Source organism: Chelon labrosus (assembly GCF_963514085.1).
Source record: "Chelon labrosus genome assembly, chromosome: 18".
NCBI lineage: Eukaryota > Metazoa > Chordata > Actinopteri > Mugiliformes > Mugilidae > Chelon > Chelon labrosus.
This window is the reverse complement of record NC_140351.1, coordinates 346261-448910: the sequence shown is the minus strand read 5'-3', so window position 1 is coordinate 448910 and position 102650 is coordinate 346261. Positions and strand designations below refer to the sequence as shown.

Below are 102650 nucleotides of genomic sequence, written 5' to 3'. Positions count from 1 at the left end.
ACGCGTGTTCGTGCGTGTTCGTGCGTGGCTGAACGTGCAGCCCGCTGGGTGTCGTGTGATGTGCGTCCTCCCGGTAGAGGAGCAGTCGCGTTGCCGCAGAGCTACAGGTGCACACGGCCACATCTCCTCAGGATCACCGGTTCTCCAACGGAAGGTGAACGGATGTCACGAGCTGCGCTGGTCAGCCCCCCCTCCCTCCTCCCTCCCTACCCCGGACCCCCCCAGCAGCACCTCAGGTCCAGCCCTGCGTCCTGTCCCCCTCCAACATGTGGAACATCCTCCAGACCGTGTTGTGTTTAAGGGTTTAGGATGTGTGCAGGTTTTTGCAGCATCGTGTCGTTGGAGCCAGAGAGAGAAACATTACTAACGTGTTTGGTGTCTTCACATCAGTGGGAGATAAAGTCCACGTTCACTGTCCAAATGTTTAACAAGCTTTACTTCAAAATGATTTCACTGCAGAAAACTGAGAAGATGAAACATGTTGAATGAAGATGATTGTTGTTCCTGGTCAGTGTCTGACTCTGTTCCAGTGTTTAGCTCCTAAATGATCTGAATCATCTGTTCTAACTTGTTGTTGAGATGTTCTTCCTGGTTCTTAGTTCAGCTGAAGCTTCAAATGAGAACTAGCACAACTCTAAAGGTTTTAGATGAACACAGACAAGAGCAACAACTACTTTGTCAGAGTCAGAGTTTCTTCTTTCCAGCATCTGATCCTTTTCATGTGTGAACACGTTCAAAACAGATTCATTGATTCATTGTCAGTCTGACAACACAGCACAGCAACTAACATATGTCCAGAGATGAAATCCAGTCCAGAGCAATGACAGTACTGACTGGAAAGTAGAAACTATTGCTACTGACTAAACTGTTCTGGTCACATTCTCCTTGGATCAACACAAATCTACTTGGTTTTAGTCTGAGACTCTAGTTTGGACAAATCTGGGCCTTCTTGGAGGAGACACACATTTACTCTGTTCTGCTGGAACATACTTTACATTATTATTAACTCATATATTCACCGTCTCTCTCTCTGTCTCTCTGTCCAGTGACATGATGTATTAAATGACCTTCTATCGGCCTCGTTGTCTCTTTGCTCCGTTAGACTGAAGTCTTCAGAAGGAGGACACCACAGAAGAAGAAGAGAGCTGCTGTGAGTGATGGACTCTGTCTCTAGAGCGTGTGACAGGAGGAGTCCTCTGTTCCTCACCTCCTCCTCCTCCTCCTCCTCCTCCTCCGACCCCCTCCATCACGTCTGTTTGCTTCCCAGCGGCATGAAGAAGAACACGGCTGCAGATACGGGACCGTCCCGTTCCCCTGTCCTGCCCACAGTGGCCATCCTGGGTTCAGGAGACTTCTCCAAGTGTCTGACCATGCGCCTGCTACGCTGTGGCTTCCATGTGGTGGTGGGCAGCCGCTATCCCAAACTAGCAGCCCATTCATTTCCTCATGTGGTGGACGTGACCCACCATGAGGACGCTGTGGGGAAGGCTGACATCGTCTTCCTGGCTATCCGCCGCGAGCACTACTCCGTCCTGTGGGACCTCAAGCATCTACTGGAAGGTACATGAGACACCTTCAGGCTAGAGTCAGAGAGTTTTTACATTTTCTACGTTTATCTTTAAACTTCATTCAGTTATTATGAAGGAAAAGATTCATAGAAGCATCAGTGTCAGTAGCAGAGCAGCACTGAGGAGACTGGAGACTCTGAGGAACTAATACTAGAACAACATCTTAACTCTAGGCACCCATCAGCCACAACATTATGACCACTGACAGGAGAAGTCAGTAACATTTAAACCATCTTGTGACAGTTCAGTGTTCTGCTGGGAAACTTCTGGACCTGGCATTCATTGGTGTGGATGTTACTTAGAGATGTAGCACCCACCTAGACCAGACCAGGCACCCCCACCCCATAGCAATGACACTCCTTGATGGCAGCAGCCATCCCCAGCAGGATGCAGCCTGACACAGACACACACACAAAAACACTTTAGGAACAACTAAAAAAAAACATGAAGAACAGCACAAGGTGTTGACCTGGCCTCCACATTCACTAGATCCCAAACTGATCAAGTATCTGTGGGATGATCCACAGAGGCCCCCCCCCCCCCCCCCCTCAAAGGCCGCCCCACTAACAACAGGACACCCTCAGAAGGTCCATGTCTGTTCTCTGATGAGTAGCCTGCACAATATCAGGAAGGTGGTCATAATGTTGTGGCTGATGGGTGGAAGGAGGTGACAGACCAGGTCTTATTTTAGTTCGTCTTGTTGTTTTTCAGGGAAGATTCTGGTGGATGTTAGTAACAACCGGAGGGTGAACCAGTATCCAGAGTCTAACGCTGAGTATCTGGCTTCACTGCTCCCACAGTCCTTTGTGGTCAAAGGCTTCAATGTGATCTCAGCCTGGGCCATGCAGCAGAGCTGCTCCAAAGACGCCAGCACACAGGTACAATCACATCCACCCACTTTACTTTGGTCTCATCTGTCCACTAAACATTGTCCCAATAGTCTTCTGTCTTGTCCACATGATGTTTAGAAATGTTCTTCTTGGAGAGCAGTGTCTTTGTCCATCACACCATGGTTGTTCAGTGGATTCATCAACATTAACATCAGCCAATGAGAGAGAGGCCTTTAGCTGCTTAGAAGTTCCCCTGGGTTCCTTTGGGACCTCTCAGACTATTATGGAGTGATCTTTGTTGGTGGACCACTCCTGTGGAGGGGAACAGTCGTCTTCAATCTGTCTGACTGTGGATTATTATTTAGAGATGGTTCTGGAACCTTTTCCAGCCTGATGAGCAACAACAACTCTTTCTCTGAGGTTTCTTTGTGGTTATGAAACCAGTCAGAGACCTTTCCTCCATGTTTGTTAGGGCTTGTGTTTTCTCTTCTGTTGCAGACTCACATCCAGAGACAATGACAGTTGTGTTGTCCATAGTTCAGTTTGTTCTTCTAGTGAAGGATTGTAGTGTTTGTCCTTCTGTCTCTGTTATTGTTGAACGGTTCTGTCCTGGTACCGTCATGGTCTCTGGGTGTAAAGTCATGCTGTGTTGGGATCAGGTTTGTCCCAGTCTGGTTTTTATTCAGTAATCTGAAGAACTAAAGAATCAAGAGGATGAAACCTCAGTGACCTTCTGCTCCTCTACTTGGTTCTGGAATAAAACCTCCTCACATGTGGACGTGTTGGAATCATTTTGTTTCCAGACTCGTTCCTCTTTTTGTTCCTGTTGATGCTCAGATCAGTGATGTATCTGGAAGACATTCATCAGTGAATATTTGTGGGGGGGCTGTGACCCCTAGGGGCCCGGTAGAGCTACTGCTTTTAGTTGGTTTGGTTTTTAAACGTGTCTTTGAATGACCCCCCGCAGGTCTTCATCTGCAGCGACTCGGTGGAAGCCCGCCAGCAGATTATGGCGTTAGCTCGACAGATCCACTTCCAGCCGGTGGACATGGGCGACCTGTCTTCGTCCCGGGACATCGAGAACATTCCCATCCTGTTGTTCCCCGGCTGGAGAGGCCCGGTCCTCGCTGCCGTGGCCCTCTCCATCTTCTTCTTTGCTTACTCTTTTGTCCGGGACATAATCCACCCGTATGTGAAGTATAAGCAGAGTGACTTCTACAAGATCCCCGTAGAGATCGTCAATCGGACGCTGCCCACCGTCTCCATCTCCCTCCTGGCCCTGGTCTACCTGGCGGGACAGCTGGCAGCGGCCCACCAGCTCTACTACGGCACCAAGTACAGACGCTTCCCCCTCTGGCTGGAGGGCTGGCTCCACAGCCGCAAGCAGCTGGGCCTCCTCAGCCTCTTCCTGGCGGCCGTCCACGCTCTCTACAGCGTCTGTCTGCCCCTCCGACGCTCTGAGAGGTACCTGCTGCTCAACAGCGCCTACCAGCAGGTCAGTAGCTCCAGACCCTCCAGAACCTCCAGTCCCTCGAGTCTCTCCAGTCCCTCCTGTCCCTCCTAACCCTCCTGTCCTCCAGTCCCTCTCGTCCCTCCTGTCCTCCAGTCCATCCTGTCCCTCCTGACCCTCCAGACCCTCCACTCCCTCCCGTCCCTCCAGTCCTCCAGTTCCTCCCGTCCCTCCTGTCCCTCCTGTCCCTCCTGTCCCTCTTGACCCTCCTGTCCCTCCAGTCCCTCTAGTCCCTCCTGTCTCTCCTGTAGCTTCTGTCCCTCCTGTCCCTCCAGTCTCTCCAATACTCAGTTAGAGGACAGATAGGTAGCTCCAGTGACGTTGTGTTCAAGCTAAATAAAAACAGAAGACAATAAACTACAAATATATTTAATGATCAAACTGAATGTGATGCCTGCAACACGTCCCATACGAGCTGGGACAGGGGAACGTTGAGGAATGCTCAGAGACACCAGGAAACAGGTGAGAGTCATGATGGGGAATAAAAGGAGGCTCCCTGAAAGAGTCGGGACGTTTCATCATCTACAGTCATTAACAAAAACATGAGAGAATCTGGAGAAACCACCAATGAAGGGCTGTGACCTTTGACCCCTCAGGCTGCCCTGCAGTGAAACACATCATTGTGTAAAGGATGTTCTACAGAGGTGAACCTGAGCCTGTCCCAGCTCAGACGGGACGTGTTGCAGGCATCACATTCATACGTAGGGATGTATACGCTGGTGTCCCAGACAGAGTGTGGCTCCCCTTGTGTCGGCAGGTCCACGCTAACGTGGAGAGTAGCTGGAATGAGGAGGAGGTCTGGAGGGGGGAGATGTACGTCTCCTTTGGGATCATGAGCATCGGCCTCCTGTCCCTCCTGGGAATCACCTCCATCCCCTCAGTCCACAGCGCCCTCAACTGGAGGGAGTTCAGCTTCATACAGGTAACACGGCAACAACAACACAACAACAACAACAATACAACATTACAACAACAACAACAACAACGCAACAACACAACAATACAACAACACAACAACATTACATTACACAGCTCAGACTGTTGACAGTGGTTTAGACTCTAAAATAAATGAATAAGAGTTTATTTGATTTTTAATTTAAAAAGTAAAAACATCTAAAACATTGATCCTTTAATCTATGAAACCAATAAAGGAACAATAATTAAATAAAATCTGTTTCTGGGTTTAAAAGAGAAAACTGCAGGAAATATTTATTAGATATTTAAATAAAAAATGAAAAATATAAACTAGAAACCAGACTAACTCCTGACTACTGGGACGGTGTCTGAAGTGTCTCAGGGTTCTGGTCTCTGTGTCTCCTTGTCTTCTACTCTCTGTCTTATTGTCTTCTCCTCTGTGTCTTCTTGTCTTCTCCTCTGTGTCTTCTTGTCTCCTCTGTGTCTCCTTGTCTTCTCCTCTGTCTTCTTGTCTCCTCTGTGTCTCCTTGTCTTCTCCTCTGTGTCTCCTTGTCTTCTCTGTGTCTTCTTGTCTTCTCTGTGTCTTCTTGTCTCCTCTGTGTCTCCTTGTCTCCAGTCCACTCTGGGCTACATCGCTCTCCTCATCGCTACCTTCCATGTCCTGCTGTTTGGCTGGAGACGAGCCTTTGAGGAGGAGTCCTACCGTTTCTACCTGCCCCCCAGCTTCGTGGTGGCCCTGGCCCTGCCGGTGTGCGTCATCCTGGGGAAGGTGCTGATGCTCCTCCCCTGCGTGTCCTACAAGCTCCACCGGATTCGTAAAGGCCTGGACAGCAGTCAGTACCAGTGCCAGCGGCAGCGCCTGGAGCCGGTGGGGTCGGCCGCCCACGTGTCCCCAGAGAGAGTCACCATCATGTGAGGACACGTGTCCATGTAGACGTAGGCTGCTGTAGTTACCTCTGTATATTCTTCCTGTTCTCCTTCTCTCTGTGACCTCTCTGTGACCTCTCTGTGACCTCTGACCCTGTGTGTCCAGCTCATTAATAAATGTTTCAGCAGGTTGTTGTTCACATCTTCCTTCTTATTTCCAGACGACTCCAGTTAATGATCATTAATGAGCTGATGTGGAGGAATCTCTAGGACTCTTCCTCTTCTTCCTCATGGTTGTTAAAACCTTCTGTTCTTCTTCTCTGTGATGAAGCCTGATGATCCATCACTGGTCTCATACAGAAACGTCTCAGCTCCAGATATTCACTCAAAGAAATGATGGAAAACATGAAACAGCGTCAGAAAACCATCAGGGGTCAGTGTTGAGCTGAACTGTGTCTAGAGACGTCGATGCTGCATGAACACGTTGGTGTTTTAGGGTTAGACTCTAAAATAAATTAATAAGAGTTGATTTAAGTATTAATTTATAAAACAAATGTCTTTTCTTACCTGTGTTCACACCTGCCTTCACATCTGATCTAGTAGATTAACATCTACTGTCTCTACTGTTGTTTCAGAGCCAAGAACTGAGCTGTTCACGTCGTCTTAAAGGGGAACAGTTACCGTTTTTTACATCCTGGACCTTATTTCTGACATAAAATACCATCGTTTACTCACTCATATAACTGTGGTGTCATTTGGAGTCGATCGTCAGATAATTAGATCAGCGTATATCCATATAGTGGGAGTGACTGGGGCACCGAGACGCAGCCTCTAAATAACATTATCTGCTGTGAAACTCGTTCATTTCACCAATATGTTGTTATGATACTCTAGTGCTATTACCTGTTGAGTCCAGAGTTACCTGTTATCATCATCCTGTAGATTGACCTACTGACCTCTGACCTGGATGATGTCATCTCTGAGCGCCGCATGCACCCGCTATGGTCGCCTTGTTTACCTGTAATTTGCTATACGCTGATCCAATTATCTCCAGAATGGCTAAATATTACACCAAAGTTATATGGGCGAGTAAACGATCGTATTTTATACCAGAAATAAGGTCCAGGATGTAAAACCAGTAGTTCCCCTTTAATGTGACCCAGACTGAGACCAGATAACACTGTTAACAGTCTACAGGAGGTCTGGATCAGTTTTATGTCGTCATGGTGTGAAGAGCAGAGAGACTAAAGAGAAACAAGATAAAAATCATTTTAATGAAAACCCGTCATATTTAAATAACATTACACAAAACTAAGTTAAGAAGGTTAACAGACAGAAACCAGAACATTAAATGAAACATAAAATTAACTTTAACTGGAACCTGAAGAAAAAAACAGAAATAAAAGAGTTGAAATGTTTTCATGGAGGTGATGGTCCAGATGATCAGGTTTAACTCCCGCTGGGTTCATCAGTCCAGATCTGAACCGGTTGGTTTGTTGTTCATCCACTAAAATGTCTCTAAAACTCTTGTCCTCCGTCTCCTGGAGCCTTTAACCCATCAAGTAAAACCAGTGGCTGTACTTCTGGTCTTCAGCTGCTCCAGCTCAGGCAGCAGCTCCTCGGCACTGGGTCTGCAGCGCGCATCGCCGCTCCAACACCGGCTCAACAGAGTCCTGCACAGCCTGCCCTGGTCCGACTGGAAGACCGGCTGGTCCTGGATGGGGGGCCGCAGACTGTGCGCCACAACCGCGTAGAGGACGTGCTGCCGGTCGCCGGTGTAGGGCAGGTCTCTGGTGACCAGCTGCCACAGCGTGATCCCGAAGGAGAAGATGTCCGCTTTAGGAGACACGCTGTCGCCTTTGAGCAGCTCGGGGGCTCTGTGGGTGTACGTGCCGCACACGTGGCTCAGGTGTGGACTGATGACACTCAGCTCACAGCCCCGGTCCAGCTTCAGGGAGCAGCCGAAGTCCGCTATTTTACACACGTCCTCCCCGGAGACCAGCACGTTAGCCGGCTTGATGTCCAGGTGAACGATGCTGTGGGAGTGGAGGAACCTCAGACCGTGGACGATGTCGGTGGAGTACCGGAGCCACCTCTCCGGCCCCAGCGCCTCCGCGCCCCCGTAGATGACCTGCTGGAGGTTTTTGCTTCCCACGTACTCCATCAGGATCGTCCCGATGCTGCTCTCGTCGCCCACGTCGGCCGGTACGCAGGTGGTGGCCGCGAGGACGCGCACGACGTTCCGGTGGCGCAGCTGTGCCGCGTTGAGCTCCGCCCAGAAGCTCTGCCGGGACGCCAGCCTGTTCTTGGTGCACTTCTTCACCACCTTCAGAGCCACCGTCTCCCCGAAGTACTCCACCCGGTAGACGGAGCCGAAGCCCCCGGAGCCCACGGGCTGCACGGAGCGCAGCTGCTCCCAGTGGATCACGGAGGACACCCGGCGGCTGGCAGCGGAACCGGGGAGCCGCTGGACCGGGACCTGGAGGGTGGGACCGTGGGAGTGTTTGCTCAGCGGGCTGCTGAACGTCCCGATGTCCAGGGAGGGGTAGAGGTCTCTGGGCAGGAGCCGGGTGACGGGGATCGGAGAAGGCATGTCTGTGGTGGAGCTTCTTCTCCTCCTCCTCCTCCTCCTCCTCCTCCTCCTCAGGTGTTTATATCCTTACCGCCACCTACCGACGTCACAGCCTCTAACTATGATGGAGTAGATCCTCATAGAACAGGTTCCTCCACAGGATGAGATGATTAACCAGGACCAGACCTCAGACCAGGTCTCATCAGACTGTGGTTCTCTCTTAGATCTCACCGTCTCACACTCCCCAGCGGGATGTAACCCAACAACCTGCTGTTTAGTCCTCTGCTTGTTAATCTGAGGGTGATTTATAAACCACCTCCTCCTCTGATTTCTTCCCTGTGAGTCTGTTTCCTGTCCTTTAAATATTTTCTCTTTGTTTTTTTATTTTGAAAGTCTTAAGGTTTCCTGTTTTACTTCCGGTCTGTGTTTCGCTCCTCTGATTATCTGATTGGTTCCTCCTCGTGGCTCCGCCCTCATTAGTCTCACCTGTGTCTCATCAGTCTCAGTCAGTCCTACCTGTCTCATCCTGCAGCTCCTTTACTTTCCTCTGTTTCTTGTCTACATGTCTAGTTTTTCTCTTTAATCTTCATCAGCTTCACATTTAAACCTGTTTCTCTTCTGCTGCTTTCAGACCTTAGACCCTCCTCTTGTCTCAGAGCTCCATCCTCTCAGGACCACCTCCTCCTTTTAAAGCTGACAGAGCAGCAGAGCCTCAGTCTGAGCCAATCAGCTCTCTCTCCTGAACATATGTTAGTTCAAACAGACATGAGCTCAGTGCTCTGCGTTCGTTTATACAGAGACGTTCTGGTTCAGCTGAGCTCTGCCTCTCTCTGGTCACAGCCTCCAGTCCGGAGAAACAACCAATCAGCTTCAACCACAGCTCTCTCTCTCTCTCTCTCTCTCTCTCTCTCTCTCTCTCTCTCTCTCTCTCTCTCTCAGTGCTGCCTCTCAGTGTTGTGGAGGAGGTACTGCTCTGTCTGGGTTCACAGGGTTCATGCAGGATGGTTCCATTCAGTTACTGTGTGCAGTCAGGGTGGTCGGGTAAAACAAGACATTGTTCACATTCCTTGGACGTAGCTGCTCTATATGTACGTCAGAGAGACGGTCGGTGAACAGGAGGAGGATTAATCACAGCTGATCATCATGTTCTAACATTCATTCATTCATTCATTCATTCATTCATTCATCTTGTGTAACCTCTTGTCCTGTGAAGGGTCATGGAGGTCTGGAGTCTATCCCAGCTGTCATTGGTCTAGAGGGGGGGTCCACCCTGGACAGGTCTCCAGTCTATCCCAGCTGTCACTGGTCTAGAGGGGGGGTCCACCCTGGACAGGTCTCCAGTCTATCCCAGCTGTCAGTGGTCTAGAGGGGGCGTCCACCCTGGACAGGTCTCCAGTCTATCCCAGCTGTCACTGGTCTAGAGGGGGGGTCCACCCTGGACAGGTCTCCAGTCTGTCCCAGCTGTCACTGGTCTAGAGGGGGGGTCCACCCTGGACAGGTCTCCAGTCTGTCCCAGCTGTCATTGGTCTAGAGGGGGGGTCCACCCTGGACAGGTCTCCAGTCTGTCCCAGCTGTCATTGGTCTAGAGGGGGGGTCCACCCTGGACAGGTCTCCAGTCTGTCCCAGCTGTCATTGGTCTAGAGGGGGGGTCCACCCTGGACAGGTCTCCAGTCTGTCCCAGCTGTCATTGGTCTAGAGGGGGGGTCCACCCTGGACAGGTCTCCAGTCTGTCCCAGCTGTCATTGGTCTAGAGGGGGGGTCCACCCTGGACAGGTCTCCAGTCTGTCCCAGCTGTCATTGGTCTAGAGGGGGGGTCCACCCTGGACAGGTCTCCAGTCTGTCCCAGCTGTCATTGGTCTAGAGGGGGGGTCCACCCTGGACAGGTCTCCAGTCTACCCCAGCTGTCATTGGTCTAGAGGGGGGGTCCACCCTGGACAGGTCTCCAGTCTATCCCAGCTGTCACTGGTCTAGAGGGGGGGTCCACCCTGGACAGATCTCCAGTCTACCCCAGCTGTCATTGGTCTAGAGGGGGGGTCCACCCTGGACAGGTCTCCAGTCTATCCCAGCTGTCATTGGTCTAGAGGGGGGGTCCACCATGGACAGGTCTCCAGTCTATCACAGGGCTAACACAGAGAGACACTCACACCTACGGCCAATCTAGAATCACCAATGAACCTAACCAGCATGTCTTTGGACGGAGGGAGGAAGCTGGAGAACCTGGAGAGAACCCACGCAGACACAGGGAGAACATGCAGACTACACACAGAAAGGAACCAGTCGGCCTGGATTAGAACCCAGAACCTTCTGGCTGTGAGGCATCAGTTCTAACCACATGTTCTAACAGCTACTTTAAAATAATAATAAGTCTTTTATTTATCCTCCAGGCCTGTGCTGATAATAAACAGGACTCCTCTGTTCCTGGTCATATGGATCTGTACAGGTAACCCCTCATGGACGTTGTCTAGAAGCTCAGATACATGATTTATTATATTAAATTATATAAAGCTAAAGCTAATGATGTTGTACTATCTGTGACTATCATCTCTACTTCTAGCAGCTGGACAGACTAAATGTCTCTGGCAGCGTGGAGGAGGAAGGACTGGAGCTGGACAGACGCTGGATCCTTCTTATGTTTATTGAACTTTCATTACATCGAGTAAAAACCATGGAGTTGTTGACTGCAGCTCTTCTGTCTCATAGCAGCAAGGTATGTGAATCAAATCAGGTTATTCTGGCAGGAAATAAATAATCTGCTTCTTTGGGTGATGTTGATGTTAAAAAAAAACAAAAAGGAAAAGCTGCAGCATTAATATTCATCTTACACAACCTATAAACATATACATATATAATACGTTCATTTATATATATGTTTATGTGTTTTACTAGAATTATAAAAATAGAACAGTAGTTTGTAAAATAGATTTGAAGTAAAACTTTGAGAGTTTGCAACGAGTCCATCACTGTCACAGGATCACAGACACACATGGCTGGAATGCAGTCCGTCTCTGAGCACGGCGTCGCACCCACGTCTTCATCAGAGCATCCCAACACCACTCAGGGCGCCACGGACACACTACACCACTGTGTGTGTTCATGTGGGGGGTAAGGGGGTGGATGGGATGGGATGGGATGGGGTGGGGTGGGGGGGCATGTGATTGCAGGCAGGTCTGTAAAAAGACTACAAAAGTCACAGTACAATAAAAACACATATATGTAGCTATATAGTTCTACCAGGCACACACACATGCCAACTGTTCAACTTAACTGGATATAAATGATACATTAAGAACTAGAAAAGAGGTCTGTAGCACCTTAAGGAGCTTTAGAAGTATGTTAGCAGCTTGATCCAATACCAAAATATATCGCAGTATTGCAGTGTTTCTTACATACACATTCATTAAAGTTCACTGGTACCACTGGAGCTCACACTGGAGCTGCTGAACATCGGAGCCTCTGGCTGGTCGTCTGTCTCCTGGTCACCATGGTGACTCCAGGCTTTCTATCTTCATCAGATCTTTTCTAACAGGACAGTTTTGAGTCCTGACCTCTCAGCAGCCTGGGTCTCCTCTACTCTGTCCAACGTGTCGAGCTTATTCTGTTTTGTTATTTTTCAGCTTCTAATCTCCTCCCTTCAGATTCAACGTGACGTCTGCATCACATTCAACCTGCAGCCAATAAGACATGAAACAACATGATGTGGTAACGAGGCGCTGACGGAGGAGGACGTAGATGAACATAGATCAACCAGCAAAGGATCAGTCAGAGACCATGTGAGGGACTGGGCCTACGAAAAGCTGTGTTCAGAGGTGAGCCGATAAAAACCCCTCAATGAAATACACAGAACATTTGTGCAAGTTAAGCAAAAGTTACACTTTGATAAGAAACAACAACACTGTCAAAACTGTACCTGTAAAAATAAAACATTTTATATACTGTATTTACATGTTATTATTCTCTAAAAGCACTAATTATATCATCTATATATTTGTAATAAGGGTTTAAACTATAGGTACTGGAAGAAATGAAGGCATCAAAAAGTGCTATGATTGCAAAAAACAACTAAAAAACAAAATGGCGGCTTGCTAACATCTCCCATAAAACCACAAACCTTCACAAGATACAAACATTTTATAAATGCTTTGACACGTTCATCACATTCAACTCGTTTCACACAACCCAGAAAAATAAAGTCCCACGAGGCTCCACCTGCAGGGAGGTGGAGCTCAGCGCTAGCATCGCTAACGTGTTAGCAGGGTGGATGAGGACACTGCTAACGCTAATGCTAGGAGGGTTAGGTCTGGGGGGGGGGGGGGGGGGGGGGGGGGGTGAGCTCTACTGTCTCCTGATAGATTATTAGGGACAAATGTCCAAACTGATGCTATGCTAACAGCTAACACCACCTTTGTGTGGCTGAGGTGGAGGGACGGGTACGGTGGGAGTACAGGTCACATGATTAGATGTTTGACCCCAACGTTATCCAGTAGTTTTCAGTCTCATTTCAATCAGGAATGATTTGATCAGAGAATAACGATCATGACCAGACACAGAGACTGGAGACGCTACCAGACCTCAAACATGTCCTCAGCTCTCTGAGCTTTCATCTACAAACACGTTCTGATGTTCTTCTAGATGTTTACTGTCACTACTGGAGACAGTTTGGATTGTGATGACGCTGAATGAACGGCACATGTGGAGGCATCAGTAGTAACTGTCTGATTTATAGAGTATATATATATATATATGATCTAGATATATATCATGTAGAGTAGACGCCCCCGTCCTCTGGGGAACCCGTCCTGTGCTCAGCATAGACAGCAACACTTTAAACCAGAACCAACAATCATTTAAAAAGACCTCCTCATGAGCCTCCATGGGTTTAATGTGATCACCTCTCAGCTCAGGACAGAGACACAAGGAGGCTGCATGTCTCATCTACTCAGTAGAATTAAAGTAGAGGTACAAATAAATGACCTTCTATGAAGACCAGGGTCTGGATGAGGCTGGGTCGTCTGTCAGGGGACTAAGATAAATGATGCTGAGTTAGTTTCGTTAGTTTAGTCGTCCTGTGGCAGCTGGACGCTCAACCTGCTCATTGATGAACTGATTTCATCCTGCTGGGGGTTGAACAGATCTGAGCCAATTAAAACTCAAGCACTGGTCCATGCTAGCTGCAGCGCTCCGCTAACATTAGCTCCTGGTTCCTCTCAGACCAGAACCGTCCAGTTTAATGGTTTTACTGTTAATTTAATGACTCGTTTTAACGTCTCAGTTAAATCTTCCAGCTCCTGTTTCAGTTTTATCTCAGAGTCGAGGAGCAGACTCTTCTACCTTAAACTTCAGCTACGTGGCCTCGTGTCAACATTTCACCAGCTCATAAAACAGCTGGAACTTTCTCCAAAACTTTAAACTATATCTGAATGAATATTCCTTCAGTTTGAAGAAGGACAGAGACTGATGACCTGCATGTACCATAACGCTCTATACTTTCTCTGTAGACTACGTATTATCACCATCTAATCTCTAAACGCTTTAAAGCATCGTTAATATGAATATTTATCGATGGAGCACTGGTTAAATATAATATATATAATAAATATATATACCAGTAAAGTGACATGGGAAAACAGGTGTCCTGCTTTAGAATTTAGATGAACTTTAGAGTTTCCAGCTCAAAAACAATTTAGTTTAAACGCTGAGCAACGACTGGACAACTGAAGGGTGTACCTAACAAACTGGCAAGGGAGTGTAGGGCTAACGTGTGTTTTCTGGGATGTGGAATAGAACGACTAAAAAATAATATTACACACATATATATGTGTAGAGGGAGGAGGAGGGTTGGAGCTGGTTTAGAGGACAATCAGAGCTAGCAGCAGTTTGGGGTCGGGGGGGGGGGGGAACTAGACCTAGCAGCTACCAAGACTAAATGTAAAACTATAATAGTCGTTATAATATGGATCATAACCAGCTGCCAGGAGCTTCAACAAATAATGATTTAATAATGAACTTTAGTTGTGTTTGGTTCATTAAATAGATAAAACTACACATAAGTAGATGAAACATGACCTACTCTGACCTCTGACCCTAAGGTCCAGGTTTGATTCTACATCGTTGGGTTAAAGTAGAGAAGAAGTGACTGAAGACACGTTTAAACTCTGGCTCTGGACTGAAACATGTTCAACTGGACTCAGTCGATAGTTTTCCTGACGTTAGAGGATAAAGCTGGTGAATATGTTCTAACAAGACGCTGTAACAGTAGTCGCTGGAGGGGAGGGGCCGTGTACGGCGTGTGTGATTTAATTTCTCTAAACATGGTGGATGTAAACAGCTGGCGGGACGTCCTAGCTCAGCATGGGTGTCAGTGTGTGCAGGTGTGCCAGGCGCAGTACATACTGGGTCACTGGAAAGCTTGGTGGAAGCGGGGCAGAGTGGTGGGGGTGCTCAGGTTGGATATGAAGGAGGGGTGCAGCCCTTGAAGTGGACTCTCCGACGCCTCTGAGCCCGCGGGGGCCTGCGAGGACGGCGGGACGAGAGGCGTCGGATCTTCGTTGGGTGGAAAGGTGACACCTTGCCCCCCGCTGCCCCCTACCTGATTGTACAGAGGCCCGTTCAGTGGCAGAAAGTTGAACAGCTGTGAAAAGTCCATTAGAGAGGAAGATGAGGCCAGAGAGTCACCTGATGTGGGCATTTTGGACAGGGACACCTCCTCAATCACTTCCTCCAGCGCACCCCCTTGAGGCACCAGCTCAATTTTGGAGGAGGAGAGCTGGGCGTCCTGGGCTGCAGAGAATGAGGAGGGCATGCTGCTCTGCAGCTCCATCAAGTAGGTCTCCAGTTCTCCCTTTAGGTTCTGCTCCCGCTCCTGTGAGGAGACAGTGTATGAGGTATAGTTGGAGCCCAGTGGGTACTTTAAGGCGAGGGGATGTGTGGCGGGGGGGAAGGGCTCCGTGTCGAGGACGAGGCCCGGGGTCGTGTTGAGCTGGTGGGGCCGTGGCGTCACCGTCCCCGGGAGCTCGTCCTTGATGCTCCCAGACGCCAGGTCACAGACGGCGGGCTCCAGCAGATCAGCCGGCTCAGTTTTTACCCTTAGCAGCTCCCGCGCGTGGCTCTTCTTCATGTGGCGCGTCAGGTGGTCCTTCCTCCCGAAGCGCTGGGCACAGTACTGACACAGGAAGTCCTTGCGTCCGGTGTGCACCACCATGTGGCGTCGCACATCTTTGCGGGTGTAGAAGCGGCGCTCGCAGTGCTCGCAGCGATGCTTCTTCTCTTTGGTCCCGCCGGAGGACTTGCCAGCGTGCGTCTTGAGGTGTTCCAGGAGAACTCCAGTGCTGGGGAACGGCTGCAGGCACACTTGGCAGGTGAGGTCTCCACTGTTGGCGGCGTGGAGGGCGAGGTGGCGTTTGAAGCCCAGCTTGGTGTTGTAGCTCTTGCCACACTCCTGACAGGTGAAGGCCTCCTTGTGTGGGTCGTGAGTGTGTAGGTGATTCTTTAAGTGATCCTTGCGGTGGAACATTTTCTCACAGTATGAACACTTGTGGTTTTTTTCTGGCGAGTGAGTTGCCATATGCCTTAAACACAGACACATTCTATCAACACTCAGAATTGTTGCAATCATATTGAAAGTAGGCATGCGTTATACACAAACACAATATTCATCAACACATCATTGTGACTACCACACAGCACTACACTAAAGAGTAAAGAGAAAATGCTATGCACTGCTGCTTGTCTGTACCGTAGCAGCTTGTATTTGGAGACAAAAGCCTTGGTGCAGTCAGGGTGGGAGCAGCGGTACGGTCTTTCTCCTGTGTGAGAGTACGAGTGCACCTTCAACTTCTCCAGACTGTTGAAGGCTTTCTGACACTCCTGGCAAGAGAAATTCTTCTTGGGCTTCCCTTCTGTTTTCCTGCGCCTCCCTGTGGGTGGTGCAAGTTTAGCTTTGTCCAGGACGTGGTCACGGTGGCCCTGAGTTCCCGTGGCCATGGCTCCCTAGGGCAGGCCGGCTACATTGACAGAGGCACCGTGCCCGACAAGTACTGATGCAGTTATTCTATCCAGTTTTATGTGCTCAAGACCGGCCGGACACAGAGGCCTGAGAGAGAGACAGAGACAGAGAGACAGAGACAGAGACAGAGAGACAGAGAGACATGGTTCAGTTTCAGGTTTCTCACCGACGTTCTGGTGGAACAAACCAAACTAAATGAAACACTGACTCAAGACCTGATCCACTGGATGATTCTCATCTGACATGAACGTGTTGATGCAGCAGAGGAGGACACTAACAGAGGTAACCAAAGGTCACAGAGCTGAAGGTAAATACATCACATACTGCTGATGTCACTATTATACCTTCATTACTACGAGTCTAAAACATCTCTGAATAATATAATATATAATATATAGAACCACTCAGATGTTTACAGCGTTGGCTGTGTGGTCTCCATCGCGCCTCAAGACTAAATCTCTGCTGGAACAAAAGGAAACTACTGAACTAAACTCTAAATGTTGACACCAGCGCCTCTCTCCTGCAGCCTCTCAATAACCTCTGACCTCTTAATGTGAATATGAGAAGGTACGTAGAAGAGTCTGCTACGCCTTAGAAGTACTTTAACACATTTTAATGTTGTTTTATTGAAGCGTTCACGACGGAGCGACAGAAACCACCACCTCTGAATGAAGTCGTCTCCTTGTGGAGCAGACATGTCTCTCTCTCTTCAGATGGGTTTTAATCTGTCAACACTCTGATCATCGTCTTATTTAACCTAAACACAGAGTTAAAGACTCAACATCATGTGACTCTGCAGATTCATGGATTCAAGTTAATTATGATCTTCAGGTATTTAAAGTATTTATGTAGAATTATTTAACAGCATCCATTAAACTGGACTCAAACCATGCTGACGTATAAAGTTAAGGTTCTCAGACAGACGGACAGATGGTGTCATTAAATCATTATTAGAATCTGGTTAAAACAATCCCATCTGTCTGTGGAGCAACAACTAATATATAATATATATAAATTACCTTTAATAATTAAAACTGATCTGTACAGGAACTTAAATATTTCACGTTTTCTTTAACTAAACCTTTAATTCTCATGATGACACATTAAACCATTTATTAACTAATTATATTTTATAATATATATTTAACGTCTTTACTCGCGTCCATCAACTGAACAAATTAAAGTTTTAACTGTAAGTTTAATTTCAACAGAAGCTTCTAAATATTTTAATACTCAAGTTAAAGTCTTTTTTTAAATGTATTCTATTCTCAGAGCTCAGATATTAAACTAAAGCTTTAAACTAGAGACAATCAGCAGCATCATGCAAACATCTAGGAACACAAACAGGTTCAAACAATGAAACTCAAACTAAAGCTGAGGAGCAGATGAAGGAGCAGATGACTGTCAAAGCCTCAGTTTGTCTCATCAGGACCAAAGACATTTATCTGAATGATTTAAGAGTCTCCTCAGCAGCTCAGGACTCAGGTGTCAACAGAGACGTCCTCTAAGAGACAACTTCTAACCTCAGACAGCTACTCTGGACCTGGACCTGGACCTGGACCTGGATCTGGACCTGGTCTCGGTGACAGGACAGCCTCATGGAGCAGGTCTACTAAACAGTTCAACCTGCTACATCAGTCCCATCCAGACCAGCAGCTCTTTACGCTCTGCTGCATTAGTCTGTCCCTCTTTGAGCCTGGTAGACTGGTTCCCTGGTGGTTCTCTGTGGTTCTCCGTGGTTCCCTGTGGTTCTCTGTGGTTCCCTGTGGTTCTCTGTGGTTCCCTGTGGTTCTCCGTGGTGGCCTTGCAGCGTGTGACAGACGCAGTGCTAGGACCCAGGCTGCAGCAGAGACAGAGCCGCTACATGGCTGCATGAGGCGTCAGTGTGGACCAGAGGAAGGTCCGTGTCATCAGAGGGACATGGTTCGTGGAGGCAGGAGGCTGAGCTGCGAACTCATCTCATTCCGTCCTTTGATTCTTTTATTTATTTGTTTAATCCTGAGCTCAGACAGGAGGCTATGTTCAACTTCTCTCAACTTTCTCCACTCCACGGCTCCTGAGAGCTTTAACGTCCGCGGACACGCATCGCGACGCTCGTTTCATAAATGACAGGATTGATTTCTTTTTTTAATTCTCTAGTCTGGTCCTCCGTCCTCCCCCTGTCTGTCCTCCGGGCTCTGGAGCTGAGTTCTGATTAAGCCAAACTTTTTCCCCAGCTCACCCCCTCTCCCATAATTTAAATAACCCCGATATTTTAATTTAACAACTGACTAACCGCTTCTTTAATTCACATCAAACTTACCCCGGACGCTTTAACATCCTTTTCCTTGAGTTTTTCTTGACTTTCAACTATTTTCTGAATTTTTAATAATTTTTTTCTCATATTTTTTGCTAGACGCGGCGGGCCTGAAAATTGTTTGCTTTCTCCTCTTTCGAGCAGCCATTGTGTATGCGCTGCGATGCAACCGCACTATGCGCTGGCCACGCCCCCTCCAAGTTCCTCCTACCTGCGCCTCCGGGCTCGTGCGCTGCGCAGCCTCCTCGCGCTCAGCGCCAGACTCGGGTCCCGCAGTTAACGGCTCCGTTCAGACGCAGAGTTTCTGTGTCAGAGCTCCTCGGGTGTTTTTGCAGGTTTTCTTCAGAGAGGAAGTCTCGAGCCTCGGTCCTGGCATCCTATTGGCTCAGCGGGCTGTCAGTCTGCTCGGCTGGTGCCGGGGCCTTCCTATTGGCTACTGCTGCTGTCAATCACCGGTGACGGTGTGGCTGATTTTCCTGGTGCGCTGTTGCAGCACCGACAGGAGGCTTGTGTAGTGCATGACGGGAAGGTTGAGACCAGGTCGGGACTGGAGCAGCTGCAGGAAGACCAGCTCATGTCCCAGAGACCCTGAGACCAGAGTCTCCCTCTGTCAGTCTCTGTGTGTGTGTGTGGAGCTGCGGGACGTGCTTTTAGGAAGTGGACTATCTTCTGTCCTGGGACCTACACCAGAGTCCACGGACGGACGGACGGACGGGCGGACTGGTCCTGCTGAGTGAGGCTGAAGGTAAGAGTCACCTCATGTGTTCATCTCAACAACGGTTGAAGGTCACCATGACCTCTGACTCTGAAGTCTCCATCTAAGCTGTGACCTTTTATTTGTAGCAGTTGATAGTTTACACGTGTTTCCCTCAGTCAGCTGTGACTCCTCCCTCCAGACTCTGTTAAAGGTTGAAGCTGCTTTGTTTCCTGATTGGTTCACACGTCAACATCTTCATGTTAGAGATCAAATCAGAAACTAATAAAATCTGTTTAACGTGAATCATAAATAAATACATGAATGAGTGGAGCACGTGGGGCTCCCCCTGGTGGATGGCTGCAGTACAGGTTATATAAGCCCCGCCCCCCTCAATGACAGGGGGCGGGGCTAAAGTAGATTAGATAAGACAGATAAAAATATAAGTAAAAAAATAAAATAAAATAGAATAAAATATAAACTGTAAACTTAAAAGGATGTAGCTCTTTTATAGTGTTTATACTCTTTTACCATCTAGATTTTCTACATTTTATTACTTACTTATTTATCTTTCTATTTCATTCTTAGTTAGCTCATCTTCATTCTGTTTTTTATTCTTCTTACAGTCTCAGCTATTGGCTTCCACCGGGACCAGAGTTATTTTGTTCCCCCTCATCTACCAACATGTGTTGAAATGACAGTAAAACTCATTGAATCCTTATTTACACACATTTACAGTTTCACAGCTGTGTCACTAAAGTGCAAGGCTCAGTAATACAGTTATACATTAGACGTTTGATATAATGTTCAAGTTATTAGACGCTGTATAGAAACAGGATGTGATGTCATGATGATTGACAGTTGCCATTGACAACCGCTCCCTGAAGCTGTCCCTCATTGGTTGTTGAGTTTTATGTGACGTGTTGTTTTTATTGAGTTTATTTTCTAATTATTTCTTTATTGACACATGTTCCATTTCAGTGGTTGTGTTTTCTACGACGTAAGACATAATAAAATAAAGTCAATGTATTCTACACGTCTGTCTGGGACTAACGGAGAAGAAGAAGATTCATGGATTCATTCAGCTCTAAATAGAGACAGTGACACATGGGAGGAGTTTACGTTTCTCTAAAGACGTATTATTGAGTTGTTCATTAAGCAAAAAGAAACCTGATGATTGTTTGGATGAGACGTCTGGATCTACTTCCTCTCTCTAAGTGGTGGGAAAACAATGGCCCCCGGGCCTCCTGTGGCCTCCTATGGCCTCGTACGGTCCATCCTAACGATCACATTCATTTCTCCTTTATCCTCCAACTCTCTGTGTCTCTGTTGATTCCACTAGATGTAGATACCGTAGCTCTAATATTATTAAATAGTGAGTTTTGTCTCATTATAAACGGACATGGGGCATTTTTAGGAGCGTTGGGTCACATGTGTAAAAGTGGCCTTTATCACCACACAGATCAGAGTATTCAGAGTCAGATTAATCCCTTAAACAACATCGTCATGATCAACGCGTTGATGAACTTGCTGATGTTGTTCGTCTGCTCACAGGTCCAGATGGCCAGCAAGGCGAGAAAGCTCAGGAACCAGGACAGTAACCCGTGCATCGAGGTAACGTCCGTCCACACGCCGCGTCCCGTCAGACGTCTCTGTGGTCGTAACGTCTTCTCTGTGTTTCAGGAGAGCGACGCGTCCCAGAAGTGTTTAGACGTCAACAACTATGATAAGAGCATGTGTTCAGCTCATTTCCAGAGATACAAGAGCTGTAGGAAATACTGGGTGAGTGCTTTAACCAGGGGCCATGCTTCAGGAGATAATGACTCAATGATGCTCATGATGATTGACCGTTGCCATGACAACCACTCTATGAAGTGGTCCTGTAGGAGCATCAGTATAACACAATGAGAACAGACCTGAGGGACCTGAGGGATCTCTGCAGCATGAGTCTGTTAAACATGTTAGATGTTAACCTGGATGGGACAGGTGGGGTGGGACAGGTGGGGCAGGTGGGACTGATGGAGCAGGTGGGACTGATGGGACAGGTGGGACAGGTGGTTGAGGCTTAAATTGACCTTAAACACCTGAAGTCTGACGTGAGCTTGACCAGTTCATGGATGAGGAGACGGCTACGATCCCAGGGACTGGATCTGAAGATGAATGAAGTCTGTGTGACTTGCTCCACATACTCCACTCTGTCATTCTGTAAACAGAAGAACAAAATGCATTCTGGGATACCTGGCTGTGTCCTCCATGGATCATTATATAAAAAACTTGTAGAGCCATGGACGGTGAAATGAATTCTGAGACTAAAGTGTGTTTTTGTAGCAGGCTGTAAAGGTTCCTGGAGTCATTAGAGGAGAGGGAGGTGTACCTGTTAGAGGAGAGGGAGGTGTACCTGTTAGAGGAGAAGGAGGTGTACCTGTTAGAGGAGAGGGAGGTGTACCTGTTAGAGGAGAAGGAGGTGTACCTGTTAGAGGAGAGAGAGGTGTACCTGTGTTAGAGGAGAGGGAGGTGTACCTGTTAGAGGAGAGGGAGGTGTACCTGTTAGAGGAGAGGGAGGTGTACCTGTGTTAGAGGAGAGGGAGGTGTACCTGTGTTAGAGGAGAGGGAGGTGTACCTGTGTTAGAGGAGAGGGAGGTGTAGCTGTGTCAGAGGAGAAGGAGGTGTACCTGTGTTAGAGGAGAGGGAGGTGTACCTGTGTCAGAGGAGAAGGAGGTGTACCTGTTGGAGGAGAGGGAGGTGTACCTGTGTCAGAGGAGAAGGAGGTGTACCTGTTGGAGGAGAGGGAGGTGTACCTGTTAGAGGAGAAGGAGGTGTACCTGTTAGAGGAGAGGGAGGTGTACCTGTGTTAGAGGAGAAGGAGGTGTACCTGTTAGAGGAGAGGGAGGTGTACCTGTGTTAGAGGAGAGGGAGGTGTACCTGTGTCAGAGGAGAAGGAGGTGTACCTGTTAGAGGAGAGGGAGGTGTACCTGTGTCAGAGGAGAAGGAGGTGTACCTGTTGGAGGAGAGGGAGGTGTACCTGTTAGAGGAGAAGGAGGTGTACCTGTTAGAGGAGAGAGAGGTGTACCTGTGTTAGAGGAGAGGGAGGTGTACCTGTTAGAGGAGAGGGAGGTGTACCTGTGTTAGAGGAGAGGGAGGTGTACCTGTTAGAGGAGAGGGAGGTGTACCTGTTAGAGGAGAGGGAGGTGTACCTGTGTTAGAGGAGAGGGAGGTGTAGCTGTGTCAGAGGAGAAGGAGGTGTACCTGTGTTAGAGGAGAGGGAGGTGTACCTGTGTCAGAGGAGAAGGAGGTGTACCTGTTGGAGGAGAGGGAGGTGTACCTGTGTCAGAGGAGAAGGAGGTGTACCTGTTGGAGGAGAGGGAGGTGTACCTGTGTCAGAGGAGAAGGAGGTGTACCTGTTGGAGGAGAGGGAGGTGTACCTGTTAGAGGAGAGGGAGGTGTACCTGTTAGAGGAGAGGGAGGTGTACCTGTGTTAGAGGAGAGGGAGGTGTAGCTGTGTCAGAGGAGAAGGAGGTGTACCTGTGTTAGAGGAGAGGGAGGTGTACCTGTGTCAGAGGAGAAGGAGGTGTACCTGTTGGAGGAGAGGGAGGTGTACCTGTGTCAGAGGAGAAGGAGGTGTACCTGTTGGAGGAGAGGGAGGTGTACCTGTGTCAGAGGAGAAGGAGGTGTACCTGTTGGAGGAGAGGGAGGTGTACCTGTTAGAGGAGAAGGAGGTGTACCTGTTAGAGGAGAGGGAGGTGTACCTGTGTTAGAGGAGAAGGAGGTGTACCTGTTAGAGGAGAGGGAGGTGTACCTGTGTTAGAGGAGAGGGAGGTGTACCTGTGTCAGAGGAGAAGGAGGTGTACCTGTTAGAGGAGAGGGAGGTGTACCTGTGTCAGAGGAGAAGGAGGTGTACCTGTTGGAGGAGAGGGAGGTGTACCTGTTAGAGGAGAAGGAGGTGTACCTGTTAGAGGAGAGAGAGGTGTACCTGTGTTAGAGGAGAGGGAGGTGTACCTGTTAGAGGAGAGGGAGGTGTACCTGTGTCAGAGGAGAGGGAGGTGTACCTGTATTAAACGCTGACAGACACTGGTCACAGTTTTCTCTCGTCTCCTTCCAGCACGGCGTCATGCTGCAGAGGAGGAGAGACGGAGTGACGCCTGACATGCCCACGGCTGCAGAGAGGCTGGAGATGCTCTCTGCTCTGGGAGGGAAACCGTACTAGAGAGCTGCAGTGATCCTGATGCAGAGAGGGGAAGGGTCACCTGGTCACACCTGGTCTGCTGGTCTGGACGGGACCTCGGCTCTGTGAGGGGTGACGTGGACTGACTCTACAGGAGAGGAGTGAAGCTGCTCTCTGAGATGTTCCAGACTGAGACATGAGCCCCGTGTGGAGGCGTCAGGGTGGAGGCGTCAAGGTGGAGGCATCAGCGTGGACGGATGCTTGTTGGTTGAAGCAGTGATTCATCTACTGAGCCAATAAAATTGAAACCAGTGTTGGAGCTTCATGTCTGATTTGTTGTGATGGAGCCGCCAGCGTTTGGTGGTGGACGCTCCCAGGTACGTCACTGATGAGGAGGTCACCTGTCTCAGCAGGCGTGTCCTAAAACAAGGAGCCTCGTTTCTTCTTCTACTGGTTATTTGTGGATGAATGATTCTTTACTCAAAGTAAAAAATAAAAAGAATCTGTTTAAAGTCTGGTTTGTTGGAGAATACAGCTGTTATGTGTTTGTGACTGGTTTCACTTTAAACTCTTTAAATCACGTCAGTAGAAACAAAATGAAGTCAGATATTAACTTTGGTTTTAGACTAAAGAACTAGTTTTAACAGTTCAGACCTGTAGACAGCAGCCTGTTCTATCTATAGCTGCTGGTATAACTGTGTCCTGGTAGACGTATGTCAGCCTCATGTCCTCAGACTCATCCCTCAGCATCAACTAGATCGTCCTCCAACCGTCCAGAGACATTTTATTATAAACTAACTCCTCGGTCTCAGAGCTCACAGGACGTGTACGACCTGATTGGTCGACAGGTCTGTGATGGAGCAGAGTCTCCAGATCACCTCCTTCCAGGTTAAAGCTACAGGTGCTTCTCCTCTCAGCCGTCACCAGGTGGCGCTGTGGCAGCGTTAACGCCGTCTTCCTCCAGCAGAAGAAAACCAGCCACATGTAGAAGTTGATGTGTTGCTGACATGAACTAGTCCATCTGCTTCATCAGTGGTAAGACTCATTTAAACTTCAGACCCTGAACTCTTTGTCTTTAGGTTTTATCTTTCTGTTCCTCCAGCTGATCAGAGCTGCTTCCTGTCTGTCAGACATTAATGAGTATTAATATATAAACTACTGGACACAGGCTGTTAGTGTAACTACAGATATTAATACAGGTATTACGTCTAACAGACATAACTCTGCTATTAATGATCACCTGAATTAGTGACGTGTTCATTAGTAATGAGCCTTTAACACATTCTGATTGGCTCTCAGCCTGTAGATACATTAAACCAGTGTTTCATCTGTAGAAGAAGAAACTTGATCATTAGTTTGAACCAGATCATGTCCTCTCTGGACACCGTTAGACCAGATAGACTTCACTCAGAGATAATAATCACTCAACAGATAAGAATCAGTTTAGAGTTACAGGTTAGTTTTCATTTCCAGTTTCTCTTAATGTTTGGTCTGTTTTACTTTGTGAGACGTTCTAGACTCTGTTCCGTTCAGTCAGGCTGTGGTTTGGAGGACAGGTCCGTCCCGCCGTCCGTCCGTCCCGCCGTCCGTCCGTCCGTCATGGACGTGTACATTGACCTCTGCTGTTCACTAGGGTGAGATCAGGTTTCCTTCAACTCTCAGATCTTCCTCTGCTCTAAAGAGAAGCTGTACATTCTGAGAGGAGGATGACGATGATGATGATGATGATGATGATGATGATGATGAAAGGTCACAGAGGTCAGCTCTGACAGGATGTCCCACATTTCATTCAGGGACACCTCTGACCTATGACCCATATTAACTGACTGAACAGACCTGGATTAAACAACACCATGGTTCACATCGTTTCTCTGTCAGTGAAACGTAATAAAACCTGAGCTCAGGACGAGTTAGGCAGATTATTTATTATATTATAATTATTATATTATAATTAGGGGTTTATCTAATTAATTAGAGGCTTTGTAATTAATTAATCTCAGTTAATCACGTTTTAATCTCATAGTGGACGACTGAATCAAATAATAGACACAGACATGAATACTGTAAACTCAAGCTCTTTAAAGTCTGGGAAAATTAATTTCATTGAATTTCAGTTCACAACAGTAGAAAAACTATAATTAGTTTTCTCTCTCTGTGTGTGTCCAGACTTCCTGTGTGGTTAGCATCACTGCTCCACGCCGCCAGAGGCCTCAGGACCGACCACGCCTGTCGCAAGAAGGTCTACCGCCTCCTGCACAGGAAGCTGGTACTGCTGCAACCACTCATTCATTCATTCATTCATTCATTCATTAGAATCACCAGTTAACCTAACCAGCATTCTAGCTCCACCAACACATTAATAAAACTATTCATCTCCTCCTTTGATTCCTGACACTGATTCCATTTCATTTTAATATTTAATTAGTTTATTATTCCTGTGAATATTGTGCGTGTATATTTCTATCTTTATAGATTACAGTATATAATCTAACAAGGTGACGGAGTCCCGTCAGGACGGTTCTCAGGTGAGTCCTCTTTCTCTTCTCCAGGTGTTTCACAGGATTGGTGTGAAGGAGGGAGATGTGCATCAGCCCACCTACGTTTACCCTGACGAGGTGAAAACGTTGATACGCTCCGTCTTCCCTCAGGGTATCTGTGACTACCCAGACCCCTGCCACGGTCAGGTCAGTGGAACATCTGGCTCTAAACAGCTGGATTATCAGATACAGGCTGAAGAGAACCAGCACTGAGTCTAATGTGATCCTATACAAACAATATGTGACATGAACAAGAGACTCTGAACGTCAATACATGTATTCATACATTCATTCATTCATTCAAGGATGTGACCACTGATCTGGTCTCTAGAGTCCAGGTTAAACAGGTCCAGGTGTGAACACTGATCTGGTCTCTAGAGTCCAGGTTAAACAGGTCCAGGTGTGAACACTGATCTGGTCTCTAGTGTCCAGGTTAAACAGGTCCAGGTGTGAACACTGATCTGGTCTCTAGAGTCCAGGTTAAACAGGTCCAGGTGTGAACACTGATCTGGTCTCTAGAGTCCAGGTTAAACAGGTCCAGGTGTGAACACTGATCTGGTCTCTAGTGTCCAGGTTAAACAGGTCCAGGTGTGAACACTGATCTGGTCTCTAGAGTCCAGGTTAAACAGGTCCAGGTGTGAACACTGATCTGGTCTCTAGTGTCCAGGTTAAACAGGTCCAGGTGTGAACACTGATCTGGTCTCTAGTGTCCAGGTTAAACAGGTCCAGGTGTGAACACTGATCTGGTCTCTAGTGTCCAGGTTAAACAGGTCCAGGTGTGAACACTGATCTGGTCTCTAGAGTCCAGGTTAAACAGGTCCAGGTGTGAACACTGATCTGGTCTCTAGAGTCCAGGTCAAACAGGTCCAGGTGTGAACACTGATCTGGTCTCTAGAGCCCAGGTTAAACAGGTCCAGGTGTGAACACTGATCTGGTGTCAGTCCACATGTGGAGGTGGTCTGGGACACATGTGACCTCCTTCCTTTGGTAGTGTAAACACACAATGAGTCCTGGGTCACATTAAAGACCACCTACTCAACAGGGCTGATCTGAGGAAGAGGAGTTTAACTCATTCATTCATCCACTAGTAGAAATGATCAGCAGCTGCTCTGTGTCGTTTCAGGTGGTGAACGTTACTGTGGAGGATTTGCACAAAGTGGAAACAAACTCGAGTGTCTGTCAGTGAAGGATCATGAACCAATAGGAACTCTTCATGCTCGTCATCCTTCAAGATGTTTGACTTGAATCTGGTTCCGTGTTATTCAGCGTGAATAAAATCGTTCTGTCTGATGCTCTGGGATTATTTTATTAATTATTCATTCATTCATCTTCTATAACCTCTTGTCCTGTGAAGGGTCATGGGGGGGTGGAGCCTATCCCAGCTGTCACTGGTCTAGAGGGGGGTCCACCCTGGACAGGTCTCCAGTCTGTCTCAGGGCTAACACAGAGAGACACTCACACCTACGGCCAATTTAGAATCACCAATGAACCTAACCAGCATGTCTTTGGACGGTGGGAGGAATTAAACAGAGAAGACACAGGTCTCCAGTGACCAACAGAACCAACAGAACTTTATGTTGTAATAACAGAACTCTTTCATTGTGCTCAGTAGAACCTGTCTTATTGTTTAGTTCAGTCCAGTGAATCCAGGACCCCTCTAGTATCAGTCTGACTCAGTTTGACATGAAATAAAACACCTGACAGGATCTGACACTCTGACCTGAACACCTGAGGAGAGATGAGGATGATGATGATGAAGAGGAGGTGTTCATGTCATGTGATCGTGTTCATGGACCGGACCAGCAGGGGGCGCAGTGACCAGGATGCCATCGGGCCTGAATGGAGTCTGAATGTGAGGGGAGAGTTCTGGGACTTCTCTGAAAAGTGAAATGTGTCTAACGGAGCTTCCAGGGGGGACGTCCCGTGTGGGATAGGTGCTGTTCGGTCTGGGACATGGCGCCAGTCCGGACCCCTCTCTGAGAGCTCGCTAATGGACTTCAGGAGCAGAGACCCGGACACGGGAGGCGGACAGGAGCCGAGAGGAGAGGAGCCGAGCGGAGGGGGGCGGTCGGAGGGGACCCTGGATCTGGATCGGTCCTACCTGCTGTACCGGAGCGCCGGGTTAAACGTGGCCGCTTACCTGCTGTGCTGGACCCTGCTCAGGTGGTACCAGGTGAGACCAGCTTCTTCACCTGTTGATGTGGAGTCACATGTTAATGATGGTCTGTCACATGATACAGTTTGATTCATCACCAGTGATTTAACAAACCAGTCCGTCTACTGTTTAGTGTCTCAGTCTGCTTTATACTCAAATTAAAATTAGATTGAAATTATTTGAGTTTCAGTTTAAAAATCTAAACCAGCAAATTTAACTTTGGTTCTTTAATCTGTGAAACGAGAAGTAAAATAGAAACAAGTGCTTATTAGATTCACACAAGAAGAAGAAGGTGTAGTAGTTTCCATCAGTGATTTCAAATCTTTTCTGTCTAAACGGAGCATGGACATGACTCTGGAACAATATTCAGATGTAAGTTTAGAATGTCTGACTCAAGGTATCTGGTCATCTGGATTTATCTCTGAATCTGGAGAAGAACCAGGTTTATTTAGAGCTGAACACAATGATCCATGGACCAGAGAGACCTGAACCAGAGAGACCTGGACCAGAGAGACCTGGACCAGAGAGACCTGGACCAGTACCTTCTAGGGTTGACCTGTTCTCACGTCCCAGTTCTCTCAGAGCTGCTCCTTTAAAAGTGTTTTCATCTCCTACTTTTTAATTTAGTTTTATTTTCTACCTCTTCCTCTCTCTTGTCTCTGTTTTTTTGTGTTTTATATATTTTTAAATGCTCTGACTCCTCCGATCATCACGTTGGTCAACATTACTTTTAAATGTGTTTTAGTAATAAACTGAGAACGTGACGTAAACATCGTGTTAACATGAGCATTAGTTATCACAGCATGTTGTTCCTCTTCTCTATAAATGTAATTAATATTAACTCAAGTCTCCTTCTTCTCTCTTTAGAGACTCAGATGTCAGTGTGCTCCTTCTCAGGTAAGACAATAATACATTATAATAGTCTGTAGTTCTAGTTAGAGCTGGAGGCAGAGCAGAGAGAGGCAGTGAGTCTACAGGACGTCTGCTGGAGTCACTTTGACCAATAGAAAGCTCATAACTACTTTAAATCCTTGATAACAAATTAAAAACAGTTATATGTGTCAGTGTGTAAATAGCTGAGCAGCTTGGACTGAGATGCTTTAGAAACACACCCAGATGGAGACTCTGCTGGGACGCTCATGAATTATGCACACGAGGAAACAAAACACTGTGTTAAGTGCATGGGACGGGGGGGGGGGGGCTCTGAGGTTCCCAGCGCTGGCCCCAGCCTCTGGAGCACTTGTTATACAAATGAAGGAGTGGATGCGTGATGGCTTCCTCCTGTAACTGTTGGTTACCCAGGAAATATGGAGGGAGCTCTCTTTTACTCACTAGTGGAGAGAAAACCAGAGATCAAGGCCGTCTGCATTCTCCTCTCATTAAATCTGTTGCTGTGGAAACCTGAGGATTATATTTAATCTGAAGGTTATAAACATCAGCCTCAAAGATCAACCACATGTCAGTTTGGATCCTAATACAGGTATTAGAGGTTACAACATGTTGAAGGATTTTAATTCTTAGTGCTTAAAGTTAGGCATACACTGATCAGCCGCAACATTATGACCAGCTTCCTAATATCATGCAGGTCTCCCTTGTGGTGACTCATCAGAGAATGGACATGGGCCTTCTGAGGGTGTCCTGTTGTTAGTGGGGGGGGGGGGCAAAAAAGGTCAAAGGTTAAAACAAAGGTATTTATGAAGCCAAACCTGATCTGTAGTAGTAATTTATTTAAACCACGTCCCTGTAGCATCTAAACCTCTTCTTCTGTTTTAGTGTTGCTTGGCTGGAGTCAGAACTGTCTAACCATGAAGGTCGTCCTGTGTTAGTCAGTAACTAGTGTAATGTGGATGTGTGGTGAGGTGGTAGTAGTTGATCATCTAAACAGAATCCATGGAGTCCACTCAGTCAAAGGCTGAACCCAAACAACAACAACAAACACTGAACGTTTAAAAGAAGAGAAAAGTTTCCTGGAGACAGCGTCAAGGAGAAACATCTTCCAGAGAGGGTTAGGGAGTTCATGGCAGCGTTGGATGACCACTGAACGCTGCATTAACTGTGTAAACTGTGTAAATTCTCATCTAGTTCCTTCATGTGTGTTGATCAGTTGTGCTCTTCGCTCACTGCTACTGAACAACGTAGATGCATCTTTGGTCATTTTCACTCGTTTATTTTCCACAGCAAACAAAGCGATTTGTGAAAACAAGGCATTAGTGTGATTAAAGTGTTGGTCGGTTTCTGGGTGACGAGCTTCAGTGGAGGCTAAGATGTTGCTCTGGCACAGAGACTTGGGGGGGGGGGGGGGGGGGGGTACACCAGTAGGCAAAGCTGTGAGCTTGTGTTCTTCTAATCATTTGCTTCATAGCAGCAGCTAGAAATGAACAGAACGGCCTGGCTCCATCTACCACTATATAACTAACTCCATGTCACGTTCCAGTTGACATCAGTTCATCTTCTTTCCTCTTCTCTGAACATCCTGGATCTGAGACAATAGCATATAACTCACCTTAGTAAAAAGAACATTAAATCTAACATTAATTCTCTCTTTTTAGTTTTAGATGACAGAATAAGAGAAAGATTTGATTTAAATATAACAATCTAACAACTGTTGCTTTCTTCAGTTTTTGTTTCTGAAGTTAAACTAAAAGTAGAATTGATTAAGTTAAACTAAGTTGTATTTATTTCAGCACATAGTTCATCCCACGCTGAGTTCAGCTTCGGTTCTTTTTCTGTCCGTTTCAGCGGATGTGCCAACGTCTAAATGGGTTGTGCTTGGCTTTTGAACCACAACAGCTTTTCTGTCCCTCTGTAATTGTGACAGCAGCCGGGCCAGAACACAGCCTTTTATTTCAGGCCTTCTGGGAAGAGAGCGGCTGGCCTGTGAGTCATGGCTCTGTTGGGATGCACATGATACCAGGTTACTGCTGAGACATTTAGACTTCTGGGTCCATGTAGCAGCAGCATTGTTTGGGCTTTATTATGATAGTTTTATATTGTTTTATTGACCTGTAAACATTAGCATCCCTTCCCACAGAGATACACGGCTGAAGTACAGACATAGTGGAGGTCTACGAGTGTTTCAGAACAGTTCTAAAGCTAGACGCTAAGGTTAAATGCTACGGTTAGACACTAAGGTTAGATGCTATGATTAGACACTGAGGTTTAATGCTACAGTTAGATACTAAGGTTAGATGCTAAGGTTAGATGCTAAAGCTAGACGCTAAGGTTAGATGCTAAGGTTGGACACTAAGGTTGGATGCTAAGGTTAGATGCTAAAGCTAGACGCTAAGGTTAAATGCTACGGTTCGATACCAAGGTTAGATGCAAAGATTGGGCGCTAAGGTTGGACGCTAAGGCTAGACGCTAAGGTTAGATACTATGGTTAGATGCTAAGGTTGGACGCTAAGGTTAGACACATAAGGTTGGACGCTAAGGTTGGACGCTAAGGCTAGATACTATGGTTAGATGCTATGATTAAATGCAAAGGTTAGACAGTAAGGTTAGACTCTAAGTTTAGATGCTAAGGTTGGTCACTGACACGTCATGACTCACAAGGTAAACGAGTAATAAAACAGGAAAGATAACTGGAAAGAGCTGCTGCTCATATTTAATTCATAGTTCACAGTATGTGACGTTATAATAAAGAAGCTTCATTAAATGCTAGGACTAATGTGCAGTGAAGCTAATCGTGAAGCTAGCTTGCATGGTAACTTGTCCTTGAGTAAGCGACTGGTGCAGTTCTTAGTGTTAGCTGGCTCTGTATTTATAGCCCGGCTTCTTAGTGTCTTTCCTTGTTATTGAGACACTGATCACCGTGTACCGGCTGTTTTCAGGCTGGATTAAGTGGTGGCGTCTGCAGAAGGACAACGCTGGTAACAGGAAGTGAAACGGGAAGGTTTTAGTCAAAGGACACATCAGTTCTGGTGGAACAACCTGCAGGCATGTAGGGGAGGAGGAGACCCTGCAGTGTGGTTATCTGTTGGAGCTTACAGTATGAGTGGGGGGGGGAGGGGGTCATGGGAGCATTGGTGAGCTGGTTGGCTTCCGGCGTTTGTTCTCTGGTGCTGGACACAGCTGATGCATGGAGAGTAAGTATGGCTCTGGTTACGAAGGAGAACAATCAGTTCATTTTCTAGAGAAACTGTTTGTTAGATTCTACGTCTCCGTCCAGATGGAGGAGGACACGGTGGACCTGGAAGTCTCAGCTGGACGGTCTACCGCCAACATTATGACATTTACCTCCACCCAACATGCTTGATTTATCAGAGTTTATCAGACTAATGCAGCGTTTAGAGGAGAAAACTTTAATGATGGTGTGTAGCTGATTAGATCGTCTGTGTCATGACGGGGGAGAGCATCTAGCTCATCTTTACTGCTGCACCAGCTGATTATCTTGTTAATACTGTAGCATCGTTAGCATACGACTCCCTCTGAAAAAGAAGATCATGAATCAGAGGAAGTTTACTGACATATAAATATAATATAACGGTAAACAGGGCCCACAGTTCTTCTCTGGGTCACATGGAGCTCTGTTAGAAACATCCTAATTCATGTGGACGCCTTCTCTTCTCTGCATAGATTGTTTTAACCAGAGCATCCATCAGAGAATTAAAACATTTAAGACTCTCACGTATTATCCAGAATAAAGAGAAGCTGCTCTTGTGATTACTGACAGCCTTACACCGCTCATGATTTGCTGTGGACTGTGCTGACGTCTCCTGGTTTCTGATATATCTTCTTTTGTGTTTCCACAGTCCCATGGAGCCCTCCTAGACTGTCCCAGTGTCTCTGACAGATTGTCCACAGAGCGGGAGGCGTTTGCTGCCGACCCAGTGGAGTGGTGCGACACATCGGATGAGTGTTATGAATCCAGTGAAAGAGATGACTCTCTGCAGGGACTCGAGGATGCCGATGTCTGCCGGCGAGCTGCAGGTGGCAGGTTCTCCGCTGGACTCCATAAAGTCAGACGGAGGGAGACGACGTCAGCTAGAGACGTCCAGACAGAGACTAATGTTTGGAGGAAAAGTCCAGAAAACCACGTGGACTGTAATACTCCCAGAGACCTGAGCTCAGCTGTGACCAGACCCAGCCCAAGGAATGACATACCAACACATGACGTCCTCCGAGAGCGGTCCAAGGACAGCACACAGTCATACGGTTTACATCACCAGCAGGTAAATACTCTACCAGACTCTGGAGAGGTGAAGCTGTATGTGCAGCAGGGAGAGAGGAGTCCAAACAGAATCAGTGGATGGACCCAGACTGAAGCATGTATGACACTAGCTGCTAAAGAGGACACGACTGTGGAGACGTGGACGACTCAGACAGAGGTGGAAGAAACATTAGAGACGGGTTTTATTTTAAATGGATGCAACAGAAAACATGGGCGCAGTGTGAACAAGGGGTATTTATCAGATAATAGAACACATCCCATAATACAGAGCAGCTGTAGAGATGGACTAGATGCACCAGACAGTGTTTCTACACCAGCACACTGTGAATGTGGAATAAAGCTAATGAGAGACGTCCCTGCAGCGAGTCCAGAGTTCAGAGACACACATGATACAGAGAAGAGGTCAGAGATCCAGCCTCAGGGTCACGCTACTGGAGCACAGCCCCAGGACCAGGACCAGGACCAGGTTCAGGACCAGGACCAGGATCAGGCACAGATATCCGGGGCCTGTTTCCAAGACCAGTCTACAGCTGAGGGAACTGAACCATCTGGGACAGTGAATGAATTCTGTCCTTCCTTCACATCTTCCACATCTTCTCCTCCAGTGGAGCTCTGTGCCACTGACCTTACTGTACTTCCAGACGTCTCTAAACATATCTCCCCCCTCATTTTGGCCGACAGCAAACAGCTAGCCGAGAGGCACTCTGATCCAAATCAAGCTAAGAATGCAAGGTCACAATCAGGACTTGTTCCAGGCCAGACTCAGGGTTTAATCCCTAATCTCTTGGAGCAGGAGGTGGCTGCGATAGAAACCCCCACTCATGTGCAGCTCCTTTCTGAGAGGCTGGATCCAGGGCATCATTATGTGGAAGACTTTTCATCTAGGATAGGATCCTCCTCCTCCTCTCTGCTTCGTCACAACAAGACAGAGGAGTGGGGGGGCTGCCATGTTTATCATGACCAGGATAAAACTGTGGAAGCTGTGGGTGAAGACAAACGTCCACATTCACAGACTGTCTCAGAGGAGCTCTCTGAGGACGGTGTCCCTGGCGTCTGTTCCTCTCAGCTCAGTGAGAAAGGAGACACCTCTAAGGCAGCTCAACAAACCACTTCTCTGACAAACACACCAGCTCCTGTCGGCTCAGCTTCAGGCCTCTGTACGCTGGATGAACTGAACGGGACCAAACCTAAAGCCGCGTCTCTTCCTCTGGTGTCGGACACCAACAATAACACCAAGGCCTCTAGCGACGCGCTGAAAAGAGGGGACGGTGTTAGCTGTTACTGCAAAAGCAATGTGAAAAAAGCTTGTCCCCTGGTTCCCCCTCTGAGATATGCAAACATTCACCCACAGAAAGACGAGGACGAGCCCTGGGAAGACCTCTCTGTTGAGCAGAGACCCAGGAGGGACATGGAGGACTGTTTATCTGAGCTCGGTCACCATTGTCTTATAAGTGCGTTTCATGCAGACGAGCTAGAGAAGAGTCATGGTGCTACCAGAGTTGTAGAAATTCCACAACGTTATAACTCAGACAGAGATGAAGGTCTTCATCAGGACAGGCAGGACTCAAACCAGCCAGGGGTTCAGAGCCTACCCAACACAAGAGAGGACACACAGCAACAAGTTAAGACGGTGAGCTGCTCGTATCCTAACATCAACCCTGCTAACAGTAGTTTAGAGCCAATCCTGGAGCTTCCACACCACCAGACCACACAGGAACCTGGTGCTGCTGCAGAGTTAGATCCTGAGGAGGCTGCAGAGAACCCTGATCTGAGCTGTAGCAACGAAAAACCAAACAAAAAGCCCAGTCAGGCAGGAAAGAGGGGCTCTAAATTCTCTGTCTTTGCTAAAATGCCTTCTTTTAGGAAGAGTAAGGCCTCGAAGGGGGCCAAAAGCCAGGAGGAGCCCCAGACTTCATCCGATGGTGAAGAGCCAGGGCCCCAGAGAGACATCTCAGAGGATGACAGCCTCAACCAAACTGTCCAGAGAGTGTTTTATTATGAGAGAGAAGAAGGACACAGCGGCTTCTCCTCCTCTTCCTCCTACACTCGTCATGTCAGTCAGCTCTTCAACCAGGGAGGGGCTGGTGAGGACAACGGAGGACCAGGTCCAGACCATGTCCTCCTCAGGGTGGACTCACCACACGGGAAGAGCTACAAGAGGAGCAAGAGCAACGACACCTTAAACATCCTCACGCGCTTCACACAAGCACACAAGTCCCTCTCCAGCTTCTTCGAGTCCCGTTTGAATGATGGAGAGAGTTTGAGCGTTGAAGTGGATCCTGGTAAAACCAGACCCTCCTGGATGAGGCTGAGGAGGACGAACAAGTCGCTGCCACATGACTGCAGCAGCACAGCTGGGAGCCAGGACTGTGCAGACTCCCATCCACACCTGGACAGGCTCATCAACCCGGGGTCACCGTCCTCCCTCCGAACCCTTTGCCACACCGACCCCATCTCCCACCGCAGGGCTCCTCAGAGAAGTCAGACCAAACACGATGGATGCAGATCTGAGGAGCAGAGAAACAGATGTTCACATAGTGGTCTATCTACCTCCCTGTGCACATTCTTAGAGGACCTCTCAGGCCTTGTCCCACCTTTGAGCCCCTCCACTTTAAACCAGCATTCACCGTCCTGGACAAGACCCCACCCAGGGGCCAGCAAGGACTCACCTGAGACCCCCCAGAGACCAATGAGCCCTAAACCCAACACCCCCAGGCCGGCGTGTCATCGCCAGGTTTCTCCCCACCCCCAGTCAACAAGGAGCAGCTCCGTCTCCCCCATCTGTCACTCAGTCAGCGTGGAGGGACTGACCGACCCCCCCGACAGGCCGAGGACCCTGAAACCTTCAGCCAGCCCTCTGGCTCTGAGCCTCAGTCCTCTGGATGCAGACAAACGGTCACACCTCGTCCTCTCTGCCACCGGCTCCATCAGTGACCTGGAGGTAAGAGGAAAAACTGCTCTTCATCGTTTATGGATCACTTCACCGTTTTCATTCACTTTTATTTTCCAGATTCTGCAGTGGTCTAATGAACAGGTGAACTAACGATAGCTAGCGCCCCCCTGTGGCTTTCTGCAGTAGAACAGGCCCCTACAGACCAGGGTTGATTCCTTATTTAGGTTGGAAGGGGAAACTCTGGTTTGGGTGAGAATGAGGAGGATTGAAGTTTAATCCAGGGCTGCCATTCTAAAACTTCTTTAGAACATATTAAAAAGAGTTAATAAACTCTAATCTATAATAGATCATTTAGAGGCCAGGGTCTCACTCAGAGGCCTCTCAGTCCGTTTAACGTGGCTTCTGTTTCTGACAGGCTTGTGCACAATTCAGAATTGAATTGAGAATGACTCCTAAATTCCAATTCAATTCTTGAATTTGAATTGAATTTGAATTGATGTCAAAAACAGGATCTAGAATTACAATTCGAATTTGAATTAAAGGAAGCAGAATTGCAATTCAATACAAATTCAAAGAAATTCATATACATAAGTGAAGTGTTTAACAATGAAGCTTTACAATATATGTCAGATATGATTTCATTACATATTCTATAAATGACATTAGTTTGAACTACTTGTACAGATTACATTAACAGGAAATGTTTCCCCCCAGCAATGAATGTTAAAAGCTCTAGTCACAGAACACATAATTAAGTTTGATTTATTGTAATTGTAATTTTGTGGAACACAATGGAACGTGACTCCATATCCCAGAATGCTTTGCTTTAACCAAGTATTTAAAATGGTTGCCAAACAATTTGAGGTGGACATTTGTTTGAAAGCTTCTTTTCTACACAATTTGATGGTCAACACCGGACTTTTTAAGTTTCAGAAGTCCCTTACAACTTCAGATTACAAACGTTTATAGATTTAACACCTGTAATAACAGCAACATGGAAAATAATAGCAGGCCTAAAAGGTCATTTGTAAATATCTTGCCATACCAGCTTCCTCTGCACCTGTTGAGAGAATCTTTAGTGTTGCAGGAAAGATGTTCAGACCAGAACGGTGCAGACTCAATGATAAAACTTGAGGAGCTATTGAGAATTAGATGCAACAGTGTTGCTCAATGAGTTTTGCATTGGAATAAATGACAACTGCATTTACAACGACTTTGTGTTATTTGATTACTTTGAAATGAAAATAACATTTTGAACAAAACTAATCAAACATTGAGGGAGTAATTTATTTCAAGAATTTGATCATTATCTATATGTTGGAACAAAATGTATGCAGGGTTGAGGAGTGACTAGTTATGTGTAATGACATTATGCTATTAAATTACAAAATTAATGTAATTGTATGTGAGATTCAACACATTCTTTCTGTTGTGTGACTGTGTGGAATTTCTTTGAATTGCCATGAATTTAATTCCACTTCCCGTCATTCCAACTCCAATTCAAATTCAACTTCCTGTGGGGCGGAGTCAATTCAATTCAAATTCCAACTCATGAATTGAATGGCGGCCAATTCTGAAATTCTGAATTGTGCACAAGCCTGGTTTCTGACTTCAGGTAAATGTCTGGATACTTGACCTGGTTCATTCACCAGATAAATAATAATAGTTAGAGCAAGCTGCAGCAGAGTTATAACCAGAAACAGCTCTAGGTTCATTTACTGAGTCTCCTCCTACCACAGGGTGCAGGTGGATCTGTCCTCAGAGACTAGAGAGATCACAAGGAGTCTTTAGAAACACCATCATTCATCTGACTATGAGGAAATGACCCAGAGTCTGAATGAGGACGGTTTATAATATGTATGTAGCTCTATATTCACAAAAGGCTCACAGTAGCTCAGTGGCACATAAAAAACACTCCTCCGAACACAAGTAAAAAGAAAGATAGAATAAAATAAAGGTAAGGAGGTAAGGAGGCCCCGGGGACGACCCAGGACACGATGGAGGAATTATCTCTCGTCTGGCCTGGGAACGCCTGGGGATTCCTCTGGACCCTAACCCCGCCACCCTTAAGGGGAACAAGCGGTTACAGAAGATGAATGAATGAATGAATGAATGAATAAAATAGTAGAAGCAACTAATGAACAAGAACTAGAGGCAGCAGTAAATGTATATTCTATCCATAGGGAGGATTAATAACGTGGAGTTGTGTTGTTGTTGTCCAGCTGGATAGAGTAGAGGATGAATGACGTCCTGAGTGGAGCTGGATCCGTCTGTTGGACAATGAGCTCCACTGTCCCTCTATAGTCTGGTGGACTGTCCATGATGGAGAGACGTTTGTCCAGTGTCCATTCATTAATACATTACTTGCACCGTGAAACAACAACATCTGCAGCATCAACCGTCTTAAAGGCATCAGATAGAAGAATGAGCGTGTAGCTTCATTCTGGTCACGTCTGCTGAAGGTGAAGTTTCTTTACTCTTCTTGTCCGTCTGAAGGAGTCTGTCAGGAGAGGAGGAGAGGATACTACGCCTCCTTTATTCATCCACAGCTGATGAGACTTCCTCTCTGCTTGAGAGCATTTTGGGTTTTTGCTTGACAGTGATTTGTAGATGCCAGAGACGAGGAGACGAGGAGACACTGAGACCAGCTTTATTTTAATGTTGTACACCACACACAGCACATAGAGTTTATAATATTCTATTATTTTATGTCTAAAGTCTGTGTGATATCAAGGATGGTTGGGCTAGATTGTGTGGCTCTGATCTTAAAAACTAAACCTGACGGTTCATAGTTGTTCTGATGTAAAGAGCTGAGCAGGTGACTGTGACTAACCAGAACAATGTGCCAAGGCCACACGGAGCTGTGCACGCCCCTCCAGCCGGTCCAGGTCAGGTCATCTGGAGGAGGAGGAGGAGGAGGAGGAGGTGGAGGACAAGGAGGACAGGGCCTCAGTGCTCTGTGACTGGCTGGTGGATGGACGGCCACGAAGGAGACGGTCTTCAGATGACCTCTGGATCGAAGAGCAGAAGAAGTTCAGATACAAACAGGACTCAGCCATGAAGAGGAGCACGGGTCAGCTGAGCGTCCCCTCGTCTGAAAACATGGACAAAGTAAGACGTGACCTCCAAACCTCAGATGTCTCCGTCTCCGTCTTCTATCACTGCCTCCTTTCCTGGACCGTCTCTTTTTCTTAGATCTACAGCCTGGGTGTCTGAGTCTGACCTCTGCTCTGTTTTCTGCATGGCCTCCTAATCTCTGCTCTGTAATTCATTCATTCATCCATTCATACGTTCATCCATTCATATGTCCATTCTGTCCTTCGTCCAGTGAGTTATTCTGACGTCCACTACCAGGGATCTGAAACAGTTCTCTGTTTTCACAGACGGATGCTGGAGTCACTCTGGGGCCCCCCGTGGCCCCCCAGCGAATGTCCCTCAAGGCCCACGGCTTCTCTCAGAGCACCCCCTCTGGTCTGGACTGTCTGGGCTGGAGACGATGCACCTCCTGCTCCTGTAAGTATCCTGTTTGTTGACAGTTGACCATCAGGAGCAACCAGAGTCATTAGAGTCTTTGGTTTCCTTGCTCCTCCCCCCCTGCACTCTGGTCCTTTAACGTTTAATTGTAGGTGTGTTCCCCACAAGTTCTTTGAGGCTTTGAAATTATTGTTTTGCCATTTCATCCAATCTGACTCCACCATTAATGGACTTTTTTAATGTTTGTCTCAGGATGGGACAGTGAGGTGAATCTGATCCTAGAAGATCAGTCAGAGTATTTCAGCATAAACATCTTTATTCACGCTCCACACAGTTTGACAGACTGGACGATACAATCCTCATGAATTCATTATAATAACAACGGTATGTGCAGTGGGGTTGTGTAGTACATTTCTGCTGCAGCAAAGATTAGATTAGATTATACGGTGACCTGGAGGACTGAGGACTGAGACGCTCCACAGACCAGATGAAACATGTTGAATGAAGATGATTGTTGTTCCTGGTCAGTGTCTGACTCTGTTCCAGTGTTTAGCTCCTAAATGATCTGAATCATCTGTTCTAACTTGTTGTTGAGATGTTCTTCCTGGTTCTTAGTTCAGTTGAAGCTTCAAATGAGAACTAGCACAACTCTAAAGGTTTTAGATGAACACAGACAAGAGCAACAGCTACTTTGTCAGAGTCAGAGTTTCTTCTTTCCAGCATCTGATCCTTTTCATGTGTGAACACGTTCAGAACAGATTCATTGATTCATTGTCAGTCTGACAACACAGCACAGCAACTAACATATGTCCAGAGATGAAATCCAGTCCAGAGCAATGACAGTACTGACTGGAAAGTAGAAACTATTGCTACTGACTAAACTGTTCTGGTCACATTCTCCTTGGATCAACACAAATCTACTTGGTTTTAGTCTGAGACTCTAGTTTGGACAAATCTGGGCCTTCTTGGAGGAGACACACATTTACTCTGTTCTACTGGAACATACTTTACATTATTATTATTAAGGTTGTTTGATATAAACAGCAGTGAAGGAGTTACAGAGATGGTTTCTGTTCTCTAAGGAGCTTGCAGTCCTTGTTGTGCATGTTCTCTGGTAAAGTCTGGCGTCTTTCATGAGTTCTCCACCAGATGTCTCCAGAACGTTTTCTTTTCATGCTGTAGCCTCTGTTGATGTTCTGGAGCATTGTTGAGTCTGAAGCCTTAAAGCTGAACGATACAAACTGTCTTTGGTGTTAAATGAAAGCGTCTCTATTTAGACACTGGTTAACAACCTGTATGTGTCTACTGGAGCTGATGATTAAGGTTTCTGTTTATGTTCTGTATGTGTGGACCAAAGCCTGTAGAGCTCCCCCTGGTGTCTGGCTGCAGTATAGCTCATTAGCTCCGCCCCCTCCATGTTAGTGGGCGGGACTTGGGCCAAACTAAAACACTAAAGTCCGCATCACACACGTTAGCTAGTTAGTATAATACTGATGTTTGTTCAAGAGTCTACATTTCTCCGATGTTTTGATTTGATGCTGTTGAAAAACAGGATGTGACATCATGATGGTTGACTGGTTGCCGTGACAACCGCAAGTTGTAGATGAAAAAGGTCAGAACTGTGCTTGTACTTGAACATACTGTCCTGGTTTAATAGAGTCTGTGGATCAACTCTGTCCTCATGATGTCAGTGAATATTTTACTATAATATAAATAAAGTGTTGATCAGCTGAGGCTGGAGGATGCGTCACTGACTGTAAAAGAAACCGACACAGAGATGGAAGCGTACGCGTGTTTGTGTGTTTAGGAGGGTGGAGGAATGAACGGGGGGGTGGGGGGGGGGGGGGGGCATGTTCTCTGTCATTAGCAGGAAAACGACACGGTCGAGCGGTAGGATCCCCCCCTGCAGGACCCCCACTGATGTCAGCCTGGAAAAAAAGAGGGAGGGGGCAGCGTGAGGGGGGCTGAGTTAATGTGAGGGACTGAAACGGTGCAAATGGGTAGAGAGAGCACGGAGAAACAAGAGAGGAGAGAGAGGAGAGAGAGGAGAGAGAGGAGAGAGAGGAGGCAGCCGCCGTCTGAGAGCTGATGCAGGAGGAGAGGAGCTCTGCTCGGTGCATGGGAGGAGGAAGCAGCCAGCTGACGGCTGAAGCTCAGCGAATAGAGCAGCAGCTAGCATCCAGGAGGCCACCTCTTCCTCTTCCTCTTCATCTTCATCTTCCTCTACGTTCACCGAGCTAAAATCACCTGGCCATCTGCCTCACCTCCTCATTATCTCCCCTCACTTCCTCACTGCCCGCTCCCCCCGTCCCCCCGCTGTCGTACGTCCAGACCAGGATGCGGACCCTGCAGGGCTCAGAGGGGGGCGTACCCCTGCCCGGGGGCAGCTGTGGAAGCAGCGGCAGCTCTGGGCTGTCGCCGGGCTCTGAGTCAGACGGAGGCAGCCCCAGCAGCGGAGTGGTGGAGAGCATGGTGGACGGAGGTCTCGGTGTGGGTGGATGTATGGGTGGAAGTGGAGGAAACAGCTTGGGGGGCACTCTGAGGGGCGTCCTTTCTCGATATTGGAGCTTGGAGAGTTTGCACTCTACCACAGGTAAGTCCTGCACAATGCAGGTCTGCAGCCATCAGGGTCAGAATCAGAGAGCTGCAGCGTAGTGGTCTGTATGTGACCACACGCTGACACTGTGGATTAAACAGGACGTACCCGCTGACGGGGTGGGTGCTGTGTTGATGTGTTTGGGTGGGCCGGCTCCTTGAATGTCTAGTCATGCAGAAAGAGCCAGAAAATGGCAACAGCATTGTCTCCTCCAGTGACGTGTCTTCTGGAGTGCTGTGTAGGTACAGTCCTCTCTTACCTGCCGCTCATGGTCCCAGACTGAATGTGATCCTCCTCAGATCTGATGCTGATGAATCAGTGGTGTCTACATGTTTAGACGTTTCAGAGCAAAGCTTCTCATACAGACTCTAACCAGCTGAAACCCTCGGACGCCATCTGAGACGTAAAAACACCTTTACATTTCTGACTGTAATTAATGATCAGCTCTAATGTTCACCGCTCAGTAAAACGTCTGTCAGCTGATTCTTCTCCTGTTGTTGTTGTGAGACGTTCAGATCAGGAGATGGTTGCGTCTGATTGGCCGTCAGCTCAGGACTCTACAGGAAAAACCGCTCAGTCAGTCCATGTGTCATCAGAAACCTGTTGTAGAGCCCAGTTGTTGTTGTTGTTGTTGTTGTTGTTGTTGTTGTTCCATCTCAGTGCAAACATCAGATGTAATAGAAAGAGTCCAGTGAGGAGGGAACCATGGAAGGTCAGAGTAAATCTGACCTACATCCCAGAGAACATTGTTTGCTTCCTGTCTGTCCTGGTTAACTGTTGATGGGCCAATAGGAAGCCTTGAAGCAGGATAGTAATACACAGTGGGCCCACTAAAGAAGGTGACACTCACATAGCACCCACTTAAAAATGATCTCATCCTTCCTGATGAAAGCGTGAGATAAGGAAGTGGTCACATGGGTCAACTTTGAGGGACCTGAACCAGGAGCTGGAGTCTTGATGTGTGGTTGAGACGAGGCTTCATGGAGGGAGGCTGCTGAGTCACAACTCCCTACAGTACCAGTGTGTTAATAGTTTGATGTTACAGCCATCACCATAGAAAGTGCTCAAATGATTTTTAACTTTATAAAGATACATAGGTTTATAAATTAAGTATAATGTCCTGAATATGTCAGACGTACATAGTTCCACTTAAAATGTGGAGTTTTCTACATCTCTGCATAACAATAACTGAAAACATCAACAGATATCAACACAAGTCTGAAAGTAGACGAAGAGAAGAGAAGCCAAACAAACACATGAAACAGAACTATTAGACTGGTTCCTAAACATTCATCTTGTTCTTCTTTAACCGTTCTTTTGTAGAACCACTTGTGTTCTTGGTTCTCGTTGTCTTGCTGCATGACCCAGTTTCTCTTCACATTCAGCTCATGGACAGATGTCCTGACATTTTCTTTTAGAGTTCACTGGTAGAATTCAGAATTCATTGGTCCATCAATGAGGACAGGACGTCCTGGTCCAGATGCAGCAGAACAGGCCCAAACCAGGACATTAGCACCCCCATGTTTGATGGAGGGATGAGGTTCTGATGCTGGAATGATGCAGTGTTGGTTCATCTCATTTAAACCAAACTATTCTACTTTGGTCTCATCTGTCCACTAAACATTGTCCCAATAGTCTTCTGTCTTGTCCACATGATGTTTAGAAATGTTCTTCTTGGAGAGCAGTGTCTTTGTCCATCACACCATGGTTGTTCAGTGGATTCATCAACATTAACATCAGCCAATGAGAGAGAGGCCTTTAGCTGCTTAGAAGTTCCCCTGGGTTCCTCTGGGACCACTCAGACTATTATGGAGTGATCTTTGTTGGTGGACCACTCCTGTGGAGGGGAACAGTCGTCTTCAATCTGTCTGACTGTGGATTATTTGTGGGTTCCAAACTCTTTAGAGATGGTTCTGGAACCTTTTCCAGCCTGATGAGCAACAATAACTCTTTCTCTGAGCTCCTCAGAAAGCTCCTTTGTCCACAAACATGTGTTGTGAAGATCAGACTGAGACAAATCCCTGAGTTATTGAAACTAAACCAGGAACTGAACCACACCTGAGTCTCATTACATTGATGGAAACACTTCTGAACACATGGACTCTGATTTAATCCTAGAGGAGCTCCTCTCTGATATGTAATATTGGCTCATTTCAGTCTAATATTAGTGTTTCATGTGTGTGACTGGCTTCTCTTCGTCTTCTTTCAGGACTTGTGTGAATATCTGAGTTATTTTTATGTAGAGATGTAGAAAACTCTGAAGGACGTAAACACTGTTCAGCTGTTTGTCCTAAAGAGGTGTTCTGTGTTGTCTTTGCTCAGGTCAGAGAGGGAGTGAAGGGAGTTTGAGGCTGAGATTTCCCAGATGTAGAAAATAGATTAACAGAGACGTTTGATGTGATGGAGGTTGGGGGTCATGTATTCTGTATGTTCTTCTCTCTTGGAGGAAGCTGAGGATAAGTGCCTCGATTTTGTGGTGGCAAACAAGAGGACATCTGTCTCCTGGACAACACTGAGCCCCTGTGACAGATCTGAACGCACACTTACACAAACACAGTAGCTCTGGTGAGGTCACTAAATAAGAGGATTGTTTAGAAACGGCAGCAAGAAATAAAAGAAACAAACTAAAATAGATGCACATCTACAAGTTAGGACAAAATACTCATATTGTTTATTAGACTTCCTCTGCTGAGAGGCTCCATCAGTCTGTAGAGACAGCTAATATTTATACAGTAGGAATTAAATGAATATATATCTGGGAAAACAATGATTATAACACAAAGCTTTAGTTATGTGTCTCCTTCCTGGACAACAGGTCCTGGCTGTAAACACGTCTGTGCTTTTATTAACTTTAATCCCTCCTATCATTTAAAGTAAGGAACACTGGAAACTGTGCAGCTCTCTGGGACACGCTGCCAACTGTCCTCATGTGTGGGGCAAGGAACAGTGAGGGATGGGGGGGGGGGTGTCTGAAAGCATCCATCACAAAAATGAGAGGCACACAGCTCTCTGGGAAATAGGTCACTGTGGAAGAGCCAATCAGCCGGAGGCGTCTCCGTGTCCAACCTCTGCTGAAGTTACTTAGTGAGACAGAGACAAAAAAGGGAACAAACACATCGACTGCAGAGGCTTCATGAGTTCAGTCATCACATCAGATCCAGAACCAGAGTCCACGTCACCGTTCAGTCTGGAGACACTTTCACAAACCAGTCAAAGCAGTGGAGGCTTACATGCTCAACTGTTTATTTCTTTATATATATTATTTTAACTTTCCACATTTACAAACACAGAACATATCTAACACTATATTAAAGGCTGCAGAATGGCTGCTCATACATGGTCAGTGATGCGTGGTCCAGATGCCAACTTTTCAAAAAGGTTTCACATCCTTTCTTTATTTTATTTGTTACACAACCGTTCATTTCTGAGCATCATCTAGACATGAGGACGGGAGAATCAGGTTTCCATGTCACAGAGGAACGAGTTTGGTTTGAGATTTAGTCAAAGACCCAGTGATTATTAGAAGATTACCTGGTAGACACAGTTCAGGGTCTAAAGGAGACGTCATCACCACATCTGGAGCACATTAGTGTTCAGGTTTATGGTGTCATGGTGACTGGTGTCTGAACCGTGCATCCATCTATCTTGACACAAATCGGTCCAGAGTTAATCTGAATCACATCTCCCTCTGGATGCAAACCTGGTTCAGGACTCTTTCAGCAACATGGAAAACATTCTGGAGATAAGTTCATATTTATTACAGCTTCTCCAGCTCCGTTAGCGTTGGTGAGATCATTGTGGTGTCCAAGTTATATCCCAGAAAGGACCTCAAAGGGGAACTACCGTTCTTTACAACCTGGACCTTATTTCTGTCATAAAATACTTAACTCACTCATATAACTGTGGTGTCATTTGGAGTCGTTCGTCAGATAATTAGATCAGTGTATATCCATATAGTGGGAGTGAGTGGGGCACCGAGACGCAGCCTCTAAATAACATTATCTGGTGTGAAACTCGTTCATTTCACCAATATGTTGTTATGATACTCTAGTGCTGTTACCTGTTGAGTCCAGAGTTACCTGTTCTCATCATCCTGTAGATTGACCTACTAACCTCTGACCTGGATGATGTCATCTCTTGTTTACCTGTAATTTACTGCTGCTAGTTTATTGCAACATGGCAGAATATTTTTCTGATTCTGAGGTTGTGGACGACGACTTTATTTATGAACAACAAACTGCTGCACGTCGGCGAATAGATAACAGGTAACTCTGGACTCAACAGGTAACAGCACTAGAGTATCATAACAACATATTGGTGAAATGAACGAGTTTCACAGCAGATAAAACCAGTAGTTCCCCTTTAACCTAAGACAACAAAAGACAGATCTGTTGGACAGATCACACAGTTTATTTCTGATCTCTTAATGAATCTATTTCTCTGACGTATATTAATATTTACTGTTGAATAGATCCTCTCAGTTCATTCCTGTTCAGGTGTTATCTCTTTAAGATGAAATGACTCAAATAAATTCCATTAAATGCACCAAACATAACACTGATAAATACAGGGATCAGTTCATTTCTATGGTAGATCAAGTGTTTCATTGATTTATTTATTTCTGCCTCACTATTCAGATGAAGGCTCAGGAGGACGTGACTAATACCTGGACCACACAGATCAGATCCTCTCCAGCCACGGGCCACACTCATCCTCTTCATCCACATTCACACTGAACGCTAATAATCCCATAATCCCACATTAGACCCACACACAGCCAGACAAAGACAGGAGTTAGTGTTTTAAAGTGGGTTAATCCAGATTCTGTTTCAGATGTATTCTTCACAGATGAACGTATGAATGGCTGTAGGACAATGATGTAAATGACAGCAGGTCTGTTAGAATAAATATAAATTATGTTAAAATACTGTTTGAGACAGTGGAACCTTTAAAGTTAACATGAGACACACTGTTCCTCACTATGAGGCTGTAAGTGTCCTGGTGGCCTCAGGAAGGCCTGAAGACCACCCACCAGCCCCCCCCCCGGGTCTAGAGCAGCGGGGGGGGGCTGGTCCACTCAGGTGAGATGTCTGCAACGACATGGAGGTGAATCATGCTTAAAATATATGATAATGCAAAGAGAAGAAGGTTTATATGTCAAGCTTATTATGTACATTAATAACTGGACTAATTAAGACCTGAATATATGTAGAACTGTTTGAGAACCAGAATGAGCAGAAGGTATCTCTGGATGACCTTCACATCTCAACCACCAGACTTCCTTCAGACCAGAGCATCATGAGTTCAACAGTCTGTTTATCATCAGCTGTTGAAGGCCTGACTCATTAATCCTGAGACGTTAGTGAGGAACTCTTTCATCAAGTCACCATCTGAGAAAGGTTTCCATGTCGGTCAATGAGTTGAGGACCTCAGATCTGAACCTGTGTTGTGTTAGCATGGATGAAACCAGCTGGAGAGCTTCAGGCTAGCTGCTGTTAGCTGGTAGCTCTCGTTGGGCTCCAGTGGAGCTCTGACCTTTGGTCTCAACAGTTTCATATCAAACAGAACCACTTCCCCTTGAGTTCTGTCAACAAATGTTCTGCACTCACTTCCTGTCTTGTGTTCTAATATGTTGATCACCTGTAGCTAAACTCTTCTTTGATTAATCTTGTCTTGTAAAGAAGCTACAGTGTTTAAGACGCCAGCGCCACCTACTGTTAAAACTAAATGTTACAGTAGAGTCAGGTTTCATGTGTGGATGATACTGTAGTGTTCACAGCTGGGCCGCGGGCCGTAGTTTGGACACCTCTGCTTCAGAGCAAATCCAGATATTTACTGAGGACGACTCCAAGAACCTGGACGTGGTTGAACATCCAGTTCATTGAGAGTCTTTAATGTTTCAGGACACATTATTCCAGACTCCTGTGTCTTCATTGTACCGATCAACGTAATGAAGTCATCATATGTGTGAACACACGTGTCAATAATACGCCCTCTTTCCTTATTCTGTTTTATTTCTTACGTTGATCAATCAGTGGAGGCTTGAGGAGCTCGTACCTCTGTGCTGCTGTCATACATGTACATGACTGTAGAAGTTAGCTCTGACACTGCTATCACATGTCGTCTGTATGATGACGACACTGAGTGAACCTGGTCCTGGTCTCCTGTGGCCTGGTCTCCTGTGTCCTGGTCTCCTGTGTCCTGGTCTCCTGCGTCCTGGTTTGCTGTGTTTTATGTCAGTCGGTCGTCCACGGCCGTCCAGTCACGTTCCAGCCTCCAGCACACACACATCTAATGAAAGAGCAGCCATTACGCTTCAGCTCCTCAGCTGACCACACGTACACTTTAGCCAGTGGCTATTGAATGTTCTCTGTGCAGACAAATCTGATCCACTTATACATGGCTAGCCCACATCCAGGGGCTCAGGATGATTAAATGCTGCAGTCCAGCCTCAGGAGCAGGCTTCACTTCAGCGTCCTGCAGTTCCACACAGCCCTTTAAAACCAGGCTTCTATTCTGAGTCAATCACATCTCAGTCTTCACATTTCTAAAGGACGTGCTGATCAGACAAGTGAGAGTCAAACAGTAAACTGGTAAAGAGTCTACGTCCTGAGTGAAACTGATCCTGTGGATGATAAACCTCTGTGGGAGAGTGGACGTCATGTGAATCAGAGCATGTGGAGCTCCCCCTGGTGTCTGGCTACAGTATAGGTCATAAGCTCCACCCCCTTCTTTTTAGTGGGCGGGACTAAAGTATAAGTCACATACATTTTAAGTAGTTAATATAATGCTGATGCTTGTTTCTGATGTTTCATTTGTTATTTAACGCTATAAAAACAGGAAGTGACATCAAGATGACTGACTGGAATGTGAGAGTAGGACACAACATTATGACCACCTTCCTAATGTAGTGTAGGTGACTCATCAGAGAATGGCTATGGGCCTTCTGAGGGTGTCCTTTTGTTAGTGGGGGGGTCTTTGAGGTGAGGGGCCTCTGTGGATCATCCCACAGATACTTGATCAGTTTGGGATCTAGTGAATTTGGAGGCCAGGTCAACACCTTGTGCTGTTCTTCATGTTTTTTTTTTTAGTTGTTCCTAAAGTGTTTTTGTGTGTGTGTCTGTGTCAGGCTGCATCCTGCTGGGGATGGCTGCTGCCATCAAGGAGTGTCATTGCTATGGGGTGGGGGTGCCTGGTCTGGTCTAGGTGGGTGCTACATGTCTAAGTAACATCCACACCAATGAATGCCAGGTCCAGAAGTTTCCCAGCAGAACACTGAACTGTCACAAGATGGTTTAAATGTTATTGACTTCTCCTGTCAGTGGTCATAATGTTGTGGCTGATCAGTGTGTATCATTGTTGGTTCTACCAGCGGCCCAGTTATCAGTGGTTAATGTTCCTGGTTCGTTCTCTCTCTTCACTGTGACATCAGCAGCTGTTGGTAGGTAGATGTCTGTGATTGGAGGACAGCAGGAGTATTTATAGCTCATCATCCAGGTATGTCTCTGTTAGAGCAGCTTTATCAAAGCCTCGTTTTATTTGATGCTGCTGATAGAGGACATCAGTCAACAGCATCTGTTTCTTATCAGATGTGAATGATACTTAATAAATAACTCAGGAGACATGTCCAGAATATTCAACAACAGAGTCACAGATGATCAGAGACTTTATAAATCCTTTTTTTTTATCACTTAAATTTTTATTGAATTTTCACATGTATATAGGCAAAAAAAACAAACATACAGCAAACAAGGTACAAATTAAAGTAACAGTAACATACTGTCTGGAGATACTACTGTTCAGTCCACTGTTCCATTTAGCGTTTGTTCAGTTGGTGTCACATCTCATGTAAATGTTCCATTTTTCCCAGTTTCTTTCAAATACATTCTCTTTGAGTCTCAACAGGTATGTCAATTTTTCCGTAACAAAGATTTCCTGGACAGTTTCCAACCTTTATAAATCCTTAAAACACCAGACACACATCATGCCCCTCCCACCACGAAATCAATCAACCTTTACTTTATAACATATCAAACATATAGACGTTCACATCCAGAGCCACGCCCCTAAGACTCTTCAAAACACAAGTCCTGAAAATAGACAAAGAGAAGAGTATAGCCAACCAAACACATGACACAGAGATATTAGACTGACATGAGCCAATATTACATATCAGAGAGGAGCTCCTCTAGGATTAAACCAGAGTCCATGTGTTCAGAAGTGTTTCCATCAGTGTAATCAGACTGTAAGTGTGTGATGGCAACAGACAAAGACTCTACCTGCTGCATCATCACTGATGCCTCTATCTGCTCATGTGTTGGTTGGTTTGCTGTGGTGAAGAACATCTGGCTCCAGGCTCAGGCTGGATCCCTCATGAGTCCACCTGACCCTCTGTTGACTTTCTCCCCTCTGTCCCAGCGATGGTTGTTCCTGACGGGGCATCGGAGAAGGCGGGGCTCGGGGATGAGCTGGGCAGTGAAGAGGATCTTCTGTATGAAGAGTTTCGCAGTTCTGGACATCGTTTTGGACACCCAGGAGGAGGAGGAGGAGAACAGCTGGCCATCAATGAGGTAGGACGTACGGAGACGTCGTCTCTGAATGAACTGAGTCTGACTGAAGGTTAAAGCAGCTGCATGTACCGTTAATAATCATATTTATATGAGCTGTCTTTGGCTCTTTTTAATAATCATAAGTATATACATCAGTGCCTTCTAAACTGGTAAAGTTTAAGCTCTGATAATTAATAATAGTTATAAACCAGTTGTTACCGGTGAACCCTCAGTCCTCAAATCAATCACTGCATTTTAAAACATTTAACCAAAAACTTGAAGCTGAAAATAATCTGTTTTTAAAAACCAAGAGCTGTGAGTTCATTGGTCTCATGGTGTCCTCTCTGTCCTCTGGGGACAGCTCTCTGCTGCCATCCTGTGGCTCTCTGATGTATGAGGGACGTTAAGAGTGGAAATGATTCTGTGCTAACTCATCTCTAAACGCTAACCAGACGTAGCTGCTGTGTTTGCTCGTGTGTGTCGGTCAAGATGTGATTGTACTGAAGAGAATTCATGAAGGAAAAAACCTCTTTAGGATTCTCTGTCTCTGTCCACTCTCATATATTACTACATATTTGTCAATGATGGGAGCAGATGTTCTTGGGCCTGAGGAACAATAAAAAACCCCAGCCCCTAGCCCCTAGCTCCTAGCCCCTAGCTCCTAGCTCCTAGCCCCTAGCCCCTAGCCCCTAGCCCCTAGCCCCTAGCCCCTAGCTCCTAGCCCCAGCTCCTAGCCACCAGTCCCCACCCCCTAGCCCCTAGCCCCTAGCTCCTAGCTCCTAGCCCCTAGCTCCTAGCCCCTGGCCCATGGCCCCTAGCTCCTAGCCCCTAGCTCCTAGCCCCTGGCCCATGGCCCCTAGCTCCTAGCCCCCAGGCCCTAGCCCCTAGCTCCTAGCCCCCAGCCCCCAGCCCCTAGCTCCTAGCCCATAGCTCCTAGCCACTAGCCCCTAGCTCCTAGCCCCTAGCTCCTAGCTCCTAGCCCCTAGCTCCTAGCTGCTAGTCCCTAGTCCCTACCCCCTAGCCCCTAGCTCCTAGCTCCTAGCCCCAGCTCCTAGCCACCAGTCCCTACCCCCTAGCCCCTAGCCCCTAGCTCCTAGCTCCTAGCTCCTAGCTCCTAGCCACTAGCCACTAGCTCCTAGCCCCTAGCCACTAGCCCCTAGCCCCTAGCCCCTAGCTCCTAGCCCCTAGCCACTAGCCACTAGCCCCTAGCCCCTAACTCCTAGGATTTCACATGAGTCTGGTCCCCACAAATCAATAAAAACTAGAGCACACACACACACTCTTTCCCTTGAGACCAGTCTTTTATTCTGCATGACCCCCCCCCCCCCCCCCCCCAACCCACCCCCCATCTTACTCCCTACCCTCCCAAGGGTTGCTATGGCCTTGCCTCAGCTACTCTGGTATCCAGGATATGCTGACACACTCTGCTTTCTGATTGGCTGCCGTCAACGGGTTGACTCGCAGAAAAAAGAAGGAGGAGGGGGAGGTGTAGAAAAAAGGAAAGAGGGTTATTCTGGTAGTGAGATGATAGCTGAGGTAGCACGGCTCCAGGCAGAGCATCGAGCACCATTTTAGAATGAGCTGCTGATGGAGAGAAAAGGTGGCAGAGATAGAGAGATAGAGAGAGATAAATAGAGATAAAGATAGAGAGAGAGAGGACGGAGGGAGGTGATGAGCATATTCAGGCAGGAGTGAGGGAAGGTCTGGAAAACAAGCGACAGACGGAGAGAAAGAGGACGAGACATGGTCGTCTCACATCCTTCGTCTTTCTTCCTGACATCCTGATCGAAAGACCGAGAAGAGGAGCGGAGAGGAAAGACTGAGGCGCCAGGCGACACGAGGAGAGAGGAGAGGGGAGGCGTCTGCTCCTCAAAGAGGAGAAAGGGAAGAAAAGGAGGAGGGGGTGGTGCTCAGCACAGAACACAGAGCTGCACAGCTTCACCTCCCTCCTCCCTCAGACGGGCACCCAGCCTCCACTGGCAGGCCGGGGCAACGCCGGCCATCGCCAAAGTGGCAGGAGAAGCAGAGGAGGTGAGCGGCAGCAGCGAGAGGAGGAGGAGGAGAACGGCACTAGAGGACGGAGACGGAGACGGAGGAGAACCGGGACAAGGTGACGCCGTGTGGTGTGGAGGCTCGGCGCTGAGGCAACGGGGGAGGGGCGGCGGTGCTGAGGAGGCGGAAGAGGAGGAGGCCAGGGGGCTGATGGCTCGGGGCAGCGGCTCAGGGAGGTGGAGCAGGCAGAGGATGGGACTGTTCAACACCATGCTGCGCTGCAACATGCCCCCAGAGACCCAGAAGGTGGTGGTGTTCATCATCATGATGCTGCTCATCATCATCAACGTGGTGCTGATGTTCCTCCTGGCCTTCCAGTAGACTGGACCCTGAGACCCCCGCCCCCCCGTCCCCCCGTCCATCTATAACACAAACACACTCGTGCTTCTTGTTGGAGGGAGAAACCAGATAACTGAAACTCAGAGGACTGTGAATGAGACTCAGACTGATGGGTGCTCAACACAGCTGCAACCGACAGGTACAAGCCAGAGGATGGATGATGGATGGTGTGACACATCTATAATACGTTTATGTTCCAGACAGAGGAAGGAGTCATTTCTCCGTCTCTGTGGTTTCAGTCACATGTTGTAGTTCAGGTTAGATGATTGACAGATCAGATCAGAGACTTCACATAGAGAGGCCTTTAATCAGGAGACGTTTGTTGTCACTGGTAAAAGTTAAACATCAGGTGATGTAACACACTCTGACTCTAATAACTCTTCAGCTCCTATAATAATTATAACCATTGCTGATTGTGTTGTGCATGTGTAACCTCCATCTTGGATTATTAGCTACTTTAGTTTCCATACAAACTCTTGAAACAGAAATATTAGACTTAAAATGAGCCAATATTACATATCATGTCCTCCTTGTGTCCAGTATCTGCTGTGACCTCCTTGTCACTAAATGTTTCTGGTAACAGCTGATCAGTGGTCTACAGCAGCTTGGAGGAATTTTAGCCCATTCCTCAGAACAGAACCACTTCAGTTCTGAGATGTTGGTGGGTTTCCTCACATCAACTGCTTGCTTCAGGTCCTTCCACAACATTTCTATTGGATTAAGGTCAGGACTTTGACTTGGCCGTTCCTAAACATTCATCTTGTTCTTCTTCAACCGTTCTTTTGTAGAACCACTTGTGTTCTTGGTTCTCGTTGTCTTGCTGCATGACCCAGTTTCTCTTCACATTCAGCTCATGGACAGATGTCCTGACATTTTCTTTTAGAGTTCACTGGTAGAATTCAGAATTCATTGGTCCATCAATGAGGACAAGCCGTCCTGGTCCAGATGCAGCAGAACAGGCCCAAACCAGGACATTAGCACCCCCATGTTTGATGGAGGGATGAGGTTCTGATGTTTCATCTCATTTAAACCAAACTATTCTACTTTGGTCTCATCTGTCCACTAAACATTGTCCCAATAGTCTTCTGTCTTGTCCACATGATGTTTAGAAATGTTCTTCTTGGAGAGCAGTGTCTTTGTCCATCACACCATGGTTGTTCAGTGGATTCATCAACATTAACATCAGCCAATGAGAGAGAGGCCTTTAGCTGCTTAGAAGTTCCCCTGGGTTCCTTTGGGACCTCTCAGACTATTATGGAGTGATCTTTGTTGGTGGACCACTCCTGTGGAGGGGAACAGTCGTCTTCAATCTGTCTGACTGTGGATTATTTGTGGGTTCCAAACTCTTTAGAGATGGTTCTGGAACCTTTTCCAGCCTGATGAGCAACAACAACTCTTTCTCTGAGCTCCTCAGAAAGCTCCTTTGTCCACAAACATGTGTTGTGAAGATCAGACTGAGACAAATCCCTGATTTATTGAAACTAAACCAGGAACTGAACCACACCTGAGTCTCATTACATTGATGGAAACACTTCTGAACACATGGACTCTGATTGGATCCTAGAGGAGCTCCTCTCTGATATGTAATATTGGCTCATTTTAATGAATAAACAAATACTAAAGTATATTATTTCTGTTTCTTGTGTTTGAGTCTTGTCATATGGGCAGCTTTAATGTATGTGATCATTTCTTCAGTGTGAACACATCTTTGATTCATGTTACGTTATCTCCCGGTGGGACAGTTTATTACTGGGTATCGTGCTCAGTTCAATAAATAAATTCATATATAATGTCAATAACACAGAAACAACAGCTAGAACTTGATGATGCTATGTGCATGTTAATTAGTCGTTCCTGGTGGCTCTGAGAGCAGCATCATGCTCATCATATATATATGTGAAGCTGTTTACTGTGGTGTCATGTAGTCAAAGAGGAATCTGGGGAAGAGGCCGCAGAGAGGCAGAGACATGGTGAGGGTGGGTTGCCTAGCAACAGCTAGATTGTCTGTTTTTTCCCATTACCATGGAGGACCAGAGGAGCTGAGAGACCAGCGTTAGGTCTGTAATAACAAGGAGTAGAGGCCAGAGATGAGGAGAGAACGTTAGGAACAAGAGAGAGGGACACACCAGTTAACACAGTTAACATGATATACAGGAGTAGCACACAGTTACATGGTTCATATATAGTACATGTATAGGACATGTCCTCAGTGCATCGTCCCCCAGCAGCCTAGGCCTATAGCAGCATAACTAAGGGATGGTTTAGTCCAGCCCTAACTATAAGCTTGATCAAAAAGGAAAGTCTTAAGCCTGACCTTAAAAATAGAGAGAGTGTCTGCCTCCAGAACCCAAACTGGGAGCTGGTTCCACAGGAGAGGAGCCTGATAGCTGAAAGCTCTACCTCCCATTCTACTTTAGAACCTGTAGGAACCACAAGTAGACCTGCACTTTGAGATGGAAGTGATCTGTTGGGATGATCTGGTACAATGAGGTCTTTAAGATACGATGGAGCTAGGCCTTTAAGGGCCTTGGATGTAAGGAGGAGGATTTTAAATTCTATTCTAGACTTTAAAGGGAGCCAGTGAAGAGAAGCTAAAACTGGAGTGATATGATCTCTCTTGCTAATTCCTGTCAATGCTCTTGCTGCGGCATTTTGAATCAACTGGAGGCTTTTTAATGAGTATTTGGAGCCAGACAGTAAACCAAACAGACCAGACCTGTTTAAATGGTCAAACAACTGATTAGAAACAACTTTGTATAGAATTTTAGAAATAATAGGAAGGTTGGCTAAAACATCTGGGTCTGGAGTAGGTCTCTCTGGTCCAGGTCTCTCTGGTCCATGGATCATTGTGTTCAGCTCTAAATAAACCTGGTTCTTCTCCAGATTCAGAGATAAATCCAGATGACCAGATACCTTGAATCAGAAAGTCTAAAATTACGTTCCAGAGTCATGTCCATGCTCCGTTTAGACCAACAGGAAAGATTTCAAACACCACCTAGTACACGGCCCCTAGTCCTTGGTATCTATAGATTTACCTGAACTGACCTGTGTCCGTTCTCCTCTGCAGCTCATCAGCGATGGCAGCGTGGTTTATGCTGAAGCCCTCTGGGACCACGTCACCATGGATGACCAGGAGCTGGGCTTCAAGGCTGGAGACGTCATAGAAGTAGTGGACGCCACGAACAAGGAGTGGTGGTGGGGTCGCATCACGGACAGCGAGGGCTGGTTTCCTGCCAGCTTCGTAAGGGTGAGAGAAACTCTGATGAACTGCTGATAGACTGAGTGATAGGAGGAGTTAATGTGAAGGTGAAGGTTTATTAAATGTTTTTTATTCTCATTAAACCGCCTGCACAGGTGTAAGGTCATGATTTGATCTTTGAAACCAGATTTACTTGGACCTCCAGGTTTTAACGGGTTACTGTGTTTGCTCAGCTGCGTGTGAACCAGGATGAGCCCATGGAGGAGTACCTGGCCCAGCTGGAGGCCCAGGCTGGAGAGGAGGACCGGGCAGGTCTGGGCTTGTTACTGGGACCTGGTCTACCGTGTAAAGAGCAGATGAGGACCAACGTCATCAGTGAGATCATGAGCACAGAGAGAGACTACATCAAGCACTTGAAAGACATCTGTGAGGTCTGCATGGGACTGCTCCGTCTCCTGACCATAAAACCCAGTTTGTTGATTAGCTGTTGTGTCACAAACATTATGCATTGTTATGGGTTCACATTATGTGAAAAATCACCGTGGTCACTGGTTTGAATCCCCTACATCCATGAATGAAGAACCCGTGAACCAAGCACTGAACCCCAGAGCTGCTCCCAGTGCACCAATGGATGGTTTAAATGCAGAGTGTGATCCAGAGATGCTACTTATTTATTCTGTTTAGGATGAGCAGGTTCTGGTTCTGGTTCTGGTTCTGATTCTGGTTCTGGTTCCCTCAGGGTTACGTCAAACAGTGCCGCAAGAGAACCGACATGTTCACAGAAGAACAGCTTCGTACGATCTTCGGCAACATCGAAGAGATTTACAGATTTCAGAGAAAGTTTCTGAAAGGTCTGGAAAAGAAGTTCAACAAGGAGCAGCCGTACCTCAGCGAGATCGGCTGTTGCTTTCTTGAACATGTAAGAGGAGTCACAAAATAATGTCTGATTTAAGTTCCTGTGGACTGAAGACGTGTCTGGGTTGAACCGTCTCTCCAGGCTCTTGTCCTGCCTCTAACCTGATGTCTTCTGGTCTTTCATGTGCAGAAAACAGACTTCCAGATCTATTCAGAGTATTGCAACAACCACCCTAATGCCTGCATCCAGCTCTCCAAACTGATGAAGGTCAACAAGTACGTGTTCTTCTTTGAGGCCTGCAGGCTGCTCCAGAAGATGATCGACATTTCTCTGGACGGCTTCCTGCTCACCCCGGTTCAGAAGATCTGCAAGTACCCTCTGCAGCTGGCTGAGCTCCTCAAGTACACCAACCCTCAGCACAGGTGACCTCTCACTGTCTGTGCTGACGACCTTTAGGTTCCTCTGAGTCAGTCAGTATCCCACTTAAATCAGACTGTAACATTAGAGAGAACATCATCTCAGTAAAGACATGAGGGAACATCATCATCTCTAGAACAAAGTTCCACTTTGGCTTTGCAGCTTGTTTCCTTCAGACTCGTCTCCACTGCTTTCTACTCAGTGAGGATGAGTTTAACAGTGGTGATGCAGTTTGTAATGAAGTTAAATGATAGAAGACAAAGTAATAATAATAACAAAACTATAAATAGAAGAATCAACAAGCTGACTATGATGAGTTGATAAGATTAAACTATGGTGTTAACAGTCCTGTGTCCAGGTTAGAGACTCATTTATTTTGCAGCAGCTCTTGTTTCCAGAGTTGTATTTGTAGTCCTCCGTTAAAGTTGATGTTGTTCTATATTCTCAACACAAACTGTAACATCTGTAATATCAGTGTAATAATTTACTTTTGTTTGCATATCTTTAATTCTCTTATGTACAGTATCCATATGTACAACTGTTTTCTATTTGTTGTACTTTTTTATCGTATCATATCGTATCACATATCGTATCGTATCACGTATCGTGTATCACGTATCGTATCGTATCGTATCGTATTGGTGAATGTCAGGTCTCGTCTCACACAGTGTGAACTTTCTTTTACGCTCCATCTCTCCACTCCTGCTGCATGTCCCTCTCTGCTGTTCAGAGACTACAAAGACGTGGAGGCAGCCTTAAATGCTATGAAGAATGTTGCCCGACTGATCAACGAGAGGAAACGACGCCTTGAGAACATCGACAAGATCGCCCAGTGGCAGAGCTCCATAGAGGACTGGGAGGTGGGGAACAAGTTTCAGTTTCAGACCATCAGAGTTATTTGTCCCATGTTGATTTAAGGAAGGGTTGGGGTTGGGCTCTAGGGTTTGATGAAAGGATGAGGATGTCCTCACAAAGATACAATCATGTCTGTGTCTTTTGATCCGTGCAGGGGGAGGACGTCCTCAGCAGAAGCTCCGATCTCATCTTTTCGGGGGAGTTGACCAAGTTGTCCCACCCTCAGGCCAAGAGTCAGCAGAGAATGTTTTTCCTCTTCGACCATCAGATGGTTTACTGCAAAAAGGTTCCTCAGCGTTTTACTCTGTGGGTGATGTTGTTTGTGATCATTGTGAGAGGAGGAAATACGTTTCCACAGCCCCAGTGGTGATTATATCTCCTCTTTCACACCCTTATCTCCTTCTGATCGATGCAGTGTTACAACGTTTAACCTCGGTTCAGTTCATGTTCTCTGGGAAAACAAATCAGTGGAGACGCCATCAAAGCTACAAGCTTTTCAAACTGTTCTGTGAAAAATGGATTTCAGGAAAACAGGAAATAATGTGTGTGGAAAATGTTCAGTTTAATGGAGCATCTGCTGCCAGACACCTTCCAAGGAGAAGGTTCTCTATGTTCCTCATCAGGTGAACTGCTCCCTAGAACCTTTAAGAAACAGAATGTGGTGCAAGACGTTTCTTTGTTCGATTCCCTTGTTAGAAATGAAACGGACCACTTCACATCTGTCCAGGTGATCAGTTAAAAACACATGTCAGTGCAGATCTCTGACTCAGGCTCTGGCATCTGTGTTAATTAACAGTCAGTCTTGGTTCTTGCCTAAATGTGCCGTCCTTATCGTTGCAGGACCTCCTGCGCCGGGACATGCTGTACTATAAGGGCCGGATGGACATGGACCAGATGGAGGTGATAGACATGGAGGATGGCAAGGAGAAGGTGAAGAACGCCCTGAAACTCCAGTCTGTGGCTGGCGATGAAGTCCACCTCCTGTGTGCCAAGAAGCCCGAGCAGAAGCAACGCTGGCTCCGAGCCTTCGCCGACGAGAGGAGGCAGGTCCAGCATGACTACGAGACAGGTCAGATATGTGCAGAGGTCATGGTCCTGATTCCTGGGGGGGGCATCTCTTTAATATTAACCTGCTCAGACTCAATCAAACCTCCCTAACCCCCAAACTGCTCCCTGGGTGAGAGAGAAGAATTACTACAACAATACCCTCAGAGATCTTCAGTTCAAGATGGACGCCTCCTCAACACACCACCTCCACACAAACCTGCATACAGTATTAGCATCAGTATTAGCATCAGTATTAGCATCAGTATTAGCATCAGGACAGTTTGTGGATGTCTGTCTCAGGGACCTGACTGATTTCCCGTATTAGAAAAACACTCCATGACTTTTTGAATGTCTACCCGTCTAAGTTCTCCCATGAAGAATATCAGTTTTTGTTTTTCTTCTTCTCTTCTCAGGTTTCTCTCTGACAGAAGTCCAGAAGAAACAGGCCATGCTAAATGTCTGCAAAAGCCATCCAGCAGGGAAACCCAAAGGTACGCCCCCAGGGCCTCAGAGTCTCCGAGGGAATAAAATAACCCTCAGATTATTAGATTAAGTTCTGTGGTCTCTCAGCTCGTCAGATAAAAGCTCTGTGTTCTGATCTTTACTCATATTTAAATCACTTCTATCAATAAATAGATTAGACTTTTCTAGAGACTTTCATCCAGCTGAGAACAGATGTGCACACTAGCCACCTGTTCGCTTTTAATATGTTATTAGAAGCAGATCAATTCAACATGTGTGAAATATTCATGCAGCATAAACCTGGATCCAAACAAGATGAGGTTGTACTGCAGCTGATGCACGGTTCATGGCTGAACTATGACGGTGGCAGTAGTCCCAGTTAGGGCTTGAATCCATAGACTGTAGAAAACATGGAGCACACGTCTCCACTTCCTCTCATTGGTCAAACTGATGCTAGTGTCCCAGGGCTACATGCGGCGCCATCTGGTGACTTCTGATCCAGAGTCAGATCAGTTCTGTCTGAGAGTGGATCCATGTTATTGATGCCCCGCCCACTCTCCCTCTAGACTCACTGGTGATTGGTTAATGCTGCTCTGCTCTACCTCCACCAGTTACTGAGACATGTTGAATTATACACTGAACTTCTTTATTATTTTAAATCAAGCTCCTCCCACAGAGCTAACGTTGGAGTATTGTTGTAGCTAGACGCTAGCTAATTACATTCATTCACTGACAATCTCACAGAAACTAAAGTTGAACTTTAAATCTGTCCTTTAGTTTACAGCACAACTACTGGTTAATAGCTTTCAAACCAATGTGTTATTTTGACTTTCCTACTCTCTTCACAGAGCGTTGTCAATGGCAGCTGTCAATCATCATGATGTCACATCCTGTTTTTATCACGTTAAATGACTAAAATGCATTTTTTTAGAAAAATAGACTCTTGAACAAACATCAGCATTACTGTTGATGACTTTAAATGTATGTGACGTGTAGTTAGGGGCGGAGCTTATGATCTACCGTCTAGTGCAGCCACCAGGGGGCGCTCCACACGCTTTGGCTTGGCGTCCACTTTTTACACAGACTATGGTTGAAAGACATAATGAAGTGATTCTGTGGAGATCAGCTGACTATGAACATAAACATTTAGTAAAATTACACAAATAACCGTCAGACGTGTCTTTGTATTTCGCTAAAAGTAGCATAGAAGCTAACGAATGAATGCATACAGTCCAGCTTTCAGTGTGTCACATGACTCACTCATTCATCTCGTCCTCAGCGGTGACCAGACCCTACTATGACTTCCTCCTGAGACAGAAACACCCCTCCCTTCCAGCTGCTCTGCCCCAGCAGCAGGTCTTCATGCTGGCTGAGCCCAAGCGCAAAACCTCCACCTTCTGGCACAACATCGGCCGACTGACACCCTTCAAGAAGTGAACAGGAAGTGGACAGGAAGTGAACAGGAAGTGGACAGGAAGTGGACAGGAAAGGGAAAGCTGTGGTGAGAGGACACGGAGGAGGACGAGGAGGAGGAGGAGGAAGCAGAGAGCTCGCTGCTCGTGCCTGAATAGACCCTTTTTAATGTTTGTTTGCGTCCCGCTCAGAGCATTGCCCTTATTGATATACTGATGTATAGATGAAGATGATGATGAGGAGGAGATTATTTCTGGAAGCACTTTATTAGTTGGTTAACAATCAGACCTGAGAGTCCACTCACCTTACTACTACCATACCTTCAATCAGAGCAGACTGGTACTACTACTACTACTACTGGTACTACTGGTACTACTGGTACTACTACTACTGGTACTACTGGTACTGCCGGTACTACTGGTACTACTGGTACTGCTGGTACTGGTACTACTGGTACTCCTCTGGTTCTGCTGCCTCTGTTCCTTTCCAGCGTTCTGCTGTTTTATCATTTGACAGATGCCAACTGCTACTAGTGCCAGATGATAGTGCCAGTTTTTCTATGTTGTTTGTTCTGTATCTGGTAAAAGGGGGGGGGGGGGGGGGCTTGTGCTTTTTTCTCTGTGTGCTGATTTTATTTCAGGATCATTTCAGCGGTGAGTGTGTGACCTCCACCTACCAGGACCTGGTTTTGTCCCCCCACCATGGACTCCTCCAGCTCTGCTATCTGTTCATTCCTTTTAGTATTTTATTTTGAAGTGCCATTTGAAGTGCGTCGTGGATGACTTACAGTGACATGCATGGAAGAAAAAAACAAACTGTGAAGACTCTGAAGAACCGTGCTATATTTAACCAGATCCAGGAACTGAGGTTCTATTGTTCTACTAGGCTGACAGCATCACTACACACACACACACACACACACACACACACACACTCTCTTTTATCTACCTGATATCTCGTGGTCTTGCTCTGTGTCTCTGGTCTCCGGTACGATCTCATCTGGGATCAGTGCAGCTCCGTGATATCGCTCGGTGCATTCAGTGAAATGAAACACACTCCTTTCACCTTTTCTGTTCAAATGTTTTAGCTTCTGACCGTATTAAACATTCCTAATCTGACAAATGTGGCTGTGAATGATCATTTTATTTCAGGCTGAGAAGTGAAGCCACCGCTCTGCTACTGTGTCCAGCCAGAGTTCATGTTGGCAGCCATGTTTGATTTAGTCTTCAGACCAAAATGTTGATGAATCGTTTCATCTTTATCAACTTTTAATTCTTACATTAAGTCAAAGTGACACTAACAACATTAATGTAATAGACTAAACATTAATCAGAGCAGTTTAATGTGAATCCAGGTACCAGTCTGGATCAACACTGATCTCTGAGCAGATCTCTGTCCAGAGTTGGATCTCAGCTGCTGTGCTGTCCTTGATCATTTAGAAGGTTGGATCAGACATTACAGAGAAAAGAGGAAGGATTCATTCCAGGAACTACATTGATGGACAGTGTTAGCTCCATGCTAAATGCTAATCCATCATCCACTCTACTGTCCACTGTTTACATACGTGTCAGTCAAAGGTCAGAGGTCAATAACTTCATGGAACTAGTAAAGCTCTTAGATGAGACTCCTTTAACTTCATAGTTAGCGTGAGCAGCTAGCTAGCTTTGGTAGCTAACACTGAGATCAGCTAGGCTAACAGCCCTTCTATCAGATAACACTCTAGTCTCATCAACATTTCCTCATAGTTTTATCATCAGATTAGTTTTAGCTCATCATCGTCTTAGTAACAGAAATATTCGTTGTTGAAGAATATTTTTCATCATCGTGTTAACAACAGCTCAAAAGACGTAGAACATATATAAGAGACGTCAGACCACAGTGTAAGGTTCAAACATTGTGTTTTATTTAAAGTTAGAAAGAGCAGAGGAGAAAAACCAAACAAACCAAACTCAAAGAACTAAAAGGAAGTTGGAACAAGGCCAGCCCACATAGGACCGTAGGACCCAGACCTCCTTCCACTCAGTAATTACACCACTTTAAGAAACTAAATAAAATGAACAAAAACCCAAAACAGGACTACCGGCCACCTACAACCCAAAGTTCTAACACTTGACAGGAAATGAAATAAAACACCTGCAAAGATAATCATGATGAAACCAAGTGTTGGTTTTTAGTTTGAACATCTTTGATGATCACTGATCAAATATCACAAACATGTTTTAACGTTGGTAACAACAGCTGTGGAGTCGTAAACTGGTTCCAGTTCTTTAACATCAGTCTGAATCATTTGACTGTATAGAACGGTGGACACCATATTGGTTTTGAGAGACTCCGCCTCTCTTGGATAATCCAAATATGGGCGTGTCTCAGGTTGAGATCCACGTCTTGGTTGTTTTCAGCTAACCTGCTAACAAGAAACCTGAACAATGAGGTTTCTCTTCTCTGGTCTGACGCTGGATGAAGCTAAATATCTGCATGATAATGTGTCAGGACACGTTCAACAAAGGTTCACTTAGAGCTCTAAATGGTCGCTGACATTTTATGTCCCTGATTTGACCCACACACCTCCACTGTGCTCATTTTCAGCCCAAAGATCTTGAAAGCAGTGACAGAAGCAAAGTTAGAGAAGAAGAGGAACAATATTCTTCTAAGGCTCCTCCATCTTTGACCAGACTTGACTTTGCTTCACCACAGCTCCCTTCTCATTTCTAACTGAACTGATTTAAGCTACACATATAAAACATTAATGATAACACTGTGTATCGACAGTGCTGCTTCTTCATGCTGGAACTTGTCCTAGTGTTTCACGTCTTGTCCCAACAATCAAACTTCACTTCATCCCAAGCAGCTGGGCGGCGCCACAACATCATTAGAGGAGGATTTGGTTTGAATGGAAGGACATTAGGAGACATTTAGTTATTTATTCTTTGTTCATTTACAAATCATTTACAGTTTAAAAATAACAAGAGGCAAACATAACAATATAATGTGCAGAGCAGGAAGAGGCTTAGACCCAAGGGGGGTTACTGGAAGCTTCCAGCTTCATCATCTACGGTGGCCTGGAGGTGACAACCAACATTACAACATGTCAAACACTTTTACAGCTGGAGACACATTTACATTTTAGAAAACATTTCTACATATCATAAAACACAATGACATCACCATAAGACATTTACAAGTCCTGAACCAGATTTACAAGCATCAACCATCAACCAGGAAGAGAATGGACCAACTCTGGGCTTGAACAGGAAGTGATAACGGGAGCAGCCAATAGGAGCTGTTGTTGTCGTTGTCATGTGGTTGTCATGGTGACACTTGTCCACTGCCATCATTGAGTCCATCAGCACCTGGTCTGCTGCAGCCTCTGCTAAGGACAAGAGCAGACTCTCTGCAGAGAAGGTGATTGGCTGCAGTCTGACGTCTCTAGACCAGCTGGACGCTTCCAGGACTCTGAAGCAGCTAAGATTGTGTCTGATCCCTCTCACCCTGGACACAGACTATTTAACAGACGGCTGAGATCCATCCAGTCCAGGACCACTCACATGGTCAACAGTTGTATGAACAAACATACTTGACAATAAAGTCTTTTCTGATTCAGACACAGCTCATCCTCTCACCTCACACACCGTCCTGTTCACTGTTACTCTCTCCACCTGTAGAGAGGAGGAGAAAGAAGAGAGGAGGTGATGACTCTGCTCATGGTTACTAAATGTAATGCTGGTTCTGTGATGTGCAGGCTTCAGTCAGACTGATCTCAGAGCTGTGATCAGTTGTTGATCAGATCTGATGAATGACCACCACTGTCTCTATACATCTTGGAAGGCTGTCAGCTGGAATCCAGCTTTATTTCCTGGACACATCAACACAACAACAACAGTCGTCTTCACATCAACTCAAACACATGATCACAACAAGCTTCTGGCTCATCTGATTGGCTGACTGTTGTCTCTCTCTCTGTCTTTCTGTCCAATCCTGAAGCCTGTCTCCATTCTCCTCTCACAGCTTCACTGAGAAGCTGCAGGTTTACAGGAAACACTGGATCTTTGATACTAACTGTGTTTAGGACAATACTGATGAAAGCAGCATGGACTGACTGGAACCCTCTACTCACCTCAGAGTCTCCAGTTTATAGTCTGGACTCTTCACAAGATCAAGAAGCTGCTTCACATCTGAATCCTTCAGGTTGTTTCCTCTCAGGTCCAGATGTTTCAGATGGGAGGGGTTGGACTTCAGAGCTGAGACCAGAGAATCACAGCTGATCTCTGACAACCTGCAGTTCCTCAATCTGAATAAAGAATAAAAGATGTAGATTAAATGATGAATAATTCAATCAGATGTGTTCATGTTTTAAATGTGCAGCTCAACATTACTGTGTCCTAACAGCCTTTAAGCTTCATTGACTTTAACAACTAACAGTGGACATTTTCTATAGTTTCTGATACAAACACTCGTCTTGAACTAAAGGACATTTACAGATTCATGGAGGAAAGTTCTGGATGAACATGAATTACATTCAGTTGGTGATTAAACATATCAGATCTACAACAGTAACAGACAGTGAACTCACATCAGAGTCTCCAGTCTACAGCCTGGACTCTCCAGAAAACCACACAGCTGCTTCACTCCTGAATCCTTCAGGTTGTTGTGACTCAGGTCCAGATGTTTCAGATGGGAGGGGTTGGACTTCAGAGCTGAGAGCAGAGAATCACAGCTGATCTCTGACAAACTGCAGTTGATCAGTCTGAATAAAGAATAAAAGATGTAGATTAAATGAATAATTCAATCAGATGTGTTCAGGTTTTAAATGTGCAGCTCAACATTACTGCAGCGTTTCCCAAACTTTTTTGGCTGTGTCCCCCCTTCTATGTCCCAACCAGGTTGACACCCCCCCAATCCCCCACACCTTTAAAAACACAACCATCTTTTTTATAGCCATATTAAAGGCAGCATGTTTAATCTGCTCAAATGACCAGAACACACATAGAACAAAATAATCAGCATCACAACAATGAGCTCTCACATTTGAATTAAAGTCAAACACTAACATTTTCAATATAATGGAACAAATTTAGCACAAGCTTCCACTTTAAAGAGCAAAGAGGATGATGACAGGCTCAGGATCAGAGGCAGAAAGCAGATCAGTTGGAGGAAATGTTACAATATTTTCAGACGATTTCAACTAAAATTGCAGCAACTTTAAATGAGCGTGGAGCTAACACAACCCGTCATCATAGCACAGCGGTTATGGAGATAAAATGACAACGCCAGTCATTTGAATGAAACTGTAATAAAGTTCCACACGAGCCACAACATCAATAACAAAGAGCATAGGCTCAGGAAGAGATAAAACAAGAGGATCCATGTGAGGATTTTAAAGAGCAGAGCAGGTGGCTCAGCTTGGTGTGCATACACAGTAGTGGTGGGTGGATCCATCCAGGTATCCATCAATATTGATACCAACGTTGCTATCAATATTGATGGATACCAATGTAATGAGATGGATCCTTCAGTTTCAGTTTCTCTCGTTTCATTAAAGAGGCTGTAACCTGACTGTGTTTGTCTAAATGCTGCTGCTGTCCCAGAGCAGAGCAGGCTCACTCTGCTCCTCCTCCTCCTCTCCTGTGTTTGTTGTACCGTCACGTGACTCAGCGGTGCCAGGTAACCAAGCTCCGCCCACCACTACCTGCCAGGCCCGGCCAGCAGCAGAGCATTACACACAGCACAGGGACGGAGCAGGAGAATGGCAGAGAGGAAGAGGAGCGACAGCAAGTTGGACTATTTGGAAAAAGGCTGGAAGATACAGTGGTAACACAACAAACTTGTAAAAGCAGATGAAAAATCATGGACAAGAAAACGCAGAGCTACAGAAACGGAGAGAGGAGGAGAAAAATCCCCCTCCCCCTGGCCCCGACAGACCCCCGAAAAGAAGAAAAGAACTAAAGGAGACAAATGTTGTCTTAGTTTTGTATTGTACTTCCTAAACATACATGATACTAGAACAAAATCATTTGTTTGACATTTTTATAATATTTGTTGTGGACTGATCATTTTGTACACTTTGTTTATTTAAGAGAAAAATCCAGAAAGAAGTTCAATGAAGGGAGAGATTTAGTTTATAATTGTATTGTAGTTTCTGAACACTTTGTCTGAAAAAGAATTGATGTGAGTTTAGAAAGTTCAGAACCGAAGAAGGTTCAGAATGAACAAGTTTAAAGTTCACATGTTGAAGATGTTTTGTTCCTTCACAGTGAACTCTTTTAGATTCTTGTTCAGACAAACAAAGACATTTGAACACATCACCTTGAACTCTGATAGAGCAGGCCAGCTACTAATCAAGGTGATTAGTAGCTGGCCTGCTTTTAATTTTAAAAAATATAAGGAAGAAATCAAGAGTGTCAGAGTTTCAGAGTCAATCATCCAGTGGAAGATTTCTCTTCTTCTATGAAGGTTTGAAATCTGGAGCTCAACATGGCTCCAGAAGAAGAAGAAGAAGAAAACAGACTTTATGAAGATCCTCAGTGTGGATCAGTAAAATATCAGCCTGATCTCTGCAGTTTAGAGTCACCACAACTTTACCATCATATTCATCTCACCACACAAAGAAAACATGGAGTCTGACCTCAGAGTCTCCAGTCTACATTCTGGATTCTCCAGAAGAGCAAGAAGCTGCTTCACTCCTGTTTCCTTCAGGTTGTAGTTGTTACTCATGTCCAGATGTTTCAGACTGGAGGGGTTGGACTTCAGAGCTGAGACCAGAGAATCACAGCTGATCTCTGACATGCTGGAGTCGTCCAGTCTGAATAAAGAATAAAAGATGTGAGTTTACAAAAGTTTAACAACAACACAGAGTGATACAAAACAAATATTTATTTCAACTGTACACTTGATATAAAATGAAGAAAGAAACATCTGTAATCTCATAAAATAATATTTCTGTAAATGTCCAGAAAACCTAACTGCAGTCAAACTAAACTAAACCTCTACAGTCTGATATAAAAGAACATTTGTCATAGTGATGAATAATTAATGATCTTCTTCAGTCGCGTGGATGAACTTATTTTCAGAAATATAATAATAATAATAATAAAGTAATGACTTTAGATGGTGGTGATTTCACAGTGTTGTCCAGCTAATTTGAGATCTGACTGCTGCTGTTGACGCTGCGTCTTTCAAACCTAATAAATAGACGGAGGAAAGTTCTGCATGGAAACGTCATCAGAGTGAAACAAAGGAACATCACAGCTGTGTGTTTATGAGATGGAGAACTCTCACCTAACTCTAGAACTGTTGAAATAAATATTTCTGTTTTGTATCACTCTGTGTTGTTCTGTTGAGAAGATAACTGAACCTTTAAATCTCCTCTATCAAAGCTTCACTAGACATAGATAGTCCTCACTTTAGATGAACTCACACAAATAGTTCATTAACAGCCTCTAAATGTTTAATAACGACCTGAATTAATCATGAATTACAGGTTTCTACAACAGCTATTAACACACTCAGTAACTATTAGTACATGTGTAAATAATAAGATGAATTAATGTACATTTAAAGAGTTTATTCATCATTTACTGACACTTTATAAATGTTCTTATGAACCACTAATAACTCCTAAATAACTACTGTAAATACTTTAATATTTAATTTATAAATGATAAACTGATCATTAGTAAAGTATGAAAATATAATTATTAAACAGTTTATAGAGGACTTCTGATGACACCATGTTGGAGGCAGCAGCTTAAAACTGAGCTCCGTCAGTTCAACTGTTCATTTCCAAACAAAACTACTTTAAAAATCTACAAACTTGCACAAACTCGGCATGGCTAAAGCTGAAAACAGGAGCACACAAAGGACAAAAACTAAAATTTGAGGCAGCTAACTAGACCAGACTGTCGCTGACAAAAACTGAATCTTCCATGCAAGAACTGAAAGATGAAATGACTAAACTTGAAAAAAGAACCACAGAGGCAGAAGGACGTATTTGCGCTGCGGAAGATATCAGGATGAGACACCAGAGAGCAATAGGCTGTTATATAGAGAGATGGACCTGCCGGCCAGGTGTGAAGACCTCGGGCCTCATGTACGAAGGTTGCGTGCGTACAAAAACGTTCCGTACGTACTCGCTCACGGAAAAGTCCAGATGTCGATCCTTTGGAGACACTTAGAGGTGATGCTGGGAAACTGTCATCATAAAACTGTGAAAACTATTGTGATGTGCAAACTCCACACAGAAAGGCCAGGTGGCCCATGGATTCGAACAGGTGACCTTCTCGCTGTGAGGCATCAGTGCTAACCACCTCGCCACTGTGCTGCCCACCACAATCCATGTTTAAGTTATTAGAAATTTGGCAAAACCAAAGGCCAAGAATAGGGTTGAAAATACTAATGTCAGCAAAAGAGAAAGGAGGTCTAGACCTACCTAATCTAAAACTTCACTACTGGGCAGCCTAGCTGGGAGCAGTGGTGGCATGGGCTGCCGGGGACTTATAGACCAGTTGGGTCTCTACTGAACAACACACCATACCAGGGATACCCCTGTCTGGTCTTCCAATTTGTAGCCAGCAATCTCAGAAAAAACTTAAAATCAATAATTTATTGATCGTGCACACACTGAAGGTCTGGAATTTAGTCAAAAACAACTAAAGGGAGCAGGAGGAGACTGGTCTGATAATAATAAATCAACTCCTGGATGGACATGTATTTAAATCCTTTTCACAACAAGTTTGCCTTGCCTTCAAGTGATCTATATAGATATTTACAAATTAGATGTTACAAAAAATACAGATTGGAAAAATATATGGAAAGAAAAAACAAATATAGAAAACCATTTTATACATCTGTTTGAACAGTGCTCCTCAACAAGAAAACAAGTATCTCAGATGTAGATCTCAGTGTGGATCAGTAGAATATCAGCCTGATATCTGCAGTTTAGAGTCACCACAACTTTACCATCACATTCATCTCAGCACATGAAGAAAACACGAAGTCTGACCTTAGAGTCTCCAGTCTACAGTCTGGACTGTCCACAAGATCAAGAAGATGCTTCACATCTGAATCCTTCAGGTTGTTTCCTCTCAGGTCCAGATGTTTCAGATGGGAGGGGTTGGACTTCAGAGCTGAGACCAGAGAATCACAGCTGATCTCTGACATGCTGGAGTCCTCCAGTCTGAATAAAGAATAAAAGATGGAATCCTGCAGTTATCCACTCCTACCTGAATGAACAATTCTCCAACCTGCCTATGATTCCTCTTGCATTTTCAAACTGTCATGTAACATCATTACTTTGTATCATAAAATTCCACATACGTTTAAATCAGATATGTGTATGTATCTATGTACGATGTATGTTTATCTTGCTGTTCTCTTTTTCTTCTGTCTGTACCCGGCTGGCCTTACGCAGATGGGTCCCTCCATATGAGCTGGGTTCTGCTCCAGGTTTCTTCCTGTTAAAGGGAGTTTTTCCTGCCACCGTCTCCTTCAGGCTGCTCTGGGGGTTTCAGGCCGGGTTTTGTAAAGCGTCTTGAGACGATTTGTATTGTTATTGACGCTATATAAATAAAACTGAATTGAACTGAATTGAATTGAAGATTCAATTCAGTTCAAAGCACTTTATTTGTCCCCAAGGGGCAATTTAAATTTTAAGATGTAGATTAAATGATGAATAATTCAATCAGATGTGTTCAGGTTTTAAATGTGCAGCTCAACATTACTGTGTCCTAACAGCCTTTAAGCTTCATTGACTTTAACAACTAACAGTGGACATTTTCTACAGTTTCTGATACAAACACTCGTCTTGAACTAAAGGACATTTACAGATTTATGGAGGAAAGTTCTGGATGAACATGAATTAGATTCAGTTGGTGATTAAACATACCAGATCTACAACAGTAACAAATACTGAACTTACTCCAGAGTCTCCAGTCTACAGTCTGGACTCTCCAGAAAACCACACAGCTGCTTCACTCCTGAATCCTTCAGGTTGTTGTGACTCAGGTCCAGACGTTTCAGATGGGAGGGGTTGGACTTCAGAGCTGAGACCAGAGAATCACAGCTGATCTCTGGCCAACTGCATCTCTCCAATCTGAATAAAGAATAAAAGATGTAGATTAAATGATGAATAATTCAATCAGATGTGTTCAGGTTTTAAATGTGCAGCTCAACATTACTGTGTCCTAACAGCCTTTAAGCTTCATTGACTTTAACAACTAACAGTGGACATTTTCTACAGTTTCTGATACAAACACTCGTCTTGAACTAAAGAACATTTACAGAATTATGGAGGAAAGTTTTGGATGAACATGAATTAGATTCAGTTGGTGATTAAACATATCAGATCTACAACAGTAACAGACAGTGAACTGACCTAGGGCTGGGCGATATGGCTGAAAACTGTATCACGATATAAGTGTTTCATATCAGTCGATATAGATAATTATTGATTCGTTTTTTTAACCTTCTACTCAGACTTCTCAACTGTGCTAAACTGCACCCTTATTTCTTTATATCGCTTTGATGTTTTGTCATATGGCACTGCTGCCGTGTACCTCTAGATCAGATGTTGCGCTAGACTTTTTCGTTGTCTGTCACTTTGACTGACAGGGTGATAAAAATCCCGTCATAACCCATTTTTACCCGTTAATAAAAAAAAAATTAAAATGATAACAATGACATATTCAATAGCATTTAAATTTCATTCATTTCCAATTAATATTCCGTAGCCGTGGAAAAAAAACATTCAACTCATATAACCGGCAATCTAAGGCTCTCACTTAAGCACAATACGCAGAGAAACGAAACTTAACCGACTCATAACCGCTGCTCGTGGATCCCTGCTTAACCGAGTCAGCAGCCACTCACTCGGCCGGCAGATAAATGAAACTTAACCGACTACTAATCAAGAGACAACAGCCAATTAATATGCTCACTCGCCACCAAGCTGGCAGACAATATTGGTCTGACTCTTGTCTGACTTTAAAATAACCAAAATAACTGGTGACGTGACCTTTCCTTTTTTATCTACAATTTCCTCTCGCGCTGTCGCACACATATTCTCCTTTCACTCCACGCCGTTCCTTTTTTTTTTTTTTGTTGACGCCACCAACGGCTTAGCTGGGCAGTGATAGGTCAAGAGGCTAAAGCCCTTCCTCTGCCTACACCCCCCAGAATGACTTGCAGTTCTGGCTCGGGGTTTTCTTCCTATTTTTTTCTAACGGAGTTCGAGTGAAATTATCATCAATCATTATCAACATTCTATCGAACATATTTTCTATTGATATCGATCACGTGTCTATCGCGATATATATCTTTATCGATTCATCGCCCAGCCCTAAACTGACCTCAGAGTCTCCAGTCTACAGTCTGGACTCTCCAGAAAACCACACAGCTGCTTCACTCCTGAATCCTTCAGGTTGTTGCTACTCAGATCCAGATGTTTCAGATGGGAGGGGTTGGACTTCAGAGCTGAGACCAGAGAATCACAACTGATCTCTGACAAACTGCAGTTCATTAATCTGAATAAAGAATAAAAGATGTAGATTAAATGATGAATAATTCAATCAGATGTGTTCAGGTTTTAAATGTGCAGCTCAACATTACTGTGTCCTAACAGCCTTTAAGCTTCATTGACTTTAACAACTAACAGTGGACATTTTCTACAGTTTCTGATACAAACACTCGTCTTGAACTAAAGGACATTTACAGATTTATGGAGGAAAGTTCTGGATGAACATGAATTAGATTCAGTTGGTGATTAAACATATCAGATCTACAACAGTAACAGACAGTGAACTTACTTCAGAGTCTCCAGTCTACAGTCTGGACTCTCCAGAAAACCACACAGCTGCTTAACTCCTGAATCCTTCAGACTGTTGAGACTCAGGTCCAGATGTTTCAGATGGGAGGGGTTGGACTTCAGAGCTGAGACCAGAGAATCACAGCTGATCTCCGACAACCTGCAGCTCTCCAATCTGAATAAAGAATAAAAGTGATCTCCAATGAAATGTATGATGTGTTTCATCCTGACTCAGAGCAGCAGCCTTCTATCAGTCTGACTCAACAACACCAGTAACAGTCTGTGACTGTGTATTTAGTTTTTATGATCAGTGCAGAAGAGAATGGACTGTTGCACCAAAGCAGCATATTTACCAGGACTTGTTGTTTTAAGATTGGAGGCCAGTTATAGTTTGGGGAGTTTCAGTGATATGTGAAATGTTCTGAGTGATAGTTGATGATGTATGATTGTAATAAATAAGAAGACTGAGTCAATGTTCTCCAGCTGTTTAGAAAAACAGAACATTTGAGAAAAAGAAACTTCTTCATATTTGTGCTCATTTAAATACTGAACATTTATCAACTAAAGAACATTTGACACACCAGTCAATGATTTGAACTGAATAAATAAATAAAACCTACAACAGCTCCAGTCAGTGAACTGACCTCAGAGTCTCCAGTCTACAGTTTGGACTCTCCAGTCCAGCAGACAGATGCTTCACTCCTGAATCCTTCAGGTCATTTTTACTCATGTCCAGCTCTGTCAGATAGGAAGGGTTGGACTTCAGAGCTGAGGCCACAACTTCACAGTGAGTCTCTGTGAGTCCACATCCAGTAAATCTGTGATTAGAAAACATATAAATCTGTTGTACAGACCATTTACATTCTAGATCCAGACTGAATGAGGATGAAACAGAGTGAGGTGATCATCTGATGAACATCTGATTGATTCTGTTAATGATCAGGACTCACCGAGCCTTTCTGCAGTTCCTCACAGCTGGGATCAGTCTCTGTCGTCCCTCATCTGTTGTGTTGTACTTCTTCAGGTCCAACTCATCCAAGACCTCCTCTGACATCTGCAGCATGTAGGCCAGAGCTGAGCAGTGGATCACAGAGAGTTTCTTCTTTGATCTGTTCTCTGACTTCAGGAACTCTTGGATCTCATGATGAACTGAGAGGTCGTTCATCTCCATCAGACAGTGGGAGATGTTGATGATTCTGTCAGGAGACATTTTATTATTCCTCATCTTCTTCAGCTTGTTGATGGCTCTCTGGATGATTTCTGGACTGTTCTCTGTCTGACCCAGCAGACCTCCTAAAAGTCTGTGGTTGGATTCCAGAGAGAGGCCATGAAGGAAGCGAACAAACAGGTCCAGGTGACCATTTATACTGAGCAGGGATTTCTCCATGGCTCCATACAGGAAGTCATCCAGAGACTTAGTGGAGACCTGGTGGTCTTTCCCCAAGAAGTCCTCCAGCACCTCTGTCTTCTTGTTGGTGTAACAGTGGATCATGTAGACTGCAGCCAGAAACTCCTGAACGCTCAGATGAACAAAGCAGTAGACTGATTTCTGGAAGATCACACTCTCTCTTTTGAAGATCTCTGTACAAACTCCTGAGTACACTGAGGCCTCTGTCACATAAAGACCACAGAGCTCCAGGTCTTCTTGGTAGAACATGATGTTTCCTTTCTCCAGATGTTCAAACGCCAGCCTCCCCAGCTTCAGAAGAACTTCCCTGTCAGCTTCCATCAGCTCCTGTGGACTCGTCTCATGTCCCTCATGGTACTTGTTCTTCTTCCTCTTTGTCTGAACCATCACAAAGTGTGAGTACATGTCAGTCAGGGTCTTGGGCAGCTCTCCTCTCTGCTCTGTAGTCAACATGTGCTCCAGAACTGTAGCAGTGATCCAGCAGAAGACTGGGACTCCACACAGGATGTGGAGGCTCCTGGATGTCTTGATGTGGGAGGTGATTCTGCTGGACAGCTCTTCATCACTGAACCTCCTCCTGAAGTACTCCTCCTTCTGGGCGTCAGTGAAGCCTCGTGCTTCTGTTACCCTGTCAACACATGTAGGAGGGATCTGATTGGCTGCTGCAGGTCGGGAAGTGATCCAGACCAGAGCCGAGGGAAGCAGTTTCCCCTTGATGAGGTTTGTCAGCAGCACGTTGACTGATGCCTTCTGTGTGACATCAGACACAACCTCACTGTTGTTGAAGTCCAATGAAAGTCTGCTTTCATCCAGGCCGTCAAAGATGAACAAAAGTTTACAGACAGCCAGCTCCTCTGCTGTGACCTTCTGTAATGTTGGATGGAAAACATGGAGCAGCCTGAGAAGACTGTACTGCTCATCTTTGATCAAGTTCAGCTCCCTGAACGAAAGCACAATCACCACACTGACATCTTGGTTTTCCAAACCCTCAGCCCAGTCCAGAGTGAACTTCTGCACTGAGAAGGTTTTTCCAACACCAGCGACGCCGTTGGTCAGAACGACTCTGATGTGTCTCTGTTGGTCAGGTAAGGCTTTAAAGATGTCGTGGCACTTGATTGGAGTGTCATGGAGGGCCTTCATCTTGGAAGCTGTCTCAAGCTGCTTCACCTCATGTTGGGTATTAACCTCTTCACTCTGTCCCTCTGTGATGTAGAGCTCAGTGTAGATCCTGTTGAGGAGGGTTCCACTTCCTGTTACATCACTTCCTTCAGTCACACGTTCACATCTCCTCCTCAGACTGATCTTATGTTCATCTAAAACCTCCTGCAGACCAACATCTGCTGGAAAGAAGAACAAACGAGAGACAGAAAGAAAACAGTCATCTCTGTTTGAAGCCACAAAGAACAGAAAACTGACTTTAAATGTTTTATAGAGTTTTTTCTTCTCATAATAACTCATTTTTAGAGGAAACATTAGAAATGCTCTTTGTTCTATGTGAGTGCTAACCTCTGAGTCTGAGCAGTGAAGCTAATGTGGAAGTGTAATAAACTGCAGTTCATCAAGTGACCGCTTGATAGTCAACTCTTCCATTTATTTTTTATTAAGTTCTAAAGTCCACCATAATTAGGGTACTTTTGATCCATTTTGATCTTTTTAAAAACCAATAATACCTTATTTGGCAATTAAATTTTGCGTTCAATAGGGTATTGGTTCAATACGGGACGTGATTTGTTCCGTATTTCCATAAATGTCCAAAACACATGTCTGTCACACACACACCAACACTAAATCTAACAATAATGGTCAATGCTTTTGCCAGAATATTTCAGTTCATGGGCATAGCCTATTTTATTACACTACTGTGGTTTGATTGGTTGGTTAGGACAGTGGTGTCAAACTCAATCAGCAAAGCTAACCACGGGGCTAAGTTAGCATGCTAATGCTAATACCGTGTTAAACATGTTGCTGTTATTTGGCAGACGGACACTTTCAGTTGTCTGTATGTTAGCACGTATGTTAACAGACTGGTGTTTAGCTGCAGTGGTGTTGTTATAGCAGCGCTTCTCAAATAGTGGGTGCGTGACACCCCCTCAGCATTTTTGCCGTACTCGAATAAGGTGTTTCCGTTCAGACTGCAGCCGAAATAACGCATGTAATACTCCAATGTGCAAATTCAAAAAATTCCTAGGAACCTTTTGCAAAGCACTAGTTTCTCGTAGGACCGGCCGGAGTGGAAAGCAAAAATACAAATATTTCATTTCTTTATATCATTGAAACATCAATTCAGGCGTTAAGGTGTTAAAACCAAACCAGATAATGGAGGCGGAGCCTCGTTTAGGAACGAGCTCCTCGCTGCCCAGCATATCTGCTCCGCCTTCCGCTATTGTCAATTTGTCAATACATTGTAATCCATACGTGTTGGGCTGCGAGTGTGTCGCGCACGTATATATGTTATCTATGGGAATTTATCGTTTTTATCGCGGGATGACATATTCTTACCGTGGAGAATGTTATGAGCTAATCAATCGGAAATATTTTTGCACGTTTCAAACAACGTTGTGCTTGAATTGTTTTTCCTATTGCTCCTGAAAGCATCTCTTCATGTTTAGACCATGGAGATTTACATTTATATGAAGAAAGTCAAAATCTGAAGGAAACTACTCCAGACGTAACGTGATCTAGTTTAACTTTATAAGAGCAAACTAGCAAAGTTAAACTGAAAGTCAACCGTTTACTATGAATTACATTTATTTTGCTGATACATACATTTACCAATAAAATGCCACGTCTCAAAGGCATTTTGTTTAGTATTCATGTATATGAACTGCACAGGCTGCTATGGTTTGTCACTAAATCCAGTATTGTTATGAGTAAAATAAGGCTGGTATGTGACGGTCAGGGAAAGAAAAGAGAATAAATAAAACTGTAGGAAACTAAGAAATGATTTTATCAAGAGTCCATCAGCAGACAGATGTACAGTCTTACTTGTTCTGGATCTTTTTCCACACTGGGGACAGGAGGAGTCTCCTGATGAAGCAGACTGGTCCCAGTATGAGGTGATGCACTGTCTGCAGAACCAGTGTCCACAGCTGCTAGAGACTGGATCCTTCAGGACGTCCTGACACAAAGCACAGCAGGACAGCTGCTCCTCCACAGAAACATGACTCCTCTTCCTCTCTCTGTCAACACATTTCTTCATCACTAAAATCATTTGCAGATTGTCAACATTTGACATCACTGTCCAGAAGCTCAGACGCTCACAGAGAACAGGAAAAGTTTGAATTGACTTCCTTTGATTTCAACTCTCCTGCTTTCATCAACACCAATCAACTGCTTTTCCTATCTGGCTGTCTTATTAAACACTGAGTCATCTACCTGCCGTTTGCTGTTAATACAAACTCAACACTTCCTGCAGAGACTTCACAGTAAAAGCCTTCCATCAAAGAGAGCTGATTATGTCCTTCACTGTTTTATCTTGAGTTAGTTCAGTCTGAACTGAGCTTAGAAGAGTCTAAGAAGTGTTACTGATAGTGAACTGGACTGATAGGGAGTATTGATCAGATAAAGATCACATTCTAACTATACTGGCTAGTTGCTACACACTGACTATGGGAGGAGGAGAAAACTGCAGTTCAATCCATCCACTAGTAGCCCAGCTGAACATCTTTACACACTTCAACATTAGGACAAATATATCTGAATATTGATGAGTGGACATTCTGAAATGGAGGTTCTCAGGTGTTTTACTACAGAAATACCATCAGTACTTCCTGGTTCTAAAACCCAGACTAGGATCTTACCTACCTGCACTAAAACATCTGCATCATGACTAGAAATCTTTCAGCAGAACATTTCTGCTTCATCCTAAAATCATCATCTTCCATCAGGTCAGTTTACAGTAGAAACAGTCTCTTACTTTGTGTCTGAGGGTCCAGGTTCTTCTCTGAAGTTTAGAGGTCTGTCTTTGGACCTGTCACTCTTCATAGACAGACAGCTGGATACTGGAGACTCTGGTCTCTGTCTGTGGTACTGACCTCTGAAGAAACAAATATGTTTTATTCTCATCAATCACTGATAGACTCTGAGATAAAGTCATTTCAGTAGCAGTAAACACACAAACTACAGCTGCTGCAGATAATGAGATGGTTTCATGTTTGTAACAGTCCTCTGAGATTAGATTACAGCTTTTGTAGGTGACTGACAGCTGTCAGAGAAGCTGAGAGGAAGGCAGGACTCATTATTTATGATGGAGTCACAAAAACCTTTTCAGAGTATTTTAGTAAAAATGAATCAACCATCAGAGACAGAAAATAAACTGGAACTGACAGAAGTGATTAAAATGAGTCATGAACAAGTTAGTAGTAGTTCTCTTACTTTGTGTCTGAGGGTCCAGGTTCTCCTCTGAAGTTTAGAGGATTCTCTTTGGACCAGTCACTCTTCATAGACAGACAGCTGACTCTGTCCTCCTCTTCCTCCATCTTCTGGACTTCAGTCAGTCTGAGAGGTAAACCAGAAACACTCAGTGAGTTTACATCAACTTCAGTTACAGTCCTCCAGGTTGATCAGAGACTGATGGGAACTGTAGTTTTATTAAAGTTAAAATAAATACTTGTTTATGTTAGAATATGGTCAGAAAACCACAGGAACGTGTTTAAGCTTTAAAAAGTAAAAATGAACTCTGACAGACTTTTAGAACAGAGTTAGCTTAAAAAGCTGCGTCAGTAGCCGTTAGCTTAGCATAAAAATACTCGATAATTTAGCTTCAAACTGAAGGAAGAGAAGAGTAAAATGATTCTATAATGTTTATTAATCATTCAGTTCAGTGAAACTTTAACAAAGCAACAGAAAAGTCCAACAAACTAAAGAAGGAAAACCGTTAGCATTAGCATTAGCATCAACGGTCCCTCTGCAGTCTTCAAAGTGACAGTTGATGCTAATGCTACATTTGTCTGCTAACAACGCAGTTAGCTAACTTATTTAAAAGATGAACTCAAAACACTTAGAAACAGGAGAAATCATTAAAGTCATTCAGCTCTAACACAATAATTTAATTTAACACAAACACAGAGAATTATCGTTTCTGTTCCATCTTCCGTTACTGTCATTAACGGTTATCACATCCGGATACGTTCCTTTCAAAATAAACTTCACAGGAAATAATAAATACACTTCACAGGAAATACAAAATAAAAGCAGTAGAAGGAAATACACGGAAGAACACAAACACGTTTAGTACCGAAACAAACCATTAATGGTCAGATATAATATAATATAATATAATATAATATAATATAATATCAGAGTCAGTCTGACTGAGAACAGGAAGTAAAACACAAACTACGCAGTTTAATAAAAGCAGCAGAACTACAACTGATTAATCACTAGTTTGTTTCAATGGTTTAATCAAACTGTTAAATTCTGACTCTTCTTCCCTCTACAGTCCACATGAAGAAGAGGAAGAAGAAGAAGAAGAAGAAGAAGAATATTAACACTCACCTTCCTTCAACCTTCAGTTTTCCTCCTTCTACTCTGAATCAAAGTCTGAACAAACTGACTGAACACTTTCACTTTCACTGCTCCTCCCTGATCACCTGGTCAGGTGTAGTTTGTCCTCTACATTTACTGTTTACTGTGTGTGTGTGTGTGTGTGTGTGTGTGTGTGTGTGGTAAAGTGTAAAGGTTACAGGTTATGGTTAGACTTGGACTTTATTCATCCACAAGGTAAACATCTTGGACAGAGTAGCTCAGTTCCTCATTAAAACCCTTTTGATCAGGATCTCATATCCAGCTCCAAGCATGCGTTATGTCGATGAATGTCCTCACTAGGTCTTTGTTCCAGATCTCGTCTCTTTCTCTTCACATTCTCATAATTTCTTCCAGACTAATAAAAACCAAGAAGCTCCTCCATGTTTGTTTATTTCAGCTTCCATATTTCATTCTTGAAGTGAAAGTAATGTTGGATTTCATAGAGTGGGGAACGAATGTACATCGGTAAAGCAGGATCAACACCTCCACCTGCTGAAATATTTATTTTGGGGGGTTGACTCTTGCATGGGTTAAGACCTTCACGTACGGATCGGATTGGAAAAAGGCGAAAGGAATGTCTCAAAATTACGTAAGCGGAAGCAGGGATGAATGTGTGAGTTGGATGATCAGCAAACGCAGATTCAACACTTCACAAACGGAAAGTAAGAGTCGCAAATGAAATTTCAAGACATGCACATGCGAGAAGTGATATATTTGTACAAACTGATATGATTTAATTTGCAAGTTTCCAAACATTTGAATAAATCGTTACACCTTTGTGCAAATACCAATTTACAAGTCACAAATTTTGACTTTGCGTTTGCAAATTATATCATACACGGATAGAGGTGTTTGCATATACGAATAATACTGAGAAATATATCTCTCTCCATAGGTGTTGGCCCCAGAGGATGGTGTTGGCTCCAGAGACTGGTGTTGGCCCCAGAGGATGGTGTTGGCCCCAGGGGCTGGTGATGGCCCCCAGGGGCTGGTGTTGGCCCCCAGGGCCTGGTGTTGGCCCCAGGGGCTGGTGATGGCCCCCAGGGGCTGGTGTTGGCCCCCAGAGGCTGGTGTTGGCTCCAGGGGCTGGTGTTGGCCCCCAGAGGATGGTGTTGGATCCAGAGGATGGTGTTGGATCCAGGGGCTGGTGTTGGCCCCCAGGGGCTGGTGTTGGCCCCCAGAGGCTGGTGTTGGCTCCAGAGGATGGTGTTGGCTCCAGAGGATGGTGTTGGCCCCCAGGGGCTGGTGTTGGCCCCCAGAGGATGGTGTTGGCTCCAGAGGATGGTGTTGGCCCCAGAGGATGGTGTTGGCCTCCTGAGGCTGGTGTTGGCTCCAGGGGATGGTGTTGGCTCCAGAGACTGGTGATGGCCCCCAGGGGCTGGTGTTGGCCCCCAGGGGCTGGTGTTGGCTCCAGAGGATGGTGTTGGCCCCCAGGGGCTGGTGTTGGCTCCAGAGGATGGTGTTGGCCCCAGAGGATGGTGTTGGCCTCCTGAGGATGGTGTTGGCCCCAGAGGATGGTGTTGGCTCCAGGGGATGGTGTTGGCTCCAGAGACTGGTGATGGCCCCCAGGGGCTGGTGTTGGCCCCCAGGGGCTGGTGTTGGCTCCAGAGGATGGTGTTGGCCCCAGAGGATGGTGTTAGCTGCCAGGGGCTGGTGTTGGCCCCCAGGGGCTGGTGTTGGCCCCCAGGGGCTGGTGTTGGCTCCAGAGGATGGTGTTGGCCCCAGAGGATGGTGTTAGTCCCAAAGGATGGTGTTGGCTCCAGAGGATGGTGTTGGCCCCAAAGGATGGTGTTGGCCCCAGAGGATGGTGTTGGCCCCCAGGGGCTGGTGTTGGCTCCAGAGGATGGTGTTGGCTCCAGAGACTGGTGTTGGCCCCCAGGGGCTGGTGTTGGCTCCAGAGACTGGTGTTGGCCCCCAGGGGCTGGTGTTGGCCCCAGAGGATGGTGTTGGCCCCCAGGGGCTGGTGTTGGCCCCAGAGGATGGTGTTGGATCCCAGAGGCTGGTGTTGGCCTCCTGAGGCTGGTGTTGGCTCCAGAGGATGGTGTTGGCTCCAGAGGATGGTGTTGGCTCCAGAGACTGGTGTTGGATCCCAGAGGCTGGTGTTGGCCTCCTGAGGCTGGTGTTGGCTCCAGGGGCTGGTGTTGGCTCCAGAGACTGGTGTTGGCCCCCAGGGGCTGGTGTTGGCCCCAGAGGATGGTGTTGGCCCCCAGGGGCTGGTGTTGGCCCCCAGGGGCTGGTGTTGGCCCCAGAGGATGGTGTTGGCCCCCAGGGGCTGGTGTTGGCCCCAGAGGATGGTGCTGGATCCCAGAGGCTGGTGTTGGCCTCCTGAGTATGGTGTTGGCTCCAGGGGCTGGTGTTGGCTCCAGAGACTGGTGTTGGCCCCCAGGGGCTGGTGTTGGCTCCAGAGACTGGTGTTGGCCCCCAGGGGCTGGTGTTGGCCCCAGAGGATGGTGTTGGCCCCCAGGGGCTGGTGTTGGCCCCCAGGGGCTGGTGTTGGCCCCAGAGGATGGTGTTGGCCCCCAGGGGCTGGTGTTGGCCCCCAGGGGCTGGTGTTGGCCCCAGAGGATGGTGTTGGCCCCCAGAGGATGGTGTTGGCCCTCAGGGGCTGGTGTTGGCCCCAAGGGGCTGGTGTTGGCCCCAGAGACTGGTGTTGGCCCCCAGGGGCTGGTGTTGGCCCCCAGGGGCTGGTGTTGGCTCCAGGCTGAATCTAAACGATGCTGACGACATGACGCCACCTCTCCAAGGAATCATGGACAGGAAGAAGACCAGACTCTTTACACATCCTTTCTTTATTTCTGACTCATATTTATATTTATTTCAGTGAATGTGTTGATCTCACTAAACCAGATGAAAACCACCTGGACTCAGAACCAACCAGAAACACTTTTATTTCATTTATTTTCCTCCAGACGTAGGACCAGCAGCATAGTTTACTGATCCATGATGTGTTAGAGTTTACCACCTCAATAAGAACTGAATCTAAATCTAAAAAAACTGAATGAAACTAAAAGTCAACGAGAAGAAGAAGAAGAAGAATCATCAGGACGTTTAATTCATCGTAGAGACCCATTAGAGGAAATATTCTACTGACCACATGATGGCGCTGCTATTTACAGACACACTTTACTTCCTCCTTTATCTCCATGGTAACGCTGGAGCTCTGCACCGTCACACGCTGGCAGTGAACGCATCACAGTGGTCTTACAACACTCCATTTCCCAGAGTGCTCCTGGGCGTGCTGGATGATAACATGTATATTAAAGGTTTGGTGTGAGCGCCCCCTACAGGCTGGACCTCTGGTCACAGACGTCTGGAGCCTCAGGTACGACAGGTAAATATTCATCACTCAACTCTCTCTCCACCAATCAGAGGCTGCGTCCAGACCAAAGGCCCGCCCCCTTTATGACATCACAGAGGACCAGTGAGGAGGATGAGTTCTGGTTCCTGATCGGGGTTTCATGGATCCTCTTCTCTCTGTTGCCATGGTGACGGTGATGCGGGTCCATGAAACGCCTCCAGAACCAAAGGACCAAAGGAGATCCCTGATTGGCTGCGGCACACCGACCACGCCCACCTCCACCCTCTCAGAGAATTCTGGGCCAATCACACGTCAGCCTCCCGACAGCCCTGACCCCGCCCCTTCCTGTCCCTCCTCTTCTTCTATGGTGGGGCTTCATTCAGCACAACGGGTCACAACAAAGTCCAGAGAGACGCAGGGTGAGGACGTCATGCCGCCTCCCCCTCCTCCCTTTCTTCATCTCCCTCCTCACCTCCTTCGTCTTCCTCCTCCTCCTCCTTCCTTCCACCTGTCTCCCCCTCTGTCTGTCTCTCATCGTCCATCTGTGTGTCCTCCCCCTCTGCTGCTTCTCCCCCTGTTTGCTCTTCTATCTCACCCCCTTCCTCCCTCTCTGCCTCCCCCTCTGTTGTCTCCTCTTCTGTCTCCCTCTCTGTCTTCCCCTCTCCTGTCTCGCCCTCTGTTTCTCTCTCTGTCTCCTCCTCTCCTGTCTCTCCCTCTGTCTCTCCCTCTGTCTCCCCCTGCTGGCAGGTCTCAGCAGTATCAGCCTCCCTGCATTCTGTCTCTGTCTCTGTGTCTTTACCAGACTCCTGGTCCTGTACTGGTTCAGGTCTACCTTCTATCTCTGTATTGGGCCTCTGTCCCTGTCCCTGTCCCTGGTCCTGGTCCTGTCCCTGGTCCTGTCCCTGGTCCTGGTCCTGTGCCTGTGCTTGTGCCTGTCCCTGGTCCTGGTCCTGTGCCTGTGCCTGTGCCTGTGCCTGTCCCTGGTCCTGGTCCTGTCCCTGTCCCTGTCCTTGGTCCTGGCCCTGGTCCTGGTTCAGTCCCTGTCCCTGGTCCTGGTCCGGTCCAGCTTTACATGGCGTCCCTGGTCCTGCTGGGTCCAAAGCTGTGTGCTGAGGAGGGAGAGACTCCTTCCTCCCAAGACCTGCAGACAGACAGAGTTGGACAGTGAGTGTCCACAGCAGCAGGTCCAGATGAGTCTGATGAGGATCGTTGGATTCATTCAGATTAGAAACACCTGGTTCCAGGTATTTATAAAATGATCTGATCCGTTTGAGACGTCAGCCAAAAGACATCTTATTATTTATTTTAGGTTTGATGTCACGTGTTCAGACCTGGTGACTGGTGCAGGTTCTAACTATGGTCAGGAGCATTACGTCCTCACAAGGACAGGGTCTGGGGGTCTGGAGGTCTGGGGGTCTGGGGTTGTACCTGCGGGGGTGAGGACCAGCGCCTGCAGGATGTCGGACAGAGAGACGATGCCAACGATACGAGCCTCTTCATCGACCACCACCAGCCTGTGAACCTGCACACATTTATTTAGTAGAAGAAGAAGAGGCGCGCGCGCGTGTGTGTGTGTGGGTGCGTGTGTGTGTGTGTGTGTGTGTGTGTAGGCGTTGTCAGTCAGCTGATCACGTTACCTCAGCCTTCACGATGCGGTCCACGATGGTCTCCAGAGTTTCCAGCCTGTTGCACTTCATGACTCCTTCAAAGTACTGGGACCGGTGCCGCAGGGCCTGCGTCACCGTCAGGTCCAGGTTGTTGTAGGTCTTCTCTGCCGCCAGGTTCTGACAACACAGATCACACTGATCAGCTGACGCCACCACACAACCGTGGTCACCGTGACGACGCACCAGTACTCACAATGACGTCAAACTTGGAGTAGATATCCACCACTCTACCTGTGAACACACATAGACCACAACGCATTAGAGCTGCCGGCGCTGGGACGCCACTCTGACGGACCGGCGCCGCACACTTACCGCTGTGGTCGACGACCGGCAGGGCGGAGACGCGGCGGTGCGTGAAGACGGACAGCGCCGTGATGAGCGGCGTGTCGGGGTGGATGTAGGCAATGTTGGCGTACGTCCCCACGCCAAGCTCCTCCAGAGTCTGCTTCATGAACGCCGGCATGGGCATCTCACACACCTGACACAGAACCAGCATGAGACAGCACCTGGAGACTCTACCTGGAGACTCTACCTGGAGACTCTGCCTGGAGACTCTGCCTGGAGACTCTACCTGGAGACTCTACGTGGAGACTCTGCCTGGACACTCTGCCTGGAGACTCTACCTGGAGACTCTACGTGGAGACTCTACGTGGAGACTCTACGTGGAGACTCTGCCTGGACACTCTGCCTGGACACTCTTCCTGGACACTCTTCCTGGAGACTCTACCTGGAAACTCTACCTGGAGACTCTGCCTGGAAACTCTGCCTGGAGACTCTACCTGGAGACTCTACCTGGAGACTCTGCCTGGAGACTCTGCGCGCTCTACCTCACAGCTGACACCTCTAATACACCACCGACCAGCTGACTGACCAGCTGACTACTGACCAGCTAACTGACCAGCTGACTGACCAGCTGACCAACCAGCTGACTGACCAGCTGACCAACCAGCTGACCAACCAGCTGACCTATCACTCACAAAGAGCTGCAGGAACTTGAGGATCCTCTTGTGCGTCAGGATGTAGAGAGCGTTTCCACTGACTGGATCGATGACAGGGAGACGATGGATCTTATTCTTGATCAGCGAGTACACGGCTTCAAATATACTGAGAGAAGAAAGGGGGGGGGGGGGGGGGGGGAAGAGAGGGGAGGGGGGAGGAGGGAGGAGAGATGGTGAATTTAGGAGTACAGGAACATGTGACAGTGTCTTCTGCTACTTGTCTTCCTCTGTCTCTTTACATCTCTCTCTCAACTTCTTCCTCTCTTCTAGTTTCCTCTCTCCTAGTCTCCTAGTCTCCTCTCGTCTCTCCTAGTTTCCTCTCCTGACTCCTAGTTTCCTGTTTCCTAGTTTCCTGTCTCCTAGTTTCCTGTCTCCTAGTCTCCTCTCTCCTAGTCTCCTCTTGTCTCCTAGTCTCCTTTCCTGTCTCCTAGTTTCCTGTACCCTAGTTTCATGTCTCATAGTCTCCTCTCTCCTAGTCTCCTTTCCTGTCTCCTAGTTTCTTGTCTCCTAGTTTCTTCTCTCCTAGTTTCCTCCCTCCTAGTTTCCTCCTTCCTAGTCTCCTGGTCTCCTAGTCTCCTCTCTCCTAGTTTCCTCTCCTCTCTCCTAGTTTCCTCTCTCCTAGTCTCCTGTCACCTAGTCTCCTCTCTCCTAGTCTTCTCTCTCCTAGTTTCCTCTCCTCTCTCCTAGTTTCCTGTCTCCTAGTTTCCTGTCTCCTAGTTTCTTCTCTCCTAGTTTCCTCCCTCCTAGTTTCCTCCTTCCTAGTCTCCTGGTCTCCTGTCTCCTAGTCTCCTCTCTCCTAGTTTCCTCTCCTCTCTCCTAGTTTCCTCTCTCCTAGTCTCCTGTCTCCTAGTTTCCTCTCCTCTCTCCTAGTTTCCTCTCTCCTATTCTCCTTTCTCCTAGTTTCCTCTCCTCTCTCCTAGTTTCCTCTCGCAGGGTCTCCTGTCTCCTAGTCTCAGCTGAGGTGTGTTACCTGGCGTCAGGTGAGATGTGGACCAGAGGTTTGAAAGTCTCCTGCAGGTATAGCTCTGTAAAACATGGAGGCAGGTGTTAGAAGTAGAACGAGGTACGGTGACACGGTGACCTCTACCACGGTGACCTCTACCACGGTGATCTCTACCACGGTGACCTCTACCACGGTGACTTCTACCACGGTGACACGGTGACCTCTACCACGGTGACCTCTACCATGGTGACCTCTACCACGGTGACACGGTGACCTCTACCACGGTGACACGGTGACCTCTACCACGGTGACTTCTACCACGGTGACACGGTGACCTCTACCACGGTGACACGGTGATCTCTACCACGGTGACCTCTACCACAGTGACACGGTGACCTCTACCACGGTGAACTCTACCACGGTGACCTCTACCACGGTGACACGGTGACCTCTACCACGGTGACCTCTACTACGGTGACCTCTACTACGGTGACCTCTACCACGGTGATCTCTACTATGGTGACCTCTACCACGGTGACACGGTGACCTCTACCACAGTGACCTCTACCACGGTGACCTCTACCACGGTGACACGGTGACCTCTACCACGGTGACACGGTGATCTCTACCACGGTGACCTCTACCACAGTGACACGGTGACCTCTACCACGGTGACACGGTGACCTCTACCACGGTGACCTCTACCACGGTGACACGGTGACCTCTACCACAGTGACACGGTGATCTCTACCACGGTGACCTCTACCACGGTGATCTCTACCACGGTGACCTCTACCACAGTGACACGGTGACCTCTACCACGGTGACACGGTGACCTCTACCACGGTGATCTTTACCACGGTGACCTCTACCACGGTGACCTCTACCATGGTGACCTCTACCACGGTGACACGGTGACCTCTACCACGGTGACCTCTACTACGGTGACCTCTACCACGGTGATCTCTACTATGGTGACCTCTACCACGGTGACACGGTGACCTCTACCACAGTGACCTCTACCACGGTGACCTCTACCACGGTGACCTCTACCACGGTGACACGGTGACCTCTACCACGGTGACACGGTGATCTCTACCACGGTGACCTCTACCACAGTGACACGGTGACCTCTACCATGGTGACACGGTGACCTCTACCACGGTGACATGGTGATCCCTACCACGGTGATCTCTACCACGGTGACACGGTGATCTCTACCACGGTGACACGGTGATCTCTACCACGGTGACCTCTACCACGGTGACACGGTGATCTCTACCACAGTGACCTCTACCACAGTGACACGGTGATCTCTACCACGGTGACACGGTGACCTCTACCACGGTGACACGGTGACCTCTACCACGGTGACCTCTACCACAGTGACACGGTGATCCCTACCACGGTGATCTCTACCACGGTGACACGGTGATCTCTACCACGGTGACACGGTGATCTCTACCACGGTGACCTCTACCACGGTGACACGGTGACCTCTACCACAGTGACCTCTACCACAGTGACACGGTGATCACTACCACGGTGACACGGTGAGCTCTACCACGGTGACCTCTACCACAGTGACCTCTACCACAGTGACCTCTACCACAGTGACACGGTGATCTCTACCATGGTGACACGGTGAGCTCTACCACGGTGACCTCTACCACGGTGACATGGTGATCCCTACCATGGTGATCTCTACCACGGTGACCTCTACCACGGTGACCTCTACCACAGTGACCTCTACCACAGTGACACGGTGACCTCTACCACGGTGACACGGTGACCTCTACCACGGTGATCTCTACCACAGTGACACGGTGACCTCTACCACAGTGACACGGTGATCTCTACCACGGTGACCTCTACCACAGTGACATGGTGACCTCTACCACGGTGACCTCTACCACAGTGAAATCTACCACGGTGACCTCTACCACGGTGACATGGTGATCTCTACCACGGTGATCTCTACCACGGTGACCTCTACCACGGTGACACGGTGACCTCTACCACAGTGACCTCTACCACGGTGACCTCTACCACGGTGACATGGTGATCTCTACCACGGTGACCTCTACCACGGTGACACGGTCACCTCTACCACGGTGACCTCTACCACAGTGATCTCTACCACGGTGACCTCTACCACGGTGACACGGTGACCTCTACCACGGTGATCTCTACCACGGTGACCTCTACCACGGTGACATGGTGATCTCTACCACGGTGACCTCTACCACGGTGACACGGTGACCTCTACCACGGTGACATGGTGATCTCTACCACGGTGACCTCTACCACGGTGACACGGTGACCTCTACCACGGTGACCTCTACCACGGTGAAATCTACCACGGTGACCTCTACCACGGTGACACGGTGACCTCTACTACGGTGACCTCTACCACGGTGACACGGTGACCTCTACCACGGTGACCTCTACCACGGTGACCTCTACCACGGTGACACGGTGACCTCTACCACGGTGAAATCTACTACGGTGACCTCTACCACGGTGGACTCTACTACGGTGATCTCTACCACGGTGACCTCTACCACGGTGACACGGTGACCTCTACTACGGTGACCTCTACCACGGTGACACGGTGACCTCTACCACGGTGACCTCTACCACGGTGACCTCTACCACGGTGACACGGTGACCTCTACCACGGTGAAATCTACTACGGTGACCTCTACCACGGTGGACTCTACTACGGTGATCTCTACCACGGTGACCTCTACCACGGTGACACGGTGACCTCTACCACGGTGACCTCTACCACGGTGACCTCTACCACGGTGACACGGTGACCTCTACCACGGTGGCGGTTACCTCTCCACGTCTCGATCTTGTGCTCCTCCAGCTCGTAGATCTGCACCTGAGAGGAACAGAGTCAGAGCTTTAGGTGTGAGGAGGTCGACCCGGATCCAGACAGAGCGGCAGCGGGACGGTGTCTTACCATGGGGGACTTATAGTATCTGGTCAGGATGTTGATGAAGTCTGTGATGGTCAACATCCCTGAAACACAGAGTACAGCTGTCTCCAGACCGTCACAGTCAGGACATTCAGTCTGTCCTCTACGGGACGTCCTGACAACATTACATCAGTTTAACTGTCTGTAAATAATAATGCTGGAGGACGAGAAGACAGGGATGTCCTGACCTGTCTTTAGATCAGAGTCAGATGCTTTTACCGTCTCTTAGTCGTCTCCTCAAGGTTCAGATGAGACAAACACATGAAAGAATAAAAACCAGAGCACTGACGCCGTCTCACCTACAAAGCTCTGCTTCTTGCTCTCCCACAGCGGAGCAGCTCGGACGCCGTTGGCCACCAGAGCAAAGAACGCCTTCTTCACCTGAAACACAGGAACGGTCCATCATCACCATGGAAACCCCACGGCTCAGCTGACTCAGGAGAACCTGATTACTGCTCTGGTTCTACTGAGGAAGCTCCCATCACACCAACACATCACTGATGACTCAGCTGATTCTAACAGGTTTAATAATCAAGCAGTGATTTAATGGATCAGGTTCATTAACATCTTTATTTTCTGGTTGGACAAACGTAGACAACCAGAAAATAAATAATAAAACAGGTTGTAGTGAAGCAGCAACAGTCAGTTATTTAATCATTTACTTCCTGGTTGTTGTTCCTGCTGTAGCACTGATCGTGGAGCTGTGGTGTACCTCAGAGCTCCGCCAGAGCCCGTCTACGGAGAGCGTGAAGGACTGATTACGACCAGATCCCGCTTGACGGCATCGTGGCATCCGAAGCAGGACCAGAATGTTAAGGCAGACTTTTTCGCCCAAGTTTTTTTTTTTTCGGCCCGGTCTTTTAAAACAACGAAACAGAAACTCTTCTAGCACGATTATTTACCCGTGTCAGCTGTGTTGTCCATGCCTCGAGAGAAAAGAAAGTGCAGAGCGCGAAAGCACCAAAGCAGTGGCTGAAGGATTGCCGTAAAGCAGTATCTGGTCGTACGATGTGTATGACGTCATTGACATTTTAAAATACTTTTTAAAGCAAAATAAGTGACTCTAAAAAATCTAACACCCAGCAGTGTGTCATTTCTTTGCATCTCCTTTCAAATTCAATATTCAAATTACTGCACAAAAAATTATATCCTGAGAAAAGTGGATTTTGAGGGGTACTGCTCCATAGACCTCCATTCATTCTGCACTCGTCCTGAGAGCGCCCTCATATGGAACCAGAGTGGAACTGCAACAGTTCAGAACCCGGAAGTTCAGTGAGAGTGGAACTTCTCCCCTTATTAGATGTTCTCTGGCTCCGTCCTCTTACATCCAACTATTAAACTCAGTCAGATGATCTGACGACCAATCAGACGCCAGCGTCACTACCTGGACTACTCCACTGAGTTCAGTCAAACTGTCGGTCGGTGGTCGTTGTGGACTCGTCTCTCCAGAGCAGATGCTAGTGCTGAGGCTAATGGAGATGCTAATGGAGATGCTAATGGCTAGCATTGCAGCGCTGCTTTCCATCAGTTTGTTTCTGACCTCTAAAACTAAACTAAGGTGGGTGTTAGCAACCGTTAGCAGATCTATGGATGTCACTGAATGAATCTTAGTGATCTATAGCATCACTGGAGGTCACTAGAGGTCACTGGAGGTCACTAGAGGTCACTAGAGGTCACTAGAGGCCCTCGTGTTTATGTTTTAGGGTTAATACCTGACAGATCAGCTGGTCTCACCTGCAGCGTGGTGTCAAACACCACCAGTTTAGAGCTGGTGGGGATGATGTCATAACACTTGTGACACTTCATGAAGCGCATGTAGATGTCTCTCTCAGACTCCTCTGAGCCTGCAGGGACACAGAAGACAACCAGAGACAAATTAGAGACACACAGACACAGATGTCTGACCTGGGTTTGATCGGACAGGGCGGAGGACTATAGGGACAGGAGGACATGGAGGACAGGAGGACATGGAGGACAGGAGGGACAGGAGGACATGGGGGGCTCAGCCCAGAAAGCTGACCTCTTTCTACCCAGAGTCCTTTGCGTCTGGACTCAGTTTGTACAGACTGATTTCCGTCCTCAGGATCATGGTCTCCACTAACCTGATGAGACATATTTATGTGATAATATCCCTGAGTTTGTCCCAGGAGGACAGGAGGCTAAGGTCAGGGCTCTGATCTTACCGCCATCATCGGGGTCCGGCTGCTCCGACATGGCGTCTGTGACCTCCACCTGCAGACCACAACAACACAGATCAGCTGTTGGCTTCCTCAGATGTTTCAGTCTGACCTCAAGCTAACGTTGATGTGACTCCACCAACTCTTCTCTCTAGTTTCTCATCGTTCATGTGTCTTTTGTCCAGCTCTCCTCTGTCCTCATTGACTTGGAGCTTCTGTCATGTACAACTCTGCAGAAGACTCATAGACCATATATGTTGTCAAAAGTATGTGGACACCCCCGTCACGGCCCAGCTCCACAGAGAAAGGTTTATCTGACGCGTCTCCACTTCCTCCTACTGGACAGAGTCAATACGCGCGGTGCCATGTTGACATTATGACGTTATTTGGATCTAGAGTCTGTAGCATTAAGGGGTGGAGCAACAACATTAATGCCCCGCCCACACTTCCTGTAAGACTCAACTGTGGTAAGGTTTCTGTTCACTTTCATCGTTGAAGCTCTGACGTTGACGATCTTGTAAATTTAATTTGTTTACAGCAGAGTCACTCATTCTGTTGGTTTGAAACAGACTCTTAAAGTCACGTTAAGCTAACATTAGCGCTAGCGCAGCTGTCAATCACAGCAATCATCATCAAGTCACTTCCTGTTTCTAATTATCTGAATATACAACAACGTGATGAGGACGACGAAACAGAACCCGATTTATCTGAGGTGTAGTGTCATGTCTACTTCCGTGGAGGGGGCGGGGCTTATGTAATGCTCTATACTGCAGTCCGCCAGCAGGGGGAGCCCCACATTAAAGGAGCTGGTTCATCTTTATATAGAGAGTTAACATTTTAACATGTAGGCCGCTCACGTCCTCTACTCTGGGGACACCTCATTCAAATAAAACTTTATTAGAACAGTCATGACCATGTCCATACAGTTAAACACGTCTTACTGTGTATATCCAGCACATTCAGATTCAGATTCACTTCCTGGTGACTGTCATATATTTAACGTCATTAGTGTGAAATGATCACAAAGTACAAAACAAGTATGAAAACATGAGCATCAGATTGAGTTCAATTCATTAATCTGAGTCTATAATCTACATCTACAGCTGTCAGGATTAATATTAATGTCATTAAGCATTAATGTTAATATCACTGCATGTCATTAAGCGTTAATGTTAATATCACTACATGTCATTAAGCACTAATGTTAATATCACTACATGTCATTAATCACTAATGTTAATATCACTACATGTCATTAATCATTAATGTTAATATCACTACATGTCATTAATCATTAATGTTAATATCACTACATGTCATTAAGCGTTAATGTTAATATCACTACATGTCATTAATCATTAATGTTAATATCACTACATGTCATTAAGCACTAATGTTAATATCACTACATGTCATTAATCATTAATGTTAATATCACTACATGTCATTAAGCGTTAATGTTAATATCACTACATGTCATTAATCATTAATGTTAATATCACTACATGTCATTAATCATTAATGTTAATATCACTACATGTCATTAAGCATTAATGTTAATATCACTACATGTCATTAATCATTAATGTTAATATCACTACATGTCATTAAGCGTTAATGTTAATATCACTACATGTCATTAATCATTAATGTTAATATCACTACATGTCATTAATCATTAATGTTAATATCACTACATGTCATTAAGCATTAATGTTAATATCACTACATGTCATTAATCATTAATGTTAATATCACTACATGTCATTAAGCGTTAATGTTAATATCACTACATGTCATTAATCATTAATGTTAATATCACTACATGTCATTAAGCACTAATGTTAATATCACTACATGTCATTAAGCGTTAATGTTAATATCACTACATGTCATTAATCGTTAATGTTAATATCACTACATGTCATTAAGCGTTAATGTTAATATCACTACATGTCATTAAGCACTAATGTTAATATCACTACATGTCATTAAGCACTAATGTTAATATCACTACATGTCATTAAGCGTTAATGTTAATATCACTACATGTCATTAATCGTTAATGTTAATATCACTACATGTCATTAATCATTAATGTTAATATCACTACATGTCATTAAGCACTAATGTTAATATCACTACATGTCATTAAGCGTTAATGTTAATATCACTACATGTCATTAAGCGTTAATGTTAATATCACTACATGTCATTAAGCACTAATGTTAATATCACTACATGTCATTAAGCATTAATGTTAATATCACTACATGTCATTAAGCGTTAATGTTAATATCACTACATGTCATTAAGCGTTAATGTTAATATCACTACATGTCATTAAGCACTAATGTTAATATCACTACATGTCATTAAGCGTTAATGTTAATATCACTACATGTCATTAAGCACTAATGTTAATATCACTACATGTCATTAAGCGTTAATGTTAATATCACTACATGTCATTAAGCACTAATGTTAATATCACTACATGTCATTAAGCGTTAATGTTAATATCACTACATGTCATTAATCATTAATGTTAATATCACTACATGTCATTAAGCGTTAATGTTAATATCACTACATGTCATTAATCATTAATGTTAATATCACTACATGTCATTAAGCGTTAATGTTAATATCACTACATGTCAGTGAGCGTTAATGTTAATATCACTACATGTCATTAAGCGTTAATGTTAATATCACTACATGTCATTAAGCACTAATGTTAATATCACTACATGTCATTAATCATTAATGTTAATATCACTACATGTCATTAATCATTAATGTTAATATCACTACATGTCATTAAGCACTAATGTTAATATCACTACATGTCATTAATCATTAATGTTAATATCACTACATGTCATTAATCGTTAATGTTAATATCACTACATGTCATTGAGCGTTAATGTTAATATCACTACATGTCATTAAGCGTTAATGTTAATATCACTACATGTCATTAAGCGTTAATGTTAATATCACTACATGTCATTAAGCGTTAATGTTAATATCACTACATGTCATTAAGCACTAATGTTAATATCACTACATGTCATTAATCGTTAATGTTAATATCACTACATGTCATTAAGCACTAATGTTAATATCACTACATGTCATTAAGCACTAATGTTAATATCACTACATGTCATTAAGCGTTAATGTTAATATCACTACATGTCATTAAGCGTTAATGTTAATATCACTACATGTCATTAAGCGTTAATGTTAATATCACTACATGTCATTAAGCGTTAATGTTAATATCACTACATGTCATTAAGCACTAATGTTAATATCACTACATGTCATTAAGCGTTAATGTTAATATCACTACATGTCATTAAGCGTTAATGTTAATATCACTACATGTCATTAATCATTAATGTTAATATCACTACATGTCATTAAGCGTTAATGTTAATATCACTACATGTCATTAAGCACTAATGTTAATATCACTACATGTCATTAAGCGTTAATGTTAATATCACTACATGTCATTAAGCGTTAATGTTAATATCACTACATGTCATTAAGCACTAATGTTAATATCACTACATGTCATTAAGCACTAATGTTAATATCACTACATGTCATTAAGCGTTAATGTTAATATCACTACATGTCATTGAGCGTTAATGTTAATATCACTACATGTCATTAAGCGTTAATGTTAATATCACTACATGTCATTAAGCGTTAATGTTAATATCACTACATGTCATTAATCGTTAATGTTAATATCACTACATGTCATTAAGCGTTAATGTTAATATCACTACATGTCATTAAGCACTAATGTTAATATCACTACATGTCATTAAGCACTAATGTTAATATCACTACATGTCATTAAGCGTTAATGTTAATATCACTACATGTCATTAAGCACTAATGTTAATATCACTACATGTCATTAAGCACTAATGTTAATATCACTACATGTCATTAAGCGTTAATGTTAATATCACTACATGTCATTAAGCACTAATGTTAATATCACTACATGTCATTAATCATTAATGTTAATATCACTACATGTCATTAAGCGTTAATGTTAATATCACTACATGTCATTAAGCACTAATGTTAATATCACTACATGTCATTAAGCACTAATGTTAATATCACTACATGTCATTAATCATTAATGTTAATATCACTACATGTCATTAAGCACTAATGTTAATATCACTACATGTCATTAAGCACTAATGTTAATATCACTACATGTCATTAATCATTAATGTTAATATCACTACATGTCATTAAGCGTTAATGTTAATATCACTACATGTCATTAATCATTAATGTTAATATCACTACATGTCATTAAGCGTTAATGTTAATATCACTACATGTCATTAAGCACTAATGTTAATATCACTACATGTCATTAAGCGTTAATGTTAATATCACTACATGTCATTGAGCGTTAATGTTAATATCACTACATGTCATTAAGCGTTAATGTTAATATCACTACATGTCATTAAGCGTTAATGTTAATATCACTACATGTCATTAAGCGTTAATGTTAATATCACTACATGTCATTAAGCACTAATGTTAATATCACTACATGTCATTAAGCGTTAATGTTAATATCACTACATGTCATTAATCATTAATGTTAATATCACTACATGTCATTAAGCACTAATGTTAATATCACTACATGTCATTAAGCGTTAATGTTAATATCACTACATGTCATTAAGCGTTAATGTTAATATCACTACATGTCATTAATCATTAATGTTAATATCACTACATGTCATTAAGCGTTAATGTTAATATCACTACATGTCATTAAGCGTTAATGTTAATATCACTACATGTCATTAAGCACTAATGTTAATATCACTACATGTCATTAAGCACTAATGTTAATATCACTACATGTCATTAAGCGTTAATGTTAATATCACTACATGTCATTAATCATTAATGTTAATATCACTACATGTCATTAAGCATTAATGTTAATATCACTACATGTCATTAAGCGTTAATGTTAATATCACTACATGTCATTAAGCACTAATGTTAATATCACTACATGTCATTAAGCATTAATGTTAATATCACTACATGTCATTAATCACTAATGTTAATATCACTACATGTCATTAAGCACTAATGTTAATATCACTACATGTCATTAAGCATTAATGTTAATATCACTACATGTCATTAAGCGTTAATGTTAATATCACTACATGTCATTAAGCACTAATGTTAATATCACTACATGTCATTAAGCATTAATGTTAATATCACTACATGTCATTAATCACTAATGTTAATATCACTACATGTCATTAATCGTTAATGTTAATATCACTACATGTCATTAAGCATTAATGTTAATATCACTACATGTCATTAAGCACTAATGTTAATATCACTACATGTCATTAAGCGTTAATGTTAATATCACTACATGTCATTGAGCGTTAATGTTAATATCACTACATGTCATTAAGCGTTAATGTTAATATCACTACATGTCATTAAGCACTAATGTTAATATCACTACATGTCATTAAGCGTTAATGTTAATATCACTACATGTCATTAAGCGTTAATGTTAATATCACTACATGTCATTAAGCACTAATGTTAATATCACTACATGTCATTAAGCGTTAATGTTAATATCACTACATGTCATTAAGCACTAATGTTAATATCACTACATGTCATTAAGCGTTAATGTTAATATCACTACATGTCATTAAGCGTTAATGTTAATATCACTACATGTCATTAAGCACTAATGTTAATATCACTACATGTCATTAAGCGTTAATGTTAATATCACTACATGTCATTAAGCGTTAATGTTAATATCACTACATGTCATTAATCGTTAATGTTAATATCACTACATGTCATTAATCATTAATGTTAATATCACTACATGTCATTAATCATTAATGTTAATATCACTACATGTCATTAAGCACTAATGTTAATATCACTACATGTCATTAAGCACTAATGTTAATATCACTACATGTCATTAAGCACTAATGTTAATATCACTACATGTCATTAATCACTAATGTTAATATCACTACATGTCATTAAGCGTTAATGTTAATATCACTACATGTCATTAAGCACTAATGTTAATATCACTACATGTCATTAATCACTAATGTTAATATCACTACATGTCATTAAGCGTTAATGTTAATATCACTACATGTCATTAAGCGTTAATGTTAATATCACTACATGTCATTAAGCACTAATGTTAATATCACTACATGTCATTAATCACTAATGTTAATATCACTACATGTCATTAAGCGTTAATGTTAATATCACTACATGTCATTAAGCGTTAATGTTAATATCACTACATGTCATTAATCACTAATGTTAATATCACTACATGTCATTAAGCGTTAATGTTAATATCACTACATGTCATTAAGCGTTAATGTTAATATCACTACATGTCATTAAGCATTAATGTTAATATCACTACATGTCATTAAGCGTTAATGTTAATATCACTACATGTCATTAAGCGTTAATGTTAATATCACTACATGTCATTAAGCGTTAATGTTAATATCACTACATGTCATTAATCATTAATGGTGGTTTCACTACATGTCATTAATCACTAATGTTAATATCACTACATGTCATTAAGCACTAATGTTAATATCACTACATGTCATTAATCATTAATGTTAATATCACTACATGTCATTAATCACTAATGTTAATATCACTACATGTCATTAAGCACTAATGTTAATATCACTACATGTCATTAAGCGTTAATGTTAATATCACTACATGTCATTAAGCGTTAATGTTAATATCACTACATGTCATTAAGCACTAATGTTAATATCACTACATGTCATTAAGCGTTAATGTTAATATCACTACATGTCATTAAGCGTTAATGTTAATATCACTACATGTCATTAATCATTAATGTTAATATCACTACATGTCATTAAGCACTAATGTTAATATCACTACATGTCATTAAGCACTAATGTTAATATCACTACATGTCATTAAGCACTAATGTTAATATCACTACATGTCATTAAGCACTAATGTTAATATCACTACATGTCATTAAGCATTAATGTTAATATCACTACATGTCATTAATCATTAATGTTAATATCACTACATGTCATTAAGCGTTAATGTTAATATCACTACATGTCATTAAGCACTAATGTTAATATCACTACATGTCATTAAGCGTTAATGTTAATATCACTACATGTCATTAAGCACTAATGTTAATATCACTACATGTCATTAATCACTAATGTTAATATCACTACATGTCATTAATCGTTAATGTTAATATCACTACATGTCATTAATCATTAATGTTAATATCACTACATGTCATTAATCATTAATGTTAATATCACTACATGTCATTAATCGTTAATGTTAATATCACTACATGTCATTAAGCACTAATGTTAATATCACTACATGTCATTAATCGTTAATGTTAATATCACTACATGTCATTGAGCGTTAATGTTAATATCACTACATGTCATTAAGCGTTAATGTTAATATCACTACATGTCATTAATCGTTAATGTTAATATCACTACATGTCATTGAGCGTTAATGTTAATATCACTACATGTCATTAAGCGTTAATGTTAATATCACTACATGTCATTAAGCGTTAATGTTAATATCACTACATGTCATTAAGCACTAATGTTAATATCACTACATGTCATTAAGCGTTAATGTTAATATCACTACATGTCATTAAGCGTTAATGTTAATATCACTACATGTCATTAAGCACTAATGTTAATATCACTAAATGTCATTAAGCGTTAATGTTAATATCACTACATGTCATTAATCACTAATGTTAATATCACTACATGTCATTAATCATTAATGTTAATATCACTACATGTCATTAATCGTTAATGTTAATATCACTACATGTCATTAAGCGTTAATGTTAATATCACTACATGTCATTAAGCGTTAATGTTAATATCACTACATGTCATTAATCGTTAATGTTAATATCACTACATGTCATTGAGCGTTAATGTTAATATCACTACATGTCATTAAGCGTTAATGTTAATATCACTACATGTCATTAAGCGTTAATGTTAATATCACTACATGTCATTAAGCACTAATGTTAATATCACTACATGTCATTAAGCGTTAATGTTAATATCACTACATGTCATTAAGCGTTAATGTTAATATCACTACATGTCATTAAGCACTAATGTTAATATCACTACATGTCATTAAGCGTTAATGTTAATATCACTACATGTCATTAAGCGTTAATGTTAATATCACTACATGTCATTAAGCACTAATGTTAATATCACTAAATGTCATTAAGCGTTAATGTTAATATCACTACATGTCATTAATCACTAATGTTAATATCACTACATGTCATTAAGCGTTAATGTTAATATCACTACATGTCATTAAGCACTAATGTTAATATCACTACATGTCATTAATCACTAATGTTAATATCACTACATGTCATTAATCGTTAATGTTAATATCACTACATGTCATTAATCATTAATGTTAATATCACTACATGTCATTAATCATTAATGTTAATATCACTACATGTCATTAATCGTTAATGTTAATATCACTACATGTCATTAAGCACTAATGTTAATATCACTACATGTCATTAATCGTTAATGTTAATATCACTACATGTCATTGAGCGTTAATGTTAATATCACTACATGTCATTAAGCGTTAATGTTAATATCACTACATGTCATTAAGCGTTAATGTTAATATCACTACATGTCATTAAGCACTAATGTTAATATCACTACATGTCATTAAGCGTTAATGTTAATATCACTACATGTCATTAAGCGTTAATGTTAATATCACTACATGTCATTAAGCACTAATGTTAATATCACTACATGTCATTAAGCGTTAATGTTAATATCACTACATGTCATTAAGCGTTAATGTTAATATCACTACATGTCATTAAGCACTAATGTTAATATCACTACATGTCATTAAGCGTTAATGTTAATATCACTACATGTCATTAAGCATTAATGTTAATATCACTACATGTCATTAATCATTAATGTTAATATCACTACATGTCATTAAGCGTTAATGTTAATATCACTACATGTCATTAAGCGTTAATGTTAATATCACTACATGTCATTAAGCACTAATGTTAATATCACTACATGTCATTAAGCGTTAATGTTAATATCACTACATGTCATTAAGCGTTAATGTTAATATCACTACATGTCATTAAGCACTAATGTTAATATCACTACATGTCATTAAGCGTTAATGTTAATATCACTACATGTCATTAAGCGTTAATGTTAATATCACTACATGTCATTAAGCACTAATGTTAATATCACTACATGTCATTAAGCGTTAATGTTAATATCACTACATGTCATTAAGCACTAATGTTAATATCACTACATGTCATTAATCATTAATGTTAATATCACTACATGTCATTAAGCGTTAATGTTAATATCACTACATGTCATTAAGCGTTAATGTTAATATCACTACATGTCATTAAGCACTAATGTTAATATCACTACATGTCATTAATCGTTAATGTTAATATCACTACATGTCATTAAGCGTTAATGTTAATATCACTACATGTCATTAAGCACTAATGTTAATATCACTACATGTCATTAAGCACTAATGTTAATATCACTACATGTCATTAAGCGTTAATGTTAATATCACTACATGTCATTAAGCGTTAATGTTAATATCACTACATGTCATTAAGCACTAATGTTAATATCACTACATGTCATTAAGCGTTAATGTTAATATCACTACATGTCATTAAGCGTTAATGTTAATATCACTACATGTCATTAATCATTAATGTTAATATCACTACATGTCATTAAGCACTAATGTTAATATCACTACATGTCATTAAGCGTTAATGTTAATATCACTACATGTCATTAAGCACTAATGTTAATATCACTACATGTCATTAAGCGTTAATGTTAATATCACTACATGTCATTAAGCACTAATGTTAATATCACTACATGTCATTAAGCGTTAATGTTAATATCACTACATGTCATTAAGCACTAATGTTAATATCACTACATGTCATTAAGCGTTAATGTTAATATCACTACATGTCATTAAGCGTTAATGTTAATATCACTACATGTCATTAATCACTAATGTTAATATCACTACATGTCATTAAGCACTAATGTTAATATCACTACATGTCATTAAGCGTTAATGTTAATATCACTACATGTCATTAAGCGTTAATGTTAATATCACTACATGTCATTAAGCGTTAATG

The 102650-nt window shown here is 44.6% G+C and overlaps 8 protein-coding genes across 9 annotated transcripts in view; 5 read left to right on the top strand and 3 right to left on the bottom strand.

Annotated features, from left to right (window-relative positions):
* Window positions 1-1157: 1157 nt before the first annotated feature.
* steap2 (STEAP family member 2, metalloreductase) lies at window positions 1158-6189 on the top strand (the record flags this gene model as incomplete). Its single annotated transcript, XM_084565631.1, has 5 exons — window positions 1158-1560; window positions 2280-2446; window positions 3366-3893; window positions 4666-4830; window positions 5440-6189. 5 exons carry the CDS (start codon window positions 1158-1160, stop codon window positions 5737-5739), a joined length of 1563 nt encoding a protein of 520 aa, XP_084421757.1. The 3' UTR covers window positions 5740-6189.
* A 257-nt stretch (window positions 6190-6446) lies between these two features.
* On the bottom strand, window positions 6447-8298 carry mos (v-mos Moloney murine sarcoma viral oncogene homolog). The gene has a single exon (XM_084565594.1). The coding sequence runs from the start codon at window positions 8281-8283 to the stop codon at window positions 7249-7251; it is 1035 nt and encodes a 344-aa protein (XP_084421720.1). The 5' UTR covers window positions 8284-8298; the 3' UTR covers window positions 6447-7248.
* Window positions 8299-12557: 4259 nt separating this feature from the next.
* On the bottom strand, window positions 12558-18810 carry plag1 (pleiomorphic adenoma gene 1). Of its 2 annotated transcripts, none has more exons than XM_084566027.1 (3): window positions 18772-18810; window positions 15995-16351; window positions 12558-15827 (listed from the first exon to the last, which is right to left on the bottom strand). In XM_084566027.1, the coding sequence occupies exons 2-3, from the start codon at window positions 16240-16242 to the stop codon at window positions 14657-14659; spliced, it is 1419 nt and encodes a 472-aa protein (XP_084422153.1). In that variant the 5' UTR covers window positions 16243-16351; window positions 18772-18810; the 3' UTR covers window positions 12558-14656. The 2 variants fall into 2 exon arrangements, with proteins under 2 accessions (XP_084422153.1, XP_084422152.1); XM_084566026.1 differs by lacking the exon at window positions 18772-18810 and adding an exon at window positions 18567-18695.
* Window positions 18811-19076: 266 nt separating this feature from the next.
* Window positions 19077-23730, top strand: chchd7 (coiled-coil-helix-coiled-coil-helix domain containing 7). Its single transcript, XM_084566029.1, has 4 exons — window positions 19077-19305; window positions 20809-20868; window positions 20938-21036; window positions 23354-23730. Exons 2-4 carry the CDS (start codon window positions 20815-20817, stop codon window positions 23456-23458), a joined length of 258 nt encoding a protein of 85 aa, XP_084422155.1. The 5' UTR covers window positions 19077-19305; window positions 20809-20814; the 3' UTR covers window positions 23459-23730.
* A 947-nt stretch (window positions 23731-24677) lies between these two features.
* LOC311503361 (uncharacterized protein) lies at window positions 24678-27258 on the top strand. The gene is made up of 4 exons (XM_084566028.1): window positions 24678-25050; window positions 25583-25682; window positions 25966-26100; window positions 27077-27258. The coding sequence occupies exons 1-4, from the start codon at window positions 24785-24787 to the stop codon at window positions 27137-27139; spliced, it is 564 nt and encodes a 187-aa protein (XP_084422154.1). The 5' UTR covers window positions 24678-24784; the 3' UTR covers window positions 27140-27258.
* A 14724-nt stretch (window positions 27259-41982) lies between these two features.
* LOC311503467 (rho guanine nucleotide exchange factor 4-like) lies at window positions 41983-61961 on the top strand (the record flags this gene model as incomplete). The annotated part of the gene is made up of 11 exons (XM_084566196.1): window positions 41983-42238; window positions 50660-50811; window positions 56249-56428; window positions 56614-56811; window positions 57120-57299; window positions 57426-57658; window positions 58384-58513; window positions 58663-58794; window positions 59349-59577; window positions 59969-60046; window positions 61297-61961. 11 exons carry the CDS (start codon window positions 41983-41985, stop codon window positions 61452-61454), a joined length of 1926 nt encoding a protein of 641 aa, XP_084422322.1. The 3' UTR covers window positions 61455-61961.
* Window positions 61962-64338: 2377 nt separating this feature from the next.
* LOC311503445 (NLR family CARD domain-containing protein 3-like) lies at window positions 64339-80091 on the bottom strand. Its single transcript, XM_084566162.1, has 12 exons — window positions 79010-80091; window positions 78552-78671; window positions 77621-77814; window positions 74178-75975; window positions 73872-74045; window positions 73229-73402; window positions 72773-72946; window positions 71344-71517; window positions 70429-70602; window positions 68053-68229; window positions 66001-66174; window positions 64339-65718 (listed from the first exon to the last, which is right to left on the bottom strand). The coding sequence occupies exons 1-12, from the start codon at window positions 79111-79113 to the stop codon at window positions 65541-65543; spliced, it is 3615 nt and encodes a 1204-aa protein (XP_084422288.1). The 5' UTR covers window positions 79114-80091; the 3' UTR covers window positions 64339-65540.
* Window positions 80092-92140: 12049 nt separating this feature from the next.
* Window positions 92141-102650, top strand: part of LOC311503690 (receptor-type tyrosine-protein phosphatase mu-like) — a gene marked incomplete at its 5' end in the record, with an annotated part of 62270 nt that continues 51760 nt past the window's right edge. Inside the window, one exon of the mRNA XM_084566554.1 lies at window positions 92141-92217. Coding sequence (XP_084422680.1) covers window positions 92141-92217 — 77 coding nt within the window. The remainder of the gene's footprint in view (window positions 92218-102650) is intronic.

What these genes read in the sequence shown, in the direction of transcription:
- mos (XM_084565594.1), bottom strand. Translation starts at nt 8,283, where the DNA reads ATGCCTTCTCCGATCCCCGTCACCCGGCTCCTGCCCAGAGACCTCTAC.
- plag1 (XM_084566027.1), bottom strand. Translation starts at nt 16,242, where the DNA reads ATGGCCACGGGAACTCAGGGCCACCGTGACCACGTCCTGGACAAAGCT. An exon ending in TCCAAATACAAGCTGCTACG is followed by an intron (nt 15,828 to 15,994) that starts GTACAGACAAGC and finishes TCTGTGTTTAAG; the next exon opens with GCATATGGCAACTCACTCGC.
- chchd7 (XM_084566029.1), top strand. Translation starts at nt 20,815, where the DNA reads ATGGCCAGCAAGGCGAGAAAGCTCAGGAACCAGGACAGTAACCCGTGC. An exon ending in ACAGTAACCCGTGCATCGAG is followed by an intron (nt 20,869 to 20,937) that starts GTAACGTCCGTC and finishes TCTGTGTTTCAG; the next exon opens with GAGAGCGACGCGTCCCAGAA. An exon ending in AGAGCTGTAGGAAATACTGG is followed by an intron (nt 21,037 to 23,353) that starts GTGAGTGCTTTA and finishes GTCTCCTTCCAG; the next exon opens with CACGGCGTCATGCTGCAGAG.
- LOC311503361 (XM_084566028.1), top strand. Translation starts at nt 24,785, where the DNA reads ATGTCCTCTCTGGACACCGTTAGACCAGATAGACTTCACTCAGAGATA. An exon ending in GACCTCTGCTGTTCACTAGG is followed by an intron (nt 25,051 to 25,582) that starts GTGAGATCAGGT and finishes GTGTGTGTCCAG; the next exon opens with ACTTCCTGTGTGGTTAGCAT. An exon ending in CAGACCCCTGCCACGGTCAG is followed by an intron (nt 26,101 to 27,076) that starts GTCAGTGGAACA and finishes GTGTCGTTTCAG; the next exon opens with GTGGTGAACGTTACTGTGGA.
- LOC311503445 (XM_084566162.1), bottom strand. Translation starts at nt 79,113, where the DNA reads ATGGAGGAAGAGGAGGACAGAGTCAGCTGTCTGTCTATGAAGAGTGAC. An exon ending in CCTGGACCCTCAGACACAAA is followed by an intron (nt 78,672 to 79,009) that starts GTAAGAGAACTA and finishes TTGTTTCTTCAG; the next exon opens with AGGTCAGTACCACAGACAGA. An exon ending in TGTAGACTGGAGACTCTGAA is followed by an intron (nt 72,947 to 73,228) that starts GTAAGTTCACTG and finishes TTCTTTATTCAG; the next exon opens with ATTAATGAACTGCAGTTTGT.